Source organism: Macaca fascicularis, chromosome 5 (genome assembly GCF_037993035.2).
Source record: "Macaca fascicularis isolate 582-1 chromosome 5, T2T-MFA8v1.1".
Taxonomy (NCBI): Eukaryota; Metazoa; Chordata; class Mammalia; order Primates; family Cercopithecidae; genus Macaca; species Macaca fascicularis.
Genome location: NC_088379.1, coordinates 159,537,878 through 159,682,056, shown reverse-complemented (window position 1 = coordinate 159,682,056; position 144,179 = coordinate 159,537,878). Strand labels below are relative to the sequence as shown.

General features: G+C 38.0%; 1 protein-coding gene and 1 long non-coding RNA gene across 3 annotated transcripts; both read right to left on the bottom strand.

The window, feature by feature from the left end:
* Positions 1-6,593: 6,593 nt before the first annotated feature.
* Positions 6,594-13,681, bottom strand: LRAT (lecithin retinol acyltransferase). The gene is made up of 3 exons (XM_045392975.3): positions 13,457-13,681; positions 12,813-13,353; positions 6,594-8,670 (listed from the first exon to the last, which is right to left on the bottom strand). Exons 2-3 carry the CDS (start codon positions 13,350-13,352, stop codon positions 8,518-8,520), a joined length of 693 nt encoding a protein of 230 aa, XP_045248910.1. The 5' UTR covers position 13,353; positions 13,457-13,681; the 3' UTR covers positions 6,594-8,517.
* Positions 13,682-58,587: 44,906 nt separating this feature from the next.
* LOC102120384 (uncharacterized) lies at positions 58,588-137,004 on the bottom strand. Of its 2 annotated transcripts, none has more exons than XR_006698351.3 (5): positions 136,759-137,004; positions 127,700-127,767; positions 119,032-119,111; positions 110,943-111,104; positions 58,588-59,778 (listed from the first exon to the last, which is right to left on the bottom strand). It is a non-coding gene; the product is annotated as an uncharacterized lncRNA (long non-coding RNA). The 2 variants fall into 2 exon arrangements; XR_010587048.1 differs by lacking the exon at positions 58,588-59,778 and adding an exon at positions 89,133-89,192.
* Positions 137,005-144,179: the final 7,175 nt, after the last annotated feature.

Here is a 144,179-nt window from a genome sequence, read left to right as displayed (position 1 = left end):
TGTGATGTGTGAAGAACAGAATTGGGGGCAGGGGGGATTGAAGAAGAAATAAATCTTGACATTCATCAAGCAAGTAGCAATTGCTGCCTTTTAGGTTTCTACCCAGCAGTGAGACACCTGGTCAGATCAGGTGTCTGCACCAAGATAAAGCTTAAAAAGCTCTGATTCTTCTGCCTGAACAGATTCTTGGGGGCAGCTGCTGCTGAGCCAGGCTTAGCAGACAAGTGTTGTTTATCTGATAAATTTTTCATTTTGGAATCATTGTTTGGCTTATGATAAACAAGAAGTTTTTCTCAGGAATACTAACATATTCTTATTCAAAGGATGGTGATTCAGTCAATTGCCAGATAAAGTGGTCTCAAAATGCTCCGTGAATTGGGGTAGTATAGGACAAAGGGGGGATAAGAAACCATTACTTTATCCGATTGTCATTGGCTCTGTTAGCCACCTGGATTTATTTAACCTTCAATTATATTTTTCAATGAATAATTTAATAATAAAGAATCTGAAGTATTTTTGAGGTCATGCTGGTCAAAAAGTTTCCAAAAGAGTTTGAGTCTTGCACTGTGTCTTGATCTCTCTATTCTGTCATTCCGTAAAAGGGAAGGAATGGTAATGAACTTTCCTCAACAGGTTGTTTGAATGAGAGCCCAAGAATTGAGAGTCCCATGCAGTGCAGTTTTAATCTCTACCCTTTCCCGATCCTCTGAGCCTGTTAGACTCTGAATCTGAATATGTGTTCTTTTCAAAGAAGCCAGTAGAAATGGGAATGCTCATTGATTAGACTGAACCTCTGATAGTAATCAGTCTTGGAAAAAAGTACAATTGTGATAATGTCACAAAAAAGAGTGTTTGTCCCTCAGAAAATAATTACGAAAATTAACTTGTGACAGGTCACAGTACATTTTGTTCTAAAGCATGCTGAAGTCAGAGATATCACATGTTATACTGCTTTCTGAGTCTTTGGGCTTTATCTGTTTCTTCCTTCTCCCACCAAACTGCTACAAAGAGAAGTTCATAGTTGTTTTCTATTTACATATCAACCTACAGTCTGCCTTCTCCCCGCAACCGCAACATCCCTAACAGCCCCATACTTGAAGTTAGTGGAATGCCGTTAATCAAGGTCACTCACAGTCTCCCTATTGCCAAATCCAATGTGGGCACTAATCAGTTCTTATCTCATTTCTGTATCTTGATGCTGTTCACACCCATACCTTCAAAAGCTCACTCCTCCTTGGCTTCCTCATACAATCTCTCCTGTATGAGGTCTGCTCTAACTTTTTGTGCCATTATTTTTCAGTCTTCTCCTGGAACTATTCTGGATCATTCTTCCTTCCCCTTATTTGTAACCCTAGTCTTCCATCCTTATCTTAAAAAAAAAAAAAAAAAAAAAAAGTTCTTCCTAAACTTCCCCAGGATGGTCTAGCTCACTCACATCCTTGGCCTGAACCACCACTGTTATAATAACTCCTAAATACATTCCTATCCCTGAACTCTGTCTTACGAGACTCCGATTTCCTATTGTCTACCTGTGAGAACTGTGAGACCCTGGGCTACTCAGACATCATAGATCCAAATCCAGATGCACACTTCTCCCAAGCCTCATTTTTTAAAAATTCCCCTAAATTAGCCATGATGCCACAGTACAATCAGTCACACTAATCTGGTGCCTGCCTCAGCCTATTGTCCCTCAGATACGTTTTTTGCCCTGCTCAGCAGGCTGTTTTCCAGGCTCTCCTGTTAGCTGGTTTCTGCGTTAGCTACCCAATGTGAAGTCCTCACAGGAGATTGGAGGGTAAGAGGAAAGGAAAAGAGAAGCCAGGGTATCTCTTATGCACATACACCACCAGACAGTACCTAGAATGGTATTTGTTTCCTTGGTTGGACCCTATATGAAACACTCTCCATCTTTCACACCCCTCAAATCAATCTATTCTCTCCCCTCCATCTCCACTGACACTGACTTCCATCTAGTCTTCATCATTTCCCTTCTGCATCTTGGTAATAGACTTCATATTCTTTAATTTACATCTCCTTGTCCAATCCATTCTGTATATTGCTACAGAATAAGCTCTCTAAAGTGATCATGAGATAAAGCTCTCCCATTTAAATTAAAGCAGACAGCTATCCTCCAAGTGACATCAGTTATGAGTAGCTCCTTAAGAATAAGAGTAGATCTCCATGCCTGGGAACACATGGTCACGCAATTTGGCAACAAGTGATAAGCTCAAGGATGTCACCTGATCTGAAGGTACCAGACCTAAAGGCCATCAGGGGAATCAATGGTCCATGCAGTAGCCAGGCTAGAAACTGTTTACTGTGACCACAAATATTGCATAGTGACTGGTCAGCTTGGTTAGATCCCTTTGCAATCTTAAATGAAAGACAGCGACTAGGTAGAATGGAGCAGAAGCCAAAAGTAACAGGGTAGAAGTGTAATGAAAACCACAAGGCAGCAGAAACAGTGGTGCAGTGTGAGTTAGTGGCAGTAGGTGGGCCGCCATGCGAGTAGCCATCATAAGCTAAATGGGAACAAACAGCGGCACCAGAATCTAGACTCAAGAAGATATCACTAGAGTTGTTTGAGGACACAGGAACAGTTGTGAGCTGAGCAGGGATCAGTGACCGTTCATCTGCTGAGTGCGGAAGTGATTTCTTTACTTTCCACTTCTCCATGTAACCTTAAATGAAACCCCATCAAAAAAAAAAAAAAAAAAAAAAGTGTTTCTTTTCCTCACAAACTAACTACACACCTCTTCTTTCTGTGTTTCAGAAAATCACATGCTCCTAATACTCACCGGACCCAGTTGAAAAGTTTGGGAAATGCTTTCTTTCCACTCCAAACGTTCACAATGCAAAGTCCTCTGTGAACTTGCCTCTTGTCTCCAGCATCATCTGAGTCAGATTTGTTCTTCTCCAAAGGAATGGTGAGTTCTTTGTGGCAGGACTGGCACCTTTCTCTCAAAGCAACAATATAATCTCAAGTGATTGTTCTTAACACCCTGTTGTAACCCAACTGCAATATGGGTTCTCCTGACTCCATCCCTTTGTGTAATAGTTGCTCCTCCCTGTGCCTGAAAGACCTGGAAAAAGGAGGTCTTTTTCACCTTAAGTGTTCATATTCTTTACAGGTCAGTTAAGGCATCAATGAAGACTTCTGTGACGTGACACCCCTGTCCTTCATTGGTCCCCATCAGACAGGTAAGGGTTTCATATCTGCTCTTCTGACACTTGTACAAGCTTACCATTATTTTAAAATCTTGCCATTCTTTTACATTAGTCTGAGCAATTCCAAGACTAAGATTCTAACCAGTTTATTCTTGTATGATCCTGCTTAAAGTACATAGAAGGTGTGCAAGAAATAAATACATTCATTGGAGAAAAGTTTGTCTAATCCCTGGGAGACCTCAGGGAGCCATATGGTATAATGGAATGAAATCTGGCGCAAAGTTCTGGGTCTTGTTCTGAAGTACCTCAACCCCTAAGTGCCTGATTTTCCACATCTTTAACTGTCATTGGATGGCTAAGCATTAAGCTCAGTAACCTCTATGGTCCTTGGCACTGCTATGAATGCATTTCAAGACTGGCCCTGGAATTTGCTTCTACTCACATCCCATCCCCTCCTCACCCATAAATCTGGTTACAGTGTTCCCTCGATATCTTCAGAGGATTGGCCCAGGACCCCCACGTATACCCAAATCCACACATAGTCAAGTCTGGCAGTCAGCCCTGCAGGAACTGGAACCCACATATACAGAAGTTGGTCCTCCCTATATAAGCAGGTTTCAGATCCTAGGAGTACTTTATTTTCTGTCCACATTTGGTTGAAAAAATTTGCGTGTAAGTGGACCCACCCAGTTAAAACCCATGTTGTTGCTGGGCCTGGTGGCTCACACCTATAATCCCACTGCTTTTGGAGGCTTAGGTGGGAGGGTCAATTAAAGCCAGGAGTTCAAGACAAGCCCAGGCAACATAGCAAGACCGCCTCTCTGTGAAAAAATTTAAAATTAGCTGGGCATTGTGGCATGCACCTGTTGTCCCAGCTACTTCGGAGGCCAAGGCAGGAGGATCGCTTGAGATCAGGAGTTTGAGGTTACAGTGAGCTAGGATTGTGTCCCTGCACTGCAGCCTGTAAGACAAAGAGAGACCCTGTCTCAAAAATGAAAACAAACAAACAAACAAAACTTGTTTTGCCCAAGGGTCAGCTGTATAGAGTTCGTGTTATGACTAATTATTTGTTGTCATTGTTACTTAATTTTGTGCAATGGAGAGGGGATATGTTATTTAACATTACACAGAACCTATTCCTACACAATCAAGGTAGGCTTCAAGATATGGATAACATAGATCTTATCAGTCTGAAGACTGATCCACATAAAGTTTTAAATTCAAATGCATAAAACTATGTTTGGTAATCTGTAAAGGAAGCTTGGAGAGGCAAAATTCTTCAGGCTACCATGCTGAAAAAAAAAGTTTGTGATCTACATTTATGTATTTAAAATTCAAAGACAAGAGAGGATAGTATGTAAAATTGACTTTATTTGACATACATATATACCAAATATAAAATTAGCTTAGCTGACAGATCTAGGTTGGTTAAAACTCTAAGTAGATCATACGAAAGTAAGATTAGCAACCATTTCTTATATGCTTCTCATCTACAACAAGGACTTTTGCCATTGCCATAACTTGATATTGCTGGAAAACACTTTTGATATTTGACATTAACAGTATGAAGTAGAAAAATGGAAAAACAAGAAATATATATATACTGAAAAAAAATTAAACAACAAATCTATACATACTTGCTTGTCCTTAGAAAGAAACATATCTAACAGAGCTAAAATTAGGAGTATCCAATATACACATAGTCATCAATTTCATCTATTTTGTAAGAACCAACTTTCTGGCAGGAAAGAAAAGTGAATGACTCTTCCTTGACACTCCATCAAGAGTTATGCATGAATCAAATAAAAGGATTTTGCTAAAGTCTGTTGACTGTTCCTTCAGTTTTCTCTCTACCCTCACGATTACAGACCCTTTTATTTTTTTTTTAAGAGATTCAGCATCTTAGCTAGTCCTTTAAAATGAGTCCCTTTGTCCTCCATACTTTTGGGATTTATCTTTCTGAACCCCAAATCTCGATTGCCAGTTCAAAAGTCTAAACTTCTTGTTCTACACAAGACTTGTACCAGACCATTGCTTTCCTTTTCTGACATCTTTACTCATCACTCTTGCTCTGCTCTGGCCCCTGAACCACTTGCACTTGCCTGAATGCCCTGTGCAGTTCCATGTTTTCAAGTCAACAACTCATAGGGTACCTCAAAGCTATGTCCAGGCATGTTGTAGGCAATGTTCATGCATTTGCTCATTCTATTTCCAATGCATGGAATGTCCTGCCCGAAATCTGTTTCCTGGAAAATATCCACCCATCTTTCAAGTGTTGGTACATGGTTTGTATAAATTTGGTCATATCTGTTAAAATCAACCGTCGCACTTCCTGTTCCTTCAGTCAGTCAGCTTTATGCAAATGTCAACTGCAGAAAGTCTTAATACAATTATGTCTACTAGGCCATAAACTCTGAGGAACAGGTCCATGCCTCATTCATTATTTCATCCCTAACACCTGCCTAGTATCTGACACTTACATTAATTCATCTTAGCCCCAGTTAGTCCTATTCTGCCTTAATCTATGACAAAGAATAAAATAAGCACAAAAAACTTCATCCGACACTACTAGGTTATCAATTCAGAAATCAGGATAGAAATACATAAATACAAGAGACTTGCAGAAGCATAAGGATGAATCTTAACTGATGAAGCCCAGAGAAATTCGTGAACTTCCTCAAGTTAGGAGACACATTAATGGCTCAGGGGTTTTTTTTGTTTTTTTTTTTTTGAGATGGAGTCTCGCCCTGTCCCCCAGGCTGGAATGCAGTGGTGTGATCTCCACTCACTGCAAGCTCCGCCTCCTGGGTTCACGCCATTCGCCTGCCTCAGCCTTCAGAGTAGCTGGGACTACAGGCACCTGCCACCACACCCGGCTAATTTTTTGTATTTTTAGTACAGATGGGGATTCACCGTGTTAGCCAGGATGGTCTCGATCTCCTGACCTCATGATCCGCCCACCTCAGCCTCCCAAAGTGCTGTGATTACAGGTGTAAGCCACCGCGCCTGGCCTCAGGGTTTCTTTTATAACTGTGATCAGGAAGATGTGCTTTTCTTTCTACTTTGTTAAGCAACTAATCAAACTCAGCACAACAAAACAAAGACTCTCCTTTTCTCCCAAGAAGTTCAACAGTTCTAGTGTTGTAGAACATTTCACAAATAAAACCATCCTAGTTTCCTTTTCCCATAAACAGTTGAACACATCAGTGTGATAAGATCACCTCACACTATTTCTTGGCTTAATTCTAGCATTGCCTCCTGCATATAGATTTCTCTTACCCTTCTGGCAGATTTAATTGCTTCTTCCCCTCTGTTCCCACAGCACTGTACATACTCTATTATAGCTAGTTTACAAATAATAATATTAATTCTGGATCATAAAATTGCAACTGGTCAATGCCTGGCATATAATGAACACTCAAATGAACAAGGAATTGAATCTTGCTTTAATGAAGTAAGTCAAGACTAATTATTTCAATTCCAATCTTAAGAACGTCCTTAGCTTTTAATGAGGGGTCTTTGAACACAGATTTAATATCAGACAGTGGTTTTTGCTGCCTGTAATAACTAAAGTTTGCAAAAAAATTAATTATTTGAGGACACTATCTTTTTAAGAAATGAATTTACTTAAACTATTCCTACAAGGGTAATGCATAGTAAGTGAAAAACCACTAAGACAGTAGTTCTCATAGTTGTTGCTTTTATATATGCATACTTAAGATAATTTTAAGTGGTTGGAATAGGTCCAGAGAACACCTATATTCTGTGGTGTTGCCATTTAATGTTTTAATTATTTATAAGACTTAAATAAGTTAATATTTAATTTGAAAAATTAAACACTAAGTTTGTTGTGGGCAAATTAGTGATGATAAAACATTATTTAATCTAAAATCCTGTTCTTAAAATTTGTTCAGATTATCATTGACTGGCCCCGCCCTCCCCATATTCACTCATAATATGATTAAATTGTTATTTTGTGATTCTAGACAGTTAAGAAATGCAAGTCTAGCTGTGGCTTCATTTTAAGAATTTGGTCATTTTGTAAAAGTGCTTGAATACTTGTTTTACCATTGCTATATCTCAATTCTTATAAGACCCTCAGCAAAATCAATTTACATGACTGGCAGTACTAAGCCACTTTAAAATTATTTTAAACAATTTTATTTGTTTGGGTTCTACTTGTTTGGATTTTACATACTGCTATGGCATCCTTCTTTTAAGGATATAAACTATAATTCAAAATGATATGGAGAAAAGTGACTAGAAAACAAATCTGAAGGCTTTTTAAAATTTCATAGTACATTAGTAAATGCTTTAAAAGACAGCCCATCCAATAACATATATACAAGTTGACACTACAAATTCAAGGACATAAGAAAATAGATTGGACTTACTTTTACATTCACTTCTATAGATACTCTATACCACACTAGTATTATGATAATAAAGCAATCAAGAACAATTTGTCTCTCAGTCTGTGTATATGTGACTATCTACATATTTATTTCACACACACATGCCAAATACCCACATAACTTCAATCCTATATCCATTTACCTCTGAGAGTGATTTAAAGTAACCACAGTGGCACATAAAAGGAAAAAAATGATGAATTCCAGGCTTCCTAGTAAGTAAAGCCAAATCCAATTATTCAAGTGATACTATGGTGCTGTTTTTACAGGAAAACACAGATTTCTATACTTTCTGGTCATTTACTTTATCATTCTGGTCATTTACTTTATCATAAAGTACTATTTGCCAATATCATTAAAGTACTATTTGTCAATATTGGTTTCATGTAATGACAATAAAACATTCTTGACCTATATACTACATGAAAAAAATAGATTATGAGCTTATTTTTTGACCAGTCATCAAACATGTTTTCATTTGAATAAGGAAAGTTCTTCCAGTTTAATATAAGTTTACCAATTTGTTTTTTCAATGAAACAAAGTAAATTTACAGTAAAGTTACTGGTCTCAATATAAGTCTTCCAATCTCCAAATTCTGCTTAACAATACAAGGATTACAAGAGAAAAAAAACCACAATTAATTGCCTGTGGCTATGATCTTAGGGGCTGGTTTTCTCATATTGCTGAATTCTACCACAACCTGTCATATTTCCAAGGTTTGGATGGTGCTTTAAATCTGAACTGCCTGAGAAGATTCAGAAAGCCTTTGTTCTTGGGCTTACACAGTAAGCACTCTGCGTGATTCCTAATCACATTTTTATCCAGAACACAGTGTTACAGGTCACATTTTTCTCAATAATGCTTATACTGATTGATGCTCTATAAATATAAAAATATTTACATACAGAATACACACACTGACATGGGGGTATGAAGTTAGCCAGCCATCCACAGGAAGAATGGAATAAAAATTGCAGGAAGGGTAGTGTATGACACCAAGCCCGTACAGACTATAGACGCCAATCCCAAGACTGCTGAAGCAAGAACACTTCTCTGATCACGAATAATTATCTTCACAGTCTCACAAAACTGGAAAATAAAATTTTTGGAAAATTAGAAAAGGTGGCTAAATCCAAGAATATATCAAACAGTAAATCAGTTTTTGAAGCTATTTTCTGTCTACCAGAAGAATTAGAAATTCTCTTATGACTTACAAAAAATTTTACAATGTTAAGAGTCCAGTTCTGATTCTATACCCTATAGTAGTAGAAATGATCCCTTAGGCAATTAAGTTAATAATGGCAGTTGCCTATGTAAATACAGCATTTATAGGAAACTATAGAAAGTATAACCACATAGTTGTTCAAGACTAAAGGTTTAAAACAACAAAGTGCTTATCAATAACAATAGCATATTTTAAAATTAGATGAGCAAAGAGGTATCTCTAATCTTGAGTAAAAATAATAGAATTTGGCCAATTAAAGGTAGATTCAATTCCTCCAATTTGCCATTCTAAAATCTAATGATACCAATAATAACTTTTTTATAAATCTCAAAATCTACAGGTATAGAAAGTCTAATTTTATTGTCAAATTCCATTTCCTGACTAAATATGCTAAATTCAGGATCAATTATATGACACATAACCGGCTGCTGGAAAAAAAGACAAATATTGTCCCTACCCCTGAGGAATGCATCCTTCTAATATGTGTAATGTTTTCCTTAGAAAAATAATGTTACTCGAAAGTGATGGCCTATGTCTGAGTCCTGGCTCCAGCTCTTATTGGCTGTGTCACCTCAAGTAGTCATTTAACCTGTCCAGGCTACTCTCTTCTGCTCCTCCATGGGAACACTCAAATTGTTCTGAGGGTTAACTGAGATGTTTCATGCACAAGTACTCTGTATTCTTCTACGTGCTGTATAAATGTAAGGTATTACAATGATTATTACTACTACTGTCTTTGTTGACAATTATCTCTACCATATTGCCATCGATGCCAGAATGCAGTGATTGTCATTTCTATATGGGTTTTGCTATTCATACTAACTTTAAGCTCTTTTTCTAGACATGGCATTGTACGTGCTTTTAGGGTTTTCTACAGTGGCTTACATGGGACTGGGCAGCTAGGTTTCCAAATTCTTAAGGGATAAAATGAACAAGTTCAATAAGTTTTAATACACCATCCTGACAGTATGGTTATCTCCATCCATACTTTTACACAATACCTAAACAAGTGTGAAACTCTTATCTAGATGTTGGCCTATTTTTCTATCATTCTATTTGTCTCTTTTTAATAAACTAGCAAGGTATTGAGAAGTATACTATTTTAAGGTGGTGAAGATCAAATTGAAGTTTTTCAGGACAGAGAGAAAAGGAGGTTGATGGAAGACATATATTTTGGTAAATGACTAAGTTGTACATACAGTTATCCTTATTTTTTTCCTTGATAATTTATAATTAAGTCAATCGGAATCATTTTGGACTGTATTTACCACAAACACAGATTTTTCTCAAGAAGCATTGCATGTCTAATGCCCTGTTCACTTGGTCAGCAGACCAGCAGGCATCTTTAGTGGTGCTCAACAGTAGGAAATTTCTAGAAGGGGTCAATAAGTCTGTAGGAACACTTTTGTGAGCACTCAATCCACACAAATTAAAAGGGGCATTTGCCATCATTTTTGGCAATGAAAGAGCAGTATTAACAAAGTGAAAAAATCATAGTAGTAAAAGCATAAGGAATAGTAATAGTTATTAACCAAAGGAATTTCTAGTTTACAAAATACTGATTGTCAACAGCGTTATAAAAATCCCATAATTTTATGACTTATAAACTTGTAAAAAAAAGAGTATTACCACAAAGGAGTAAATGTTCTTTTCCAGTTCATTCATTTGCAAACTAATTGCAGTGTTTTCCTTAGGGGTAGTGTGTTCTTGAGAGTTTTTATTAACTCAAATTTAAGAAAGAGGCAACTTTGTAACTCTCATGTTAATATTAGTTGCATATATGGAGAACTCAACAATCAGACTCAGAATCAAATAATTTCCTATGTTTCCAAAAGGTAGAAACCAGTCCTTCCTTCAGTATTAATGACCTACTTCTCTCAGCGCATGTTCAAAAACAGTTTGTAGAATTAGGAAATTTGGGATGAAAACTTTTTTTTCTCCCGGGAAATCTACTCTGTGGCCAAATTGTTTGTTAGACCATTCAAAGTGAAGACAAAACTCAGTTTCACAAGAGGTGCTATGCAGCAACAGCAATTAAAACACTTCTCTACTTCTGTAGACCCTGACAAAGTTTCCAAAGATGAAAAACTACTCCAACTAGTTATTTATGCAGATTAAATATTTTACTACCTTACAAAAGCCTTAGTTACTGTTTTTCTGTAGAAATATATAATGCAGCACTATATGTGTTCCATGAATGGGTAACTCCTAATTACCTGATAGAAATACTGTTTTTCCTTAGAGAAATGATTTGCTTGGTTCCTAAGTAAATCTGACATGTTTCCTTTTGTACACTTTGGGAGCCAGTGTTTGTAAATGTGGTGGAGTTCATTTCTAAACAGGCCTGGACTAGAGCTGTGATTCTTGAATCGCTGCACAGTGCTCTAACTGTATTTTTATTTTACTTGGAAAAGAATTCCTAGATTGAGTCTTTTGTGGCTCTATAAAATCTACAAGGAGTTTCATACACTGATCTATAAAAGCAAAATACTTCCATGTTCTCCCACAGAGGATAGAGAAAGATGTTCCCAAATGGGTCAAAAAAATTAACCAAGATGTGGAGCAATTAAGAACTGGTTACATGAAAAAAACTGACTCAGATTTTTCTGGTCCCAAAAATATCTAAACATGAAGAGTAACACTAAAGCTCATTATGTTACTGCCCAGGTTTCCATTATAAAGACTGAACATTAACAATGACTTCTTTAACAAGTACAATGAAGGCTGAGAAAGTTTCCAATTGTAAATAAAGTTTCAGGCTTAAAATCTTAACTATTTTTAAAAATTAAGAGGTTTTAAAAGGAAATAAAAATCCATTTTTCCCTTTGGATTTGTGGCTAATTTAATAATCTTAAATTCTGGGGTTTTTTTTGAAAAAAAAAAAAATACTGTTTTTCAAAATACTCATAAAAATTACCTTCCAATGTTTAACATTTCTTCTTGAAAACTAATTGTATTGATCTCTGGGGAATCCATAAACACTCTAATCTACCTTTAGGGCTAATGGGTAAAGGATGCTTAACAATGAGGAAGTCTAGATGGGGATTAAAGCCAACCCAGAAAGAATTCAGCATACCAAGGAAAATGCAACTCTGAAGCACCAACACAAGAATAAGGGACCTACCAGGGAGCCCATATTACTGGGAATTTTGATAGCTTATAGCAAACAATGAAAAATCCCTCTATGCAGCTTTCAAAGGGAGAAAACTGCGTGGTTCCTTATTTTAAAGTCACACACTTTGTTTTTATAGTGTTATGGATTAAATATAAACTCTGGACCTCTTCCTTTCAAGTGAAATTCTTGGTTAAAGTTGCAAGCAGCGGTGACTGATTTCTTGTATACCCCGCCCCCAGTCACTTGCCCTTTGTCATTTGAACTACATGGTGGGTGGACACCTGATGACTTCTGCAGCAATACTGGGCAGCTCTGGAATCTCTGGAAGCGGTCCTGCATTGCCACACCCTTTCTCTGTGCATTTCGAGATATCCTGCAAGGCATGTTGCCATTTGTTTATTTACTTAGCCTACCTTAGGAACACTAGAACTTTCCTTACTTAATCTAGAACTTTAAGAATGGTATGGAAGACCGGGCGCGGTGGCTCACGCCTGTAATCACAGTACTTTGAGGGGCCGAGACGGGCGAATCACGAGGTCAGGAGATCTAGACCATCCTGGGCTAACACGGTGAAACCCCGTCTCTACTAAAAATACAAAAATTAGCCGGGCGTGGTGGCGGGCGCCTGTAGTCCCAGCTAGTCGGGAGACTGAGGCAGGAGAATGGCGTAAACCCGGGAGGCGGAGCTTGCAGTGAGCTGAGATCGCGCCACTGCACTCCAGCCTGGGCGACAGAGCGAGACTCCGTCTCAAAAAAAAAGAAAGAAGAATGGTATGGAAGTGGTGGTGGAGGTGTCCAGGAATTAGGTCCCTACTCGCGGGAAAGAGAAAAGGTCAGGGATGCGAGGGGGCATCCCGCGGAGCCCACTTCCCTGGGAGTCACACGTCATACCTTATCGGACTGGGGACTGATCGGGGTGCCATATCTGCAGTAGGTCACGAAGTGCTCGCAGTTGTTCCACAGCAGGCTGTAGGGGGTAAAGCCCAGCAGCTTCTCAGCCCTCCGCGCCACCTCTTCGTTGAGCAGTGCCTTCTTCTGGAGGGACTCGTCCAGGTGATTGACCAGGATGTTAGCTCCGTAGGCGAAGTCCTCCACTGTGTCCACGCGAATGCTGGCCACTCTGACAATGACGCCCAGGATGAGACGCTTATTGGAGACCACCTTCTGCGTACGCCCCATGTCGTCCGTCAGAGCCAACAGGATGTCAGGCATCATGTGGGCAACACGGTTGTCCCCTAGGTAGATGCCATAGTGGGTCAGGTGGGTCCGGGGCACCTCCAGCACGTCGCCTCGGTGGAAGGAGCTGGTTTCATAAAAACTGTTCCTCCCTTTGTCTTCGCCCGTGGCGCCCGAACTGAAGAGCGTGAAGTTGGAGATAAGGAGCAGCTTCTCCAGTAGTAGAGACACCACCTCCAGCATGGGGTTCTTCATCCTGCTGGGAAGAGGGAGTCTTGGAGAGGTGACGGTGCCACTCCGGCAAGGGCCGGGCTGGGCAAGGTAAGCTCGCCGGACAGGGGCGCTGCGCTACTGCTCACCTGCAGGCCAGGTGAGGTACGGCGCAAAGTACGGCCGCTGAGGAGGAGAGAGGAAGGCAAAGAAGACAGCGAGGCCTGGCGACGGGCTCAGTAAAGCCACAATGGGGAATGAGACTGATAAGGAACTGGTGGCTGACGGCGGGGACAGTGAGACCGGTGCTACAAGCAGCCGGAGAAGAAGCGCCCCTGTGGGCCGTGCCGGGGGCAGGACCGCGCGCGGTGCTCGGAGGTGCAGGCTTTGCTGTGACTTTTTATGGCCGTCGAGGGGGCGGAGCCGAAGGCCGTCACAGACCCGGAAAGCTCACTGATTGGACGCCGCCTGCGCGCGGCGCTCGCGGCGGGGAGGGCGCGGGATCCCGGTTTCTTTGGAAGGGGGGCGGGCCGCCTTCTAGCTCCAGGGTTCTGCTCGGTGATTCTTTCCCGACGCGGGATCCCGGCTGCGCTACCGGCTTTTAAGCGCTCTATTTAGAGAGATAGAGTCCCAAGGTGTGGCGGGACGAAAGGTCCTGCACCTGTCGCTACTGGGGCGAGTTCCTGGCACTTCGGGGTCTTATTCGGTGGAAAATCCTCTTGGGCGAGATTTCTGAGTTGGACCACCTCCCTCTGAAAGGATGGATATCCGGGACTTCGGCTTAATAAAGAGATTGAATTTACTTTGCAAAGTGTGAGCGCCTCGAATGCCTGCGGATTCTTTCCTGACCGAATCTTTTGTTTTATTTTGTTTTGTTTTATTTTGTTTTGTTTTGAGACGGTGCCTTGCCCTATCACCCAGAGCAGGAGTGCGGTGGCGCGATCTGGGCTCACTGCAACCTCAGCCTCCCAGGTTCAAGCGATTCTCGTGCCTGAGTCTCCCAAGTAGCTGAGATTACAGGCACCACGCCCGGCTAATTTTTGTATTTTTAGTAGACACGGGGTTTCACCATGTTGGCCAGGCTGGTCTCAAACTCCTGACTTCAGGTGATCCACCTGTCTTGGCCTCCCAAAATGCTGGGATTACAGGCGTGAGCCATCGCGCCCAGCCCCTCTTTTTTCAAATGCCGTAAATCCCCCATGCTCTCAGCCGGTGCGCGTGGGGGAGAGGGGCGGGGGTCGCTACCCGCGAGTCCAGGCCCTGCCCGCCGGCGATTCGAACCCGAGGCCTCTCTGCGCTCCTAGGCACCTGTGGCCGTTGAGCACGAAGCTTCCAACCGTCCGCATGAAAAACGGCGAGGTCCAACGTCCGCCAGGAAAGCAAGATTCCTGTTAAGTTTATTTCTCCGGCTTCAGGGTCACATGGACCCAGCTTCAGTTCACCCACCGAAACTTTGCCCCCCTCCCTTTATTTTTATTTTTATTTTTATGTTTTTAAGCATAACATCCCGGAGATGGCCAAGGAAGGCGAAGTACTTGGATGAGATGCTAAGTTCTTTGCCCGCGCGCCTGCAGCCAACTCCAGTGAATCCTCGAGGGTAGTCCTAGGGCGCTGCCGGGTGAGGGAGCCGCTGAAGCGTTAGCCCCGCCAGGCTCGGCACGCGGTGTCCCCACCCGGTGCTGAGTTCCGTGCTAATGCATTATGTAAATGCTTAAATTCTGCAGACAAAGACCACAATGAAGAGCGTCGGTTGGCTCCACAAAGCTGCCCAGTAGGGGCTAATAGGTTTCATCAGCAGATTCTACACACGCCTGAGGGAGGGTACTCTGCGGATGATGGATGAAGGAACATTCATCTTACCTGGAAGACGAAGGAGGCCATAGAGACCAGGCGTGGGGGAAGACGGCTCCCCATTATCCTTGGAGGCCGGGCCTTTGCTCCCACCCTTAATCTGCCGTCAGCGATCTGTCCCCGTCGCCCTGCTTGCCGGTGACTTTTGTTCATTCACAAACGATTGCGCATCGCATTATAGTTCCAGCAAAGAGGAGAAAACTCCCACAAACGAGTCGAGAGCGGAAGTTGGGGAAGGGGAGAGAGCCAGTGGACGTGGAGATTTTTTTGTTTGTTTTCACAGTTTACTCCCCAAATTTAAAGAAAAGCGCCCAAGTGGCGAGTTGCTGAAACTAATCAGCGCGCACAGGGAGCTTGCTAGCCTCTAGCAGCACAGCAGTTAACACACTTCGCTAAAATCGGGGGAGTCTGATCCAGACCTCGGTGTGTACGTTAAATGCAGAACCGACGTCAGACTCTGAACTGGCTCCTCTGGTCCAGTTCTTGGAAAGCGCCAATACCAAAGCCTCTTGTGTGGAGATCAAAGGAGACGTGGTAATTAACGGTTTCCGTCCCTGGTGGTCACTAAGGCGGCTTATAATGATTATGACTGCCTCCACCTGGGGAACTTGAAGGAGACAAAAGCATGGATAATTGCTTCACGGCTCCATACAACTATATATATATAATTTTATGTATAAAAATATATACATATATATACATTTTATATATATAAAAGAATTACCTATAGACTCAATAGCTTTGTCCCCACCGCGTTTTGGAAGACGCAAGCAGTGCCAAGTTCGTTTGCGTTTCATTTTTCTTTTTCCCCCGGTGGGGTCCATTTTCTGGCCGCCTTCTTTGGAAAGGGCTTTACTTTAAAAAGAAAGGAGGTGAGAGCGATACGAGGCATGAATCTCTATAGGTTGCTCAAGATGCAGATACCCTGCTGCCATGGAAATGAATGAGGGCGCGGAGTGTCCATAGTTTCTTGAACGATATTTTTGCCTCTGATAAATTCCAAATTTTAAGCCAGAATGTTATGCCATTAAATGAATTTGTTTTGCTCAGTGGAACTGCCTGAAAGCAGCCCTCTCCTGCTGCTCTGCGTGCTAGGGCTTGGCTTCCGGAAGCAGCAGCCCGAAGGAGGCAGTTGAAAGGCTTCATTTGCCTTTTTTCTGGAGTCTTCCCAGAACTCTTATGCGGGAAGCGGTTAGCGATGATTAGGCAGCTTTTCAACTGCAAAAATATAGCATGGAATGAGCTCCTCTCTCGGCTGGACTTCTCCCCGCCCCCGACCCCCTTTCGTCAAGGACCATGGTAAATTTACTTTGCAAAAGGCAGCTTCTCAATGTTCTCAAAATCTCATCTATTTCTGTGGTTGAGAGGACGGTTCTGAATGGCTCCCTAGAGGCACACTTCATATAAATACGTTTACACGCTAATAGGCTCATGCCCCCAATCATATTTTCCTGCCTGCCTCAATTTTAGCTAAACAAAGGGAAGACTATCGCTGTAGGTGGAAAGGCCCAAGAGAAATCTAACATTAGTTCTTCTAAATCAGAAGATGTCACATGGAGATAGGAGAAATTCCTCCACCCTGAGTTGCTGGAGAGACCTCTGGTTTCCCGAATCGTAAGAAAGGTGGCTGCATTCTGTGATAACGTTCTGTGTGCAAACGCCTTAAATACATGCGAATGGGTCTCCAGGTCTGGCGGCGAGATTTAGAAAGAGCCTAGACTTTCCCGGCCAACACTCAGATTGCGCTGAGCGGTCGACTCCCACTTTGGCCACCGCTTCTCCTACCTGCCTGTAGAAGGAGTAATGACAGCTACAGGGGCCCCGCTGGGTCGTCGGCCTGGGGGCAGCGCCCTCGCACCTGTGGCACTCAGGCCCACGTCCATTTCCCCCAGTAACGCATACAGGCCAAGCAAGATCCGCCTGGGTCTCAGCACAGAAGAGGCTGAAATTGAGGCTCGCAGGGCCCACCTTACTTCTGCACCTCATCTTCCCACCGGCTACCTCACCGCAGGCCCCTGGAGAGTTTCTGTTCTTAAGAACTAGGAGAGGGAGGAGGTGCAGTTCCGCAGAAGTCTAAAGTCCTAGAAGGATAACAGATTTCCCACCTACAGGCTTCTTTGGATCCTCCCTGCTCCTCAGAGAAGTCTTTGGATGGAAGATATGATCACAGTATTAGTAATAATAATAACTAATATTCACAGTGTGCTTCCTATGTACTAGGCACTGAGCTAAGCATTTTCTTATTTAATCCTCATAACCCTATGAGGTATTATCTCCATTTTCCATAGGAAGAAATGGAGGCTTATAACTTTGTCTAGTCACTGTGTTAATGTGTGGGGATCAGGACTCAACCACAGGTCTCTTTTGCCCCAGGTCCTTTACCATCACTGGGAAAGCCTGCCTTTCCATCAGTCTAACCACATTTATTGAATACCTGCTATATGGCAGGTGTTATGACCAACCCTAAAGGTTCAATAAAACACCTCACCCTAAACTTAGATCCCACACTTTCTTTGTAATCTGTAATTAATTTCCCCTCTTCTCTCATGTCACGAGGTCTAATTTTTAACATCATTTTACTGGGATAGTGAGAATAGAGCTGGTTAAGGTTCTGATTAATAGTATGCCATCACTAGGAAGGCTACGAAATCCTACACCCTCCTTAGACACATGAATCTGGGGTGGGGAAGTTCAGTGTCTTCCCCAAGGGCACAGAGTCAGGAGCAGAATGTAGACCCAGTGTTCCAGACTTCATATCTCAGATTTTCTTTTACTTGAGCCCTAGGCCTGATTAATTTGGTTTTCTAAACTGCATGTTTTAAAATTCTTGTCCTTCTTAGGGATTATTTTGTTGTTCTTGGATTTCTTTTTTTGGAATACTAAATCGTTGGGCTATAAATAATGGTAATCTTAACATTTGGTTTTTTCTTAGCTATCCATCTATATTCAGTCCTTTTACGAATGTCCAGGTCCTGTCCCCTGGACATAAATAGGGGCCCTAACTAGCTAACACCAAGGGTGTGGGGAAAACAAAGGTGTTTGTGAACTTTGTTCTGACAGCAGAGGAAAATAAGCAGACGTTTCTCCATGGAGCCTCCTAACTCAGTGCTACATGCAGTGTTAGGCCAATAGGGATCAATTACCCCCTGGGAGGAGATTTTCCCTGGCTTCCTTCCTGGTGACTAGCACCTTATTATGAGGACCTCACTTTAGCCTATTGTCTTTAGAAAGATTAAAAGCTGCAGCTTCAGTTGGTTGTTTCTGTTGTTGTCAGTGTTGTTTTGTTGTTTTTGTTTGCCAACCATAAAATAAGAACATTGAACAAAACAAAGAATTTACATTTAGCATTATGAAGACTCCTAGCCCCAATTAATACAGCTAAATATAAAATTAACAACAAGCTGAGGCAGCTGTGATCAGAGGAAGGCAGCAGAAAGGCAGAAATTCTGAGTTAAGGGCCTGGAAGTGCCATTTACAATGAAATAAACTCAGATAAGTCACTTGCCACCTCTGAGCCTCAATTCCATCTTTCTAAAATGGAAATAATATTCTAGAGGGCTATTTTGAGAATTAAACAGAATCAAATACATTGCAGCATTCTATGAAAATTCATAATGTGATGCAGATGATCACATTATGTAATAATTTGTATTATTCAGAGAAACAAAGTAAGGCAGAGGGGCTTTTCCATTTCTTCTTTGACAGCACAGTCATCCAAGCACGCAGTGTAGACAAAGGACATGCCTTTACTCACAGACCCCTTCTGAGTACTGGCACAGGGCACAGGGGTGAGCAAGAAGCAGGAAAGTGTTTTGCAGTTGAATAAAATGGACACAGACAGTCACTAGGCAGCCAGCACACAGCACACAGATTTGGGAGCTTTCTCAGAGCTGTTCCTCTGGCTCTTCACCAATGAAGTGGTTTATAATCATAAAAACAAAGACTAAAACCTGTCATTTGTTCAAAAATGCCTCTCACAAAGCAGAAAATACCCCAAATGTCTATTTCGGAAATGATAAAATGATACCAAGAAATGAGTAAAACATTTGATATGCCCAGAAAACATAAAGCATATTCCACTTTCACATATAAACAATAAATAAGCCATGTTACTTCTTCGTCACTTGGAAGAAATATAGCAACTACTTTATAAGTTAATCTTGTTTCCTTTTGATCCTAATGTATTATTATGAGACAATAATAGATATGAATATTGGATGACCCAGGATTGTTAACAAAAGGAAATATGACTATAGCCTTTGGCTACATATTCAGAAATGCAGAAGACAGCTGCAGTGCCACTGTATTCATATAGGAAATGTACTGAGAAATTGGGTATTGCTATCATCAAACAGAACGGCTTGAGAAGCATCAGTACTATCAAGTACCAGAGGAGCAATGAATGCTGTTATTATATTTCAAAAATCCTAAATAGACATTCTAGAGACAAAAAGACACATAACTTTCAATATCATGCTTTGCTTTAAATACTCCCATCTGATGCTCTGTGAGATTGCTGACTCTCTTGAGGCCTCAGAGGCCTCATGTGTATAGTGTCCTGCCTGCGCTAGACTGGAATGAGATGCTGTCTAAACTCCTCCAAGGGTTCATGGAGCACCAGCCTACAAAAATCAAATTACTCAGGCTCTTCAGAGTGTCTTAACTGCTACTCAATTTTCAGGGGAGTAATTATGAGAAAAAAGAAGATTAATCACTGTCTAGTACTTAGAAAACCTAATAGGATCCATAATAACTGTTTTAAAAGGAAAAAAATAAGTCATTCATACTGCAGTAAAGGAGTAATTCCATAGGAAAACAAGAAGATTGATTGAGCAAGCGTTTGGCAGCAATTGGTGTTGAAAATCAATGGCTCCTTTGATAACATATCTTCAATTGCAGAGAAATTTTAAGTGACATAGGTACAGTATCTCATCAATGATTTGTCACAATACTTATTATTGATATGTTTTTTGAAAATATAATGTCTAATATCTAAAGTTAATTTGAAAGGAGGTTAGCATGTCATTCTGATCTTTTGTAGCTACATTTACTTTTTCAAATTTTTTAAACTTTTTTAGTTGAAAATAACAATTGTACAGTATCATGGGGTACATAGTGATGTTTTGATACATATCACGCATAGTGATCAGATCAGGGTAATTAGCATATCCATCATCTCAAACATTTATCATTTGTGTTAAGAACACTCAACATCCTCCTTCTAGCTATTTGAAACTACATAATATTATTAACTATAGTCATCCTATAGTGTTATAAATATACTCTTATCTTACACCATGCTAAAAATTCAATGTAGTTCAAATGAAGCTGATTCATACCTAAAAGTCTAATGCAACTATAGAAAAAAATGGATTTTTGTCCCCAGCTTCTTAATTGGGAGAACTCCAAGTGGGCGGCTCTCTCTTAAGAACCAAGCTGCCTGTGTTTGCCTCTGTCGGCACAAACCGCACGCTTGACCTAAGTACACTTATATTTATTCTGGTTGCCCTCTACAATGACTTGCCTTTAAGTCAGATTACATAAAATTACTTTCATTTTATTAACATCCAGACTTTACCTATAAAGAATGTGAGTGGAACTGAAATTGGATCACATAGGATTAATTTTAAAAAGTTCAGTAACTTTTCCTTTCCTTTTTTTTTTTTTTTTTTTTTTGAGACGGAGTCTCACTCTGTCATCAGGCTAGAGTACAGTGGCATGATCTCGGCTCACTGCAACCTCCGTCTTCTGGGTTCAAGCAATTCTCCTGCCTCAGCTTCCTGAGTAGCTGGGACTACAGGTGCACGCCACCATGCCCAGCTAATTTTTGTATTTTTAGTAGAGACGGGGTTGGCCAGGATGGCCTCAATCTCTTGTCCTTGTGATCTGCCCGCCTTGGCCTCCCAAAGTGCTGGGATTACAGGCGTGAGCCACTGTGCCCAACCCAATGTTTTTCTTTAAAGATAAATTAAAAATCTATAAAGTTTTAATTGCTACATAGCAATTTAAATCAGAAATCACAGGGCTTTTAAATGTTAACTTAGTTTAACTTTCAAAGAATAATCTAGAATATTTGCCCTTTGGTCATAATTATTTCATGTTGTAACATACATTACACTTGTTCTTTTTCATCTATCATTCTTTTATCTCTTTTACTTCTAGGGTGTTGGAATCTGGAAGGGAGGGCTCTAGTTTTTTTCTGTGATATCCTCTAAGGACATTGTATTAGTCCATTTTCATACTGTTTGATAAAGATATACCCAAGACTGGACAATTTACAAAAGAAAGAGGTTTAATTAGACTTACAGTTCCACATATCTGGGGCAGCCTCACAATCATAGTGGAAGGCAAGCAGCGGCAAGTCAGGTCATACATGGATGGCAGCAGGCAAAGAGAGAGAACTTGTGCAGGGGAACTCCTCTTTTTAAAACCATCAGATCTTGTGAGACTTATTCACTATCATGAGAACACCATGGGAAAGACTTGTCCTCATGATTCAATTATCTCCCACTGGGTCACTCCCACAACACATGGGAATTCAAGATGAGATTTGGGTGGGAACACAGCCAAACCATATCAGATATTATTACTACTGGTTCTAATCCTCAGAGGCCAAATGGCATCTCAAAAATCAGCCCTAAATGCATTAGAACCTAGGAAATCAGGCTCACAATCAGCGGGGAGAGTGACCTGGAGTCTCTTAGATCATGAGTTTTATCCAACTGTGACCTGCCTCCCACAGAAGAGCAAGTAACTGAACCAATAATGCTGTGAACCTCAGGGTGCCAGGCCACACTCAACAGGTCCTTGCCAATAGAGGGATCTGTAGAGGGTGGCCCTGGAGCCAGGCCCAAAGGTTTAGCCAGACTGAGACATCCTCTAGATTGTTATTAGAGTTCCTCCTTTTAGTCCTGTGTCACCCAGAATATTGGCACAACCTAATTCATGATTCTAAGTAAATCAGTTGAACTCTTTGCACCCTGGTCCACTCATCACAGAAAAGGCAATAGATACTATCCATTACTTCCCTGCTGGTGACTCTCATCATCTCTTCAGCTTCTGAACCTTCCTGGAATTTAATCCAGTGATAGTTATAGATGATCATTCTCACATCTCACTGCCAAGTCCAATATAAGATGACAAAGTCCAAACTCTCTTTCTGTTTCCTTAAATTATGTCTCCTCTTACATTTGTTTTTATTTCTTTTGAAAGGGACTGGATTTTCTTGTATGTTTTTTAGGGCTGCACCATTTGATTTCCAAATAACAGTTTTTTTTATTTTTCATCTTTTTTTTTTTTTTTTTTTTAAAGTACATGGTGCTTAGTTATAATTTAACCAAGTATTTTGCTTTATAGGTGAAATGATAGAAATTTTGAAGATTTCTCTCTACTTGTTTATGAATCCTCCAATGTAAAATGTCTAGCAGAGGTTTATTCTTTTTTCAGAAAACCAAATTCAAGAAGAATAAATAAAGAGTAATTACTGATATTAAAAAATAAAGATTAATTGTCAAGAAACTATTTTAATAATGTGCTTTACCAAAAATGTGACTTCATATAACTAATTTTAGCAATATTATCTAGAAATGGATCTTCCTGCAGGAAGGCAACATATTCATGAGTTCTGAGTTCACAGTGGGCATTCAATAAAGTTTTGCTTACGATTTATCTAACAGGTATATTGTAAGTTACACTTATTTGGATTAGTTAAGAATTTTAACTGTATTGGCTTATATTCCAAAATTATTCCTATTTAAAATTTATGTTTATTACCTTGGGTAAGGAGTCATCTCTCCAAGTGACCTTCAAAGTCCCTTTTGACTCAAAAATTCTACACTTCTTTGAGAAAGTCAAAAGCAATACATATTTTATTTAACTTTTAAAATTACAAATTATGTACAAAAATTATATCAATAAAACATTCCCATACTTACATAGCCAAATAGATTTAAATATACTGACATAATATTTATCTGTTCCTGAAATCACATGTGTCATTGCTACCAAATAAGGAAGACAAAATGGTAGGCTGGGACAGTACACTACAAATGGAAACAGTGTGGGGTGATGGTTAAGAAGGTCTGCTCTGTAGCCAACTTGCCTGGGTTCAAATCCTGGCTCTTCTACTTCCTAGCTTTGTGACCTTGGGCAAGTTACTTCACTACTCTGTCTCAGTTACCTCCTCTCTAAGGTGAGGATGATGATAAAGATGAAGCCTACTTCATAAGGTTGTTGTAAGGATTAAATGAATTCATATGCATATATTACTTAAAAGCAGCACCTAGTAAGAATGCAAGAAATGATGGCTATATAATATTTTTCTTCTGGAATACATAGAGCAATCTTTTCATTGCCTATAACTCTCATGTAAATTTGCAAAAGGTGGCAAAGAGCCATAGGGCAGTAGGAAATTCTGTAAATGGGGATGGGAGAATTCTAGTCTTGAATCCACTTCAACAGGTATTTATGGAACATTTAGTCTCAAGTTCCATGTGGACATTCTAAAATACAACAGTGAATTAGATGCAGTCCCCTCCCTAATAGAACACAGAGCCTGGTAAGGAGGAAACAGACCTGAATAAACTTTCATAATTCTGTATGATGTATTGGAAAAGCATCATGCACCAAAGGTGAGCAATTCATCTACTTGGGATAGGGAATGTGAGAGAATAAGTAGCTCCTAAGCAGCACCATGAGGAGTCAGAGTTTGTTAGATCTATAGGGGTAGGCAGGTGGGTACCAAGAAGCCAGGCAAAGGAAGCAGCATGAACAAAGATGAGATTTAAGTAGTCCAGCTCAACTAGAATGTAAGGTTTATACCTCTCTAACGGAAGGGGTCAGATCCACACTGGGGAGCTTGTGGGGCCCAGGTTGTGAAGGGCCTCCTGTGCCATGTGGGGAGCTCAGACTTTATTCTGCAGGTAGTTGATAGCCATGAGAGACATTCAAGAAGGGGAATAATGTGATCCAAGGCAACTGTGGAGCCCAGACCAATTAGAAGGACACTTAGCAGTCCAGGGAAAAGATGAAAAGGGCCAGATTAAGGTAATGGAAAACGAGATGGAGGAGCATGGAAAAAGGTTAGATTTTTTTGGTGACCAACTGGATGTAGTGGTGGTGGCAGAAGTGGGAAGAAGAATAAAACGGAACCAGGGATGACTCTGGGCAAAGAGTGAAACCCTTCATAGGGATGAGGAAGGTAGGAGGAAAAGCAGGTTTTACAGGAGGAACAAATGAGTTCACTCTTGGACATGTTGAGTTTCAGGAATCTATGGCTTTTCAAGTTGGGATGTTAAGTAGGTGGATACGTAGATTAAACAGATCTCTGGAGAGAAGTATGGCCATAAGATACAGATTTGGGAGTCAGAAGTGTGTGGGTGCTACTACTTTGGAGTAGATAAAACTGCCCAGGAATAACACATAGAACGTGGTGAGAAGGCAGCCAGAATGGAGCCCTGCATAAAAGGAAGGCAGCACTAAGGAGTCAGCCAAGATGCTGGGGAAGGAATGAGAGGTAGGAGCTGGCCAGGCCAAACAAAGTCTTAGGAGAGGTATGTTCGGTCATGTCAAACACAGAGGAGTTAGCAAGAGCGTCGAGAGACCATTTGATTAGGCAATAAGGAAGGCACTAGTGTGAAAATAGATTCATAAGTGCCTGACTGCTGAGGGTTGAGGGAGTGAGTTAGGCAAAGGGAAGGGCTAGGCAAAGAATAGAGAAGCTTTTCAAAAGGCTTTGCAGTAAAGAAAATGAGAAATAGAGGATCAAATGGAAAGTTTTTTATTGTTATTCATTTTTTCAATTTTCACTTTTTATATTTTTTATGTTTTTTTAATTACTATTTTTTTGAGATGGGGGCTCTCTCTGTTACCCAGGCTGGAGTGCAGTGGCACAATCTGGGCTCACTGCAGCCTCGACTTCCCAGGCTCAGGTGATCTTCCCACTTCAGTCTTCCAAGTGGCTGGGACTACAGGCATGCATAACCAGGTATTTTGTTTTTTTTTCTTTTGTAGAGACAGGATCTTACTATGTTGCCCCAGCTGGTTAGAAATGCCTAAGCTCAAGTAATTCTCTGGCCTTTGGCCTCCCAAAGTGCCTGGAGGTGTTACAGGTGTGAGCCACTGCACCTGGCCTGCTTTTAATTTTTAAGTTTGTTTTAAATGGAGAACACAGAAGGATATTTGTACATAAAAGGAGAACTGATGGAGAGGAAAAACACAGCTAAATAAATAAATAAATAAATAACTGATGGAAATCAGTACAGAGGAGGTGGGAAGCCATGGGCTCAAAACTACCGACGGAAGTTAGAACTGGTGAGGAGGAAGGACTTCTGTTCCTCTGAGACAGGAAAGGAGGAAGGAGATTAAGAAGTGTAGCTCCAGAAACATGTGAAAGTGAAGTCAAAAAGGGTTTGTTCCCACCCACTTTAGTTTGTAAAATAGATTCTGAAGAAGTAAAATCCTAAACCCAACCAGTTGGTGAGGTCATCTACCAGCCCACGTAGATGCCTCTAAGCTTGATGTAACCAGGAAATTTATGGAAGTTATTGGTGTGTAATGAATTGACAGAGTGACAGTAGTAGGTCAATCTTCAGTATCAAACTAGGTATGTGGCAGGATGCTGGTGAATCATATTAATGATAGACGCTAGGAAAAATTAGGCTCAGAGTTTATTAAAATTTGTAATCACATTGTTATTGCATAAAATAATTGTAATATCATTATTATAGTACGTACTACAGAACAGAAAATATGTGTAGTTAATTAAAAGTGGTTCAATGTCCTCTGGGCCAAAACGCAAAAAGTTTTATAGCACACCTTGAATTTAATTTGAGCTCAAATATTAGGTCACTGTACCATTCATTTTTTTAACTCTGAGAAAGATAAAATATTCAGATTTCCTCATTTCTCCAAATTTAGTACAAGAATCTTATTAAAGCATTAAAATTGTGTAAGTAATTGTTAGATTGCTTCTTTGAACGTGAACTTAATGTATAATATAAGCTTATACATGCAAATTGCTTGTAGTAAACAAGATATCTATACATTTAAAAAGAAGAGTAAGATACTCTTAAATGAGGACAAGAATAGTTCAGCTTGGATTTCAGCATCAGAGAAAGATACTCTAAACGTGAATATATGAAACAAATCACAGTTTATCAGAGTTTTTAAGTATATGCTCCACAGAAAAAAGAACATCTTCATCAGATGCCTACAGGATATATATATATATATATATATATATATATATATATATATACACACACACACACACACACACACACATTCAAATATATATATTCAAATATATATATTCGAATATATTCGTCAGCCTTATGATGGCCATACAAATTAAGCTAGGAGGTTTAGATGTAAATATGTGTATAAATAGACATTTTACCTAAGAATGCAATGAGTCATACAGCAAGGTTGAATTCACCAGAAGAGGAAGACTTTTTTCCCTTTTTCCTTTAAATTTTGACATCATTGCAGATGATCCATAGCGTTTGGAACAATTGTGTGAGGAATTCTCATATATTCTTTACCCAGATTTTATATATATTCAAATAATAGATTGAGAGAAGAGCTACAGAAGAGCTGAACTGAGGATATCTTAGGTAGTTCTGGACTTTAAGATCTTGAATGAACAAAATTATTTCTGTGGTTTCTTATGTGTTTAATTTGAGGTATTGATAAAGTATGTGATGTGGAAAGAAATATGAGAGAGATGGAGTATAAAGTGCATTCTTTTTTAAAAATTTAATTTAAGGTAAGTTATGCGAATGTTTTTCATACATTAGGCATCTAAGAATCACTTTAGGGAGCTTATTTAAAAAGCAGATTCCTGGGTGTCACAATCAGTTTTCAATGGAGTAGGTCTGGGGTGGAGCCAGGAATCTTCATTCTAATCAGCACCCCAGTTGATTCTGAGGTAGGCAGTCCTCACACTTGCAGAAACACTGTTACTGAGGCTGGTTCTTACAATTTTGTCAAACCTCAGGTCATTGCCACAAGGTAATGGGGCCCAGTGAGATCGATGGTATAGTCCTGAAGGTAAGGCAGTCCCCCTGACATATTCATGACAACCTAAGAGATACTCCTACTAAATAAGATATTGTTCCTATGCATTTATTAAAAATTATATAGTCACCGCCGATTGTTAATTATGATTAAGAAGAGCTAAATATAGCAAGGTTTCAAAATCATTTGCAGATGTGAAGGCTCAATGATACAATGGACTGAGCTAAAGTCCTGATTTTATTTCCTTCTTAGGATGACCCAGGCACATGTCAACCCACTTCCATAGTACCTGACTTTAGCTGATTCTGGACCACATAATAATAAGATAGTAACTTTCTTTGCCTCAAATAATGACTTGTCTTAATCTATAGAATACTAAATAATCTTTAGCTTTAAGATTACGTCATTAATGACTACACACGCACACACACACACGAGCTTAAATGTAAAGGCACTATGTTTTCTCTTGTGCTCTATGATCTTCAAATCCTCTAAAACAACAATCATTAAAATAAAGACAATTATGTTTCACTAAGAAGCTATCAAAAATGATTTCACTCCTATTTTATCCCTAATTCTCTACTCTCTGCTATAATGAGTTGTGTGTTATAATGCATATACTTGGGGTCCTGTTTTATAGAATGTGTTGATAACAGCCTGATATCAACAACACACGAAAGAAAAAAGCACAGAATAGAAAATGTTCAGTGCTTAGATGCTCACCTGTGGATCACTTCTCAGTGATGCAGTGCATTGGCATCAAGGGGATTTTTCAAAACAAAGTTTAGTGCATATATTGCCAGCAATTCATATCTACAGAAGAAAAGATGAATTACAACACATTTTACCAAATACAAGGACTGCTAAAGGAAGTATATACATCTGAATAAACCCCACAGTCATCAGCCTTATGATGGCCATACAAATTAAGCTAGGAGGTTTAGATGTAAATATGTGTATAAATAGACATTTTACCTAAGAATGCAATGAGTCATACAGCAAGGTTGAATTCACCAGAAGAGGAAGACTTTTTTTCCTTTTTCCTTTAAATTTTGACATCATTACAGATGATCCATAGCATTTGGAACAATTTTGTGAGGAATTCTCATATATTCTTTATCCAGATTTTTGAAATCTCGTTTTATTCTTCCCTTTGTGTGTATGTGCACACGTGTATATACATATACAAATACATGTTTTTTCTGAACTATTTGAGAAAGGGTCAGATATAATGCCCCTTTACCCTTGAATTTTTCAATATACATTTCCTAAAAGTAAAAATATTATCTTACATATCATAGTATAATTATCAAAATCAGAACATTTAACATGAACACAATTACCCAATCTACAGGCTTCTTCAGAATTTGCCAACTATCCCAATAATGTCCTTTTAAGCAAAAGTAAATTCTAAATTATGCATTGCTGTCAGTTGTTATGTCTTGCTAGTCTCCTTTGATGTGGAATGATTAATTAATCTGTCTTTCTTTAATGACATTGACATTTGGAGAAATACAGGCATGCTATTTTGTAGAATATCCAGCAATTTGTATTTGTGTCATATTTCCTCATGATTAGATCCAGGTTATGAATTTTGGACAGGAATTTCACAGGAGTGATGGTGTTTCATTTTCAATGCATCGTATCAGTAGGCAAGTGATGTTGATTTGTCCCTGACATCTGGGATCTGAGAATACCACAGTAACCTTGGTGTTGCTAGGAGATATACTGGCACTCACAGCTGAGACTTGAAGTTCTTTTGTTGAACATAAACTATTAACCAGAACACCAGTCAAGGTCCGTTTTATTGAACCAGAGCAATCAGTCACGGTCACTCTGTGATCTTGTGTCAAGACCATTCATTATCAAGTCTGAGCATAGACAAAACCATAAACATTGTCATCATCATACAGATGACTAATCACCCCTCGATCCTGGCTAATATGTATGCCTGTGGCTTCTTAACCAATTACAGCTCAAGCTTCAGTCTGGTCTTCCTTCCTCCTATATTAGATTTAATAAGTTATCCAACCATAGAATTACCCCTGCTTCCCAAGAACATCCAATCCAGAAATTCTTTAAGTCCTCCACAAATTATCCAACACAAGCCCAAATCCTATAATTCCTGTCTAACACCTTCTTACTGAGATGTTCCCGTGATTTCTCATGAGGTGCATTCTCTGTCACTACAATAATTAATAACTCATCTTGTTCAACTGCAGGTGTGTTCCTGTTGGTCTTAGGCCACAAGGCATTGACACTAGTGATCATAATATTGATCAGTTGGTTAAAGTATGTCTGCCGGGTTTATTCAATGTAAAGTTACTATGTTCCTTTTGTAATTAATATCTTTCTTCTGGGGCAATACTTTGAGACTATGTACATATCCTGGTACCCCTCAAAGCTTTTACCATTAATTTTAGCATCATTGATAATTCTTGTCTGAATCAGTTATTATGATGATGATTGCCAAATGGTAATTATTCTAGTCATTCTTTCTATAGTAAGGAGTTACATTTCCATCATAAGAAAAAGGTTTCTATTATCTCCTGCCTATTAATATTGCTGTGGACTTCATTGTATTATGTTATTCAGTGGATTAGATCCATTAATATTTTTATTTATTCTGATGATCAGGTTGTTCCAATTTGTCCTGTGAAAGTTCCTTCAGGCTGGCCTGTATGTTCTTCTGACTTGTCCCTACCATTCTTTGTTTGCTTGTTTGTTTGTTTTAGAGACAGGGTCTCTGTCACTCAGGCTGGAAGGCCAAAGTGTAGTGGACTGATCACAGCTCACTGCAGCCTTGAACTCCTGGGGTCAAGTGATCTTCCTGCCTCTGCCTCCCAAGTAGCTACAACTGCCTAATTTTTTATTTTTCTAGAGATGGGGGTCTTGCTTTGTTGCCCAGGCTGGTCTCAAACTCCTGGCTTCAAGAAATCCTCTCACTGGCCTCCCAAAGTGCTGGAATTACAGGCATGAGCTGTTGCACCCAGCCCCTACCATTCTTTGATCACTTCTTTACTTGTTGCCACCATAAAATGTTCCAGGTTCATCTTGTTCTTTCCCAACCCCAATTCTACAATCAATGTGTATTTTTTTATGTAGCTCTTGTTCCTTTTAGTGTATAGAATGGCATTTAGAAATACAAATCTGGACACTTTGTGTGTAATTGGTAGTGGGGTGCCATTGCTTCTAGATTATCTTAGCAAACCGAAGTAGAAAATAGCTTTATGACATACAGACACACACATGCATACATGCACACATGCATGCATACATTTATATCTATTTCCATGTCTATCTCATGGAAAGTCATGGTTTATTAGCATAAACTATGAATTTATCCTAATACCTGTAATCTGACCCCACAGGGGTCCTTCTAGAGTTGAAAGGCATTTTAAGTATACATACACATCATGAATGGTAGGCAAAAAACCATGTCCCCAACAATGGCAGCTTTAACTGAAGAGCATTTTAAAAGGCTGAAGAGAATTTTCCAGGTATTAGTATGGTCCTTATGGCCATGTGTATCCAGTACTGTCTATTGGTAATTCCTCTTTATAAAGCCTTGCTTACTGTCTAGCAATAGTTTCTTCCAGCCACCTTCCTAAAAGTTAGAGATCAGTCCTTCCAAATGTCAGCAACGGTACTAGTCCCCTTCATATCAGCAATGGGCTTCCACCAACCTTAAATTGATTTTTGCTCACTGTTTCACTGACAATCAGTTTGAAGAAGTTTTAAGTCATGGTAAAACTTGCATTTTAACACACAGAAACATCTTTTTTTTTTCTTTGCTACAGTTGCAGCACTATCGCTAGCATTCTGCTGTCAGCCTTGGAATTCAAAGTTGTTTGCCAGGACACAAAGTTGGTGGTAGAAAACAAGAAGTCTGCACATAGCATATTAATCACGAGAGTGGTATCAGAGTGGATATTATTTCCCCCCAAATTTTTTACCTTCAATCGGTATTATCCTTTGATCAGAGACTAGCCTGGATATCACAAAGTATGCACAGAAGTCAACATATCTCAATAGAGGTTCATGAAAGTATTCACAGGAAGATTTACTAATGAGTACAGGACAAAGCTATTTTAGACCTTCTGTTCAGTGCTCACTGCACTTACACCGTGAGAAAAAAATATGCGTATTTACACGCATACACACACACACACATTAATCGTATGTCCTAATGGATTGTTTTATTTTTATTTATTTATTGTATTTTTTGAGACAGGGTCTCACTCTGTCTCCAGGTTGGTATGATCATGGCTCATGGCAGCCTCAACCTCCCGGACTCAAGAGATCCTCCCAACTCAGCCTCCTGAGTAGCTGGGAACACAGGTGTGTGCCACTGTGCCTGGCTGATTTTTGTAAGGACAGGGTCTCCCTATGTTGCCAGACTGGTCTCAAACTCCTGGGCTCAAGCAATTCTCCTGCCTTGGCCTCCCAAAGTGCTGGGCCACTACACCCAGCTTTATTATTATTCTTGACCATACAACTTCAATTTCTAGTCTGTGATCTCTTGAAATTCTCACCTGGCTCTTGTAAAGAGCTGAGTCTACACTTTCAGCCTTCATCATTAAAAAGGATACCTAATTCTTCCTCTGTCCACTGGGACGCCTCTGGATATAGAAAGTGACCCAGCACAGCATCTGAGTCATGACAAAAGCACCAGAGAATCCAGAACCGTATAGTTGCACTGAGGACCTCAGCCTAGATCACTTGAGATCTGGTCAGTTGGGGAAACTGTGCCCGGGCTGGATATGCACACCACCACCCATCCGACACACTCTGCCACCTCCAGCCGCCTGCGCTGCAACTTCGGAAGAGGCGGCCTCCAACACCAAGAAAAGGCCAGCTGGGTCAGAGCCCATGTGCAGCCACGTCCCCACAGTGTCACCAGGCTGCCATGCTATCCATCATGTGATGGATTGGTTAATATGCGTGTGTATTTATGTTTATGGGTATATGTGCTTGTGCAGGAAAAATAGTTCAGAGAATATCAGTGCTGACCAAGGAAGTGTGAAACAGGGCATTGTGATTAATATGTGTAACTGTGAAAGGAGGAGAGGTAGAAATGGGAAATTAAATGAAATTTAAATTAACGAATTAAATTAATTAAATTGAATTTAATGGTAAAAAAAGCAATTGCTTTTGCACCAACCTAATGGTTTCCTTTACTTGTGATATTTTAAACATTGTTCTTGTTATTTCTTGAATATGTAAATGAGTATAATTGAAAATATACAAAGGATGTATAGAAACAAAAAATGGATTTAGAATAAATATCCTGATTAATTGCACAGGCACCAACAAGAATTTACACATTACACATTCAACATTTATTCTAGCATTAAGATTGGCAGAAGACAGCTTCATCATCGGTCTTTTTTTTTTTTTTTTTTTTTTTTCAGATGGAGTCTCCCTCTGTCACCAGGCTGGAGTGCAGTGGCATGATCTTGGCTTACTGCAACCTCTGCCTCCTGGGTTCAAGCGATTCTCCTGCGTCAGCCTCCTGAGTAGCTGGGATTACAGGCACATGCCACCAAGCCCAGTGAATTTTTGTATTTTTGGTAGAGACAGAGTTTCACCATATTGGCCAGGCTGGTCTCGAACTCCTGACCTTGTGATTCACTCGCCTCAGCCTCCTAAAGTGCTGGGATTACAGGTGTGAGTCACAGCGCCTGGCCCATCATCTGTCTTTGAAACCGTTTTCTTCAAATACTGTTTTCACATTTTTTAAATTTTTACATTTTTCATCTTTTTTTCACATTTTCACAGAGCATATATTGTATCATAAGACTGGTATCAGGAAGGATTTTTTTTTCCTGTCAACCTTTTTACCTTCAAGGAACTGAGACAGCTAGACTTTATATATTTTCCTTTTTACTGTGCAATTTTTGCTACATAGTACTAAATACATTCATTATTGTTCAAATGAATACAAGCTATATTTAAGAGCAATTTCTAAATATGTTATTTCAAGCAGAGATTAATTTTAAATAAGAAAACCTGACCTAGGTTTTTTATTTTCTTTGTAAGTTTCTAGGTTTACTATTTTCTTTGTAAGTTGATGGCTGTTAATATAAATTTGAACTATTTTTTTCCTCACACATATAACCAAGAGGAATGTGGGCTTAATGAGGAGACTGAAAATTGTATAAGAGCTGTTATTAATCACCTTTGATAATTACTGCAATTATATTTAAAAAGAAAAGTCTGCTTATGAATTTCAGGTGACACAGAAGTCTACCAGATTTTTTCATTAATTTCCTTATTTACTGGACAAATATTTCAGTCCTGCTGTGCTGGATGTATACCAGCCTTCCCTAACAATCCAAGTCAGTGTGTGACAGGAATAATATAAAGTCCTTTAGGAGTTCAAAGAAGGATAAAATGTGGCCAAGACTGATTCATATGTATAAAGTTGAATTGCTTTAATCATATTAGTGCTAGATCACAGCAAAGCCCCAAACCCACATGTACCCCATATCCCATTTATCCCTTGGAGGCCTCAGTGTCCAACTCTGCGCAAAGAAATAATGCAAGAGACAGTATTCTGGCTATAGAGAGGGAACTGTGGGTAGGATCAATTCCCTTACAAAAACAGAACCAAATTTCAAGTAATGAAGTATGGAAATCCAATCCAATATTTAGAAACTATAAACATATTTTAACAGAGACTTTGTACATAAGTTCCAGTATTCTATTCAAACTAGCATCAAACTAAGCTCAATAGATCCACACTATTCAAATTTGAATCACTTTCAACTTAGTGCTAGGTGAGGGCAAAGCCCAAAACCCACATGTACCACCTCACTTATACCTGGGAAGCATCAATGTCCAACTCTGCACAAAGAAGTAATGGAAGGTAGGATGTCAGCTGGTTGCAGGGAGAGAGACTGTAACAGGCATTCCTTCCCAGAAGCATGGTGATGCAGTGCAGTGCTCAAGAGCATAGACTTGGGAGCTGCATTGCCTGGGTTTGAATCCCAGCCAACCACTGTGACCTTAGGCAGATTATCTCATCGCTGTGTGCTGTACTTCCTACCCAGTGTCCTAAGTATGTTGCCAGGAGGAATAAGTGAATTAGTAAGTGCTGAAAAGCTATGACTGGCTCAGATAGACTTTCAATAGATAATACCTGCTGAATGAAATGATTAGCTCAATATATGCTAACAAGGTCTTTCTACATGTACAGTCCTGTGCTTGGATTTAGACGCTACTTCCTATGAAGATCTTTAATATGGTTGAGGTAAAATTACTTGATAAGCTTTAAAAAATATGATAGAGTGACCATTTTAGTTCCCAATAAGCCTATGTCCTGTGTACTCACTTTCACATATTTAATCAATAGTAAGTGGGGAATATATACTTATGCTATATTAAGTGCTGATAATATGAAGTGTGAGACATCGTCTCTGCCTTGAAGGGCCTTAAATTGTAGCGGAGGAGATAGGACATAATAAATAAGAACGAAAAAGGGGCTATGTATCCAGCGATAACTGCATGGCATAGATAGAAAGTATATTTATATGTGTACTGATATACAAATGAAAAATTGTTATCTATGTCCTTATTTTTTTTTTCAGTTAAACACGACTGACTCAATTATTTTTCCTGGAATTGCTGTTCCAGTTTTATATTATTAGTCAATGCTTGGTATTTAATTGGTCCACTCTAGCCCAAAATTCTGTTTCTCTGTGATTTGTTTTGTGATTGTCTTGTTTTGTTTTATTTTCCTACTGAATTTCAAAGCAACTGGAGTTCTGAATCTGTGTCTAAGTTCCTTTTTTTTAAAATCTCCAGTTCACTTTGTGCAGTACATTATAAGTATTTAGCACTTCCATTTTATATGTAAGTGCTAAATGTCCAACTCTGCACAAAGAAATAATGCAAGAGACGGTATTCTAGCTATAGAGACGGAACTGTGGGTAGGATCAATTCCTTTACATTGTATATGTAAGTGCTAAATATATACATATTTTGTTTAATAAATATATAGGAGAAAATTTATTCTGCAAAACCAAGTCTGAATCAAACAAACCTCTTTCCAATTTAAAATATATAGAGATTCAGTTCAGTTTGCATATCTACACTGGAGGAAGATGTAGACAACTGGTAGAAGGCATGAAAGAGAGATATAAGAGTGCTGCAAGGTTTACAAAACAGATTTTATAAAAAGCTAAAGAAACTGGTATTGTTTAGCCACAAAACGGAATCTAATGAGTGGATGTCCCTCAACAGGAGTTGTCTGGCAGATCATTTCCACTGGAAGGAGGGTCCAGGTGATTGGCTTTAAACTATATCCAGAATTGTTTATACCAAAAATTAGAAAAATATATAAACTGTAAAGCACTGCTACTCCACCAGTGGTCTGTGGGCAGACAGCATCTGTGTAGCCTGGGAGCTAGTTAGAATTGCAAACTTGTGATCCCCACCCCAGACCTACAGGTCTGTGTTAACAAGCTCTCCAGGTGACTCTAATAAGTGCAAGGTTCTTAAGCAGTGCGCTAAAGAATCTTTGCTGGGGAGGGTGCACTTGAAATACTCATCAGGGAAGGTTGGGCCTTTCTTTTCACAAGATTGCTAATCTGAATAGCAATCTGACCGAGTGAGTGATTATCTCTGAACCCAATCTAACACAGCGAGTGCTCTATTCTTTAGAAGTGTTGCTTGCCTGACCCCTCTGGACTTCCCAGGCACCCAGCCTGCCTGTCAGCCTTACCTGCTCCAATGATATGGGAACAAGTGAGCGGCTCAGTCTCAGGAGTCTTGAGCACCTTGAGAGCTCACTGCTCAGCAATGGCTGTCAGCTAAAACTTCCAGGAGAAGCAAAAGTACTGAAACCTGTTATAGAAAGAGGGAGATAAAACAAAATGTCAGGAATATAAAGTGTGATACAAGTAGGGAAAATGGGTCAGAAAAAAATTAAAATAAGAAGTATGAACATGAGAATAGAAGAATAAAAAGAGGTGAGCTTATTTAAAGTCAGAATTGGGTTAAATGAGAAGCAAGGGAAAGAAAGGGAATTTAAAGGTAATATGTGAAGAGTAATGGAAAACCTATCTGATGAGATGCTGTGAGTTAAGTGCGTCAGTATGTGTAAAGTGCAACCACGCTTGGCAAACAGTAAGCACCGTATATGGGCTAGTTATGACTGTGACTTCAATGAAAAAAAAGGGGTGGAAGAGTAAGTGGTAAGAAACCACATTAGTTAGCCATGCCCCATGGTTAATACAGGAACAGCCCTTTCTGAAGTAAGATGATGAAACAAATGACTGACCTCTTACAAACTTTCACAGTTAACAGTTCTTACACGGCTAGTATGCTACACAGCATGTATACACACACACACATGCACGCACACACACTTACCACTGTGTATATATATATATAATTATGTAGAAAATACCTGTGGTATTTAATACTTTTTTTGCAAATTGAATAGGTACTTTTATTGGCATGTCTAGGCCATTATTTAAAAAAAAATCATCTTTAAGTTACATGAAGAATAATTTTAAAAATAAATATTTATAGAGTAGCATAGCTACAAACAAATTTCATTAAATTTTTGTTTTAAAATGTAGACATACTTTAAATTTGACAAAATCTCATAAAGATAAAAAAAAAAATCCTCTGTTTTGGCTGACCTAGCATACCTAAACCCAATAGGGTGCCTTCTTAATTACTTCCTTTAATGTGTTGAATTTGGTTTCAGTATTCATTAGAGATCAGACTTTCAGGAGAATTTCTTATTAGTTTTGGCTAAATTATTGATGAAATGTACAGAAAAATAGAAAATATCAACCGATAACAGATAATCTTTTGAAAGTATTAAATGAGAATACAAGAAAGAAAATAGATCTCTGTAGAATCCAGGAATGGAAACGATACAGGATCAGACTAAGTCTTGAAACACACAAGTGAAATTCACCTCTTTCACTGGCCAATGTTGGTATTGATTGGCACCATATGGCTTGCTCAAAGCAACTAGAAACACATTTACTCCTTCCTTCTTAGTGAAGTTACCAGATGCTCCCCCTCCGAAAAGAATATGATTTTTCTCCAATTTAACTTATCCAGAAAATAAAAATCTTAAATTTAAATGTATTGTAGCTTTCCTGATTGCATCATGATTGAGCACACCCAGGAAATGAGTCATTCAAAGATACTCAGAAAGATGCTTTGTGTGTAGTTCCCTGGTACTTATAGAAAACATCAAGAGCGAATTACTCTTTCTACGGTGAGTTTATTAAGAAGAATAACAAACCATGCTCTTTGTTCTCTGGAGAATTTCAGCAATGTGTGTGTGAGGGGTGAGGTGGGTGGATGGTGGTGATATTGCTGACCAGAAGGTAAGCCATGTGGTGGCCACATGCTTCTCTGGTTGACAAAATCAGAGAGTGTATTTCTAGGTCTAGATATTTCCCAGGATTTGGCTTTTCAAGTAGAGATTCCAAGATTATCCAGATACTGAAAACGGCCATTCTATTTTTAATTTATTGTATTCTGGAGTAATGATTCAGTTCAGCATCCCACGATGTTGGTGCCAGTTATCCAGCTGATTAGAGCAAGTTGTTAATGAGTACAAAGTGGAATCACACAGGGTAATTAGTTTTTCAGTACCTTGTACAAATGGCTCTAATCTCAGGACATTCAAAAAATGCATTTTACAAATAACAAATGGGACAGGGTGAGAAAGTAGAACTAACTGGTGGAAATGTATCAATATCCTTAGAGATAAATAAATATATCACATCTGCTTAAATACTCAAGTTAGAAAGTGGGCAGGTTTAGATGACACAGGCTTTAGGCCACTATATGTTTTACTGAACTGTACAACCATCTCCTTCAGAAACCTAAAAGTGGGCACCAATCTCTAACTCTGAGTCCTACTTACACAAGAAGAAGCATCATTCAATGCCAAATACTTAAGGAACTATTATATTCTTAGGGAAAATATACTTTGTTCAAATACTGAATACTTACTGAAATGGAAACTAAAGAGCAATAAAATGTATAAGGTTCGCTTTTGTTGGGGAGGGAAAAAATAGCGTTCCTCTACCTTCCTAGGTTCTTCTGCTGGGGTACAAATTAAATTGACAGAAGATAGATTAACAGGAGAAAAACCATATTTAATTTCTTATGTGCACACAGGAGTCCCACAAAATATGAGACTTGAAGAAGTACCGACGATTGAAGCTTCTATTGCATCTTGAGCTACAGTAAAGGAATAGGGGCATGGGGCTTCTAGTGGATGGTAGAGAGAGGTTGCAGGAGGGTGAGGGGAGCAAATGTATGATTAATAAAGATTGTCTTATTATGCAGATAAAAAGTCTCTTAGGTAATAAAAGTTGTCTCACAGCAGCTCTCTTCCCGGTACAGATACTTTTACTAATGTAGACTTCCTTCATATGTGTAAGTTTCTTTTAAAATGGGCAGCTTTTCAGAGCTACTCCTGTGTCTGCAATTTCCCAGAATAACCACTCAAAACATGCCAAAGAAGCATATTCTGGTCACCTACAGTCACATTTTGGGGTGAAGCCTCCTAAGCCCCAATGCTTTCTTTTGACAAAATGCTTCTATTATGATACAAATTAATTTCCTTGGGCACAGAAGTGTTTATAAAAGGCAGAAAACTGAAAATAACTAGACATTTGGAAAGTTTATTAGTTAAGTCATTGAGAGTCATTACAAATTTCCTTTTTGGGGGTGTGGATAAACAAGAAAATAATAATCTATCAATCAGAGCTGGATTTCAGGAAGTCTAGTTTAAACACTATTTTAAATTATAGATTAGGAAAAAATAGTCGCTCAAGTCAGGGGGAGCAATTAGGATGCTGTTTTAGTAGTCTAGTTCTAGATTTTCTAGACTTGTGTTCTGTAGAACACTCAAGAGATGTTAATTGATGTAGCATCAGAAAAGTGCTTCCATTGTAAAATAAATGTGTAAACCCCTATATATTATATTGCCTTTAAAAGATATTTATATTTTTTAAATCAAGGATTCAGAGAGGATACTCAGCAATAAAACCTAGTTACTTTCATCTGACCCAGTGTCTACCTCCAAAACATATTTGCTCCTGAAGAACTCTTTTCATTTTCTTTGTATGCCTCTATGAACCTTCGATAGACTGCAAGAGAGCAGATTGGAAATACTGGTCTAAGTGAAAGCACACACTAGGATGGTAACAGTGGAAACAAAATAAAAGAGAAATATTTAACATTTTTGAGGAAGACTTATCAGACTTGACTCTGGATTTAGGGACCAGGGAAGAATCAGAGAAGACTGAGGTTTGTAACATTGATTACTAGGAAAATGATGGTATCATTGACATTGATAGGAAAGAAAACAGAGGTGGCTCTGGAAGAAGAGATAACAGATTCGCTCAAAAAATATTTGTTTAGTACAGTTGTGCTAAGCACTGTGCTATACCTGTGCTGGGCACTGGGCCATGGATATGACACAATCCATTTTCTAAAGGAACTTCAAGTCTTCACTCTTCTTTATCATCCAATTAACATTTTTTAAAGCACTATGCTAGATGCTAGGGGCAAAAAGAAATAAAATAAGAAACCATCCTTGTCTTTAAGGAGTTCTCAGGCTGGTAGTTGAACAGTCATGTATAAAAATGATCACTAAACACAAAATACTATAAAAGAAATATGCCAAAATATTTTGGATGTCATTCTGTTGAATTTCAGGAGTGGCAGTGAGCATCCAAGTGGAGTTATCTGTCAGGAAGCTGGCAGCTTGGCCTGGAGTGCAAGAGAGGGGTTATGGTTAGCCATGTTTGTATTTTTCAGAACACTCACTTAGATGAGAAGAAGGCTAAAGGCAGTCAGCAGAGGGGACCCAAGCCCAGTATCCAGTGTATGGGAAGAGGATGAGGAATAGGAGCCCCAAAGATGGAACAGTGAGAATCTTGGATTTATGCAGACAGTGCAATATTAAAGTGGAATTCAAGAAAATGAAGGGGCTCATTTGGTGTGGTCTCAGTCTTCCTAGGAGCATCAGGGGGTAAACTAAAGCAAAGTAAGAATAAATGCTCTTTAACAAGGGATTTATCACAGATCCAATTTTGCAGATAAATCCAAGGAATTTGAAGAGTGAGAGAGAGAGTGGTTCTGGCAACTGGGCATTGCTCAAGAGAGCAGAATTAGAGGGGTAGAAATCAGATTACAAGAGATTTAAAGGCCAATGGATGGTGAGGAACTAGAGGCAGTAATTGCACAGAGCAGTTTATAGACTCTGAGGCTTCTGCTGAAGAAATGATAAGGAACATTAATTTAAGGAGTTAAGTGGCAGGTTTAAGAGTTTTGGTTTTTGCTTTTACTTGGTATTTGGCATAGGAATACTTAAGCACTTGTCTAAGGAGAAGAAGGGACAGGCAGGGCATTAAAGATGCAAGAGACAGAGTTGGGGATGAGATGCAGTGGGATGTTACCAAAGCTTTGAATGGAGCTGTTGTTATCTTTGGAATGAAGATGAACGATTTCCTTCTGTAAGAGTGGAGGAAAGAGAACAGGGTGAACACAGATGAAGAATAGTAAAGGGAAGAGGGAGGGAATTCAAGTTTTTGTTGACTGATATGAAGTGTCTGAGAAAACAAAAATATGAAATTGTAACAGCAGATAATCCCCAGTGTATTTAGGAAGAGCAGAAATAGTTTCATACAAATGCCAGTGCCAATGCCCCTGGGAGTCAACTAGAAGTCACTACAGGTATTGCCAATCATGGTAGTGCTAGGGGAATTCTTGGTTGTGCAGGATTTTTGTCTTGCGCATTTATAGAAAGCTTAGCATCACTGGCTCTTCTCCACTTGTGTTAGTCCATTTTGTATTACTATAAAGTAATACCTCAGACTGGGTAATTTATAAAGAAAAGAGGTTTAATCGAATCACAGTTCTGCAGACTGTACAGGAAGCATGGTGCTGCCATCTGCTTAGCTTCTGGGGAAGGACTCAGGGAGCTTACAATCATGCAGAAGGTTAAGAGGGGGCAGGTGCATCAGGTAGTAAGGGCAAGAGCAAGGTGGGAGAGGCGCTACATTTTTTAACAACCAGGATCTCATATAAACTCAGAACAAGAATTCACTCATTATCAGGAGGAGAGTACCAACATATTCATGGAGGATCCACCCACATGACCGAAATATCTCCCACCAGGTCCTATCTCCAACACTGGGGATTACATTTCAACACGAGTTTTAGAAGTGATAAAGATCCAAACCGTATCAGCACTAATTGCTGGTATTACTTCCTTGTCATTGTGATAACCAAAAAACACTGACACTAATTTCCAAGAGTCCAGGTTGAGAATCACCTTGCAGATGTTAGACAGCCTAACAATACAGCAGATTCAAATGACCTTCCCCAGAGACACTTCAGAACCCAAGATCAGAGTTTAGTCATTTTAAAAGCTTTGATAAGGAAAGAGTAAAATAAATATTTCTAGACGTGCTTTTCCATTCATTGAGAATATTTATGTCATTCCCAATCTATCTCTCTAGGCCTATTTCCAGTAAGAACAATCCCTAAGCACACATAGCATTTTAGAGCTAAATACAGTTACACAGAGTAATTATTGCCAATTCAGACATTTTTATAGGCAATGTACATCTGAACCCTGATGCTAAGTCTGGCCCTGAGCCCAGGATGTTGCGGGGTAGAGGCAGGACCAGAGTAAAAGTACCATGAAGGAGGCTAAAAGGCAACTGGAGAACTTAGCCTCGGGGAGATTCCCTGCTAAGGTCTCAGCTCAGAGCACTAGCACCCAACACAAACATGGGTCAGGTTTTGGGAGTTTGAAAATGCTGCTGCTGACCTGCCTCAACAAACACAGTCCTAGAAATACTGACATAGTAACAGAGATGTCAGTGGAAGACTTCTACCTGCCCATGCAGAGAAAATGCAGCTGCTGACCTGCCTCAACAAATACAGTCCTAGAAATACTGACATAGTAACAGAGCTGCCGATGGAACAGTTTTACCAGCCCATGCAGAGAAAAGGTTTAAGATAGCCTATTATCAAAATAACTCATGGGGACTGATAGTATTATCTCAGAGCTAGACCTCAGCTTCTGCTTATCTGGTTTTCTTATGCTCATTAAGAAAGTCTCAGTATGCCTTGCTAACTTGTCCGATGATGACATTGGCCTTCCCTGACCTCGTCCTATATAGCTAAGCCAATGGGCTTCATCCTCCATAGCTTTGCCCTATTTTGACCCTAGTGTACTGAATTATGGCCCTCAATTAAGCTTGCCAGTGGTTCTTCAGTTGCTATCTCAGTCCATTTCAAACACTTTTCTCACTCAAAATACTGATGGTGATCTCTCTGGTTTTGGTCTCTGCCTATGTTCCCAAAATTCACGGATAGATCTTCTTAATGCAATGCCCTGCCTTCTAATTTTTGTTTGTTAAAGTGAAGTAGCACATTCCAGCCCCCGTAACTATTGATCTGACATTTCCAAATGTCTAAAGTAACCAAGGCATTTCATAAGACCTACATTAATGTGAAGATGGGGCTTTCCATGGCTTTATTTTAGGTGAAGAAATGCCAAGAATAAAGTATAGCTTAATTGTTGCTTTTAGTTAAGTACAAAACGCTAATGAGCTAAAAAGAAAAAAAAAAAGAAAAGAAAACTTGCAGTGTACTTAAGTAGGATCATATTCCAAAATCAAAGACTTCATTCAGAAAAGATTATTTATAAAGAAATAGTAGCATCTACCATACTACCTTTAGGTTTGAATGTTCTAATTGTTGATTTTGAAGTGTAAATAAATTCATTTAATTATTTTGATCTTCTGTTCTCAAACTGTTAAGATATATGAATTTCTAAAGTCAGCTATCAGAAAATGAAGCTAAATAATTACAAAATAATAAACTGATTAAAAGAAAAATTATGTAACTTATTGAAAATGTTAATTTTTAACAAAAACATAACATATTCATGTCAAACAACAGATACATAATTTAGAATTTTACATGCACATAATATCCCATATTTTGAATATATTCCTTTTTTTTTTTTTTTTTTTGTGAGACAGAGTCTCACTCTGTCGCCCAGACTGAAGTGCAGTGGTGTGATCTCGGCTCACTGCAAGCTCCGCCTCCCAGGTTCTTACCATTCTCCTGCCTCAGCCTCCTGAGTAGTTGGGACTATAGGTGTCCGCCACCATGCCCGGCTAATTTTTTTGTATTTTTAGTAGAGACGGGGTTTCGCTGTGTTAGCCAGGATGGTCTCCATCTTCCGACCTCATAATCTGCCCGCCTTGGCCTCCCAAAGTTCTGGGATTACAGGCGTGAGCCACTGCGCCTGGCCTATATTTCTTTTCTTTTTTTCTTTTTCTTTTTTTTTTTTTTGAGACAGAGTGTTGCTCTGTTGCCCAGGCTGGAGTGCAGTGGTGGGATCTCAGCTCACTACAACCTCTGCCCCTCTGCCTCCTGGGTTCAAGCAATTCTCCTGCCTCAGCCTCCCGAGTAGCTGGGCTTACAGGCACCCACCATGATGCCCGGCTAATTTTTATATTTTTAGTGGAGACGGGGTTTCACCATATTGGCCAGGCTGGTCTTGAACTCCTGACCTCTGGTGATCCAACTGCCTCAGCCGCCCAAAGTGCTGGGATTACAGGCGTGAGCCACCATGCCTGGCCTTGAATATATTTCTTATACTTTTTTAAAACTCTTTAATTTTAAGAAAATCAGACTGTTTTGTGAGCAACTGAAATAGACTCCAATTTCATTAATATAATTTTTCCAGCATATGATACAATGATAATAAGATTTCTGACACTGAGGCAATGTCTAAAGAGGTGATATAACATCATATGCAATATTACTACACTCAGTCCTATAATATAAACTTAGTTTTTCTATACTTGTATTTCTTTAAAATATGTCACACTTTGTATTTTAATCACATGGTAGATCATGTTTCTTCCTGTCAAGTCCTACCATTTCTACCAAGTTTTTCCCAACCCATGTCTCTCCCACCTACTAGGTTTAATATTTGAAACATCCAATCGAGCATTTATCCCCAAAGGGTCTCCTATTGACTTCTAGATGCTGCAAACCCTGTCAATTTCACAAGTGTACAAAGAATGGCAATTAAGCAAGACCACCAGTTCATTTTGGAGGATAATGATCATGTCTTCTGTTTTCCTGTATCCTCCAAAATGTGGACAAAAGGTAAAAGTCCTAGAACTGGAATAAAAACATTTGATCTCCTAATTCAAAATCAATACTCAGGACTATTTATAAACCCAAAATATAAATGTGACAATTTAGCCACTTAAATTGAGCCATGCCTTATTATTGATTTTCCTTCAGGTTGCTCTTTATGCACAATATTTTGGAAGTAATCTTCTATGACCTGATCAGTTAGATATATTTTTTAAGTATGGATAGTAGAGAGGATGCTGTGTATGGTATCTTTTTATTATTATTATACTTGAAGTTCTAGGGTACATGTGCACAACGTGCAGGTTTGTTACATATGTATACATGTGCCCATGTGCCATGTTGGTGTGCTGTATACAAAACATCACATTAATAAGCACATATGCTGAAGATGGATTGAGATGACTAGCTAGTTTGAAGTACAGTATCAATCTGATTCTGAGATGATACTGTTTATCGGGTGGCTAGGGTTGGGGATGAGAATGGTGGGGGTTGTGGGATGTAGACTGGACAGGCTGTTGCCATTACAGTGAATCTGTTGATAGTGAATGTCACTCTTCTTGCTTTGATGACATCCGGAGATTCTCTAATTTAGACTTTCCAGATTTAGGTATATCCAATTTAGGATATACCTAAATATTGTACAAGACATACTTATGTATAAAAAGTTACTTATTGTTTATCTGAAATTCAAATTTAACAGGGAGTTCTATATTTTTTTTCTGGCAACTCTAAGTATCTCAAGGGGTATTATGAAACTCTAATAACATTCATTCTCATTCTTTTAATTTTTGAAACTAAGCATATGCTGTATAGGTGCAACTTGCAAAGAGAGGATTAAAAATTAACAGAAAATCAAATGAATAGTGTTAGGATATTAATTTCAATAGACTTCAAGTTTTATGAGGTCAAGAAACTTGACTATCATGCTCACTGATATAACTGCACTCAAAGCAATGTTCTAGGGAACGGTAAAGGCTAAATATTTTTGAGTGAAAAATAACAGAAATACATATCTTAAGTTTTTAGAAAATGCAAATTCTTCTCTTTTATCATCAGCAATAAATGGCTGACTAATCCATTCTTTTAGTTACCTCACCTCAAATAACTTGGCAGCAGCTACTGGTGAAGCTGAAGTCCACAAACTGGCTTTGGCCGCAATCCAGATATCTTTCCAGGTGTAGACAAAGTGTACATGGAGCCACTGTTTATAAAAATACAATTATGGGCACCTTTAATAAGAATTTGTACTTTCATTCTTTTCAGATTACAAACTCACTAGACAATAGAAATTTAGGTCCACTCTGATTTTTACATATCAATTTTACATAAGGAAAATGGCTTTTACAGTCCACCTAAAGGCATTTACTAGAAGATAGCCTCATTATTCCCGGGATTTCAGTAACGAGATAAGTGAAGTTAAAAAGGAGGAAGAAGTCATAAGGGAAGGATCTGACAATTTCCAGAAAGAAAAAGAAAGAAGAAATTTTAAGAGGGAAAGATAGTTTTTAAGTATATATAAATAAGGAAAACATATGTGAATAAAAAATAGAAATATGGTGATAATGAACAAATACTGTACTATTTAGAGAGCACTTAGAGAAAAGAAAAAGGGAGCTGTTAATAAAAGACCAATAGAATGAATAAATTAATACTATGAAATAGGAGTAGATTTTCTGATCTCACATATGTTTAATATATTTCTTTTTTGCCAAAATGAATAATTATATTCAGAGTCCCAGCTTATCTGAAGCATACATTTCTTGTTTGTTTTGTTGGTAAGAAAATGGCTTTGAAGCAATGGACTAATTAATATTATTGAATACAGTAAACACAGATTTTATTTAATTGTTTGGATACAAATGAAAACACTAAATGACTGCAATCAAGTTTACAGATGGGCAAAAGTGTTTTTGGTAAGCAAAAGCACACATATTGGTGCAGAGTTGCCTTTGTCCTGCTTCTTGCATGGGCCAGATCTTCCAAGTGATGTGTGAGTGAGCCACTTGGTAGATCTATGAATGGAAGACAATTAAAAACATATACAAAAAAATAAAAAGATGGTCCTATGGAGTGTGGTTGTTCTAACATTGAAGTTACAGAGAGCAGCTTAGTTTGTCAAAGTTAGACAATCCCTTTTTGGAGGAATCTTCTCTCAGCACACTACATAAAAGACATGTTTCTTTAGCCCTTCGAAAACACCTAACATTTATGAGGCATAATTAAGTGTTTTGCTTAAGAAAAAAAGTCCAATTTTTATGTAAAGCCAATAATAAAATGAGAGAAGTGGAAACGTTAGTTGAGATATTTGTACCATTCTTATGAATAGCCCTGCAAAATTGCTAGAAAGGAAAAGAGATCTATCGTGTCAAGTAAACAAATGGGAAGCTTAACATTTTTTGTTTTTTTTTCTTTTATGATATAGGAGTAGATTTTCTGATCTCACATATGTTTAATATATTTCTTTTTTGCCAAAATGAATTATTATATTCAGAGCCCCAGCTTATCTGAAGCATACATTTCTTGTCTGTTATGTTAGTAAGAAAATGGCTTACCATTTATCATTATAAAAACAAAAAATAATTTTTTTCACTATAAAAAGAAAAATTCTTTATAGAATTCATGGAAATAATTACCTTTTGTCTACATTCTAAATTCACATCTCATCTTTATGGGAGACTAAAACTTTCTAAATTCTCACTGAGGTTGAATAGCATTTACTTATGCAGAGAACCATACAATGAATACCAGTTCACAAGATAAAAAAATATGCAAAACCAGTAAGACCTCCTTATTTTGAATTAGTAAGAAAGCCATTCCAAACAAGTGGAAAAAAGCCACCCTCAGTTATAAAATATCCTTAGAGCAAATTTCATAGGGATACAAAAATTAAAATTAAGCTCAGAAGCTCATGGACAATTACAGTGTAAGTCCTTTGAATATATAGGCAACCCTCCCTTTGCACAGTTCAAATATGCACAAATTTTAGTTATTACAAATTAGTTGAATAATACTAGGCTCCCAAAAACATGATTCCTATTTTAGTTACCATAATATATTAACTGGGTATAATTGCATAACTATTACAGTTCATGCACACACAGCAAACCATGTAGCTGTGTTGCTTCTTTGTCTCCCAGTGATAAACTCACATGACATTTTACAAAAATGCAACAGAGAACCGGCCAAGAAAGACGAAAGTGCACCACTAAATGTTACATGAAACATTGGAAGTAAAATCCGAATCCGTTGCAAATGGAATTATAGAAGAAAGAGCAGACAGCGAGAATGTTGATACTGCTGACCTTTTAGAGACTAGAGAAGGCAAGTTTATCCATGTAAATGAGGAAAGTAATTGTGACTAAAAGGATGAAGATGTTCCGGAGGTAGTGATGCTAGCCAAAACAAATAAACAAACAAAGCTTCACATTAAAGCAATTCTCGGAGATATTTCACAACATTTAAAAGCACAGAGGACAAAATGTTGGAAGTGGATCCAAATGTGGAAAGGAATATGAAAAGTCAGAGTGGATCTGTGGATTTATTTTAGCTACCTAAAGCTGACTGTAAAGGCTGAGAGCTTTGCAAAGTTCTCCCTCTCTTTCTCATGTTAATGGAAATTAACATTTCCATTTCGTGACTACTTTCCACAATGATGATTGCCTTTTCTGTACCCTTCCCACCTTCTCTAGAGTGTTAGATCTCCCCCAGCTAGGATAAGATCATTTCCCTGAAAGTCTCTCTCTCAAAATCCAGTCTAAAATTTTAGACTTCCAGTTATGTAGGCCTATCTTTGATTTATGCAACAATAACCTTTATATTTGCTTTGACCAAGGGGAATATAGGTCATCATTTTTTTCCCCATGAATCTCAGTCTAGTCAGTATCTTCCATGAACTCAACCCCAAGCTCACACATGTATGCTACACTCAGGTTCTTACCAATCACAGACCTCAGATTAAACTATGTTAGTACTTCCTGTCAAAGTAGTGTACATACTTCCCATATCATATTTATGTCTACCAACAATATACTAGGAGATAGAATCAGTAATGAAGAATGAGAAAAATAATTGATTTTGCAGAAAATATCAGGTAGAGAAAAGGAACATACATTTTAGGTCATCATCTATCCTGGGAGCATTTGTATGAAGCCAATATCTCCAGTGTAAAGGTGAGATTTTCGTGAAAGAATTCAGCACGTTCCCCATTAATGTGGATAATGACTTAGAAAAAAAAAGTTAAAAAAAATTCATTTGCTCCCATCCCCTAGCTAAGAAATGGGAACAAAAGAAGATTTTATGAATAAGAAGGTTGGCACCTATCATTTAGTTTCATGGGAATACTAATTGATCAGTTCTTCACTCTTAATTGGTTTTGAAACTTTATGAAAGCTTTGTGAAGCTTTAAGAAATCACATGGAGTATATTGCTCTGTCATTCTACTTAGTGTCAAAAAAATAAAATAAAATAAATAACCTGCATTCAACCTCTTCTCTTCTGCTTCTGGACAAGCACTCCTTTCTCAGGAGTTCCTGACTCTGCTTGCTGATGGTGAAGAGAGAGTGGCAATAAACTCTATCTGATAGTCTGGGACAAACTCTGTTGCAGAAGCCCTGAGCCTGGCACCAGAATCAATGACTCTTTGTTTCTCGTGGGCTGGTGACTGATGCCTGCCTCATCAGTACAGTCTCCCAGGAAGAGCATTTCCAGCTTCTTCACCCTATCCTCCGAGAATTCAATCACGTCTGAGGCACACCTTCTCTCATGTGCCAGGCCCACACAATGGAGCTTTCTGTGCCAAAAGCAATGTCAGCTTCATCTTTTTGTCAGGGTGTGGTGAACCTGACTCATGCATTGATGTACAGTCAACTCACATGGTGACAGGAATCTATAATAGCATGTCTTCTAAAGTGACTTATATGACTGCATTAGTTTATATAATTATACAAGAGGAGAACCATGTCTTTTTCTTCTGTGTCCTAATATCTAAGCACAGTCAGTGCCTCCAACATATATAAGCTCTTATTAAATGTTATACTAAACTGTATACTTTTTGTTTGCTGTGTTTCAGGACTGACCCTTGCAATTAACTTTTGATCATTGCAAGTGCTGTGAGAACTGGAACCAAGTTGCGCAGAGTAGGCAGGCAATACATAATTGCATTTATCAAATCATTCATCTTACCATTCTGTATATATGACAGGACAATTTTTATTTCTGAGCTGTTCCACTTAAACAAATAGTATCTTCACTCTCCTCCTGTGCTGTTCATTCTATTTAAAACAACTACTTAGCTTTTCTTGCTTAATGTTACTAAGGCAAAAGGGGTTGATTGAATGGTGCCGCTGTACTTTTATATACAGAGAATCTGCCATTGGAAGTTCTAAACAAAGCTTAGATTCCTGACATAATAAGTTTTATTCATTTTACAAGGTGATCTGGCAAAAACAGAGGCAGCAATCCTGAATACTATTACTAGGTACTTGCCTACAGGGTCTCATTCAGGATGTGCTCTTTCCAAATGTTAAGAAATATACTGAGGCAGCAGCATTTAAATATTTGCCCTGAGATACTATCAAATATATCCAGATGGAGACATTCAGCAGCAGTAAATAAGGTTATCCATTTCCCTATTGTTTATGCCTGTGAGGAACAGATGAGTGGCTCTAACATTTTATTAAATGAGTAAAGAAAAGCCTTTTGAAAATCAAATAATAAAAAAGTTGTAAATCTCTTTTAAAAATTAATGTTCCATCCATGCCATATACTGGAAGATTAATAAGAAACTCCTTATTAATTTGTTATGGCCTAAATTTCTTTTTTTTTTATTTTTAAAGTTTTTTTTTTTATTATTATACTTTAAGTTCTAGGGTACATGTGCACAACGTGCAGGTTTGTTATATATGTATACATGTGCCATGTTGGTGTGCTGCACCCATTAACTTGTCATTTACGTTACGTATATCTCCTAATGCTATCCCTCCCCCGTCCACCCTCCCCACAATAGGCCCCGGTGTGTGATGTTCCCCTTCCTGTGTCCAAGTGATCTCATTGTTCAATTCCCACCTATGAGTGAGAACATGCGATGTTTGGTTTTCTGTTCTTGCGATAGTTTGCTGAGAATGATGGTTTCCAGCTGCATCCATGTCCCTACAAAGGACATGAACTCATCCTTTTTTACGGCTGCATAGTATTCCATGGTGTATATGTGCCACATTTTCTTAATCCAGTCTGTCACTGATCGACATTTGGGTTGATTCCAAGTCTTTGCTATTGTGAATAGTGCCACAATAAACATACGTGTCCATGTGTCTTTATAGCAGCATGATTTATAATCCTTTGGGTATATACCCAATAATTGGATGGCTGGGTCAAATGGTCTTTCTAGTTCTAGATCCTTGAGGAATCACCACACTGTCTTCCACAATGGTTGAACTAGTTTACAGTCCCACCAACAGTGTAAAAGTGTTCCTATTTCTCCACATCCTCTCCAGCACCTATTGTTTCCTGACTGTAATGATTACCATTCTAACTGGTGTGAGATGATATCTCATTGTGGTTTCGATTTGCATTTCTCTGATGGCCAGTGATGATGAGCATTTTCTCATGTGTCTGTTGGCTATATGAATGTCTTCTTTTGAGAAGTGTCTGTTCATATCCTTTGCACACTTTTCCATGGGGTTGTTTGTTTTTCTCTTGTAAATTTGTTTGAGTTCTTTGTAGGTTCTGGATATTAGCCCTTTGTCAGATGAGTAGGTTGCAAAAATTTTCTCCCATTCTGTAAGTTGCCTGTCCACTCTGATGGTAGTTTCTTTTGTGGTGCAGAAGCTCTTTAGTTTAATTAGATCCCATTTGTCAATTTTGGCTTTTGTTGACGTTGCTTTTGGTGTTTTAGACATGAAGTCCTTGTATGGCCTAAATTTCTAAAAACTCTATTTTAAAAATCTGCAGATGGCATTGATCAGTAGCACTACCCACTCCTTTTCCATCATGGCACATTTTCATCATTTTTCATGACCAAGGAGACTGGATCACCTCACATTTCAATAACATCATAGAGACCCAAAACTTAGCATCCATATTGTCAATAATCAAGTTGATGTGACCCCCACAAATGAATTCATCAATATAAAACATTATAATTTGTTATTGTATCTCCTCAAATTCTATGCAATTAGCCTTTAACAGCAGAAGATAATTCAGGAAGATTAGGGTTCAGACAGATTATAAGGGCAAGTTCAAAAACTCCTATGTAGGATATATTTTCTATGGCTTTTGACAAAGATGAAGTAATCCTAGGAAGGTGTTTTTGACAAGACCATGAGTCTCACATTTTTTTTTATTATACTTTAAGTTATAGGGTACATGTGCACAACCTGCAGGTGTGTTACATATGTATACATGTGCCATGTTGGTGTGCTGCACCCATTAACTGGTCATGTACATTAGGTATATCTCCTAATGCTATCCCTCCGCCCTCCCCCCACCCCACGACAGGCCCCGGTGTGTGATGTTCACCACCCTGTATCCAAGTGTTCTCATTGTTCAGTTCCCATCTATGAGTGAGAACGTGCGGTGTTTGGTTTTTTGTCCTTGCGATAGTTTGCTCAGAATGATGGTTTCCAGCTGCATCCATGTCCCTACAAAGGACATGAACTCATCCTTTTTTATGGCTGCATAGTATTCCATGGTGTATATGTGCCACATTTTCTTAATCCAGTCTATCATTGATGGACATTGGGGTTGGTTCCAAGTCTTTGCTATTGTGAATAGTGCCACAATAAACATATGTGTGCATGTGTCTTTATAGTAGCATGATTTATAATCCTTTGTAATCATGGATTACAAGTAATGGGATGGCTGGGTCAAATGGTCTTTCTAGTTCTAGATCCTTGAGGAATTGCCACATTGTCTTCCACAATGGTTGAACTAGTTTACAGTCCCACCAACAGTGTAAAAGTGTTCCTATTTCTCCACATCCTCTCCAGCACCTGTTGTTTCCTAACTTTTCAATGATCGCCATTCTAACTGGTGGAGTCTCACATATTTCTAATTGGAGTTAAAGGAGACAATAGAAAAAGAAAAGAAAATACTTAGAGAGACAGTGGTTTATAATCTTCCAGAATGAATGAAAGAGCAAACTCTCTGATCCAAAAACAAACAAACAAACACCACAGTGAATTCCAAACAAAGCAAATAAGAATAAATGCATACCTAGAAAGAACATGGTGAAACTACAGAATGCCAACAATAACAAGAGCCTTTAAAGAAGCCAGAAAAAGATATTGCCATCAAAACATTGCCAAACTGACAGCTGATTTTTCAGCAGCAATAGTGGAATAATCAAAGTGTTTACAACTTTAAGTTTTCAGATAACTATCTTTCAAAAACAAAGGAGAAATAAACACAATTTTAAAGACTATTTTTAGGGCAGTTGTAAAATTGACAGTAAAATTGAGCAGGAACAACCCTGCACACGTACAACCTCTCCCACTATCAACATCTGGCATCAGAATGGCATATTTGTTGCAATTGATGAAATTAAGTTGGTACATCGTTATCACCCAGAGTCTATAGTTTACATTAGGGTTCACTCTTGGTGTTGTACATTCTGTGAGTTTGGACGAACGTAATGACACATATCCACCGTACAGAATAGTTTCACTGCCCTAAACATCCTTTGCGCACCACCAATTCAGCCTTCCTTTTCTGCTAACCCCTGGCAATTCCTGATCTTTTACTGTCTCTATAGTTTTGTCTTTTCCAGAATGTCGTATAGTTGGAATAATACAATATGTAGCCTTTTAGATTGGATTTTAGCAATCTGAGTTTAATGTACCCCATGTCTTTTCATGGCTAGGTAGCTCACTTCTTTTTAGTGCTGACTATTATTTCATTGTTGGAAGGTACCACAGTTTATTTAATCATTCACCTACTGAAGGAGACCTTGGTTGTTTCCAAGATTTGGCACTTATGAATAAAGTTGCCATAAACCTTCATGTGCAGGATTTTACATGGATATATGTTTTCATCACCTCTAGGCAAATATCAACAAGCGCAATTACTGGATCATATGTTAAGAGTATGTTTAGTTTTGTAACAAACTGAAAAACAGTCTTCCAAAGGGCCTGTACCATTTTTCATTCCCATCAGCATTGAATGAGAGTTCCTATTGCTCCACATCCTCGCCAATATTTGGTGTTGTTGGAGTTTTGAATTTTGACCATTTTAATAGATGTATAGTGGTATTTCGATGTTTTAATTTGCATTTCCCTGATGACATACAATGTGGAATTTCTTTTCATATGCTTACTTGCCCTCTGTACAACTTCTTTGGTGAGATAATGCTTAGTTCTTTGGCCCATTTTTTAAAAATTGAGTTGTTAATTTTCTTTTGTTGAGTTTTAAGATTTCTTTGTATATTTTGGATAACAATACCTTTATCAAATAGGTCTTTTGCAAATATTTTTCCCCCAGTCTGTGGTTTGTCTTCTCATTCTCTTGATACTGTCTTTTTCAGAGCAGAAGTTTTTAATTGTAATGAAGCCCAATTTATCAATTATTTCTCTCAAGAATTGGGCCTTTGGTGTTGTACCTAAAAAGTCACCACCATACCCAAAGTCATAAGCTTTTTCCTGTGCTATCTTCTAGGAGTTTTATAGTTTTGAATTTTACACTTAGGTCTATAATCTATTTTGAGTTAATCTTTTGTGAAAGGTGTGAAGTTGTCCCATATTCTTTTTTTTTTTTTTTTTTTTTGCATGTTGATATTCAGTTGTTCCAACACCATTTGTTGAAAAGATTGTCTTTTGTCTATTGAATTGCCTTTGCTTCTTTGTCCAAGATTAGTTGGCTATATTTGTGTGGGTTTAATTCTGAGCTCTCTATTCTGTTCCATTGATCTATTAGTCTATTGTTTTGCTAAATACCACACTGTCTTGATTATCAAAGCTTTATAGTAAGTCTTGAAATTTGGCAACATCAGTCTTTTGACTTCATTCTTCTTTTTAAATATTGTGTGACAATTCTGAGTCTTTTGCCTCTTCCTATAAGCTTTAGAATCAGTTTGTTGATATCCTCCAAATAACTTGCTGGGATTTTGACCAAGATTGCATTGAATCTATAGATTACATTGAAAAGAACTGATGTCTTGACAATTTTCAGTTTTCCTATACTTGAACACGGACTATGTCTCCATCTTTTTATTTCATTGATTTCTTTCACTGTAGTTTTGTAGTTTTCCTGATGTAGATCTTGTACATATTTTATTAAATTTATACCTAAGCATTTTATTTTTGGAGATGATAATATAAATGGTATTATGTTTTTAATTTCAAATTCTGTTTGGTCTTTGCTAGTGTATAGAAAAGCAATTGATTTGTATATATTAACCTTCTATACTGTAACTTTACTATAATCTATTAATTTGTTTTGTTGTTGTCATCATTTTTTTTTTTTTTTTTTTTTTTTCTTTTTAGAGACGGGTCTTGCTCTGTTACCCAGGTTGGAGTGCAGTGGCACAATCATAGCTCACTGCAGCCTCAAGCTCTTGGGCTCAAGTGGTTTTTCTGCCTTAGCCTCCCAAGTAGCTGGGACTACAGGTGCACACCACTGCACCTAGGTAATTGAAAAAATTCTTTTTGTAGAAACAAGGTCTTGCTTTGTTGCCCAGGTTGGTCTCGAACTCCTGGCCACAAGCAATCCTCCTGTCTCAGCCTCACAAAATGCTGGGATTACAGGCATGCACCACTGTGCCTGGCCCCAGGAATTTTTTTTTGATGTTGTTGATTCTTTCAGATTTTCTAGATAAACAATTATGTCATGTGTGAATACAGACAGTTTATTTCTTCCTTCCCAATCTGTATATATATTTCCTTCTCTCATCTTACGGCATTAGTTAGAACTTCCAGTATCATCTTGAAATGTGAGTGGTGAGAAGGGACATTCTTGCCCCGTTCCTGATCTTGGCAGGAAAGCTTCTAGGTTCTCAGAAACAAATTTTTTGAAGACAAAAACGGAGATTTCTACCAACAGATTTATGTCAAAGAAATTTTTTAATGAAAGATTTTTGTTTCCAAAATGAAAGAATTTTGGAATTTTGCTTTGGTTTATGTGTCTTTGTTTTGTTTCACCTGCCATTCTCTATTACTGAAAGTTGATGGTGGTAGCTGAATAGTCCATGTTTTCTTGGTTGCTTATTATATTCTTTTTAAAAACAACAATAGTATTTTATTGGGTACCGTTTACATATGGCAATATGCAGAAATACTAAGTGTACAGCTTAATGACTACACAAACAAATATGTGTAGAGATATATATATACACACATATACATACACACTAATAAAATTTAGGTAATGCTGATATTCTAATATTAACAAAGTACACTTTAAGGATAAAAGCATTAAAAGATTTTCTTGATCTAAAATAACGATGAAATAAAAACCAAGGAAAATTACAGATTAATCTCCTTTATGAATATATATGAAAGTCACCAAGGAAATATTCACAAAATAAACTACACAACGTACTTCAGGCTCAAGTTGAATTTGTTTCAGGAATGCAGGTTGATTAAACGTTCTCAAGTTTATTAATCTAATACTACCTTAACAAACTATGAAGAAAGAAAACATACAATTATCTCAATATATAAGGCAATTATGGAGAAAATTTTAAAAATTAATTGGAAATGCATTATCGAGTTTCAGGTTGGACAAAGGACTTACATGTGAAAGGCAAAACTTTAAAACTTTTAGAAGGAAATAGAGGAGAATAAATTACCTCATAATAAGTAGCAATTTCTTTAACAAGACATCTAAAACAAATCATAAAGAAAAAGGTTAATACATTGAACTACATTAAAATGAATAATTCTATTCATCAATAAACCCCAATTTGTGACATATATACCTAGCAAAGGATTAGTCTCCAAAATATATGGAACTCAAAAGATAATTTTTAAAACTCAAAATCACTGAAAAAAAGACAGACAACCTAATAGAAAAAATGGGCAAAAGACACAAATGGGTATTTTCCAGAAAGACAGCGGGACTGGCAACAAACATATGGGGAATGCAAATTAAAATAACATAAAATACTACTTGTACCAATCACACCAGCAATAATTACAAAGTTGGATCAGTAACAAGTGTTAGACAGATTCTCAAGCAATAACAGAAGGCAAGTATGAGTACAGTTGGCCCTCCATATCCATGGGTTGTATATTCGTGGATTCAACCAACCACGGATAGAAAATATTTGGAAAGAAGAGGGTGCTTGCATTTGTACTGAACAAGTACCAACTTTTTTCCTTATCATTATTTCTTAAACAATACAGCATAACAACTATTTACATAACATTTACATTGTGTTGGGTATACTAAGTAACCTAAAGATTAAAGTATATGGAAGGTTATGCACAGGTTATATGCAAATCCTATGCCATTTCTACATAAGGGACTTTATAGTATCTGTGGATTTTGATATCTATAGGAAGTCCTGGAACAAACCCTCCACAGATCCTGAAGGATAACTGTATAAATTAGTACTGGAAAACGAGTTGGCATTATCCAGTAAATAAAGTTAAAGGTGTCCATGTCCAATAACGCAACAATTCTACTTCTAGGTAGATAAACCTAGATAAACTTTTGCATATGAATACCAGGAGATATACAAGAATGTTCAAGGCAGGCATGTTTGTAAGAGCCAAGCAGACACACAAATAAATAAAAGTCTATAAAAATTTCAATATTCATCCAAAGCAAAAATAAATTATGCTGTAAATTGTAGCATATTCATAAAATGGAATACTCTTTGGTGATGAAAAATGAATTATTCCTACATGCCTCAACATGAACAAATCCCAAAAGATAATTTTTTAATATACATTTTTATTGCATATATTTAAGGTATCCAACACGATGTGATGGGATACATATAGTTACATATAGTGAAGCAAATTAACATATCCATAATCTCACATAGGTACCTATTTCTTCTTTGTTTCTGTGGCAACAGTAACTAAAATCTACTCAGCAGGTTTCCCAAATACAGTGCAATTTTATTGCCTATATTCTTCATGATGTACATTAGATCTCTAGTCTCATTCAGTTCACATATTTGACCTTCATCTCTCTATCACCTGCCCATAAAAACAGTTTTATTCTCTATCTCTGTATATTTGACTTTTTCTTTTAGATTTCACAAATAAGCAAGATAACGCAATATTTTTCTTTCTGCATCTGGCTTATTTCCCTTAGTATAACATCCTCCAGGTTCACTATGTGTGGCAAATGGCAGAATCTTCTTTTTCAATATTGAATAATATACGTTCAGTGTAAGAGAACTATATGTATATGTATATGTATATCACAGTTTATCCATTTGTCCATTAACGGACACCTAGGCTCTTTTCACATCTTGGCTATTGAGAATAGTACTGCAATGAACATGGGATTGTGGATGCCTTTACGAGGTGATTATTTCATTTACTTTGGGTCTATGCTCAGAAGAAGGATTGCTGGGTCAGATCATGATGGTTCTCATTTAAATTTCTTTAGACATCTCAATATTATTTTTCATAATGGTTGTACCAATCTATAACCCTACCAACAATGTACTAGGGCTCCCTGTTCTCCACAACTCCACCAACATTTATCTTTTGTTTTTTTGATAACAGCCATCCTAATGGGTGTGAGACGATATCTCAATGGTTTTTATTTGCATTCTTCTGACGATTAATGATGTTGGGTGCCTTTTCATATATCTGTTGGCCACTTTTATGTCTTATTTGGAGAAGTGTCGACAAGTGCTCTTTTCCCATTTTAAAATCAAGCTATTTGATTTCCTATTTATTGAGTTGTATGAGTTCTTTATTAATTTTGGATATTATCCCCTTATCAGATGCATGGTTTGCAAATATTTTTCTCAATCCATAGGCTGTCATTTTATTTTGTTGGTTATTTACTTTGCTGTACAAATCTTTGTAGTTCAATGTAATCTCATTTATTTATTTTTGCTTTTGTAGCCTGAGCTTTTTTTTTTTTCATTTTTTGGTGGGATATTCAAAAAATTATTTCCAAGGCCAATGTCCAGGAGCTTTTTGTGTTCTCTTTAAGGAATTTTATAGTTTTAGGCCTTATATTTTATAAATTTTGCATATGTGTGGAAATTCAATTTTCTCAGCACTATTTATTGAAGATCCTATCCTTTTCCCACTGTATCCTCTTGGTGTCTCTGTCAAAAATTAGCTTACTGTATATGTTTGAATTTATATCTGCACTCCATTCTGTTACACTGTGTCTGTTTTTGTGTAAGTACTATACTGATTTGTTTACTATAACATTGTAATATAATTTTAAATCAGGAAGTATGATACCTCCAAGTTTTTTCAGAAGACAATTTTTAGTGAAAAAACTGAGGTATGGAAGGAAACAAACAGCATGATTCTACATATGTAAAGTTGAAAATTATGTAAATTTAAGCAATAGATTGTTTAGACATATATACACTAGTTGCAAAAACTATAGAGACAAGGAAGACAACAACAAACATAAAATTCAGGTATATTAATATTAGCAGCCTGAGGAGAAAGACTTGCAACTCATATTTATTTTTAACCTACTCCTCTCCCTGCCCCCATTGTATAGACATAGTTAAGCAGGGAACTCAGTGCATTGCAAATTGGACACTGAGAAAGTATTAGATAAACCCGTTTGTGCTGACTTTCCCTGCTGTTTTCTTCTGATTTACTTCTTGACTTCATAAAATAATTTTTTTTCACAAAGCATGGAGTGGTACTATAAGTAAAGAATATTTATGTTTTCAAACAATTCTTCAGTTTCTCTTCTCTTCCCTCATGTAGTTCTACAGTCCTTCTAGTTGTTTTAGAAATCAAAGCTGTGCTAAGAACAGCTACCTTGAATATTTCAATAGCGCCTTTTCAAAAGCTGCCTCTCTGAACCCTTCAGATGAAAAGGAAATCATTTGGTCTTTCAAGTGACCTGATTGAGACTCTACATCTGACAAATCCAGCTCATAATTTGGATGAAACTGTCCATGATCTCATCCATAATCAGCATAAATTTTTGTGGTATGCTTCTTTTCAGTAGATGCATTTCTAAATAATACCTGAATCCCATTTTGAAAGAACTTATTTCATATGTACCAGAATTATTGACTATAACTGTGAGACATAGACTTCCAATTATGGGTTCATGCTACAGTTTATAATTGCACCATACATTTCCTTTTGTAAAAATACGTATTTTCCTCATGTCTATTCTTCTTGGAGCTCCACTTTTCATGAAGAGTATCTCTGCAAGAAGAGAAAGCTGGTTTCTCCATCAAAGCTGAGGAACTGGCATGTCAGTGTTTTGTAGGATCTGAACATTTTTCAACAACGTTTGGGTCTTAATCCTAAGAAAATAAACAGAAGTTAATATGAGTCAAGCAATATAGACCTCTTCTTTGGAGCATTCTTGTGCTTTGGTGTTTAACATAGTCAGTGTCTGGCAGGTAACTAAAGTCAAAAAGAAAAATAGGGAGATTATCTTTCAAAATATAGTCATGAACTGATTTGTCATAAAATTTAGTATGTAATGCCAGAGAAAAAGCAGAACTATGTATAATTCACGGTTATATACTTCAGTTTTTTCTTTGCCACTTCTTAGATAGAGTATATAAATTCTCTAAAACATGCAAATTAACTCATTTATGTAATTGATTACTTATAGTTAATAATTATGTAACCATTTATTTTAAAAGGATACTGTACCCACTTCTGAAAAGGCTTCGGGGCAGTTTACATATTAACCCATAGTTCAAAGGCACATTATCATGTCTCAGTACTAAATGAATTAGACCCTGGAAAACATAAAGGAGGTGGTACTATCAAAGACCAGTTATGGTCGGAGTTTTTTGAATGGCTCCCACCTCAGACACTACCTCCTCCCTGCACTCTTAACTGGAGGTTGCTTGTACTTGAACCTTCCACTTAACCACATGGGTTGGCTGGGCTGGTGGGCAGAAGCAGGAAGAACGACATGGGCAAGAGTGTAGACTTTGCAGATGACAAACTACCTGGTTTAGACACCGTTAGACTTTGGGCAAGTTATTAACCATCTCAGAGCCTTAGTTTCCTCATTTGTAAAATGGGAGTTATGGCATTAACCTCACAGATGAGAATTACATGAATTTAGTAAATGTACATGTAAAGCACTTAGAACAGAACCAGGTACACGGTAAGTGCTAAATAACTATTAACATTTGCTCATTCAATATTCTTCAAATGTCCTATGAAAATCCTTCTTCCTTTGAAACTTATGCCTCTCAAATTCACCATTGCCATCTTTTCTTGTTGTTCTTATCATTTCCTGACATGGTTTATGATTTTTCTCTCCCTCCCAAATCTACCATAATCCTGGTGTCTTCAGTGTCCGTGTGGATGACCTTTGCAATACCCAGTGCCTTCCCTTCTTCAACATCACTGACCTTCATCTCCACACATATATCAGCAACTCACCCCTTCCCCTTCATATTACCTGGAGCTACTCCACCTGTTCAGACTTCTTTCCATCAGCTCCTACAATCCACATTGCTCCAATCATACCTGCTTATCCTCCACAGTTGTGAAGCCCCATCCCTCTCTTTCCTCTTCTGGTTTTACTTCCTTCATCCTGCTTTGGTTTAGCTCTTCAACCTGTCTCTTTAAACAATACTTTCAACTTCTCACTCTTCTTGCTTTCTTTTCCTTCTGCAACACTTACCCAAATGTGGATTGATCCATCCTTCTTTGCTCCTAAAACCACTCTAAGTAAATCACTCGACCATGTGCACTAGAACCATTAACTCTTGGTCTGTGCCCTCACCTGAGCCCTTAACACACAGTCTGGCAGCCTCCTCCATGCCGCTAGCTAGCTCTGTGTTTCTTTGCCAACCTTGCACTCCCCTCTTTGCTGAACTCTGATATACACTCACCAAGTTCTAAACCATTTCCTAAGTATGTCTCGAATCTAAAAGCCTCTTTACATTGCTTCTCTGCAGCACATCAACTCAATTGGTCTCCTTTCCTCTTCTCCAAAATATTCTTTCTGTTGCCAAAGTGATCTTCCTAATATGCAGGTACCATCATGTTCAGCACATACTTAATATCCTTCAGTAACTCCCTCCCTACTGTTTGCTGAATAAGTCTCACTCATAGCTTGGCCAAGGTGCTTTGTGAGCAAGCCTCTGTTTACCTCTCTTACATTCCCTCCCAATTCTTCTAACCTGCACCCTATGCACTCAATTACTTGTACTTCCTCAGCTGTGTCATATTCTGTCGCATCTCCGTGTATCTCATATGCTACCTTCTTTGCAGGGAATACCCTGTTTTTCTTTATCTACCTGGATAATTCCTACTGTCTTTTTGGGTTCATTCAAGTGTTACTGCTTGTCAGCTCTGGTACAGAGTCTTCCCAAACCCTTCCTCTTAGAACCCACCACCAGGCTGGTTGAGTATCTCCCTTTGCTCTTCTGTAGTGCCGATCTCTATGAAGTACTTACCATGCCTGCCAGCAATTGGCACACAGGAAATGGCTAGTAAATGAATGAATAAGTTAAGACATCCCATTTCCATAAACTAACAATAAGAACTATCAAAGCATTTCATTTTACATGTGCGTTTGTAATAGAGATTTCGAAAACTGTGGAGCTGGTTTTGGTAGGGTATGTATTACAGAGTGACTGATACTCCAATTATCTGGTTCCTGGGCAGCCCAAATGCTCAGGTAACTATCTTAGGAAAACCAAAGACTTGACTGAGAGCTACCACTTTCTGAACAATGCTGGGAGTCCAACAGTTTCTTAGGCCCCTGGGGTTGTCTTCTCATTCCCCTCCTGGCAGCAAGATGGCTTCAGGAGCTGTGGCATCACATCTCTATGCAACAACACTTAAGAGTCAAACAAAGCTCCGTTTCTCTCTTGTGTTTCTTTGTTAAAGAGGCAACAGAAATCCTTTCCCAAACTCCTCCCCAATCTGTACCATCAGAATATTTTTCTCCAATCTCACAGCCAAAACCAGGTCACATTCCAAACCTCTAAACTGGTTACAGAAATGGAGAATGGGGGCAGATCAATGAGGATTTACTTGAATCACTTAAGGGTCTAGGGCACTAGTACACAATTAAGGTCTGTCCTCAAGGACATGGAGAGAAATGACAGTTGAATAGCCAACTCTCAGTCTTTGCTAAAACAAGTGACATAGTAGAACAAATATTGGATTTAGAGTCAGGCACACTGTAATTGGATTTCCATTTCTGTTGTTTCCTACTTGTGTGACCTTGGGCACCTTCCTTATCTCCCTGAGATTCAATCTCCTCATCTATAAGATGAGGATACCAAAATCTAATTTTTAAGATTACCAAGAAGATTAAATAAAATAACATCTATAATGTTGCTAACCCACAACGAACATTCATTCACTTAAAAATATTTTTGGACACTTACTATGTGCCAGGCACTCTGCCAGGGATATAGGGGTGAATGAGACAGATATGATCCTCCCTTCGTATAATTTATTAACAATTGATGTTAGTTTTTTAAAGTTTTCTAATTTTGCCAAGAAGTTTAGTCTTCTAATTTTGCCATGATGAGGATGACAGCAAAATCTAACTTTTTAAAATTTATTTCATTTCATTTCATTTCATTTCATTTCATTTCATTTCATTGAGACGGAGTCTCGCTCTGTCACCCAGCCTGGAGTGCATTGGCACGATCTCGGCTCACTGCAAACTCCGCCTCCCAGGTTCACGCCATTCTCCCGCCTCAGCCTCCGGAGTAGCTGGGACTGCAGGCGCCCACCACCATGCCCAGCTAATTTTTTTTTTTTTAATTTTTAATAGAGACAGGGTTTCACTGTGTTAGCCAGGATGGTCTTGATCTCCTGACCTCATGATCCGCTCACCTTGGCCTCCCAAAGTGCTGGGATAATGGGCGTGAGCCACCGTGCAAGGCCAAAATCTAACTTTTAAGATTACCAAGGAGATTAAATAAAATAACATCTATAATGTTGCTAACCCACAACAAACATTCATTCACTTAAAAATATTTTTTGAACACTTACTATGTGCCAGGCACTCTGCCAGGGATGTAGGGGTGAATGAGACAGATATGATCCCCTCTTCCTATAATTTACTAACAATCGATGTTAGTTTTTAAAGTTTTCTAATTTTGCCAAGAAATTCAGAAGCACTTTGATTACCTTGACGATCAAGTTTTAAAGAAACCTAATGTCTCAGACGTGCTTACAGCTTCTGAGATTTTATATTTAATGTGTGATTCAAAACTTTTTTTTGCTTTATTCTATTTAATTAAAAGTTTCCTACTAGTTCAACCATTGTGGAAGACTGTGTGGCAATTCCTCAAGGATCTAGAACTAGAAATACCATTTGACCCAGCCATCCCATTACTGGGTATATACCCAAAGGATTATAAATCATGCTGCTATAAAGACACATGGACACGTATGTTTATTGCAGCACTATTCACAATAGCGAAGACTTGGAACCAACCCAAATGTCCACCAATGGTAGACTGGATTAAGAAAATGTGGCACATATACACCATAGAATACTACGCAGCCATAAAAAAGGATGAGTTCATGTCCTTTGTAGGGACATGGATGCAGCTGGAAACCATCATTCTGAGCAAACTATCGCAAGGACAGAAAGCCAAACACCGCATGTATCTCACTCATAGGTGGGAATTGAACAATGAGAACACTTGGATACAGGGTGGGGAACATCACACACTGGGGCTTGTCTTGGGGTGGGGGGAGCTGGGAGGGATAGCATTAGGAGATATACCTAATGTAAATGATGAGTTAACGGGTGCAGCACACCAACATGGCACATGTATACATATGTAACAAACCTGCCCATTGAGCACATGTACCCTAGAACTTAAAGTATAATAAATAAATAAACAAATAATAAAAGTTTCCTGTCAAGAAAATGAAAAGACAAGCCACAGACTGGGAGAAAATGTTTGCAAAAGATATATCAGATAATAGGCTGTTACTCGAAATACAGGAATAAATCTTACAATTCAGCAACAAGCATATAAACAATCCAGTTTTAAAATGGACCAAAGAATTACACAGACACCTCACCAACAAAGGTATAGATGGCAAATAAACGTTTGAAAAGATGCTCCACATCCTGTCATCAGGGAAATGCAAAATAAAGCAGCATCGAGATACTACTGTAAACCTATTAGAATGTCCCAAATCCAGAACCCTGACAACACCCAGTGCTGGTTGAGGATGTGGAGCAACAGGAATTCTCATTCATTGCTGGTGGGTATGCCAATGATATAGCCACTTTGGAAGACAGTTTGGCAGTTTCTTACAAAACTAAACATTTTCTTAGCATATGATCCAGCAGTCGTGCTCCTTGGTATTTACCCAGAGGAGCTGAAAACACATGTCCACAGAAAAGCCTGCACATGAATGTTTATGGCAGCTTTATTCATAAGTGCCCAAAGTGGGAAACAACTAAAATGTCCTTCAGTAGGTGAATGGAAAAATAAACCGTGGTACCTCCAGACAATAAAATAATGTTCAACACTAAAAGGAAATGAGCAATTCGACCATGAAAAGGCATGGAGAAACCTTAAATGCATCTTCGGTAAGTGAAAGAAGACAAACTGAAAGGCTCCATGTGTACATATGATTCCAACTATGCAACATTCTGGAAGGGCTAACCTATGGAGCCAGTAAAAGATCAGGGCGTGCCAGGGTTTAGGGGAAAGGGGGAAATGAATAGGCAGAGCACAGATGGTTTTTAGGATAGTGAAACTATTCTGTATGATACTCTAATGGTGGAGACATGCCATTATATGTTTTTCCAAAGCTATAGAGTGTACAATGTCAAGAGTGAACATTAATGTAAATTATGAACTCTGGGTGATAATGATCTGTCAATGTAGATTCATCTGTTATAACAAATGTATCACTCTGGTGGGAGACGCTGATAGTGGGTGAGGCTGTGAGTGTGCTGGGGACAGACAATATATGGGAACTCCCTGATAACTTTTGCTCAATTTTACCATGAACCTAAAGCTGCTCTAAGGAATAAAGTTTATTGAAACAAAACACAATTATCAGAGACATTTGTATTTTTGTGAGTATACTGTCACTATGAATACCATCCTGTTCCTAACCTAAAGATGACGGGCAAAGTGCAATTTTTAGAAAGTGGACAATGAAAACAATATCCAAAACAACCTTATAAGCCTAGAAAAAAGTTCAGATACATATGGTCACCTTATCTGAGTAGTCATGTACCTGGTCCAGAGTCAAGGCAGATGCAATTCACAGGAAGGGTTAACCTCCATTTAGTAGGAACAATCAGGTAATTAGAGTGACCCATTCCCCAGCCAGGTCCACTGAGAGTTTTTCCTCTTTTATATCAAATAAACAACATAGTTAAGAGGGATTATCAAGATACATTTGCTATGTTTTGGTGATAAAACAAAAAAATGTTCTATTAATCACAAACTCTATCCCATTACAAAAGTTTACTGTTTTGAGTTGGACTGCATTATTTTTCAGCGAACACTCACTCCCTCCCACCTTTTCCTCAGAGCAGAATATGTTTTTCTACCTTTGGGCTTAGCTATGTGACGTGCTTTGGCCACTGGAAATTAGCAGATGTGACGCAAGCAGCAGCCCTCAATATGGTTGAGTGGTGGACACATTGTGTTGTTCTCCAGTGATCTGCCTGGAGAGCAGGGCCTTTTTGACCTCTGGCCCATCATCCTAAGTTGCAGAATAAAAAATGTAGAGGTGACCCAAACCCAACCCCAAACCTAGAAACAAACCCAGCCAACGTGCAACTTGAAGCAGAGCTGCCCTGCCCGGCTGAACTTGCATCAGCCCAGCTGAAGTTGACTGTGAGTGTGAGAATAAGTGCTTGCTATTGTGAGCCACTGAGCTGTGGAGAGTTTTGCCATTATGGTGGCAATAACTGTTTTACAGCTATAATCAGAAGTGTAAAGGTCAGGTTGCTATGACTCCTCTAATAGTAATGGACTTGGCTCCATTTACCTCACTCTGCACTGCTCTATGAAACTAGGGATTCAGATTTCAAGGTGTTTTAGTGCCTTGAAGGCCCAGGGTATCCCCATCAGATCCCTGTGAAATTTGAAGGGAGGTGGAAGGAGACAGAGATGGGTGTCCCTGGGGTTAGTGAAGAGGAGCTAGAATTTGGGACTTCTAGGGCCATAGCAACAATGGGAAAAATAGTGGAAGAGACTATACCTGCATTCAGGTTAGCAGGCATGCTGTTCGGCATTTACTTAAAAAAACGGGATGTCCTCCTTTGGAGGAAGATGTACAAAGAGTTATTTTAGAACACAGGTAAGTTATGTTTTTTAACAGCCAACTGTTGAGATCAGCAAAATTATAACCTAGGAAAAGTGTCACTTTCGAGGTAAAAACTGCATATATTTAGAGAAATGATACACTGTATATGCTTGCAGTGGGAATGTCAATTGGTCTAAACCCTTTGGAAAACTTTGGAGTAACTGGGAAAACAAACACATATTGGGTAAAGTTGAAGAAGATCGTATCTTATGAGACAGTGGTTTTGCTGCTGGGTATGTACCATAGGCCAATGGGTCTCAACAGGACTGGTGCCACACCTGGGAGGCAGGTCTGCTTATAATAGTGATGGAGGGTGTGTGCGTGTGTGTGTGTGTGTGTGTTACTGCCATTTAATAGGTAAGAGCCAGATATCCTGTATGTCCTGAAATTTGGATGGTCTCATTGAAAAAAGAATTGTCCTGGGTCCTTCATGACTTTAGAAGGATTAGTAGAACATTTATATAGATGGGAAACCTGATTATAATTATCTAAGAGTATAATATAACCCTCTTTTAGATATAAATAATAAGTACTCTGTAAGGTCTTAATTGTATGCCAAATTTTTCAGAGATGCAACTACTAAATAAAGGCAGCCTGAATTGTGTTTTGTTCAGAACGTTACCAAGAGTTCTTCACATCACCAATAGTTGCATCACTTGCAATGTTTGAGTTACCAGTCTCACAATCTTCTATCACTCTTCATCTGTGAACTGCCTCATCATGTCTCCTAATGTAGTGTAGTGTATTTGTGGTTACTGACATATTGAAACACACATTATTTTATTAAAATTACTGTTCTTACATTTTTACTTTATATCATAGAAAGTATATTGCAGTGATTTTTTAAAATGTGTGAAGATAAGTTATGAATTTCATTTCAAGATAGTAAGTGGGGTGATACAAAATATTTATTAATAAAGAGTACAGGTCTGATTGTGGTAAGAACTACAGCCCAAGATTAATTCACGTATGTGCCCAAAGGTAACATTAGGTAGAATTGTGTTCTCCAATACAATAGTTATTAATCTCATTAATTAAAACTAAACAGACTAAGAATGTGATTCTTCAGTCATGCTAGCTACATTTCAAGTGCTCCATAGCCACATGTGGCAAGTGGCAACAGTCTTGTTGAGTGCAGATATAGGACATTTCCATCATTGCAGAAAGTTCTTTTGGACATTTGGCAACAATATTTATGGTATCAAAAAACTGGAAACAACCTACAAATATCTCACTTATCCATTCCCCTTTTAAGAAACAGGGGACATGAAAGAATGGATAAGTAAGGCAACAGGGGACAGGGAAATGCATGAGTAAGTGAGATATTACACAGCAATGAAAATGAATGCTTACGTGTATCAACACAAATGAATCTCATAAATAATGAGTGAACAAAGCAAAAAGAAGACATGCATTTTTAGAGCATTTAAACATAAAATAGTACTATATGTGGTTTATGGATCCATATATAGCAAAGATATTTTTAAAATGCATGAGGTTGATAAATAAAATATTCAGGTTAGCAGTTACCTATGGCAGCAAGGGAGGAAATGGAGAGGAGTAAAATGGAGGTTTACCTGCAATGGTAATGTTTCATTTCTTCATGGGTGAGGAAGGCATACAAGAATTCATTATTCTTTATATGTTTTTGATATAAAGAATATAAGTTTTTAATATATTTTTATATATTACATATTGCAAAATAATTTTTTCAGTGAAGAAACATTCATGAGCTCCTAAGGGCATGGAGACCTGTTTTGCTCATGGTTCTATCCTTAATGCCAAACAAAGTTCCTGGCACAGAGTAGATGCTCAATTAATATTTGTTGAATAGTCAGCCAAACATATAAAGTAAAACTTCACATATTATAGTTTGGACTCTAACACAGATGTAATGTGCTTCCATCCCACCCAATCAGGGTATCCAGTAACATAAACTCTTTTTTTTTTTTAAGAGACAAGGTCTCACTCAGTTCCCAGGCTGGAGTACAGTGGTGTAATCATAGCTTACTGCAGCCTTAAACTCCTGGGCTCAGGTGATCCTTCCACTTGAACTTTCAGGTAGCTAGGACTACAGGTACATGCCACTATGCTTGGCTATTTTTTTTGTATTATTATTCTTATTATTTTTGTAGAGACAGTGTCTCACTATGTTGCCTGGCTGGTCTCAAACTCTTGGCCTCAAGCGATCTTCCCGCCTTGGCTTCCCAAAGTGCTGGGGTGATAGGTGTGAGCCACCATGTCTGATCAGAAACATTTTCTTAATCATGCATTAAAGTTACAAATATCTATTAAGGGCCAGCTATAGGGCAGGAGCTCCTCCAATGTTAGGGATACAACAATGAACATTAACTAAATACGGCAGGAGAGGGAATACAGATAATAAAGAAAAAATAAGTACAGTAGATAGTAAGTCACATGGAGACAAGTGCCCTTAAGAAAAATAAAGCTGGAAAGGGAAGGGGAAGAGAAAACGTTAGATGTTAGGCATTATTAAATAGGGTAGTCAGGTTGTTCTCTTTGAACATGTGACCTTTTAGCTAAGATTTGAAGTGAGGGAGGGGGTGATGAGCATCTGAGTGGGAGGGAAGAGCGTATACAGACCTCAAGGCAGTGGCTGCTAGGAAAAAGAGGCCGGCAGGGCAGAAGGAGTCTGAGTGCCTGGGGGAGGGTCAGAGACTGGGCAGAGCTTTCTAAATCACTGTAAGGACTTTGGCTTTTATTCTATGTAATACTGAGGATTTGCAGCAAAGGAATGACATCACCTGGCTTACATGTTTAAAGAATCACTCTCTTTTGAGAATGAGTGATGGTAGGGAAGTAGAAACAGGGAGACCAGTTAAGATATTATCACAGTCATTCAAGTCAGAGATGATGGCAGCTAGAACCAGAGTAGCAACAGAGGAGGTGATAAGAAGTAGTCAGATGCTTGGCTTATTTCGAAGATGTGGGCACAGCTATCATGTCTCCAGGGTATGAGGAAAAAAAAAAAAAAAAAGAGCACTCAGGGATAACAAGAAGATTTTTGGCTTGGAGCTGCCATTTGCTGAGAAGAGGCAGGGAGCTGGTTGGATGGGGTTGGAAGTGCAGTTCAGTTTGGGAAGTGTTAAGTTTGAAATGTTTACTAGGCACCCAAATGGAGTTGCTAAGTACATAGCTGGTATATGAGCTTGGGGTTCAAGGGACACGTAGAGGCTAGAGGAATAAATTGGAGAGCCATTGGCATATAGGTGGTATTTAAAGGCAAAAAATAAGATCAGATCATCCAGGGAGTAACTGTAACTAGCAAAGAAGAGAGGACCAAGGGCCATGTCTTGAGGCACTGTAATGTATAGAAGTCAGGAAAAGGAGGGGGTGGAGGATCAGATAATGAGGTAGTAGACATCCATGCAAAGGCAGTGCCTTGGAAACCGAGTTGAGAAAGTACTTAAAGGAGGGGAGGAGTGACCAACTGTGTCAAATTATGCTCAGGATTTAAGAGGATGACAATAATAGACCATTGTATTAAGCAAAATGAAGGTTATGGAGGACCTTGGCCTGGGTAGTTCTGGAGGAGTGGTACAAGGGGTGTGAGACGCTTCTTGTACAGGGCTCAGGAGAGAAAGGAATAAAAAGATAGACAACTCTTTTGAGGCCATTTTCTGACTAATATGACTTTTAGACAGAAAGAGAATCCATGTATTCCTGACTAAATAGACACCAATACATACTGGAATCCAGAAATCTAAACATATCATATCTTATCTCAAAAGGATAGAACACAAAGCAGCAAGAAAAGTTCACTTAAGTATAAGAGTTTTCTTCACTTTCTAGAAACGAAAAGAACCACCCAGAGAAACTGTCTGAACTAGGGATCCTGGTAGAAGAAATACTCACCTAAGTGAGTTGATCAACTTTCTCTAATTTTATGTGATGTTAAATAAGCCTCCTTTAGTTGTCATTGAATCAGATTTTCCTACTTGTACATTAGTGATTGGAAAAATAGATTAGCTCAGCTCTATTATGTTATTTGCTAGAAAAGCCACTTATCTCATGAGAACTTTAACCCCAGGGACCAATTAACCTGTCGATTTATCCAGGATCAATACAGATGATTCTCAGATAAGTCAAGCTTAACATTCAAGAATCACGACAGAAAACCAAGTGTGGTCATGCGTGCCTGTAGTCCCAGCTACTCAGGAAGCAGAGGTGGCAGGATCTCTTGAGCCCAGGAATTTGAGGCTGTAGTTGTGCAATGACTGCATCTGCGAGCAGTCACTGCACTCCAGCCTGGGCAATATAGCAAGACCCTGCCTCTTAAAAAAAAAAAAAAAAATAGAACCCCCAGTGAGCTCAGGAGAGTTAATAAACAAGATGTGCCGGAAGGACAGGCCTCCGACCCCTACACCTGCCTCCTCTCACCTTTACTCAGCCACTGTCTAAGGGGAAAGACTTACATGTGAAAGACTGACTTTAGCTTATCATCAGAAACACTTTTGGACACCCTTCAACAGCTGCTGTCAGACCAAGAGCTGAAGAAAAAAGAATAGACAAAGCAATTTCCTTCTTACAGTAAAATAGTTTGCTAAGTTATTATAATATAACCCCAGCGCAGTCCATTATAACAGAGGGTTAATTTTCTAACATAAGGCACTATTAGCTCTTCAAAAAATACAAGTTAAAACAGTGTCCAGAATTTTTCAGTAGGAATCAGTAAAGGAAGGAATACTTTTACAATTAAAAATTCTTATGGAATATGAGCAAATTATTGTTAGAGCTGAGAAAGCTGAAAGAGCTAAGAAGACAGACAATTTTCATCACATTTACAGAACTGAATAGTATTTATTGGATACATTCTTTCAATTTAAGTATTCCCTTTGTAGAATTAACTATTTTAACAGACAACAAAAATCTTAAAATGTGTTGAAGACAGTCTTTTTTTTTTTTTTTGGTTGCTTTTTTGATGAGAATTTCCCCTTGCTCCAAAAACCAAAATGCAATCAGATATTTGTAGTCTTTTCCTCAAACAGAACATTTTCACATGAGCTCTTTATGTCGAGAGTAGAAAAAAATGAACTTTTTGTTCTCTCTGAACATATACACCCTCTAGTGGTTCTAGAATTTAATAATAATAAAAAAAAGAATGAGAAATAACTGTATGAGCTAATAACTCGAATTATAGACTCTAGAGAGAAAGAATGCCTTAACCCTCATACAGTGCTGGTAGGAAGGTAAATTGGAGGAGCCACTATGAAGAATAGCTTGGAGGTTCCTCAAAAATCTTGAAATAGAATTACCATATGATCCTGCAATCCCACTGCTAAGTACATATCCAAAAGATAGGAAATCAGAATATCAAAGCAATAGCTACATACCCATGTTTACTGCAGCACTATTCACAATAGCCAAGATATGGAATCAACCGAGGTGTCCATAAGCAGCTGAATGGAAGAAGACAATGGGATACTATTCAGCCATAAAAAATAATAAAATTCTGTCATTTGTAGCAACAGGGATGAAACCAGACGACATTATGTTAAGTGAAACAAGCCAGGCATTGAAAGACAAACATCGCATGTTCTCACTCATGTGGGAGCTAAAAAATATTGAACTCAGAGAGAGAGAGAGTAGAATAATAGTTACCAGAGCCTGGGAAGTGTAGTTGGGAGGCAGGGGATAAAGAGGGGTTGGTTAGAGGGTTCAAAAATACAGTTAGATAGAATGAATAAGATCTACTGTTCAGTAGCACAATAGTGCAACTATAGTTAATAATAATTTAATGCATATGTAAAAATAACTAAAGAATGGAATTGAAGTATTCTTAACACAAATAAATTCTTGTGGTGATGAATATCCTAATTACACTGATTTTATTATTACGTTATATGCTTGTATCAAAATATCACATGTACCCCATCAATACATACAACTAATATAGATCCATAATAATCAAAAATTATAAATGCCTTATAAAAATATTGCAAAGAGGGAATTATAAGAAAATTAGGGTTTGGCATATTAGAATATACTAGTCTGCATATTAAGTTTATCTTTGAATGTTGTCTCGGTATCTGTGGATTTGACACATTTGTAAAAGTTAGGGGAGAAATTAAGAAACTATTATCTGAGGAATAATCATAAACTTATTTAAATCTGAAAAGAGAAATTAAACATTCATTTGTAATGTAAAATACTTATATAAGCATTCAATATTTAAGTGCATTCCATGTTATATAAAGAGTATACTAGCATTCAACATTTATATGTATTTCACTTTATACTATATATTCACTGTGTTCTAATACCACAAATTATAGGGCCTTAGAAATCAACCAGTCTGTTTTCCTCATTTTACAGGTAAGAAAATTGAAGCCGAGGGAAGTTAAGTGATTTGCTGAAGGCTGCAGTCATGCAGTGGTAAGATCAGAATTCAGATTTCTTGAATCTCAACAAAATGTTTCTCCCACTACCCCAGAATGATGAAGTAAAAAGTGGTACCCACAGCAAAGACTAAAATCCAGACATAAAAATAAATAATTTCATCCTTCTATGACAGAGACTAATAAGGGGACCCAATTTAGATTGGAGAACTTTTCTCTGCAGACCAAGAAGAGACTAAGTAAAGGAAATAAGCGGTTCAGGGAGCAGGGAGAATGCAAAGGTGCATGAGCTTTCTCACTGCTGAGGTGAAAAAGAGACCATCTTAGAAGAACTGAAAGATGGCCTGGAGTGTGGGGACCAGGACAGAGTCCCCAAAAGGCTCTGGGGAGACAGACAGGCCTGCCCAAGCAGACCGTGTAGGCCTGGACTGGGTTTATCCTCACAGTAAAAAAATTCACAGACAGATGTTAAGCAAAGGGGCCATGTGACTATATTTTGACTCTTTAAATTTTTTTGCCCTTGAATATACAAACTACATATACATGATCAAAGTCAGGAAAATAGTATACATTAAAAATTATCTCCCTCTTATTTCTGTCCTACAACCTCCAAGTTCTCTGTCCTGGACCAAATAACTTAAATGTCCATCAGCTGGAGACAGGTACATCTGCATATAATGTGGCTGTTAAAAGGGAAATTAAGAGGAATGAAGTCTATACTCTATTTGGTTAGGAACGCACAGTGTAGAATGGTATGCCTTGCTAGCCACCTGTGTAAAAAGTGGAGGCATTGTATAGAATGCTACTTTTTGGTTAAAAAAAAAGGAAGAACTGTACGTAAATGCTTGCCCATGCATAGAGTACCTCTGGAAGGATTTGCAAGACAGTGTTGACCCTTGGGAGGGGAATCAGTGACTGGGAGTTGGGGTGGAAAGCTGACTTAATTCTCATTCGATTTTCTGTTGTCTCTTTGAATCTGTGCTATGTGCATGCCTTTTAAAAGCTTAGAAAGTAAACACATAAAGAAAATCATTCCTCCCAGCTTCTTCCACACATACTGTCTCCCTCTTATTCCATTCACCTGCCTGTGGGAAGCTGGCCCAGCCTTTTGCCTGCTGTGCGGCCTCCACCCTCAAATCTGCACTCACTCCCTGATTACATGACCCTAGCCAACCTCCACTGTCTGAATTAATTCTTCACCAATTGATGTTAATCCCTTTTAGAAATGTTACATGCCTCATGGGAAAGCTTCTGCTTGAACTCAACCCTGCTGATAATCTTAATTTATTCTAACAACAAATTACACCATTCAGACTTCTGTATATCACTCTTGCTTCCTATTCTTTCTATTCTGTCATCCCAAGTTTTCCTTGCCCATGGAAAACTGAAAACTGTAAGTAACTATTATAAAATGTTTATGATAAAAAGTAACTTGATTTAAATTTCAGTAGTAAAGCTGAGATAATTTTAGAGTTGAGGCTTGATAGGAACGCCCCTTTTGAAAGACTGTGAGACCAAAGTGCAGGAATGAGTTGACCATGTGTACCTTTGATCCCTGAGAAACTGCCTTGTCCTAACATGTTCTGTTGCAGAAAAGGAAGCGGCAAAAACACATTTTAATGATGCATTCTATATATATAGAGAGAGAGAGAGAGAGACAGAGAATACGTATACTATTGGCATCTCATTACCTAAAGTTAATCTACAGAAGTATCTATCATATTATCAAACTACAGGAATCTGAAGCTTAGCACTCTCCACAAAGTAGTAATTTCCGTCCATAGTATTAGCCTTCAATTTTGGTTCTGTTGAGTTCAGCTACATGTTTTAAATTATTCTATTTATCTAAATTCAGAAGACAAAAGCTTTTTTTGAGTGATACTTCCCTTCAACCAAAATGGGAGAATGCAGAAAACTGTTAAACCAAGGACCTTTCTTAAAGTGTCTTCCAACACACTTATGGGATCAGTCATAATATTTATATATACTCAAGCACTTTGAAATCTCAAGCTGTTTTAACCAGCTGTCATGTTGGTGTTAAACTTCGGTCATTTTAATGTGAAACAAAGGTCAGCAGCGAGTTTGTCTTATTCTTTTCCTATTAGTGAAATCCTTTATAGCTACTGAACTCTGCTTAAACTCCCAACAAAGTCACTAGTGCATACTCCTGTTATCTAGGTCACATGGAATATTATGATTGTTCACAAACAAAGTACACAGAAGAAAATTAAAAACACAAATTAGTATTTAAAGTATTATAAACAGCCAAACATACAAGCCTTTACATATTTGGCACTGATTATAATGACACATGTATATCTAAGACTAACCTCTTGTATGTACACAGCATCAATTCAATTGTCTATGTATCTAAAATAGGACAGCATAGATACTTCTTCATCGTTCATTCTAGAACCTATACTGTAAAGATTATTTCAATTTTTGTTAAATTTTTGGTCTTTAAAATAAAGATATGTTATTTATTTTTGAAGCTCATTCTCTCAGTTTATTGTTTAATTACAAAATAATATCTTTTGTCTTCCAATATGTATCCCTGATTTACCTGGAGATTTTTTCTAAATTTTTAATTCTGACCATAAAGAAAATTAGCTAATATTCATCAGGATAGTAAATTGAACATAATTATTTTATTATAAGGGTTAGCCATCATATAAAAAGTAAGGGCTTAGAATTATGCATTAAAATCATGACAAATGAGGAACAGTATTTGAATATACCCATTTAGTTCCCTTTAAACGAGCTTTAGCCCGTCTAAGAGATACATTCTTCTGTATAGTATTTTTGCCATCGTTGGCACCTAGTTAATTCATCCATCCATTGACCATAAATGCATTGAGCACCTACTATGAGCCAGGATCATTCTTAGTGCTGGAAAGCCAGTAGTGATTACAACAATAACTTACCCTCTGAGAACTTACACTTTAAATGAAAGAAATAAACACATGAACAAGTAAGTAGTAAATTACAGACTAAAATAAGAAGGGTAATAGGACAGAGAGTGACTAGGGGAGGCACTATTGTAGTTGTGGTGATGGATGCTGGCCTCTCTGGGGAGGTTGCATCTGAGCTGATACCCAATCATGAGATGTCAGAACAGCGCTTTCCAGGGAGAAGAGGCAGCAGCAAGAACAAGAAACCTGGGCTTGCATGTTCAAATAGCAAGAAGGCAGTTTATTAGGGGTGAGAGGTGGCAGGTGAACTCAGTGAGATGGGCATGGTCCCTCTGAGGAGGGCTCTGTGGCCATGGAAGAAGTTTGTTTTCTGCTCTAATGGCAGTGGGACACCACCACGAGGTCACTCTGGACACTGTGTGGAGACAGGCTGCAGGATGTCGCAAAGATAGTGACTGTAGGAAGATCAAAAGTTTTGGAGCAATCCAGGCAAGAGAGGAGAGGGATTTAGACTGAGGTTTAGCACAATTATGTGTGTGGTGTGTGTACGTGTGTTGGGGGGCAGGGTAGGCAGTACTGGAAGCAGTGGGTGCTGTCAGAAGATTATTGAACAAATGAACCAGTATGGATACTGTGGAACTGACTTTGAAGATAAAGCCAACAAAATTGCCACTGGATCAGATGTGGCTTGTGAAAGAGAAGAGTCAGGGATGATTCCATGGGTTTTGGTCTGAGCAACTAGAAGAATGGAATCACCTGTTACTGAGGGGGGAAGACTGTAAGAGGCACAAGTTTTGGGAGTAGGTAAGAATGGAGAGCTTGATTTTGGACATGGTGGATTTGAGGTACTAGATATCCAAGAGGAAATGTTGAGTAGGCAGTTGCCTACATGAATTTAGAAGCTGAAAAGGGAGGTTGTGGCAGAAAATATACTTCAAGGAGGCACAGACTTTCATGAATCCCTTTGAAAGTCTGTTAAAACCCTCAGATTCCTTCTCTGAATATTTTTTTTTTTTGAGATGGAGTCTCACTGTGTCACCCAGGCTGGCGTGATCTTGGCTCACTGCAAGCTCTGCCTCCCTTGTTCACGCCATCCTCCTGCCTCAGCCTCCTGAGTAGCTGGGACTACAGGTGGCCGCCACCACGCCTGGCTAATTGTTTTTTGTTGTTGTTGATTATTTGTTTGTTTGTTTTTAGTAGAGATGGGGTTTCGCCGTGTTAGCCAGGATGGTCTTGATCTCCTGACCTCGTGATCCACCCCCCTCGGCCTCCCAAAGTGCTAGGATTACAGGCATGAGCCACTGCACCCGACCTGAATAATATTTTTAATGCATAAAATAAAACATTTTTATATTTTTGGTGTATCTAGAATTGGTATAAAAGGAAACAAATTATAACAAAATATGTCATCAAAATATTTTAAAAGTTACCCTATAGTAAAATACATACCTTTAATTAACACATTAAATAATGAGATAAATCAGTGAGCATAGTAACTACAGTTACTTCAAAGCAGTCACACCCATACTTATTTCAAGATATCTGTAAGAAGTGATATGAGATGCAAATATCTGTAGATTTTTAAATTGGAGATACAGTCACAGCTACAGCTAATATTCCTATGGTTTGACTATCTAGGTTGACAATTGCAAGAAATGCTAAATTTCATCTCCGGGTCAGTGAAGATAAAGAAAATGGAGAAATGTGGGCTTAAAGAGGAAAGCAGTTACACGGATGTAGATCCAGATAAGTTTGTAGATACGATGATGATGGGAGAAGGAAGACATTATCTTCTGTTGTTTTCATTTTCTTAGTGAAATATGATGCAAAACCACCAGTTGGGAGTGTGTGAAGGGGGACAGAAAGGAGATAAGAAACAGTGATCTAGTCCTGCAGGTGAGTGAATGGATTTGAGCTACAGAGTCAGACCCATAAAGGCCATAGATTCATGGTCATAAATTAAAATAAGGTCCCATCAGTGCAGTCATGTTTTTATTCAATCAGATTTGGCTGCTCAGGTGCTGGCCACAGTTGGCTGGCAATCTAAATTATCTTTCAACCTAAGTTCATATGCGTGCATTTATCATCAAAAGGCCCTGAGAAAAGATGATGAGACATGTCTGTTTCAGTGTAGTTTTATGTCTTTAGTTTTTAAATTATAAATAATTCAAACACTGGAAACTGACTAGTCCACTGGGAGCAGAGAAGTTCATTGTTAACAACCGGGGTGCATATTAGGAGAGTGTGTGCACCTTGGGCTCCTGTGGCTGATGCTGCGAGGAGCTGAGTGTGAACATAAAAGTTTCAAGTTTAATGGGACCTGCAGAGGCCAAAAGCTTGTGGCCAGTCCTGTAGAATACAGCATACACCAAAGCAGTCCAACAGGAACAAACACCACCCCATCTGACAACTTTTTATACTTTTGCACGATTTTGAAAATGCTTGTAAATTTACCCAAATCACAGTCATCCTATTTTAATTTATTTACAGATTAAATCTGTATGAAAATTTAAAAGAGACAAATAAATCATCAAGAAATTTGCGCCTGTTTAAATATCTTCGATCTTATTCCTGTATTTGGCAAATAATCTCTGTGTACATGCTCCATTTCTTTATCAAGTCTTTTATTTACATGTTTGTTTTAATGTTGTTTTAGAAGTCCAGTTCCTTGATAAGGAGTCATGTCTGTATTTGGAAAAACCCAGTGTTTCCTACTGTATCCTGCATCCAGGGAACATTAATCACCAGCATTTTCAATTTCATATAAAGTAAATTTAATTTTCATATGAAATACCTCCATCTCAGTCACTGGGTTCTATTTTATTAATTAATAGTTCTAATATGCCCATAAAACAGCTACTTTATCCACTTGGATAAAAAGTAGTTAAATTTACCATTTTAAAATGAAAGCAACAGTTTATAATAGTTACTCAAATAGAGGCTTTAACTGGTTTGCAGAAGAGTTAATATAGATATCTTTTATCTATCACACAGTACTCAGCCACAGTCAAAGTGGAGGATGCAAAGGTTGGTCATCAAATTGGGAAGTAAGAGGATACTGCTGAAGAGAAAAGCCAATATAGGTTTCAGTTATATATCCACAGGCAGATACTGTTAGTGTGTGCATCTAAAATGAAAATCTAGAAAGACTGGAAAAGCCTTGACAAATGGAAATGAAATTTCAACATTATGTCTACTGCTAAAGGGCACTTCCAAACCTGTTAGATTAATTTATAAAAAAAGAAATGTAGTTTTCAAATATTCTTCTTTAGCTGAGCGTGGTGGCTCATGCCTGTAATCCCAGCACTGTGGGAGGCTGAGTCGGGTGAATCACTTGAGGTCAGGAGTACAAGACTAGCCTCCCCAATGTGGTGAAACCCCATCTGTACTAAAAATACAAAAATTAGCCAGGTGTGGTGGTGTGCACCTGTAGTCCCAGCTACTGGGTAGGCTGAAGCAAGAGAATCGCTTGAATCCAGGAGGCAGACGTTTCAGTGAGCCGAGGTCGTGCCACTGCACTCCAGCCTGGGTGACGACTCTGTCTCAAAAAAAAAAAAAGAAAAAAAAGAAAGAAGTATTCTGCTTCAGACTCTTTGCGCCAAAAGACAATTTAAAGACAAGTGGAAAACTTAAACACACTGAAGTTTAGGAATTATATTAGTGTTCATTCTGATTAGGTGCAATTCTTGCATTGTGGTTACATAGAAGAATGTTCTCATTCTTGCCAGATGAATGCAGAAGTATGTAGGGCTGAGGTGTCTTATTGTCTACAACTTAAAGTTTTAGATGGTTCAAAAAAAGTGTGTGATGTGTGTAAAAGAAAGAAAAAGAAAGAAGAGGGGAAGGAAAATGTGAGGAAGTGTTAATTAGTGGAAGTCAGTGGATGGCATGGGGGTTGTTCACTGTACTACTTTTTCAAGTTTTCTATATATTTGAAAGTTTTCAAAATAAAAAGCTGTGGGGAAAAAATCCACATAAATATATATGTAAATTTATAAGAGACATACCTATAACAAAACAAGTAGGTAATGATTTATACAGCATAAACACATTTTTTAAAAATTACAGTATGAATTTTATACAAACAGTTCAAAATCAAAAGCATTCAGTAGGATGTTTTATATTTACAAGAAGTATAATATAAATGAAGAATAAGATTCTTATATTCACAAGAATTATAATATAAATGAAGAATAAGATTCTCACTGTCTGGTCTTCACTCTTTGATAAGTCACATAATTCTCTAGGCATGTGCCCGATCAATCTCTAATCACGAATGAAATCTCAGTGTAGTTTAGAAATCACTGTTTCATCAGTCCCCAGTTTTTCAAGTTCTCCAAAGAGGGCATTTCCTATTTTCACCACTCCCAAAAGTTCTATTCCTGACTTCACAGATTATCTTATTTCCAATTTCAGAAACAACAGAAATATCAGATGGGAAGTCCTTCACCTGCATGCTACCAAATTTACAAATTATCTGCACTTGCTCTGTGGTAGATGCTGCCATTTAACTAATCTGTCATTCCCAAATCTTAACTCTCTTGCCTTCTCCTACTACAAGGGTAAAAAAAAAAAATCTTTCCCAGTCCCCCTTGTAGTTATGAGTGGCCATGGGACACAGTACTGGCCAATGAGCTGCAAGCACAAGTCTCCCGGAGGCCTCTGGAAACACTTTCCTGATTAAATGACCAAGTGTAGCCAATACCATCCCTTCCCCCCTTTTCCTGCCTTAAGCACAGTTTGAAAGGAAAAGATGAAGGCAAATGCAGTGATGTCAACCCCTTAGTGCTGACATCAACTTGCAGAAGCAATGTCAGCAACTGCTTACCCTAAATTGCTTGTCATACAAGGAAAATGAATATCTGCTTGAGTGAGGTACTATTGGTAGCTGGGTTTTCTGTTATTTGCAAGTGAAAGCACTCCTAACTGCTACTGATCTCACTCTTTCCTCCCTTTACAATTGAAGAGAGCACCCTTAGATGGGACTGTGGATCCCATCATTCTCCACCTTCTCAGAGGCCCCCTTCTATTGATTGCAACCCTCCCCCAGCCCCTCAGTATCTTCAGCCTTCCCCTCTCCTCCAGTTATTTCACATTACCAGTGCTTAAACACACTCAGGTCTCTCTCATATTAAACAAAAATGAAACCGTCCCTTGGCTTCCCATCTTCCTCCAGCTACAGCCTTATCTTTATCTCCCTTTCATTAACATTCTTCTTACAAGAACTGTCTACATTCACTATCTCCAATTCCTTATTTCCCATTCATTTCTCAACCCGCTGCATCTGGATTCACCCCTGACCACTTGACTGAAACTGTTAAGCGGTCACCAGCAACATCCTCAATGCAAAATCCAATGGGAACTGTTTTGTTCTTATCTTATTTGACCTCTTTGTAGCATTTGGCATGATGATCATTCAGTCCAATTTGAAAGACTTTCCTTCCTTGAATGTTTAAAAGCATTCTTTGTTTTTCTTCTCCTTTCTGGCAGATCCTTCCTAAGCCTCCTCTTATTTTGCAAACCCTTTGGGTATTGGTATGAAATTAATATTTTTATGCTGGTGTCTCCTCAGTCTTTATCACCAAAGCAGCTCCCCACTGGACATCCTGAAACGTCCCAAAGACTACCCCCAAATCTGCTTCTTCTCCCGTGCTGTCTTTCTCCATGCATGACACCACAACCACCCATGTGCCCAAGGTGTCTGGAAAAATCCTTGATGCCCCTTCCTCTTCCTTGTTTCTTGAAACCTGTTAATCAGTAGGTCCTCCTCTTGAATCTGCACATTTCGCTTAGTGCCACTAATCTCATCCCAGGTCAGGCTTTTTCCGTTATCAGTTCCCTAACACCTCTCTCTTGCTTGACCCCATCTCTCTGCTGCAGCTGAAGTGAACTTATTTTAGTTTCTCCATAGCTGCCAACCTCTCTTTCACCTCTGGGCTTTCATACATGTTATTTCCTCTAACTATGATTCTTTCCACAAGGCTCAGCATCATTACTAATAATCTTTCCATTCTCAGTTTAAGCATTACTTCCCTGGTACCCGAGGCTGCAATGGATGCTTCTGCTGTGTATTGCTATAACATATTAGACTCCCACTATCAATGTTTCTGTTTTGTTCCACAAGGATACTTTTCATCTTTAGTAACCAGTCTCTTCCAATAGACTTTCCAATTGGATTATAATGCTAGGCTTTTAATTTTATTTGCACCAAGCCTACAACTGTCTATATAAGATTGGCACTCATCAAAGGTTGCTGATCAACTTCATGGAATATGAAAGATTTCCATTTATATTTAAGAACCACTTACTGTAAAATGAAAAAGAAACAAAAATGCTGGAAAACATAGTCATTAAAATGACTTTGGTCTCATTAAAAGTTATGTTCCACTTACTGGAATGTTTAAAAGCAAAAAGTGATTCTCCATTATCCCTGAGGTATATAAATTAGTTATTTCCTATTGCAATACAAATTTCTAGAAAGAATAACTATACAGAATACGTATATTTCACTACATCTATAGACATTGTTCAAGTAGAAAAATGTATAAAATGCACTCAAGAGCCTTGACATGACATATAAATGTAAAATCTAAATCATATAAGTATTAATAATCATCAGAGAAGCAGAGGCCAACAAGACTTAAAACAATGTAAAAATAAAACCCTTATGTAACAGTGTTACAAGTAAATTCAGAAAAAAACAATGTGACATTATTGAAACATCCAGCTTATTTCCAGGATTTACTGCAATTCGTTTTCTCTACTTAATATGCATGTGCTTCAGATTATTAAACTAAGAAGCACATTTGTATGATGAACCAAAGGCTGAAACTTTCATCAGCTGAAACTTTTCACACATTTTCAACAATCTAATTGCCAACAAAGTATAACTTAGTGTGCAAAATGCTACTAAAGTACAGATAAATTTTAGCGTGAGCTAACTATTTTTTTGATTTCAAGGAGGAAATATATTTTTTTTCCTGTTATATAAGCTATGTTGATAAAGCATAAGATCAAAAGGCTATATTGTCATATTTATTGCTAAAGCAAAACATATTCCAGTACAATACGTAACTTGTCAAAGGAAAAGTCTCTAAATACCAACACAGTCAACATCCAAAAAAAAATAGATAAAAAAGCAAAAAGTTCAAGGAAAAAAAATCAATTTTAGATTTTACCTGTGATCTTTTAAGTCAAATATGAGTTGGCTTAGGTATATGACTTGGGGCAAAATCTTTGGCAAAAAAAAAATAAGCTAGTCTCTTCCTTCAAGTTCCATATTCATCTGCTGTAGGATCCAGATCATTTCCTAAAAATATTATTATATAGTTTATTTGCAGATAAGACTCCATACTGTGTTTGCTTTTATCTATAGAATTCGATTTAAGCTCCCTGAATGTAGGTTGCAATGATGTCTTATTGCCCATTAAGCCCCACACAACATTATTATAGATAATAAGGGCCTGAAAACAAATTAATAAACCCCACATTACATATTGTGGCACACTACGTTTTGGAATCTGCATTGGTCACAGACTGGGGTGGCTGACTGCCTCAAAACACTTCTCTGGTTGCCTGCCTTTCTCTAGTTAAAAACTCCACTCCCTGACCACAGGACTGGGCACACAAACCAAGCTTAGCTAAGCATCCTTCTGAACCTTAGAAACTGATTCAGAGAAAGAGGAGCTCTTTTCCTTTCTGACCTCAGAGCTATTTGGATATGAACCTTGGTACCATAAGAGGCTGCTTCTCCAGCTTCAAGGACAAGCTGGTTTTTATAGTTCACACACAGAGAAAGCAGAGAGGGGAGACAGGCCAGATGGGCCAGACCCCCCAAAGCCAGCTTCACCCCTGATCTTCCACAGTGAGGTTAGGAGAGCCAATAAATTCTACTTACTTAATTTCACAAGGTCATGTAAGGATTCCATCACTAGAAGCCAGAATTCTAACTAGTACAGACCCAGAATTGTATTACTGTAAGAACTCTTGGAATTCATGGGGTCCAAATCCTCATGTTACGTATTAGGAACATGGATTAGTTAGAGAGGTTAAGTATCTTGCCCCAAGTCCCACAGTGAACTGTAAGGAAGCAAGACACTGTGGCTGTAGGCTGGCTCACTCTGCACTCAACTCCTCTGTTGCTTGCCTTACTGTACTCCAGGGGCTGGGAACTGAAAACATTTCCCCATCTTCCCGTAGCTAGAGTGCAGGCATACGGCCGAAGCTTCTGACAAACAGAGGTGTCTGCCCAGGACTCGGATGAGAAACAAGCATCGAGACAGAATTTGTGTCTTCTGGAGAGCATGGAGGCGGAGCCACGTGGTTCTTCTGAGAAAACTGAGGTGGACTCTCTGGCATGCTGTGTCCTACCTGCCGAGGGCAGCAGTAGCTCCCTAGAACCCTTGGTATTTTCAGTTTTTGTTTTGACCGAAGTGTCCAAAATGGTTGATACGGCTCTCCCAAAATTCTGTGAGCCACCTAATAACTTCCAATAAACCCCTTTCAGGTTAAATTAATTAGAATGCTGTTTGAGACCAAGAACTTTGACTTAGATAGAATTTGGTACCTGGAAGTGGGGTGCTGCCACCTGAAATGTAGAACTGGGTTACTGAAGGAGGCGGGGCTTTGAGCAAAGATACAAATATTGGAAACCAGAAAGCTGTAACTCTTGTGATGCAGTAACATCAAAGTGTGTCAGACTGTCCCACCCTGCCCCCTGGAAAGCAGACCACGTGCTGCGAATGTTCTGTTAGAAGAAAGAGTAAGAAAAATTTGGTCCAGCATGAAAATGTTTAACAGGATTTGGAAAATAATTCTTCGTACGCAGAGTTCCCAAATTCCTTCTCAAATTCAGCATCATTTAGATTATTTTTAACTACGTCAAAAACTGAAAAACCAACCAACCAACAGCACAAAAACCCACAAAAAACTTAAACAAGTTGGGGGTTTATTTTTCTAATACCTGTAGAATAATGGACATTAAAGGGAGAATTAGTCTACCCATTTCATGTGCTCAACAGAGCAATCCTAAATCATCAATGAAAAAGTAAAACGATGGGAAATGTGCTAAGAAGAGAGGAGTAGGTCACATGCTGCAGAAATATCTCATTAAGATCACTTTGTATTTTGCTCATGTATATTGCTTTGCAGCTCAAAACATACTTTCACATTCTCTCCCCGTCCCTTTCTATCCTTCTTCCTTCCTCTTGTCCCCTTCTCCCTGCTGTCTTTCTTTTACAACCCCACAAACCTACATGCATCTGAGCAAGCATTATTATTATTCTTCTCGTTTCAGACACAAAGAAACTGAGACTTTAAAAAGTTTGGTAACTTCCTCAACATTAAAAATTATGTTAACTAGACTCAATATTAACCATAAATAGAATGGATCCAGGGTTTTGTGAGGCCTGAAGCTAATACAAGTTATGGAAGTTTTGTTAAAAACTGCAGATAAAATGTCTTAGAAAACTTACAAAAGCATCTTGACTGTGTGAGCACAATGGTAAGGACTTGGAAGGGGACCGCACCAATGAGGTGGCTGGAGCTTAAGTTTCACTAGCTTTACAGTGAATATGCCTCTGCTCTTTCTATAATGTGGTTCTTGTTTTAATTTTAAAATGTAATATTATTTTGTATTTTAATTATAGTTTAGCCAACATTCTATTTCTCTCTTCATTTTTAATCATTGGGAGAGGAAGAGGCAAGTGGAAACAGAACAGAAATTTTCCCCATGGCACCAGTATTTCTAGGAAATGCTATTTCTCCTCATAGGAGTCAGAGTAGGGTTCCTGCCTTCTCCCATCCCCGACTTCACCTCTCTAAGCCTCAATCTCTCCATACGTAAACATGGAAGCTGGTGCAGTGAAAAGTTAGTTCATTGCATAAACTGAATTGAAGCCTTGAGAGGCCTGGTCCCTTAATGATCAGATCCAAAGCAAGTCCATTTCAGTTGCAGTGTGGGGAAAGCAAGGGCACTGTCGGAAAGGGCCCAGTGGGCCTAGGGCTGCACAGCCCAGGACACATGAGACCTCATTAGAGGGCACTAGGACGGAAGAGAGGCGTGCGGGGACATGGGATCCTAATGTAGAGGAGACTGGAACATAGGATGGGGATGGAGGTGGGGCAGAGGAAAAACTAAAGTGAACTTTACCAAGTTTTTTTTTTTTTTTTTGTCTGGGATCATCATCCTAAATTCACAATTCAGCTTACACAGAATCCACAAATATATACTGCCATAATTAATGTCAAGACTGTTTTAATGTTGATAAACTTGAAATAAATGTTACAAAATAAGGTATATTCTTGACAAATGCTTAAAGATATTAACATGCTCACAGGCAGCAGGTTATGCGTACTGCATAACCCATATAGCTTAGCACACATTGCCAAGCTCAGAAGGGCTAACTAATGAGTATTATAACTGATGATGGTGAGAAAAAGGAGGGATTCTTAGAGTTGTAACTGTAAAAATATGTGTAGTTACCCATTCCAGTCCCTGCTAGTGCAGTTTCTCTAGAAAAGATTTCCACTGCCATCTTCCATTTATGGACTAAAAGACAAAACACAACTTCTAAAGAATCCTAATAACAAATAATAGAAACGAACAAAAGCATACCTCAAAATAAGGCACAAATTTGTATTTGCATACCATGAAAGAGAATTTTTTTGTGGGTCATCTAGTTTGTATGATTACTATGAGAAGGTTATAAATTTTTGTACTTATGCCACACACATACACACAAGATAAACAACTTGTTAAAAACAGAGAATAACCCTTTTGATCCCCTATAAATTAATAATAATTAATTTTATCTTAGGAATACAACTTGACACATGATAACGAAAGCTTGAAAAAATCATTTAAATTGTATTTGTAAAATTCCTTTGTTTTGTTACTCTTTTATTTAACTGATAGCCATTGCTTTGTTTCATATGACTGCTGATTTTAAATGACATGTATGTAACCGAGACAGCTCAATTTCCCCTATAGAATATCTGTAACAAAGATGGTCTGTAGTAAATAGATAGCTTATTATGGAATGAATCAATTCTCCTAGTTTGAAACAGACTTATGGTATAAATATGTACATTAAAATATCTAATTTGAACATTTTAAGAACTTGTCAATCACCTTTGAAAGGTGCAGTCATTTGGAAAGTCTCTGGAAAGGAGTGGAAGTCTGAGGTCTAGTTCTGCTTCTTATTCTAAATACCTGCCTGTCCTTAATTCAGTTCATTTCTTCATAACTTCATTTTCCTTTTCAGCAAAACATAGATCATATCAGCTTCCTAAGTGCTTCTTAGAGCTATTATGATGAAAAAAAAAGTTGCATCAGATGTGAAACACTTCAAGTACAAATGTGAGATATAATTATTTTAATCAGACCAATAATTACAGTAAATTTCTACCTTTCCCATCATGTTTATTCTCACTCACTGTCTCTCAAAACCCAACTTAAGGAATTCATTTGACAATTTAATTATGTGACTAAATTGGAGTTTATAGTCAGACCATGAAAAATAGACATAGGTACTGTTTTCAAGCATGTTTAATAAAGAGAAACTTCTAAACAAGATACCGTAAGTTGCTTTCACAATAACCTTTCATTTTAAGTTTAATATTTACTAATTTTAATTTAGTGAATTAAAATATGGCAATTACACTGCCAGGCAATTAATAGAGCACATATTTCTGTGTATCGTGAAATATCTGCACTGTGACACCTACTTTCTGTTTCTGGATTTTATCAAGCATCTAAACTTTCCCATATAATTCTAAATAGTCCCTAAGTTTATGTCTTGACCTTACCACACACTGGGCTACAAAATAAAACACAAGAAGTTCTTGTCGTTTTTAGAGCTTGATAAAATAAAATTAATAACAGGTTGCAAGAATTATGAAAACAAGAAGCCTTTCTCCAAAAAGTGTTTTGAAGTAAAATATTTAGCCAATATTTTGTTTTTATTCTTATATAGAAGAATAAATTTTCTAAATAGAAAAAAAGTCTCAATAAAGATATTTGAGTTATTTTTACTTTACTATATCTAGGACTCTAAAATACATTATTTCAATTTTATTCTCTTCTAAAATTTAATAAGTGAGCTTTTCATGTTATTCAAGCTTTAATAATTCAGCTACAACAATTTTATATATTTTTAATTGATTCTTTACACCAAATGAAACTTGTGATAAATGGAACTAGACTGTAGGGGATTCAATATCTGGCCCTGTCCCTCATTAGCTGTAACATCTTATATATGACTTATAACCTCATGTATATACGTAGGACTCAATCTCTACGCCTGTTTTCTCATCTTTAAAAGGAACTACAAATGGAACCTACCTAAAAGAAAGTTGTCAGGAGCACTAAATGACTTAACACAAGTAAAGCACTTAACAGCAGCGCCTGCCACATACTAATCCCTCAATTAGTGATAATTGGTTTTTTTAATAATACTATTTGTTATTATGCTATAAGAGCATAATTATTATTATTTTGTTTTTACAGAAATCACTTCTGGCTTTTGATACTTGAAACTAGTACAAAGTGATCTTCCCCCTTTCTAACCCTTTCCCTTTTGACATTCACCCATTTTTGTCTAGTGTAAATCATATACTAATGTAAACTGCTTCACAAAAGCCACAAAAATTACTTTAGTAAAATGTAGCTCAAATTAACTTTGGTATCAATGCATATAATTTAAGTAAATTCTAAACAAAAGAATGTAAATGCATATAATTTAAGTAAATTCTAAACAAAAACTAAGCTGGTATCAATGCATATAATTTAAGTAAATTCTAAACAAGTTTAGTTTTGAGAAATAATATATATTTGCAGAATGTCCCCTACCTACATTTAAAAAATATCAACTTCCATAGGATAAACAATAGAAGATCATTTGTACAATTGGCAGTTTCTGGTATTTAATAAACAAGAGTTTATGCTTCAATTCAGTGATTTAGGAGATATGATATTGAAGTCTCAGAAAAAATAATAAAAATTAATACCATTCTATACTCATCACATCAGGAACAAGAAAGTCTCTTTTCATTCCATTAAAACAGAGAACATAGCCAACCAGGTGAAGGGCAATTACCTCTGCACTGCAGTGTTTCCATTTATGTAATTTAAGGAGAAGTCATCACATACTGTACCTCAAATCAAGAAAACAATGGTTTTAGTTAACACCTGTTTCTAGGAATTGACGTAATGGTTTATTTTAAAAGCAAATTTCTACATCAATTACTTTCAGCAATTTAAGCTGGTATTCAACACATATATATTTTAAGTGTTAATTGTTATTGTTACTGTTGTCATTATTACTTCAAACATTTTCCTATCTTTGATTAACACTTACTAAATGAAAATAATCACTATAGACCAAAATGTCTATAAATATAATCCAGAATTAGTAAAATGACCAAACCTTTGTGAATATGATTACTGACATTAAAATTTCTAAAAAATTATTCAAACAGATAAAAGATGTGAATAGAAAGCTTATAAATAATACAAGACACATGAGTAATAATGCTGCTAGAAATAAATATATGGATAGAGGAAAGAAACTACCTAGACAAGGTGAAATTTATTATCCATAATTTAATAAGATATTGATTATACTTTGTTTAATTCTCTCATTTATATTTTTAAAGTAATCTCAAAATGCCTCAAATTAAAATAGATTAATGAAATTAATTTTAATGAGTAGTCACAATAGATTAAGACATGCGTTATAGGTTAAAATTTTTTAAAGGTAAGCAAAAAAAAAATCTAATTCTGAATATTTGATCCCTTTTCCAGTGAAAAGCTAGAAAACTTTCAGCAAAAATAGAAGAAATATTACTTCTGTTTTTATTGATAAAGAACAGCATGTATTAAGAAGTAGAAGTTGAAAATTTAAAGATTCACAACTCCCTAAGAATTTTTTAAGAAAACCACATATGTGACACCCCAGTGCCTGAACATAGCATAAATATAAAGATGGAGCAAGAAAGGAAGAGAATAGGATTGGGGTATGCTTTGCCATAGACAAATATAAAATTCAAACTTGTCATAGAAATATAGATCTTTCAAAATATACACAATATGTGTATATATATATAATAAACTTGTCATAGAAATATAGATCTTTTAAAAAATACACACTATAAAATAGAAGTAGTCCAAAATGTATAACCCATTAAACTGGGTTGGCCTGTACAATAAATATTTTTACACATAAGTGATTAACAATATTCCAACCCATTCATTTATACTGGAATAAGAAATCTGTTCTGCTTACTCCATTTAAATTTACTGTAGCTTATGCCACATACGTTTTTTCAGATCCTAAAATTTGAATGTGAACCTCACTATAATCTAAACCAGCTTCTTGAAACATGACACTAGTTCTGCACCAAAGTATATGTAATAAGTATATCCATGAATGTGTGGTAGATCAATTCTAACATTCCCTTAGTTTGGGATCCTGATAGAGTTTACCCATTTTGGATCTCAATAACAATTACAGTTAAAGCAACAGGGCAATCTAAATCATTTAAGGTTTATAAGTCATACACTAGTATAGTTTTAGCTTCAAACCACATTTGATATATCATAGACTCAATATTCTTATTTTGTCATTAGTCTAAAATTGAACGTTTCTTCTTTGATCCAATAGTTACATATGACAGTGCTTTTTATATCTATAATGGGTTAGAATTTTTTATTTTTGTTGTTGCTTAAGGTTTAATTATTAATTTATTGTACTACACGTGCCCAAAAAAGTGGTCTATAAAATACCTACTTTCTGAAAAGGATTAAGGTAGTTTTGAGGATACTTGGAAACAAGGTGTATGCGTGGTTTGATGGGGGAATGTTCTATCTGCAGCTATGAATTAAATCCTATTATATTATTCTAATATTTTCTGTCCTGTTAAAAAGCAATGGCGACAAAGGCCTAACTTGACAAATGGGATCTGATTAAACTACAGAGCTTCTGCACAGCAAAAGAAACTACCATCAGAGTGAACAGGCAACCTACAAAATGGGAGAAAATTTTTACAATCTACCCTAATATCAAGAATCTACAAAGAACTTAAACAAATTTACAAGAAAAAATCAAACAATCCCATCAAAAAGCGGGCAAAGGATATGAACAGACATTTCTCAAAAAAAGACATTTATGTAGCCAACAGACACATGAAAAAATGCTCATCATCACTGGCCATCAGAGAAATGCAAATCAAAACCACAATGAGATACCATCTCACACCAGTTAGAATGGCAATCATTACAAAGTCAGGAAACATGTGCGAGAGAGGATGTGGAGAAATAGGAACACTTTTACACCGTTGGTGGGACTGTAAACTAGTTAAACCATTGTGGAAGACAGTGTGGCAATTCCTCAAGGATCTAGAACCAGAAATACCATTTGACCCAGCCATCCCATTACTGGGTATATACCCAAAGGCTTATAAATCATGCTGCTATAAAGACACATGCACACGTATGTTTATTGTGACACTATTCACAATAGCAAAGACTTGGAACCAACCCAAATGTCCATCAATGATAGACTGGATTAAGAAAATGTGGCACATATACACCATAGAATACTATGCAGCCATAAAAAAGGATGAGTTCATGTCCTTTGTAGGGACACGAATGAAGCTGGAAACCATTATTCTGAGCAAACTATTGCAAGGACAGAAAACCAAACACTGCATGTTCTCACTCATAGGTGGGAACTGAACAATGAGAACACTTGGACACAGGGTGAGGAACATCACGCACTGGGGCCTGTCGTGGGGTTGGTGGGGGGGAAGGGATAGCATTAGGAGATATACCTAATGTAAATGACGAGTTAACGGGTGCAGCACACCAACATGGCACATGTATACATATGTAACAAATCTGCATGTTGTGCACATGTACCCTAGAACTTAAAGTATAATAATAAATAAATAAATAAATATGTATTTATTTATAAAATTAAATTATATTTAATTTTATTTATTATATTTATTTATTATTTATATTTATTAATATAAAATTAAATTAATAAATAAAATTAAAATAAATCAACTTGATAAAATATTAAGACCTGTTAAAAATCTTCCATAGTAATTGTATTTCTTTTGTTTCTCTTTTGGTATCTAATAGTTCTGATTTAAGTGCCTCTATGCTGTTATTTGGCATATAAGATGCATGACCACGTTATTTTCATTGGGAATATTTTACGCCACTTGAAGCCAACTTTACTATTGTTAACGCAAAATTTCTGGACCAGTCTCAGCCAGTTTAGGAAGTTTATGTTGCCAAAGTTAAGGATGTGCCTGTGACACAGCCCATTTGTCCTAAGCAGTTCCCAGCTTGACTTTTCCCTTTAGCTTAGTTATTTGGGGGTCCCAAATTTTATTTTCCTTTCACACTATTAATACCATCTCCATCTCCCCTATTTTTCCCCCTCTCATTCTCCTCCTCCTCCTCTTCTTGCTCCTCTTCCTTTTTCTTCTTGTTCCTTGCCCATTCTGGTTTTTTTTTTTCAACTTTCCCGCATTTTTTGTTCCAGTGTGCTTCCCAGCACTTAGTTGGGTTGTGATTTTAATCAACTGCAAGACATTACCTGTCTTGCAGCATTATAGTATTTGTTTATTTCCACTACTATAATTTTGATTTAACTTGAGAAATCTTGTTTTATGCTTTCTCTTTTAACACATTGTTTTCTCATGTTTTGGAAGAGCCATTTACTGATTCAACAATATTAACTGAAGAATAAATGTCATATATTGTGACATATAACTGTGTTTTCATTGCTTTATTTTAAGTGCCTAAGAAGGTAACTCATACTCATCTTTCAGGTTTCTCGGTTTTTTGTTTTTTGTTTTTTGTTTTTTTAAGACGGAGTCTCGCTCTGTCACCCCGGCTGGAGTGCAGTGGCCGGATCTCGGCTCACTGCAAGCTCTGCCTCCCGGGTTCACGCCATTCTCCTGCCTCAGCCTCCCGAGTAGCTGGGACTACAGGCGCCGGCCGCCACGCCTGGCTAGTTTTTTTGTATTTTTACTAGAGACAGAGTTTCACAGTGTTAGCCAGGATGGTCTCGATCTCCTGACCTCGTGATCCGCCCGCCTCGGCCTCCCAAAGTGCTGGGATTACAGGCGTGAGCCACCGCGCCCGGCCTGTTTTTTTTCTTTTTAAAAATCATTTAGGTAAAGACTTCCTTAGCGGCTAAATTATGTTCCCCTATTATTCTTTTTCACAGCATCCTTTATTTTTTCCTCAAAGTATTTTGCAATTCTTTGTTTGTGAGGTTATTAGTATAATTTCTATCTACTCACTACATCCCAAGAGGATAGGCACCTTGTGTGTCCTGCTCACAACTATATACCAAGGGCCAAGAAGGGATTGCCATGTAGCAAGGGACTCAATAAATGTTAGTTAAAATAATAAATGGCTGAATGTATGAATTAACGATATAGATAGTCTTGAAAATTCAACTGTGATTATCTTTAATTTAAAAATACTTTGATTCTCTGTTGAGTGATGAGATCAAAGACTGTTTTCATTTATTTTGCTGTTTACATTTTTTGTATTATTAAATGTTTTATGATGTTCGTTTTTGATAAAGAATGACATGATTTGATATGAGTCTCTTTTCATGTAAAGAAAAAACAGAATTTTTTTTACATCTCTCACCAACACTTATTTTTATTAATAGGGCTTGCATTTTTAAACCTAGGTTTTCTTGATTAACTCTATAACATACTTTAAATACATGATATAATTCAATTTGGTTACAGAAATAATACACAATTTCTTTATCTGGATATTTTTAAGGAAAAGAGAAGTTTCTGGAACAAATGAAGTGCTCTCCAGACACCAAACAGTGGGATGTACCATATAAGTGGCCAGAAGGTCTGTTACTTCCGATTCTACCACCTGTGTACATTACATTACCTTTCTGAACATAATCTCTAAGTCAAGACAAAAAATGTACAGGTTTTCTGGTAAAATTTGGCATCTATAAAACTTTCCTAATGCTTAACTTTTTTATAGGTGTATTACTAAACTGTAAAGTTGTTAGTACAGGGCTCATTTGTATTGCCAATAGTATCTGTTGCTTAACATACAATGTGCTGAGTGAATACATAAATACTCTAGGAAAAAACACTGAGCGTAATAATGACTTCTGTAAAATAATTTGATCACTATCACACTTTAAATTTAGTTAGTCCCAGCTACTCAGAAGACTTAGATGGGAGGATCATTTGAGCCCAGGAGTTTGAAAGCAGCCTGTGCAACACAGCAAGACCCTGCCCATAAAAAAAATATTAGCTACACTGACATTCTGTCTTTTGCTTCACATGCAAACCTTTAAAAAATACTTTCAGCTGTTCTCATTTCCTTTTCGGTTGCTTTGGGCCCTCCTACCATGCAGACTGCAGTTGCTCTGAAACCATCATGGTAACAAGCATTCACCTGAACCATTTTTGGGTCAAAACTGACTTTGATAAACAATTTAAAATTGTCAAAGATTACAAATATAAACAATGAGATTATATAGGAATAACATGCCCTAGAATGGATCATACTACTGTACATGAGAAACTTTTTTAAATAAACAAAAACTATTCTAAATATATAAATCAGTAATTATGTTATTAATGAAATAATAATATTTATAAAGATAAAATATAGGTTTGAAAAAAATTGTGGGGAGATTATAATAGAAACATAATTTCTAATTGTAGAAAATTAGAAAAATACCAAAAAATTAAAAACTGTTTTAACCCTAGGTGGCTCTATTTTTTAACAAAGGCATATATAGAGAATATGTCTATAACAAAGTTTCAAGTAACTCACGGCTCTAAAAGTGTAACTGCAAACTGTATCATAAATGTTACGGATACTGGTTAAAATTATATGCCGAAAACTTGAAAGGCTGGCACAGTGCAAACTGACAAAAGCCCAAAACAAAACAAAAAAAGACCAAAAGTAAATTGAGACTTTAAGTTCATTATAAGAAATGTGTTAAAAACTATTTTTGAGTCACACTGAATTTAATAAACAATTAAAAATATTCACCAGTGGCTGGGCGCAGTGGCTCACGCCTGTAATCCCAGCACTGTGGGAGGCCGAGGCAGGTGGATCATGAGCTCAGGAGATTGAAACCATCCTGGCTAACACAGTGAAACCCCATCTCTACTAAAAATACAAAAAATTAGCTGGACGTGGTGGCGGGCACCTGTAGTCCCAGTTACTCGGGAGGCTGAGGCAGGAGAATCACTTGAACCAGGGAGGCGGAGGTTGCAGTGAGCCGAGACCCTGCCACAGAACTCCAGTCTGACAACAGAGTGAGACTCTGTCTCAAAAATTAAAAAAAAAAAAAAACACTAGCTGAATACTAAATAACTAATTACAGCTGCCTTTGAGTTTCATTTCTGAATTCAGACAAATATTTTGTGGCTTTAAACTTCATCGCTGTTTAAGTTTCCAATCACGCTTTTTGTTCTACTTGGGCAGAGAATTTGGAAACAGTGTATTGGAAGCAATCTAAATGTCTAACAAGAATGGGATGGTTACATACACTTTGATATATGTGGATAATGAAATGCTATGAAGCACTTTTGAAATAATGTTAAAGAGCATGTAATCATAAAGAAATACTCCTAATGTTAAGATTTTTTAAAAGATGCAAAAATGGTATACAATATGATCCAAATATTATATGTATTTACGTTCACATATGACTACCACCCTTTTTTGGTTTATGCTAGCTTAAACTTCTGTCACTTGAAATAAAAAAGTCCAAACTAATATATTTTTAGATTATTAATAGAAAATTTATAAAATTTTATGTTAACTTTCTATTAACAGTCAAGCTTTTTTAGCTGACACTTTATACTTTATACTATTTGAAACAATATTGCTTTGTAGTTTTCAGAAGCCTGTCTTAAAGTAAAAGGACAAAAGAAAAAATTTCATTACAGTGTTAAAAAAAAATGCTTAAATTTGATGTTTTCTGCCATTTCCATATCATGTCTAAAAAAATATATCATTTTGAGTATTATGCAGATATGTTCCTGTATTAAAATTTCAAAATCCAAACTAAACTTCCCCTCTATGACGCTTTATAATTGTAGTGCCAAAGTATACACCTGTAGTTTAAGATAAACAAGGAAAACCTCAAATTTAAGAAATTTGAAAGAGTAAGTAATATTTTAAGAAATCTTGGAAGAGTAAGTAACTATAAAATTTGTAGTTTATATATACCAATTAATCTTAATGTCATGAAACCAAAGATAGTCTGTAGACTTATCCCCCAAGTAAGGTTTCTCCCTGCTTTCTTTGGGAAATTAATATTTAACCCCTAACTAAGTCTCTTCCCTATGTACAATACATAGGGAAATTAGTGTGCTCCTCTCTCAAGTCTTAACAGGATAGAAAGTCTTATTAATGAAAGACGGAGCTAGGTACAATGGGGCATGACTCTAGTCCCATGACTCTACTTGGGCAGCTAAGGCCAGAGCCTAGGAGTTCAAGTCCAACCTGCACAACAAACAGAGATCACATCTCTAGGAAAAATAAATAAATAAAGGAAGAAGGAGTAGACCTCTTTGCTCTTTCAGCCTACACTGCTCTACCTTCAAAAGCTAAACATTGGAGAGAAAAACAGCATCACTTATTTTAACATAAAATCTGTTCCTACTTTTAATGAAAAAAATTGTTTTTAAAAATAAATGAAAAAATGCAAAAATTAAAGAATGAAGAATATTAGAAAGTCTCTTAAAGTGAATAATAACTTATTTTAACTTGTTATACATTTAAATTACATCACTGACAAGATCACAACAGGTCTTTTAAGCTTCTGAGCACATCCTTGTACAATGGAAAGATATTTATCTGCCTGACCAATGATACTGTCATTACTAAGTCAAATGTCAAAAAAGCTGGACTAATGATAGCTTGACACAGTTCACATTCTGATCTTATAAATGCAGTTATGTGCCATTTCACACATCCTTGTCCATTAAATATAATCTCTCTCAACTAAATAACATCTAAAACACTACTTAGAATGAATAAATTATGGTCTGAGAATAAAGTGGGTGTTAAAAAGAATTGATTCTAAGGAAAGAGATGCATATCAGAAGATAAATAGTATATATGACTGCATTATTTGGTAAATGTAATAGATGTATAGTTTTTTTGTCAAGAGAAGCAGAAATCTTAGCTACTATCTTTAAACCACTGAGAGCTTTCTGAAATAATTTATTCATTCTAAGTTATTTAAAGATATTATGGAATAAATATAAAGAAACTCTTTACATTCTCAAAACGAAGATTATAAAAATATTACAGTTTTATCACACTTGGATCTTTAGCAGTTATTTGATCAAACAAAATATTTTGTTTCTGGGAGCATGAAGTTGTTCAAGGAGCAAGGGTTTGAGTGTCTGAGAGAACTGAAGTTGAATACTAGTTAGCTGTGTTTTCTCGGGCAAGTTACTCAATCTTTTTCTCCCTTCTCTGTAAAATGAGCATGATTTTGTCTTCTGTAAAATGAACTACATTGGAAGAAAGTTGTTAGGATTAAGTAACTCTAAGAAGCCTATCTCACACCATAGCAATAATAGTAGCATAGTTAGTGCTCAGTTAATTCTCCTCTTCTTTTCCCATGTGACCTTTCAGAAACCACATACATTTTGACATGAATTTCTAGCTGAAAACTATTCAAAGGAAAAGACATTATAGCTGATTCATATTCTACAATCTGAAATGAACCTTTAAAACCCCCTAGTATCTAAATGATTTGAAACAACATTGTTTCAATTGATTCAATAAAGTTCTCTTAGAATTTGTTATATTTTATGACCCAATTCGTTTTGTTTTGTTTTTTTTTTTTTTTTGTTTTGTTTTTTTTTTTTGAGATAGAGTCTCACTCTCACCCAGGCTGGAGTGCAGTGGCACGATCTTGGCTCACTGCAACCTCTGCCCCCTGGGTTCAAGCAATTCTCCTGCCTCAGCCTCCCCAGTAGCTGTGAATACAGGCGCCTGCCACCACACCCAGCTAATTTTTGTGTTTTTAGTAGAGATGGGGTTTCACCATCTTGGCCAGGCTGGTCTTGAACTCCTCACCTTGTGATCCACCCGCCTTGGCCTACCAAAGTTAATTTTGTCTTTAAATATATACGCAAGAACTGGTTTAAAATTAAGGTGTCAGTCAAACACAAATATAACTGAACCTCTCTGTTCAGGCATATAATGTAACGAAACAGCCTGCAGTACAACAAAGCCAGCAAAGTAAACACTGCCAAGAGATAACCAGCCTTGTTGCCTCTGTTGAGCATGTCAAAGTCCTGCATCTGAAAATATTTGAAAAATCTGCCTATTTTCCATCTGCTATATTTCTCAGAGGATAACTGAAAGTTCATGTGTAAGTTCATTGCAAGTTCAAATGTGTCATATCAGGTCATTTACAGGGTAAAAGTTCACTGGGAGTTTATTATTCATTTTTAAAGACTGCAGTGGAAAAAGAATAAATATACTAATTGAAGCTATTTTATATTATGACCACCGCATTTTTAAGCATCATAAATAAAAATTACAAATTTTAAAAGGCCACATGCTATGCATAATTACAATTAAAATGACCCTACAGAAGATGATAAAGATACTATTCCTTGGGACTATCCTTAGAGAAGTTATAGATAAATCTTGGTTGTTCTAGATATTATTTAAAGTAAAACAGCTGTCATATTTTACATTTTGTATTGAATGTTTTGTTTAAACCACACATTTAAACGCAGAAATATAGAGACATAGAAAAAAGAGGAAACATCAGAAATAATAAGTGGATATCATCTTACTATTTAGCTGAATAGAGATGATTTTTAATTTGCAGTTGCTAAGAATGCTATTTAAGGTACAATATTTGTGAGATATTTATAGTAAAAGTAGGCAGCCAGGAGAAATATGTCTCATTTGGAATAAATCACTGAATCATTAAGAAAAAACCTAAACCACACAGCATTCGTCAATATGATTTGAATCACTGAGGCAAAAATTAAAATTTTTCTTTTGGTTAAAACTATAATATTTTTTAAGATTTAGAAGAATGCTTTTCAAGGAAAATAATAGTGAACACACATATACATTTAGGGGATAATTTATGGCTTCAAAGATTAAAAATAGTTTCTTTCTATAAAGTACTGGTACATCACAGGGGGTATTTGAAAACTGAGGCTAAGTCCTGCCAGCTTGAGTTCATAACAATCTTTCTTTTACTGCAAGCAGTAAGAGGAGAGTGGGAAATCAATCTGACCACCAACGCAGTGAGCCTTGGAATCAGTCCGAAGTCACCAGGGACCACAGGAATTCTGTCACTGATAGAGGGTCGTGACTGCAAGTTGTCCAGGTTCTTGGCATTTTGAATAAAGAACTGAACAAAACTCCCAGCAAAGCAAACAAAGAATGAAGCAACAAAAGAAGGAACACAGGGATTTACTGAAAACGAAAGTACACTCCACAGTGTGGGAGCTAACCTGAGCAACAGCTCAAGGGCCCAGATACAGAATCTTCTTGGGTTCAAATACCCCTTAGAAATTTCCCATTGGCCACTTCATGCTCACCTCATGTAAATGAAGTGGTAGCCAGCAGTCAGCCTGATTGGTTGCAGAAAGCAGCCAACCACAGGCTGAAGTGAAGTTGCACAAAGCAACCAATCAGACGCTAGGGTGAAGTTACAAAGTGATACTTCTATGCAAATGAAGACTCAGCTGGCAATCAGTCTGATTGGTTGTGGACAGCAACCATTCACAGGCCGGAGTGAAGTTACAAAGTTGCAAACAAAGACTCCACCAGCAATCAGTCTGATTTGCTGTGGACAGCCAATTTCCCATCTGCCAGTGCAGAAAAGGTGGGGGGTTTACAAAGGGAGTAGCCTCTGGTCCTTTTGTTACTTAGGCTTGGAAAGTTAGGGTTTTCCTTTCAATTAGTTATAGGCAGTCGGCGTGAAACAGCCTTAGGTTCCCAGCCTCCAGACTGTATTCTCCTGCCTCCATTTGACTGGGCAGGAACCAATCATGCGTAGCCCTTGTCAGGCCTCACAGCTCATGCAGTCCTATTCCTCTGACTTCTTTCCCTCGAATCCCTGCTCCATCCAGCTAGGATTCTCATCACAAGGAGCCAGACGCCGTTTCCGCACGTTTAGAAAAACATTATCTGAATTTCTATACTAAATACATCCATTCCTCTCAGTATGATTTCTTTCTCTTTGGCTCCCAGGCATCATCTGAATTTAGTCCTTGTCACACACCGATAAGTCATCATGTGATTTTAAGAGGTGTAATATTAAATATAGAAATTGAATATATAAAATACACAGTTTTGGATAATTGTTATTCATCAAATGTATCATTTGGTATAATGTAGTCACTTTTCCTCTGGTTTTCCTCCTGGCTGCTCTGAACCATAGTTTTCCCTGTTTTTCACCTATACGCAATATATGATTTCTCATACTGGGATGCTTTCTGATGGACAGTTCCTTATACCCAAGCCCCCTACTTTCAAGGGATTGTCTCCTTTGGTACAGTGGCTGAACAGCTATCATATGAAGTTGGTGATCCTCAGCAGACGTAACTTGTGACTCTTCCCAAGTGTCTCTTACTGAAATTCCAGGTCAATGAATAATATGGTTTTGTTCTTAAATGCTGCATCTACACACACACACAAACACACACACGCACACACACTCCAGTCTTTATCATACAAAACTGCAATTGTTTCCAACTTCATACCATCCTTTCTAAGCAAAGTGTGGAAGTTGACAATTCTGTGATATGATCCATGGCACATATTTCTAAAAGGTATTGAAGAACAATAAAACAAGATATATAAAAATGGAAAAAAAAAAACATTTTCTTAGATGGAAAGACATTATAATAAAAATGTCAATTCTACCAAGTTAATTATATACTCAAAATAAATCCAATTAGAATTTCCTCCTTTGGATAAGATAATCTTAAGGCTCATGTGAAAGAACAAATGCCAAACAATAACTATATATATATATATATATATTTTTTTTTTTTTGAGACAGAGTTTTGCTTTTGCTGCCCAGGCTGAAGTGCAATGGCGCGATCTCAGCTCACCACAACCTCTGCCTCGCAGGTTCAAGTGATTCTCCTGCCTCAGCCTCCCAAGTAGGTGGGATTACAGGCACGAGCCACTACACCCAGCTAATTTTTTTGTATTTTTAGTAGAGATGGGGTTCTCTCCATGTTGGTCAGGCTGGTCTTGAACTCCTGACCTCAGGTGATCCACCCGCCTTGGCTTCCCAAAGTGCTGGGATTACAGGCATGAGCCACCGTGCCCTGTCGCAAAAATATTTTTTAAGAAAAGGGGATGAGGAAGGACTTGGCTTATCAGATATGAGAACATTTTATTATACCCCAGTATGTTAATATGTGTATATGCATTCACATCCATATATGATTATCTGAGGGTTAATACAAAGTACAAAAGAATATGTGTTTGGTCTATAGCATGATTACACAGGCAAAAGCAGTGCCAATAAGCAGGAGAGAGGAGCAGTGGGAAAAGAGGAGGCAAACAAAAAATAATAAGAGAACTACATTAAAGAAAGCAGATGGAATATGACCAGACTTATTCATTTATGATAAATCTTTTATATGGGTATATAGATAAAGAAATTAATTCTTTAAATGTTAAGAAGGAAAGGAGACAAAGTCAGAGAAAGGTGGAAAGATGAGAACATGGTTGAGAAATGACTGGAGATGCAGGCTGGGCAGGCACTACAGCACAGCCTACTAGGTGTCTTCCTTAACTTTCTTACCATAGCTGCCCCTCTTAGAACTCATGTGCTTCCTCCCACTACCTCTGAATCAGATGGACAAGAACTTACTAAAACCCAACCCGCAACTTCCCAATACACTCAACTTTCCCCTTGTCCTTCCCTTCCCTTGATTCCTTGATTCTCCCCTTGTGGTCCTCTACATCCCCAAACCACCTCATCCACGTCCATGGCTTCAACTATCAATGCTCACCCAATCTCAAGTAAATCTTAATGTCTTTTCCTCACATTTCCCCAAGCTGCTCTCAATTTCTTATATGTCCCACAGTTACAAGAAACTAAATGAAATACTGCTGCCCGCTCCATTACTACTATTATTGCTACTGTTAAAACCACCACCATCACTGCTACCACTGCTTTACTACTAATAGTATTGCCATTATTTCTATTTCTACTGGGTGCCATTTATTTAGTATTTACTATATGTCAGGCACTGGACTCAGCCCTTACCAATGGCAGCTCATTTATTTTCATCTTTTTTTTTTTGAGACGGAGTCTCACTCTGTCACCCAGGCTGGAGTGCAGTGGTCGGATCTCAGCTCACTGCAAGCTCCGCCTTTCGGGTTCACGCCATTCTCCTGTCTCAGCCTCCCGAGTAGCTGGGACTACAGGCGCCCGCCACCTCGCCCGGCTAGTTTTTTGTATTTTTTAGTAGAGACGGGGTTTCACCGGGTTAGCCAGGATGGTCTCGATCTTGTGACCTTGTGATCCGCCCGTCTCGGCCTCCCAAAGTGCTGGGATTACAGGCTTGAGCCACCGCGCCCGGCCTATTTTCATCTTTAAACAACCCTATGAGTAGGTGTTACCCTAATTTTATGCTTGAGAAGCTCAAAAAGCTAAGAACTACATCACCATAATTAAGATAGGCAACATATGTTCAGATGCAGTAAAAGCACATGTCTGTTCTTGTGGTCATGTAGTATCAGTTGGATTCATTTACAAATATTTGATGAACATCTAAGTACAAAACAGTAAAATAGAGGTGAACATTTTACTGAAAACTTACTACATATCTTTGGCACTGTCCTAAGTGCTTTACATTTATTATTTGATTCACACCAACTTCCCACTCTACAACCTGACGAGCATAGATTATCCTTATTCTACAGATAGGTGAATTGAAGCAAATAGAAGTTAAGTAGCTTGACTCATCTCACAGAGCTAATAAGTGGTAGAACTAGGATTCCAGGTAGTGTCTATAGAATTTATGTTTTTTAATTGCTATTTTGAGTGAGACAATGCTATTATGATAAATTCCTAGATATGCAAAGATCCATCTCTTCAAAGAATTTGCAATCTGGTTGAATAGATAAGACTATCAACTACTTCAGAGTTGGAAAGCCCTTGCACTAGAAACAAGAGATAGGGAAACCAATTAAAAGACTATTATAGTAGCCTGCAGAATCTAGATGAGGAAACTGGCAAGTGTGAGTGAATATGAAAGGAACAAAATGAGAAATATTATGGGATTGAAACACTTATCTCATCTGGTGATTGATGGGATAAAGAAGACCATGGAAGAGAAAAAAGACTGCCTGAGTCCGGATTAGTGGAAGACTGACCATGTCACTGTCAGAAATGGACATGTCTTCAACAGGGGTGGATGATTTTGAGGTAAGAATAAAATTATAAATAAAGTCAAATATATTCAGATCTTTCCAGTGGAGTTGTGACACAGAAGCTCCAGTGAGAGGCCAGGGCACTGGACATAAAGTGTGGGATCCACCTGCTCTCCACACTGAGACCGCAGATGCTCCCCCTGAGGGAGACAATGCAGAGCCGTAACAGCAGAGGGCCCCAGCCACACTTCCCATCAGTGCCATGACACTCGTGTTTTCATTGCTTCCTGCCAGTCTGGCGTCACATGACAGCCAAGGAGGAGGAAGAAGAAACGATAGAGAGAAGAGTGAGCAGTGCCTGTCTGGCTATAGACAAGGCTCATGGAGGCAACTACTGTCTAGACTGACAGTGGTTTGGAATGTCATCTAAACGCTCCTGTTTTACACTAAAGCAGAGGCCTGTGTATTGTAAGCTTCATATTGGTAAGTGAAGCCGGACTTTGCTGGTGCATATTGCAGGAGTTTTTGAGAGCAAGGAGCTTCTAGGACCAAGGACCTTCTGCTACTTCTAACACCGAAGCCTTGGATGGAATAGGGTGAGAGAAAAAGTAAATCATGAGCATGTCCTGGTATTTAAGGTCTCAGTATATTCAGTGTATTCAGTCCTTAAAGCAAGAGGTTCTATTTCTATTTCAGGTACTACATTACTTTCCTAGGGCAGCCATAACAAAGTACCAAAAACTGGGTGACTTAAAACAACAGGAATTTATAGGCTCACAGTTCTGGAGGCTAGAAATTCAAAATCAAGGTATCAGCAGGCAGGGCCATGCTCTCTCTGACAGTTCTAGGGGAGAATCCTTCCTTGCCCCTTCCCAGCTTCTGGTGTTTGCCACCAATCTCTGGTGTTCCTTGGTTTGTAAATGCATCACTCCCATCTTCTGTCTGTCCAAATATCCCCTTCTAATAAGGACACCATTCATATTGGATGACAGCTCTCTCTAATGACCTCATTTTAACTTGATTACCTCTTTAAAGACCCTATCTCCAAATAAGGTCATATTCTTAGGCACTGGGGGTTAAGACTTCAACATACTATATTCTTTTGGGGGGGCACAGTTCAACCCATAACAGATATAATAATGGTTTAATAACAACAAACACTGATAATAAGTTAGACATCATAATATTATAATAGGCATACAAAAACATTGCATATTATTTTGAGGAAGTATGATCTTTAAGACACCTTAAAGAATTCTCCTACGGCCAGGGGCGGTGACTCATGCCTGTAATCCCAGCACTTTGAGAGGCCAAGGTGGGCAGATTACGAGGTCAGAAGATCAAGATCATCCTGGCCAACATGGGAAAACCCCGTCTCTACTAAAAATACAAACATTAGCTGGGCATGGTGGCACGTGCCTGTAATCCCAGCTACTCGGGAGGCTGAGGCAGGAGAATCACTTGAACCAGAGAGTTGGAGGTTGCAGTGAGCCGAGATCACGCCACTGCACTCCAGCCTGGGCAGCAGAGTGAGACTCCATCTCAAAGAAAAAAAAAAAAAAATTCCCCTACAACTTAGTTCTGGATCCTAATTAGATAATAATGACTAGGATATAAAATCTGCTTGTGTTTCACAATACAAAGATATTTTTAAATGGGCACTACTTAAATACAGCTTAATAAATGAACAATAAAATTTATTAAATGTATATATTATATATGTGTGTGTGTGTATATATATACATATATATATATATACACACACACACACATATTGCTTCCTATCAGTCTGGCACCAAATGATAATCGGTGAATATTCCACCAGTACTCTGAGTACCACATTCAGTGAGATTGCCTGCAAGACTGCAAAGCAAATCAAAACCTGGCATAACTATAGTGAGAAAAATGTTTTAATATCTGCTCAAATATAAAAAGAATATATTACAAATAAAACTTTATTTTTAAAGGTATTATGATAAAAACAGGGAAAATGATTTGGTTTTATATCAATGTCATTTTGGTTTTGCTTATTTGTTTGTTTTAATAAAATAAGTTAATGACACAAAAAGGCTAGCTTGGAATCATAGAAAAAACACTCATCTAAGAATAATGGGAACCTAGACCAGGTGGTAAAGTTTGAGCAAAATGAGGTTAATGACATACCCATGTGGCTATGAGAATTAATACATAAAACTAGGTGAAAGCACTATGGAAACTGCAGAGTGTTTCAAAATGTGACTTATAATCAGACTTGAAGTGTGACATTAAATGATCGTTATATTACAGGAGATAAAATTTATAAAATATTACTCTCCTGTTTGGTATGTTAATAAGCTAAAACTAACCAACAAATTCATTATTAAAACACATTTTTAAAAATCTTAATAATTGGAAGTTCTTTATAGAGTTGAGAATTTTGACCAGTATGGCATAATAAAATACTTTGGGTTTTAGTTATCTGACCTGTTTAAATCCAGGCTGTATCATTTAACTTACTCTGTAACTTTGGCAAATTATATAATCCTATTAGATATCAGTTTCCTCATCTCTCAAATAAGGATAATGATATCTACTCAATAAATACATTATGAGAATAAAAAATAATTTTATGAAGTACCTGTCACAAAGTATACAATCAGTAAGTGATAGTTACTTCGGAAAATTTCTTAAGTCTTTACATAAGACTTATTTAGCTTTAATAATCTGCAGTATTAAAAAACCATAATTATATTCAGTTTAAAATGTATTTAGCATGACCTCCAGACATATATATTTTAATTTCAAAAAATAACTTTTACTGTAATATAGTTAAAAGTGTAAAATTACTGCTACTTTTATTATTAGACTTACAGCTGCTAATAAATCAAAATAATTACTTTTCTAACCAAACTATGAAAACACACAAAAGTTAATTATTTTATTTACAATACACCTTTTGTATGTAAAATATTTCTTTATATAAATATGTATTTCACATAAAGTAATTCATTCCCTTCTTAATCTAAAGTACAATTTAGATTACTGCCTAAATTCAAATAGAAAATCATATGGCAAAACTAAAAAAACCTTTTCATAAACACTTGAAGTAGAAATTTCACTCTGGAAAAGATGGAGTCACATGGACCAAATTTATATTCCTGGTTGAAATAACCAAGCAAACAGACAAAGTATATACAACAACAGTTTTCAAGATACTGCACATCAAGAAACAAAGAACAGTGATCCCTAAGAGATACAAAACAAATGAAGTGTGTGTGTGATTGAGTTTCCAGATCATGCACCAGGAGGAGGAACTCAGGTGGGGACTGGCAGATTCCCCGAGTTGAAGAACTAAGAGTCCAAAAAGAACACAAACAGATTACCAGGAAGTGCAGGGAGTTCACAGGACAGATTACAGGAGAGAGACAGACATCTGCTATACAGATAGATAACTCTGGAGATCTACAGAGGGTTCCTCTGAAGTATTCTGCAGAGAACTAGCAGTGCATGGGTCTAAAGAAGCTACCTAAGTCTGACAGTAGTGCCTATTCTCACTAGCCAGACAGGGAAACCTCACATTCACAGGAAAATAGGCAGAATGCTCAGAAGGCTTTGCCTCAAAAGTGGGGAATTTAGTCCTAGACTAAATGCTGCTCTGGTCCTACCTAACATATCTTAAAAGCACGACCAAAATGGACCAGTTTCAAAGTAATTTAATCACAATCCAGAACAAAGCTCAAGATATGAACATAACTAGCAACTAACAAGGTAAAATTCACAATGTCTGTCTTCCTAACCAAAATTAGCAGGTATGCAAAAAAGCAGGAAAAGAGGCTCACATTGAGGGAAAAGAAATCCATCAATTACAATACACTCATATCTGACACAGATGTTAGAATTAGTAGAGAAGGTCATTAAAACCATTACTATAACTGTATTCCATAAGTTGAAAACATACCCATAAAACAGATCCAAAACCAAAATCTCATTTCCAAAATCCAAATGTGAACTGCTAAAGATGAAACCTACAATTCTGAGAAGAAAAAAACATGGAATGTGATAATAGTAGATTAGACATACATAATAGCAGAAGAAAAGATCAGTTAACTTGAACACATAGCAAGAGAGACTACTCAAAAGGAAACATTGGGAGAAAAAATGTATTTTTAAAATGAAAAGAGAATCAGTGAGCTGTCAAACAACTTTAGGTGACATAAAAATGTGTAATTAGAGTCCCAGGAAAGGACGAGGAAAAGAAAACATATTTGAAGGAATAAAAGCTAATCTTTTTTCAAATTTGATGAAAACCATAAATTCAGATTCAAAGAGATTCACAAACACTAACAAGAATAAACATGAAGAAAAGGCACATATAATAAAATGTTCAATACCAGTGATACAGACAAAATCTCAAAAGCAGCCCAAACAAAAGAAGATATGTACAAAGATAGGGGTGCAAAGATAAGGATGACAGTAGATTTACCATCAGAAGCAATGCAAGTGAAAAGGCAGCAGAGCAAAAATTTTAAAGTACCGAAAGAAAAAAAAAACCTATCAACCTAGAATTCTATACCCAGTGAAAGTATCTTTCAGAAACAATGATGGAACAAAAACTTTTCCAGGGATGCAAAGCTGAAAGAATTAAAACCAGCAGAAATACATTATGTAAATACTATGTACAATACTTCCTTTATGTTATATGTTAAAGGAAGCTCTTTAGGCAGAAGGAAAATGATAGCAAATGGAAATATTCATCCACAGGTTTCTGAAGAACACTATAAATGTTCATCACAAGAGTAAATATACAAGATTTTTTCTTAGCATTTAAGTCATTTTAAAAGATAATTTATTATAATAATACCAATAAACTATAAATAGCAATACTAAATAAAAACAACATATTGTTGGATTTATAACATATGTAGAGGCAGAATATATGAAAACAAAGGCACAAAAGATGAGAAGGGAGAAAAAGAAGTATACAGTTTTAAAGTTCTTATACTCTATGTGAAGTATTGCAGTAGCACTTGAAAAGTAGACTATTACATTGAAGATATAGACAACAAATGCTAAAGCCACAACTAAAAGAACATGAAGAGTTACAGTTAATAAGCCAACAATGGAGATAAAATGGAATCATTTTTTTAAAAAACCAAACAAGGCAGAAAAAGGGAACAAAGAATAAATAGGGTAAATAGAAAACAAACAGCAAGATGACATTTAAACCTAACAATATCAATAGTCACATTAAAGCAAATGGTCTAAATATCCCAATTGAGAGGTTATCTGATTACATAAAAAAGCTCAGAAGAAAGTTAACATGGCTACATTAGTATCAAACAGGGTCGATTTCAGAGAAAAGACAATTACCAGGAATAAAGAAGGTAATTTCATATTGATAAAGAGGTCATTTAATCAGAAAACACATATAGTTGTAAATATGACTGTGCAAATCTAAAACTATAATCAGAGATTTGAACACCCCTCTCTCAATAAATGATACCAGTAGACAGAAAATAAGTAAGAATATAGATTTGAGCAACGCAATTCAGCCAACTTGACATGCATAGAATATTCCACCCAACAACAAAAGAACACACATTCCTTTCAAGTATACTTGATGTTTTACCAAAACAAATTATGTTCTGGGTCATAAAACAAGTCCCAATAAGTTTAAAAGGATTCAAGACATACAAAATATGTGCTCTGACCACAATGGAATTGGATAAGAAATCAATAACAGAAAGATATCTGGAAAATCTACAGAATCCCTCTAACTACCCACTACTAAATAATCAATGGATTCAGATGAAATCAAATGGGAAATTTAAAAGTGTTTTGAATTGACTGAAGATAAACACACAACATACCAAAATTTGGGCAATGCCACATATATGAGTTTCCTATTGCTGCTCTAACAAATTATCACAAATATAGTGGCTTAAAACTACATGAATTTATTGTCATACATTTCTAGAGATTAGAAGTCTCTCTGGGTTAAAATCAAAGTGTCAAGTGGGCTGTGTCCCTTCCAGGGGTACCAGGTGAGAATCATTTCCTTGTCTTTTCCAGCTTATACAGGCTGCCCAATTGTCTCATCTTGGGTCTCTCTTCCATCTTGAAAACCAGCAGTTGCACCACTCCAACCTCTGCTTCCTTCATCACGTCTCCTCTTACTCTGACCCTTCTGCCTCCCACTGAGAAGAACTTTTTTTTTTTGTTTTTTTTTTTGTTTTTTTTTTGTTTTTTTTTTGAGACGGAGTCTCGCTCTGTAGCCCGGGCTGGAGTGCAGTGGTCGGATCTCTCAGCTCACTGCAAGCTCCGCCTCCCGGGTTCACGCCATTCTCCTGCCTCAGCCTCCCGAGTAGCTGGGACTACAGGCGCCCGCCACCTCGCCCGGCTAGTTTTTTGTGTTTTTTAGTAGAGACGGGGTTTCACGGTGTTCGCCAGGATGGTCTCGATCTCCTGACCTCGTGATCCACCCGTCTCGGCCTCCCAAAGTGCTGGGATTACAGGCTTGAGCCACCGCGCCCGGCCGAGAAGAACTTTTGAGATTAAATTGGCATCACCTAGAGAATCCAGAATACTCTCCTCATTTCAAAATCCTCAACTTAATCATTTCTGCAAAATCCCTTTTGACATGTAAGGTAATATATTTACAGCTTCTGGGAATTATAGTATGGACACCTCTGGGGAGGGGCATTATTCTGCCTCCACACCGCTAACGTAAAATTTAGAGGTAAATAGCATCCAAAGGCCTCTATTATAAAAGAAGGAAAATCTCAAGTCAGTGACCTCCAGTTTTCATTCTAAGACACTAGAAAAAGAAAAGTAAATGAAACCCAAAGTAAGCAGAAAAAAGGAAATATAAAAATCACAGCAGAAATCAATGAAGTTGAAAAAAGCAAAATATAAGAGAAAATTAGTGAAACCCAAAGCTGATTTCCTAAGAAGATCAATAAAATTGGTAAACTTCTAGCCAAACTGAGTAGGAAAAAAGAGAGCAAACACAAATTACCAATACTGGGGGTGACAGAGATAATATAACTAAGATTCTACAGATGGTGAAAAATAAGGAAATATATATGATCTCATGCCAATAAATTTGACAACCTAGATGCAATATACACATTTCCTTAAAAGACAGAAGTAACCAAAGTTTACTAAAAAGGAAATAGATAACCTGAATAGCCATGACTTTATTTTAAAAATTAAATTTGTAGCTAGAAACCTTCCCACAAAGAAATCTCCAGGCCAAGGTGTCTTCACTGTAAATTCTACCAAATACTTATGGAAGAAATAATACCAATTCTACAAAACTCTCTCAGAAAATCAAAGAGGAGGGAATACTTACCAAGTCTTTGATATAAGCATTACCATGATACCAAAATGTTGACAAAGATATTTCAATAAAAATATAGACCAGTATCCCTCATGAACATAGATACAAAAATTATAATACAAATTTTTGAAAAGCAAATCAAACAACTATAAAAAGGATACTATACCATGACCAAGTGAGATTCATCCTAGTCATGAAGATTAGTTTAATATTCAAAAATCAATGACAGTCCAGGCATTGTGACTCATGCCTGTAATCCCAATAATTTGGGTGGCCGAGGTGGGAGATCTCTTGAGGCCAGCCTGTACAATATAGGGAGCTGCTGTCTCTACAAAAAAGAAAAAAATTCAATGACTACACAAATAAATGGTAAGTATGTGAGTAATGCATACGTTAATTATCTTGATTTATCCATTTCACAATGCATATATATTTTGAAACATCATATTGTATACCATAAATTTATACAATTTTAATTTGTCAATTAAAAATAATTTAAAATTTTAAAATAAAAGATGAAAAATCAATTAGTATTAATCATCATATTAACAGATTGAAAACAAAAAAATACATATTCATCTTAACAGACATTTTAAAAGATTTCACAAAATCCAAACATCCATTCAAGATAAAAATTCTTAGCAAATTAGGAATAGAAAGGAGCTTTCTCGACCTGATAAAAACTCTACAGCTAGCATTATACTTAATAATGAAACATGAGAATGCTTTAGCTTAAGATCAGAAACAAGAAAAGCATACTTGTTGACATAACTGCTTTAACTATTTGTATTAAACATTGTACTGGAGGTTCTAACCAGGTCATAAGTCAAGACAGAAAATAAAAGGCATTCAGATTGGAAAGAAATAACACTTTATTCACAGGCAACATGATCATTTATGCAGAAAATCCAACAAAATCTACAAAAATACTGCTAAACTAACCAGTGAGTTTAGCAGTGATTTAGGCCTGACACAAGGTCAATATTCAGAAAGCAACTGTATTTCTATATAGTAGTAATAAATAATCAGATACTGAAATCATAAAGCAACATAATTAACAATAACATAAAAATGTGAAAAGGTGAAAAATCCATTAAAATATGTGCAAGTCCTGTACACTGAAAACTACAAAACATTTCTGAGGGAAATTAAAGATCTAAATAAATGGAGAGGTACACATTGTTCAAGGGTCCAAAGAATCAATACTGTTAAGATGTCAATTCTTTAAAAATAGATCTGCAGATTCCAGGCAATCTCAAACAAAATATCAACATTTTTTGTAGAAATTAACAATCCAATTCTAAAATTCATATTGAAATGCAAAGACCAAACACAATGTTAAAAAAGGACAAAGATGACTTATGTGATTGCAGGACTTAGTATAAAGCTACATTAATCAAGACAGTGTAATATTTGCATTGCAATGATGAATAAATCAATGGAACACAAAAGAGAATCCATAGTCAACTGATTTTGCCCGAAGATGTAAATGCAATTTAGTGGAGAAAGGATTTTTTTTCTAAAAATACTGCTAGAACAACTGAATATCCACATGAAAAAAAAAGAACTTTTATCCATACCTTGCACTTTATGCAAAAATTAATCAAAATGGACCATACACCCAAATGTAAAGCCTGAAACTATTACATTTCCAGAAGAAAACATAGGATAAAGTCTTTGTGATTTTGAGTTAGGCAATGATTTTTTAGATACAACACTAAAAGCATAATCTACGAAAGAAAGAATTAATAAATTGAACCTCTTATCAAAATTTAAAACTTTCTTTTTAAAAGTCACTAGAGGAAATAGTGTATACATCTGTCCAAACTTTTCAAACTGTACACTTTAAATATGTATAGTTTACTGCATGTCAGTTATACCTCAATAATGCTGGGGAGCTTTTTGTTTGTTTGATTTTTGAGACAAGGTCTCTCTTAGTCACTGAGGCTGAAGTGCAATGCACAATCAGAGCTCACTGCAGCATCGACCTCCCAGGTCCAAGCAGTCCTCCTGACTCAGCCTCCCAAGTAGCTGGGATCAATGGTGTGAGCCACCATGCTCAGATAATTTTTGTACTTCTATTTTTTGTAGAGACAGAGTCTCCCTATGTTGTCCTAGCTGGTCTTGAACTCCTGGCCTCAAGAAATCCTCCCACCTCAGCCTCCGAAAGTGTTGGGATTGCAGTTGTAAGCCACCACACCCAGTCAATAATGCCGTTTTTAAAAAAGACAATCAAGAAAAAAATATTATGTGCACTAACCTAAAATCATCTCTCCAATAATATAACCCTTCAGTGCAATTCATTAACTTAAAGCACAATGAACATTTTCTCAGCATATTTTTTCTTATAATAAAGGAAATGTAAAGTACAGAATAATGAATTAACAAATTTGTTTCTAAAGACATTTAAAATTAATCCGTGACGATGGACTAATAAAACATCTAGGTTAAAACCACTTCAGAAACATTTATTTCCTTTAAATTAAGCAAAGGAAGAATTTGTAATCCAATTCTATTTAAAGAATTTATGTCTATGTATACCATTAATTATTTTTAAAATTTATTTTTAATTTTTTAACTAGTTTTTTAATGTTAGTTTATGAAATATCGTAACTGTTTAGAGTAATCACTTTAAATGATTTTCAAAAGATATACCTAAAAGAGATGGCATTTAGCCTTTTTTTCATTCAGGCACACTGGAGAGGACACTGCCTGTCAACAGGTGCTCCCCTAGACCAGTGGTTGCCCAGGAGGGAAGGAAACGCCAGCAGGGGCATTATCAGAATATTTACGGATGGGAAGAAGCTAGTAGAGTACACTTGCTGAAAGTTCCCTGTCCCCGCGATTTTAATGGGGCATAAGCCAGCCAGAATGGACTACTGAGGATCCTTAATTTAAGGAAATATTAAAGCGGGCGTGGTGGTAAGCACTTGTAGTCCAAGCCGCTCAAGAAGTTAAGGTCAGAGGAGTGCTTTCAGGCCAGCCTGGGCAACATACCCAGACCTCAGTCTCTTTAAAATAATAATAATAATAATAATAATTTAATTTTAAGTTCCGAGATACAAGTGCAGGACATGCAGGTTTGGTACATAGGTAAGCATGGGCCATGGTGGTTTGCTACACCTATCAATCCAGCATCTAGGTATTTAAGCCCAGCATGCATTAGCTATTTTTCTGATGCTCTCCCCAGCCCCAAAACGGGTCCCACTGTGTGTTGTTTCCCTCCCTGTGTCCATGTATTCTCACTGTTCAGCTCCCACTTATAAGTGAGAAGATGTGGTGTTTGGTTTTCTGTTTCTGCATTAGTTTGCTGAAGATAATGGCTTCCAGCTCCATCCATGTCCCTGCAAAGGGCACGATCTCATTCCTTTTTATGGATGCACAGTATTCCGTGGTATATGGGTACCACATTTTCTTTATCAAGCCTACCATTGATGGGCATTTGGGTTGATTCCATGTCTTTGCTATTGTGAATAATGCTGCAATGAATGTAGGCATGCATGTATCTTTATAATAAAATGATTTATATTTCTTTGGGTATACACCCAGTAACTGGATTCCTGGGTCAAATGGTATTTCTGGTCCTAGGTTTTTGAGGAATCACCACACTGTCTTCCACAATGGTTGAACTAATTTACATTCCCACCAAGAGTGTAAAAGCATTTCTATTTCTCCACAGCCTTGCCAGCATCTGTTGTTTCTTGACTTTTTAATAATTGCCATACTGACTGACATGAGATGGTATCTCATTGTGGTTTTGATTTGCATTTCTCTAATGATCAGTGATGTTGAGCTTTTTTTCCTGTTTTTTGGCCACATAAATGTCTTTTTTGAGAAGTGTCTGTTCATGTCCTTTGCCCACTTTTTAATGGGGTTATTTTTTTCTTGTAAATTTGTTTAAGTACTTTGTAGACTCTTAATATTAAACCATTGTCAGATGGATAGATTGCAAAAAAAATTCTCCCATTCTATAGGTTGTCTGTTCACTCAGATGACAGTTTCTTTTGCTGTGCAGAAGTTCTTCAGTTTTAATTAGACCTCACTTGTCAATTTTTGCTTTTGTTGCAATTGCTTTTGACATTTTTTTCATGAAATCTTTGCCTGTGCCTATGTCCTAAATGGTATTACCTAGATGTTCTTCTGGGTTTTTATAGTTTTGGGTTTTACATTTAAGCCATTAATCCATCTGGAGTTAAGTTTTGTATAAGGTGTAAGGAAGGGGTCCAGTTTCAATTTTCTGTATATGGCTAGCCAGTTCTCCCAGAACCATTTATTACATAGGGAATCCTTTCCCTATTGCTTGTTTTCATAAGGTTTGTCAAAGATCAGATGCTCATAGATGTGTGATCTTATTTCTGATCCATTGGTCTATATGTCTTTTCTTGTACCAGTACCATGCTGTTTTGGTTACTGTAGCCTTATAGTATAGTTTGAAGTCAGGTACCGTGATCCCTCCAGCTTTGTTCTTTTTGCTTAGGACTGCCTTGACTATATAGGCTCTTTTTTGGTTCCATATAAATTTGAAAGTAGATTTTTCTAATTCTGTGAAGAATGTCAATGATAGTTTAATGGAAATAGCATTGAATCTATAAATTACTTTAGGCCGTATGGCCATTTTCATGATATTGATTCTTTCCAACCATGAGCATGGAATGTTTATGTCTTCTCTGATTTCCTCGAGCAGTGGTTTGTAGTTCCCCTTGAGGAGGTCCTTCATGTCCCTTGTTAGCTGTATTCATAGGTATTTTATTCTCATTGTAGCAATTGTGAATGGGAATTCATTCATTTGGCTCTCTGCTTGTCTATTGTTGGCGTATAGGAATGCTTGTAATTTTTGCAAACTGATTTTGTATCCTGAGACTTTGCTGAAGTTGCTTATCAGCTTAAGAAGCTTTTGGGCTGAGATGATGGGGTTTTCTAAATATAGGATCATGTTATCTGCGAACACAGACAGTTTAATTTCCCCTCTTCCTATTTGAATATGCGTTATTTCTTTCTCTTGCCTGATTGCCCTGGCCAGAACTTATGCCTATGTTGAATAGAAGTGGTAAGAAAGGGCATCTTTGCCTTGTGCCAGTTTTCAAGGGGAATGTGTCCAGCTTTTGTTCATCCAGTATGATATTGGCTGTGGGTTTGTCACAGATGGCTCTTATTATCTTGAGGTATGCTCCATCAATACCTAGTTTATTGAGAGTTTTTAACATGAATGGATGTTGAATTTTTTCAAAGGCCTTTTCTGCATCTATTGAGATATGGTTTTTGTCTTTAGTTCTGTTTATGTGATGAATCACATTTATTGATTTGCATATGTTGAACCAGTCTTGCATCCCAGGGATGAAACTGACTTGTCATGCTGGATAAGCTTTTTGATATGCTGCTGGATTCAGTTTGCCACTATTTTATTGAGGATTTTTGCATCGATGTTCATCAGGAATATTGTCCTGAAGTTTTCTTTTTTGGTTGATCTCTGCCAGGTTTTGGTACCAGGATAATGCTGGCCTCAACTAGGGAGGAGTCCCCCGTTTTCAATTTCTTGGAATAGTTTCAGAAGAAATGGTAACAGCTCCTCTTTGTAACTCTGGTAGAATTCAGCTGTAAATCCATCTGGTCCTGGGCTTTTTTTTTTTTTTTTTTTGGTTGGTAGGCTATTTATTACTGCCTCAATTTCAGAACTTGTTATAGGTCTATTCAGGAATTCGACTTCTTCCCGGTTCAATCTTGGGAGGAGGCATATGTCCAGGAATTTATCCATTTCTTCTGGATTTTCTAGTTTATCTGCATAGAGGTGTTTATACTATTCTCTGATGGTTGTTTAGTTTTCAGGAGTCAGTGGTGATATCCTATTTATCAATTTTTATTGTGTCTACTTGATTCTTCTCACTTTTCTTCTTTATTAGTCCAGCTAGTAGTTTATTTTATTTTATTTTTTTCAAAAGAACAGCTCCTGGATTCATCGATTTTTTGAAGGATTTTTCATGTCTCTATTTCCTTCAGTTCTGCTCTGACCTTGGTTATTTCTTGTCAACTGCTATCTTTGGGGTTTGTTTGCTCTTGGTTCTGTAGTTCTTTTAGTTATGAGGTTAGAGTATAAATTTAAGATCTTTCTAGTTTTTTGATGTGGACACATAGTGCTATAAATTTCCCTCTTAACACTGCATTAGCTGCATACCAGAGATTCTGGTATGTTGTCTCTTTTTTCTCATTGGTTTCAAAGAACTTTTGATTCTGCCTTAATTACATTATTTACCCAGGAGTCGTTCAGGAGCAGATTGTTCAATTTCCATGTAGTTGTGTGGTTCTGAGTGAGTTTCTTAATCTTGAGTTCTAATTTGTGCTGTGGTCTGAGAGACTGTTACGATTTCATGCCTTTTGCATTTGGGTTTCCCTTTGCAGGTGACCTGGTCTTTCTCTCTGGCTGCCCTTAACATTTTTCCTTCATTTCAACCTTACAGAATCTGATGATTATGTGTCTTGGGGCTAATCTTCTCATGGAGTATCTTACTGGGCTTCTCTGGATTTTCCTGAATTTGAATGTTGGCCTGTCTTGTTAGGTTGGGGAAGTTCTCCAAGATGATATCCTGAAGTATGTTTTCCAACTCGATTTCATTCTCCCTGCCAACTTGGTTTCATTCTCCCCGTCTCTTTCACGTACCCCAATCGGCCATAGTTTGGTATTTTTACATAATTCCATAGTTCTCCAAGGTTTTGTTTGTTCCTTTTCATTCTTTTTTCTCTAGTCTTGTCTGACTGTCTTATTTGAGCAAGACAGCCTTCAAGCTTTGAAATTCTTTCCTCTGCTTAGTCTATTCAGCTAGTGATACTTGTGGTTGCATTGTGAAGTCCTTGTGTTGTATTTTTCAGTTCCATCAGGTCATTTATGTTCCTCTACAAACTGGTTATTCTGGTTAACAGTTCCTGTAATGTTTTATCATCATTGTTAGCTTCTTCGCATTGGGTTAGAACATGCTCCTTCAGCTCAGCAAACTTCGTTATTACCCACCTCCTGAAGCCTACTTCTGCCAGTTCATCCATCTCAGCCTCCTCCCAGTTCTGTGCCCTTGCTGGAGAGGTGTCGTGATCACTCAGATAAGAAGAGGCACTCTGGTTTTTTGAGTTTGCAGAGTCTTTTCATTGATTCTTTCTCATCTTCATGAGTTTATCTAGCTTCGATCTTTGAGGCTGCTGACCTTTGGATGGGGTTTTTGTGGGGACTATTTTTTGACCCTGTTGTTTTTGTTGCCTTCTGTTTATTTTTCTTTTAATAGTCAAGTCCCTCTTCCATAGGGCTACTGCAGTTTGCTGGGGGTCCACTCCAGACCCTATTCACCTGGGTCCTTCTCACACCTGGAGGTGTCACCCAAGGAGGCTGGAGAACAACAAAGATGGGTGTCTGCTCCTTCCTCTAGGAGCTCTGTCCCAGAAGGGCACCAACCTGATACCAGCAGAAGTGCTACTGTATAAAGTGTCTGGTGACCCTGTTGGGGGGTCTCACCCAGTCAGGAGGCATGGGATCAGGGACCCACTTAATGAAGCACTCTGGCTGCCCCTTGGCAGAGGGGGTGCACTCTACTGGGGGAAATCCCACTTGTCCAGACTGTCTGGATTCCTCAGAGCCAGCAGGAGGAAAGACTAAGTCTGCTGATCTCTGGAGATCACAGCTACCCCTCCCCACAGGCACTCCATCCCAGAAAGATCAGAGTTTTGTCAGGAAACCCCTGGCTGGAGTTGCTGAAATTCCTGCAGGGAGGCCCTACCCGTTGAGCAGGGATGGATCAGGGTCTAGCCTAAAGAGGCAATCTGGCCACAATCTGCCACAACTGCTGTGCTGTATTACGGGGAATTCCTCCTGGGTCCAAACTTCTCAGTCTCCTCAATTTTCTTAGGCATCAGTGATGATGGTTGCCCCTCCCCCTGAGAACTGGGTAGCCTTAAACAGTCTTGAGCTGAGGAGCCATAGAGAATCTGCACAGTTCTGCACTTGGGACCCAAGGCTCTGGTGGCGTGGGCTCATGAGGGGATCTCCTGACCTGTGGTTGCAAAGATCATTGGAATCAGCATGGTTTCCAAGGTGGGGTAGCAGAATCACTAACTGCCTACCTTGGCTGGAGGTGGGAGCTTCCCTTGCCCCATGTGGCTACCAGGTGGACCATTGCTCTACCCTCCTTTTCCTCGCTCTCTGTGGGTCATGCCAACCACCTAGTCAGTCCCAGTGAGAAAACCTGGATACCTCAGTTGACAGTGCAGGATTCACTCACCTTTTTCTTTCTTCTTGGTGGGAGCCTCCAACTGCAGCTGCTTCTGGTCAGCCATCTTGGTCCCTCCCTCTTACCGATCTCTTAAAAAAACAAACATATGAACCTGAAATTTCAGTTAGACACTAGGTCAGAAAGTAAACCTAACTCTGTAAATTAGTTATTTCATCCTCATATGTCCATAAATTTACACACATACATGCACATTATGTTCAGTAATGTGAGTTCAGATTTCAAAAAAGCAAATCACTTGTCAGGCTCTGTGGTTATAAAAACATATGTAATACTTGAGTGTTAAATAAAAATCCTGCTTTGTGGTTATATTTTAATGTAATCTAATTTTTTAAAATGTCAAATGAAACCTATTTTTCCAGTTATAACTCACTAAAAATAGATCAGAGAAGAAACTGCTCATTAACATGTCCACAAACAAATAGAAATGTATTAGTGTCACCCTGTAGTAAACTTCACACCTAATAAAATCTTATTCAAATAAAAAAGCTATTGTGATTTTTTTTAAAATGCAGACAGTTGAAACCAATATTTGTTTAATCGAAAATTCAGTTTTCTAACTTGTAAATATTTTTCTGGATCCCTTATTATATTGAGACTTTTCTGCAAGAAAATTTGATGTCTTTTATGTTTAGGATTCCCCAAAATTGTGCATTTCACATGCTCCATAAATGTTTACTGAATGTGCTTATGATGCATTAATACTTAAATGTAAAACTCTCTTACAGAAATCATCAAGAATAGACACAAAAGTATAGCTGGAAGGTTATTCACTATAGCTTATTTAAAATAGCAAAAAAAATTGGAACCAACATATCTATCCAATAATAAGTTGGTTAGATAATTTGTACCATATACTGGTATAATATACTGTCATTAAATATGGTATGGTGATGATCATCTGAGGTCAGGAGTTTGAGACCAGCCTGACCAACATGGTGAAACTCCTTCTCTGACAAAAATACACAAAATTAGCTGGGTGTGGTGGCATATGCCTGTAATCCCAGCTACTTGGGAGGCTGAGACAGGAGAATCTCTTGAACCCAGGAGATGGAAGTTGCAGTGAGCTGAGATCATGCCACTACACTACAGCCTGGGTGACAGAATGTCTCAAAAATAAAAATAAATAAATAAAATAAATAAATATAAATAAATAAATAAGCAAAGAAGAAGAAATTACTCATGAAGCCAGTATCAACTACAGCAACTGGTATAAATTCTTTCCTGATCCTTCCCTATGTATTGGATTTTGATACTTTATGTTTGCAGCATATTTTAAATCAGACTACTGTTACACTTTTATCATCATACACTTATTATTTACCTGAAATTAAATGATATATCTTTTGCATATCTTATAACTGTTATAAACATATTAATTAATGATGATATATTACTTAATAGAGCAAAGAGTTTGCTTAGTCATTTCCTAACTGTTAGAGATTTTGAAGTGTGTATGGGTTTATGTCTCTTTAATATTACTTTATTAAATGTAATAAGCCTGGCACAGTGTACAAGACTGGGAGCTACTTTTCTCTAATCTTGTATATTCCCTCTACTATCAAATCTTGCCAGTTCTACCTCCTAAAAATTTATTTAATCAATACACTACTCACAGTTCTTTCTCATGCCCAAGCCACTAGCTCTCAATTGCCTTTCAGTAGACTCCTTATTTCCATCTCTTGTCTCTCAATCACTTTGTAGCCAGAATGATCCCTTCGGAACTCACATCTGATCATATAATTCATCTGCTTTTAATTTTCTTTAGTCACTTTTTATTTGTATTCAAAGTAAAGTACAAAATTAGAACCATGACCTTTGAAGTTCTCTCCCCTCTGGCTCCCGCCTATCTCTCCAGGCTCATCTCCCACCCTCCTTTCTCTGCAGGTCACCATTCTGGACTTCTCGGTTCCTGCATCACAACAGCATATCCCTCCAGGGGTTAAAATGTGTAGTGTAGTCTTTTCTAATGGAAACCTTTTATTTTTTTCCAGAACAAATTATATTCACCCTGAAGGTCTCGATTTCAACATCACTTCTGCTGAAAGACCATCCTCATCCCCTTCAGAACAGGGTAGGACCCCCAGTTATAAATTTTCTAAGCTCTCTGAGCATTTCCTTTTGATGCAGGACAGAGAAGCCCCAACACTGGGGCTTAACCCAGGAGGGTTCTTAGCTTCTCTCAGGAAAGAATTCAAGGGAAAGCCAGTGGTGTTAGACAGCAATCTTTTATTGAACAGTTGCAGAGCAGGGCTAACACATAGGCAGTGTGTCCAGAGTCAGCAATGCATGGGTTCCTGTCAGTTGTATTTATATTCATGTAAACCCAATTTCAATTACATGCAAATTAAGGAGTGGGTCAATGTAAATTGAGGAATGGGTAAATTAGAACTTTCTAGAAAGGGGTGGTAACTTCTGAGTCATTGCCATGGAAATGAGTGGTCACTTTTCAGTCATTGTGATGGCACTGGTGGGAGTATCTTACGCCAATAAGCAATGAGGGCAGCTAGGGATGGCTTTTGTTGCCATCTGCTGGTTCCTGCCAGTTTCTTCACTTTATCCTGTCTGGATCAGATCCTGTTTTGGTCAGCAGGGTTGTGACCAGAAAAAAAGTCCTGCCAGTGTCCTACCTCATTTTCATAATATTCATCAATTCTCTGGTAACAATAAGCATGTTGTTAGGGCTTTAGAAACATGATGCAAAGTGAAGCCTGGTGATTTAAAGTATAGGCTCTAGACCCTAGGCAACTCACCTGACTTCCCTATACTCAAGTTTCTTCATCTTTCTTTTTTTTTTTTTTTTTTGTAGCTCTCTACAAAAGGAGGAAATTGCTTCATCTTTAAAGTAGGATACTGACAGTATCTGTTTCATAGGGTTGTTATAAACACGTAGATATAATCTCTTCTTGCTCTTGCAAAGTGATTTACTATATTTCGAAGGTGCTAGTAGTTTATGTCTAGTAAAGAATGATGCTTCCTATCAAGCCAAAGTTAAGAATAAACATTATCAATATATTTCCTGAAAATACATGAGTTTTGTAGTGTTCTCTCTTATAATCATGAGGCATGTGTCCAGGGATTCCTGAAGTAGGCATGTTTTCCCAGGCCAAGTGCCAAAGCACTGGAGAGGACCTTTTTATAAAGGATGATCTCTGTATTGCCTCAAAAAGGAGGGCACACGGCTAGAGTTATGGAAAACAGGTAAAAGTCCCTGACAATTTCTAAGCCACCATAGCATCACCTGATGCTGCTTGGATACAGCCATTCATAAAAACTGCATATCACCTTATCAAGCCATTATCGCTACCGAGGATATTTTCTGCTACACTGCATTGACTGATTGCTGTGGATTGCCTGTCGACAGCACTCAAAGTCAAAAAGCAAGTTCCCTACCAAAAATTAAAGCTGAAACTGCTCCATCCTTAAGCCAGCAATATGGAATTTTAAAGAGTGTTATTATTTTGACAAGTATATTTTATGTTGTCTTCAGTTACTATCACAACAGGAAATAGAATTTCAGCTATTAAATTCTACATTCCCAGGCAGGTTCTACTTCTTCTCTCTGTTTAAGGTGTTACTGTTTCCACATTTGCTTTTTATGAGCAAATTAAAATCTCTGAGGGTTATTTTCCTTTCCATAAGGCAAAAATGGGCCCATGTTGTAATTCCATTGGATATGATTTAGCATTTTTGTCATCACATTGTGATCATTAAAGCAGAACTCTGCCACATGCTAACGAATACCGTATTTAAAATAAACCAACAGGCAGCTATGGCAGTGAAATCACTCATCCAGTTACTATGTCGGTAGTGTAAAAACAAGAACCTCTTTTTAGAAGAAAGATAAAGATAAACTCAAAATACACTATCTACACAGCAATAGAACAACTCTACAATGTTATCTCCAGAACAATTTTCACAAATCGTAAATATAAACCTTCTGCATAAACAGCACATTTAGCAGGCCCCTGTGAAGGATGACAATGGCTTTAGAAAGATAAATTAATTAGCAGGACTCTTGTGTCTACACGCAAACAAATTAGTGTTTTGTGTACCTGACAGCTCGTATCAATATTGCAAATATCCATGACCAGTAAGAACTGTGTTTGGATTTCATAGGTTGGATTTTCCACCTCTTGCATTTCACTGAGAGCTAAAGATGGTGCTAAAGAAACAGCTCCAAGGAAAAGTATGACACTTGCCTTCAACATTTAGCTTTTCAAACTGAAGTGTTAACAAAAGTATTTATTAACTTAATTTCTCTTTGTCTTGTGACACATAGAATGTATCACTTGCAGCAAAATCCATCAGTTGGAACCAAATCAAGGCAAGATGCAAAAGGTGGATAATGGATTGTGCGAAATAACTTTATGATTTATAAGAAGCACAATTTCAGTGTAATCTTCTGTGTGAATTAGAAATGTCCAGAGTTATTTTAAACATTGCTTTCAGTGAAACAATACATCTTGAATACCATCCACGTAGGTGGCTTACAGACATAAATCATTAACCAGTAAAGGCAGCTGACATACCAGATTTTATAGAATAAAGTAACAAGAGACCAGAAAGATATTTCTAGAGCTCAGTCCTAAGAGTTATCTATTAATTACACCAAATTAAATGATCATAATTGTATAGTACATGGCAGGATGGCTTCTTGTTTAGGAGCATATAATATAAATGTCAATAACATCTCCCATGACATAATCTACAATGACAACTGTTGTATTCAAATCCATGCCAGCCTTCCTGGCCATCTTATGAAGGGCAGCAGCATACTTGGGGGCTCAGTGCCCCTGCACTGCTAAGAGCTTACATGCCTGCCAGAAGAGAACCACCAAAGTAATCACCCTGATGGGAGCTCAGTCACCAGTTTACATTGAGTAAACTGCTTTTTCTTCCCAATGTTTTTTTTTTTCCCTTTTGGAGGGAAAACACTAAAGGCAATGACATCCACATATATTGAAATGGCTACAGCCACTTCTGGTGTTGATGATCATTAGATGCATGGCTAGTAAATGATATAAATAGTGATATAAAGGTTGTGTCCTAATAAAAATACCTGTGGGCTATTAAAGAAATGATTAACTTTAATTTTAAAAATTGTCTGGATTTTCTAAATAATCCTCTGGGGCTGACGGATACAGTCAATTACATTTCAGAAAATCTAATCTTACAGTGGTCTCTGAGAGTGATTTGGGAGACAGGCCATTTGGAATACAATAGAGAAACGAAAGTTAGAGATTAAAAATTCCTGATATTCTATACTAAGCAGGACTTTAATGATCACCTAATTCAGCAGTCCTTAACTTTTTAGGAGGCATTATCACTTTGGGGGATCTGATGAAAGCTATAGACCTTCTCCCTAGAGGTAAAATCTTTAGACATCTCAGAATCCCTGAAGCTCATCCTTGGACATCAATTTAAGAAACTTCATTTATAGATGAAGAAATTAAGGAGAAGAGAGACAAAGTGACTCATCCAGGGTCATGCAGCTTGTTAGTGACAGAGGCGAGATGGAAAGCCTGCTTTTCCTGCTCCTTGTCTGCTGTCATCTGCTGCATCAGGCTCTATGTGGACTTAAATGTTCTACTAAACCACTCCTATCAACTGGCCAAAGAACAGTTATTAAGTGTCTATAATTAGAATTTATACCCACTAGTCCTCTTTCTAACCAAATACAAAATCTTATTCTCTCTGTTCATTCTCCTGAACCTATTCAGGTCCATGTGAACTCACTCTATCCTCCTAGCCTCCTCCCCCAGCACCACCACTTTCTTAAAACTCCCTCCTTCCAGGGTTCCTGTGATCATTCAGATTCTTCCCACTTCTTCCAGGGTTCACCTCCCTCCCTTCATGTGTGTGTGTGTTTTTAAGAGACAAAGTCTTGCTCTGTCACCCAGGCTGGAGTGCAGTCATGCAATCCTAGCTCACTGCAGCCTCAAACTCCTGGACTCAAGAGATCCTCCCGCCTCAGCCTCTCTAGCAGCTGGGACTATAGGCATGCACCATGGTTCCAGCTAAGTTTTTCATTTTTTGTAGAGAAGTTGTCTTGCTATGCTGCCCAGGCTGGTCTTGAACTCCTAGGCTCAAGCGATCAGCCTGCCTCCACTCCGCAAAGTGTTGGGATTACAGGCACAAGCCACCACACCTGGTATCCTCTCCCATTTGTTATCTCCTTAGTTGCTACCATTTCTCCTCTCTCCAGGGGTTCCCTAAAGCTCAATCCTACTCTCCTTTAAATCCATTCTCAACCTTCTTACTGTTACTTCTATTGAATAGAACTCCTGTGAAAATTGTCAGTACCCAAAATGGAGTCATTTATGTCAAACGCTAACAAAACGCAGTGGGAAGCCATGAAGGAAGGGCCCTCACACATGTGTGCCTGCACCAGGAACCGCCAGAAACCACTTCCTCAATTGGAAATTTCCAGTTAAGCCACTTCTATGAAAGCTCTCTCCTACCAACAGCCAGTACCACTAATAAGCAAACGCCACTGCATGTAACAAGACCCTGTAGTCAGTGGTCTTTATTTCAAAACAGGTACATGGATATCTTTTTGCCTTTAAAAGCTTCCTTTTTTCTCAGCTCCCTTGGATACCCTTATGGTCCTCCATAGCAGGCATGTATTATGTATTATGTCGATTGCAGTTCCTTGCTATTCCCCAGTAAGCTTGAGAATTAATCCCCGTTGCTCAATTTAGGTTGACACCATTCTCACCCTGTTTACAGAAACACTTCCCAATAATAGTTTTAACAGGTACCTCTATTGAATATAATTTCCTCCCCCTAACCTGTTCCTATTTCCACCCTCTCATCTACCAGGCACTGGTGACTTGAACACTGCTTGTGCCCTGTGATGTCCAGCTCTATATTTGGCACATACATAGACAGCAAGAGCAGTATAAATGTGGATTAACTGACATGTGAGGGTTTCCTCACATCTCAGTGAAGATAGTATACAAATAGAAAAAAAAGTGATAGTATACAAATAGACAATTTAGCAATAATTCTGGTGATTTTATAAGAAGTTTTGCAAATTTGACAAAATTTGCTTTTTCAAATGAAACTTTGCTTTCTTTTTTTGCAAGACAGTATAACTAGTTTTATTCTTTTTTTGGGCAAGTGGTTTCTTAAAAGAGGATACAGCTCCCCCTCATGGATGATAACGATATTTTAAAGACAGCCCTTCCAACTCTATGATGCATTCTGAAATGTGTGGTTAATAAAACTAAGTCGTACATAGCAACAACATTCAGACTGTTAATTATCCAAAGCTCCTCATGTAGATCTAAAACAACAACACGTTCTAAGGAACGGATCCTTCTTGAGCAGAAGTATATTTTCAAGACTTCAAAAGGAGATATTCAGTAACATCATTTGATATTCAGTACTCAATTACAAAAGACTTTCTTCATTAGCTCAATAAATCAAACCACTGTGATAATGAGGCCAGAGTCCTGGATTTGGTTCTAGTTTGGGAAGCTGCTTTGATTGGTTCCATAGCTTCAAGTTTCACACTAACTCCCGGGAGTCATCATAAAATGATTTGTCCTGAATCACAGGATATCCGGAGTGCCAGAGAGCAAAGAAACAGTTCAGTTCTGACTTTCTCCGACTGGGAATCACCCCCCAAAATGCTGGGGCATTAAAAGTGGCTTTATATTTCTAAAAATTCTTTCACATAATGGCAACTGCCTTCTTTCCCCAGAACCACAAGGCGGCTAATAAAGCCCTTTTTTTCTGGAGATGGAGTCTCGCTCTGTCGCCCAGGCTGGAGTGCAGTGGCGCGATCTCGGCTCACTGCAAGCTCCGCCTCCCGGGTTCACGCCATTCTCCTGCCTTAGCCTACCGAGTAGCTGGGACTACAGGCGCCCGCTACCATACCCGGCTAATTTTTTTATTTATTATTTTTTATTTTTAGTAGAGACGGGGTTTCACCGTGTTAGCCAGGTTGGTCTTGATCTCCTGACCTCGTGATCCACCCGCCTTGGTCTCCCAAAGTGCTGGGATAACAGGCGTGAGCCACTGCACCCAGCCATTAAAGCCCTTTTTAAAAAAATTTTACTTTAAGCTCCAGGATACACGTGCAGAACATGCAGGTCTGTCACATAGGTATACCTGTGCCATGGTGGTTTGCTGCACCTATTGACACGACCTCTAAGTTCCCTCCCCTTGCCCCTTACCCCACAACAGGCCCTAGTGTGTGTTGTTCCCCTCCCTGTGTCCATGTGTTCTCATTATTCAACTCCCACTTATGAGTGAGAACACACAGTGTTTGGTTTTCTATTCCTGTGTTAGTTTGCTGAGGATGATGGCTTCCAGCTTCATCCATGTCCCCGCAAATGACATGATCTCATTCCTTTTTATGGCTGCATGGTATTCCATGGTATACATGTACCTATTTTCTTTATCCAGTCTATCATTGATGGGCATTTGGGTTGGTTCCATGACTTTGCCATTGTAAACAGTGCTAAAATAAACATATGTGTGCATGTGTCTATTAAAGGCCTTTTAAATGTTCATCAAGTTACTTGTCTGACTATGTAAGTCAGACAGTTTTACTAAGTGTGTGTGTGTGATTCCATCTTAAAATTTGACATTCCACTGAATACAAAAAATCAAGATAATCTACTTGACAAAATACTTTTCAAATTACCTTTTTATTTGGTCTTTTATATCTGGAGCCATGGCAGTCTGTATAAAATCAGGAGTATATCCCAGGTCCTAAAATATAAAAATAAATGTATTATTCACTATTAGATATATTTGGCTATCAAAGGCAATAATGCAGACTAGTCAACCTTTTAATTGTTTCCAAGGCTATAATGAACATTAAGAAATTGTAATATTTATGTTGCTTGATGTGAACTAATCCCATGTGAATCTGAAATATAATCAATTGATGTAAAATCTAGTATTATGTTCAAGACACACTAAACTTTCATTATCACCAAAGTGAAAAAATTGGGCTTTAAAACAACTAAACAAAGTAACCACTTCTCTTTTACGATCTATTAGCAGCTTTTTTGTTCACTTGTTTTTGAGGCAGGGTCTCTCTGTGTCACCCAGGAGGGAGTGCAGTGGCACAAGCACAGCTCATTGCAGCCCCAACCTCCCAGGCTCAAGCGATCCTCACGCCTCATTTTTTTAAAAAATTGTTTTGTAGAGACAGGGTGTCACTATGTTGCCCAGGCTGCTCTTGAACTCCTGGGCTCAAGTGATCCTCCCACCTCAGCTTCCCAAAGTGCTGGGATTACAGGCCTGAGCTATCACACCCAACTAGCCGCAGTTTTAACTGCAAAGTTTCACTAAAACCTAAAGTTACCAACATTATAAATGCCCTAAACATTCATTACTAAAAGCCTACACTATTCCTTAGAGAAACCAGTGATTTCACGTTTAGTTGATAGATTATAGAAACAGATACAGGAAAACCAAAAGGGTAGATTGGAGTAAGAGTCACCACAGGTGATGTAGCTATTCAAAAGTACCTCCTTTGTGATCAAACTGCCCTTTAAAGCACAAACTAGATAATTAACCTAGGTACGTTATGATGGGGACTTTTTAAATTAATTTCACCAAATCAAAGCAGCTTCTTACATAGACTACAAATCACAAAGTTGATGCTATAGCTGTAATAATACTTACATTTTCTCTAACAAGCTAAATAATTTGAATGGTTCTCTTGTCTAAATGGAATTTCTGCTGGGGTATTCCATGCCTCAGGCCAATTTCTAGGCCTTAAATATTAAAATAAGAAAATTTAATCCATCTGTAGCAACTGAAATATTCCAAAATTAAGACTAAAACATTTATCAGGTACTATATGTGATAGCATAAGCAGTTCTCCATGGTAATAAGGTTTTCCATAAATAAAATTTTAATGGCTATGTAAGATTTTACTGCCTGACTCTCTCCTCATTTATTTAACCATTTCCTTATTGTTAAGCATTTAGGTCTTTCCTTCTGTGTGTGTTTTATAAATAAGGCTACCATATCCATCTCTGTGAACAAAAGTTCTATAATTAGCTGCATTTCCTTAAGGTATTCTGATATAAAGATCATAAATAACCAAACTACTTACCTTTTTTCTAACAACAATAGCACTTAATATTTTTAAAGTTTTACAATAAATCACTTACATAAACACCGCCTTGTATAATTAGCCTTTAAGGTATTGTCTTTAAGGTCTAGCCTTAGCAGTATGGCTGGGGGCTATTAAGGTGACTACAATAGTTAACTTATAGGCGATTTTACTTTTGTAGCAGTTAGCAGGAACATAGTTTATCTCTGAGAGATAATAAAAAAATCAAATAGGTTGACTAAGGCAGGCGGATTGCTTGAGCCCAGGAATTAGAGACCAGCCTGGGGAAATATAGAAAGAATCCATCTCTACAAAAAAAAAAAAAAAAAATTAACCAGGTGTGGTGGTTCATAACTGTAGTCCCAGCTACTCAGGTGGCTGAAGTGGGAGGATCTCCTGGGAGGTAGAGTCTGCAGTGAGTTGAGATAGCACCAGTGCACTCCAGCTTGAGTGACAGAGCAAGATTTTGTATCAAAAAAAGAAAATCATCTAGCTTCTTTCCATACAGTAGTTGTCTTAGTCCGTTTTTACGCTGCTGTAAAGATGCTATGTGAGATTGGGTAATTTATAAACAAAGGAGGTTTAATTGACTCACATTTCCACATGGCTGGGGAGGGCTCAAGAAACTTACAATCATGGTGGAAGGCAAAGAGGAAGCAAAACATATCTTACATGGTGGGAGGAGAGAGAGAAAAGGAGAGAAGGGGGAAACACCAGACACTTACCAAACAACCAGATCTCCCTCACTATCAAGAGAACAGTATCAAGAGAACAGTATATGAGAACTCCCTCACTATCAAGAGAACAGTATGGGAGAAATCACCCCGGTGATCCAATCACCTCCCACCAGGTCCCTTCCTGGACACACGTGGGGATTACAATTCGAGATGCCACTTGGTTGGGGACACAAAGCCAAACCATATCAGAAGCTGAGGAACTGGAAGAAAAACATAAAGTGTATTTTAGTTTTTAAAATTTAAATTTAACAATGAATTAATCAAAGTTGAAAAAATGTATGAGTAAAACATTATTTTACAGTACATTATCCAAATATAGAAGTTGTAGATATATTCTTATTCATTTGGAGGTACTTCCTGGCAACCCTCTCTATCTTAATGAGTTGTCACTGTACTTTACATTTCAACCATTGACTTATTAGAGTGGTAATCCATATACTTAATCATGCTGACAAAAAGTAAATTACTATATGGTAACAGACAAGTAAGGAAAATACAGCAGCGGTGACAGATTTCCCTATTCCCGGTGATCTCCAAGAATTATTTCCTTCCAATGGCAAAGGTCTCATTTTAAAACAAATCATATATTTCCTTTACCCATTGTGCAATTGTCTTTGCTATTCCAAGTTCATAATTAATTAAGGCAAAAATTGATCCTGCTTATTGACATATGATGTAAATATGAGGGGTCAGTAGCATCCTCAAAGGAAAGATTTGCTGTTACCAAGCCCCTAGTTTCCCATAATCCTAAAATAACTAGTTTTCTTCAAGTTACTTCCTTATTAAAAAATATTATGCAAAGGCAGTTCCAAGAGTACGAAAAAAGGGCTATAAAAGCCTAAAGAAAAAGTACCATCACAAGACAGTGTTGTCTTCTAAAACAGTATTTTTAAAGGTAGGAGCTTTGTCTTGATGTGTGTGTCCCCAGTCTCTTTCACTGTACCTGATGAGCACTTAGCAGATGTTGGCTGAATGATGGTTGAATTAATAGGTAAGCATATTTTAAAACAGCTCTTCACCTTAAGTTTCTTGATTTCATCTCTCTCACTTTTCATAAGCTCTCATGGCATACTCCAGGTTTTCTTGTCTCTAATTTCTTATTAACTACCAAAGAATCTTTTATTTTGAAATGTTGGAATTCCTAAAACCTACCAGAAAGATTTTAGGTGAAGATTTACCAAAGATGGAAATATTTTCCACTAGGTCAGAGGCATTGGCATAGCAGTCTTACATAAATACATAAAATAAATGCAGCATTAAAAGTATTTTTTAATTACCGAAATATACATTTACACATTTTTTCTATATAATGCAACCGCAATACCCTATAAGACGGATGGTTTTTACAATCATAAAAGAGTAAACTCAGACATGATGTAATATGCATATGGAAAACCATTAAGATATAATAAGGGAAATACTGAAAGATAAATGGTCCAGTAATGAATTATACATTACTTCTCATGGATAATGATAACTTAAAAACAGCTCGTCTGTTTTTAGAGCACTTGAGCTCAGAAAAATCAACAGCAACTATTTCACAATGAGATGCAATACCCTCCAGTGAAACTCTGACAATCTCCAATTAAGCAATTCTACAAACTGCACGCAAAACAGTAACTTTTCCTCAAAGGCTTCAGCAAAGGAAGAAAAATTTCACTTTGGGATTTGACATTGAGATGTTTAGTAAAAGGGATGCAAGTGCCAAATTCAAACAGGGCACAACCAGCAGTTGTGTCAGTGATCGTGGGAATATTGTGGAAAGGAAGAAAAGAAAGACAAGAACAAATGGATGCCACAAAAATCAGACAAAGCTGGCTTTGTGAATGATGGATAATTCAAATGACTGCTGTAGGTTCCAGAAACAATGTAAAATCCGAGACGAAGATGTAAACTGCACTGCAAATTAGTGTCATGTATTTTTAAATGTTTCCGTCCTCAGATTCTTAAATCATATCTGCCAGTGTCTCAATAGTCCAGAAGCAAACAGAGTTGTCCATGAAATCTGCTTTCTTCAGGAAAGGTATTCGAATAAGTTGAAGACACCGTGGAAAACTCAAAAAGCAGTCAAATGGGCTGTCAGTCTTCCTTCCCTTCAGTGTGCAAGAATTGGCAAGCAGTCCAAAGCCAAGCCATTAAGGTTCAAGGATACAGCAGCAGCAGAGGTCCAGCTAGACAACCCTCTCCCACACTGTGCCCTCCCTCAAGCAAGTCATTCTCTGCAAGGGATGGAGCCCCAGGGAGCGCAGCTGGACTCTGTCCCACTCCAACTGTGGGGTTGAAGGTTTCTAAAGAATTCAATGAACGAATGTGCTTATATGCTGTGTTCATCAGAGCTTTAAAAAAGTAAATAAAGATGAGAAGATAACAGAAGTAATCATCTTAAAGTATTTCTCTATGGTTTATATTTACACCAGCCGTGGATTTTAAAAAGGTAAAAATTGTGTTAATTTTGGTATAAATCTGGAAATAAAAATATACCAAGACAGTATCCTGGGTTCAGGAAATAGGTCGTATTCTAGTTTGTACTCCCAAGATTTAGCACAGTGCTCAAGAAGTATTTATTGCCAAGTAAATGTGAGGCCAAAACAACATCTACATATTTCAAATTATGTCGTTGTATCTGAATTCCTGGTGAATAAATGTGAGGCAATGAATATTCCTGGAGAATAAATCTTTGTACAGTTGATCAATACTGTGCCAGGCAAGGATGAATAAATCCTGGTCCCAGTCCTAAAAGTGCTTACAAGGCTGTTTTACTTGATAGGGAAATTAAGGCATTTACTGGCCACAGCCAACTTCTTCATTGATGAATTTCTTTTAACTTCAAGTGCACTGTCTCACGGTCAAGCAAGCTGTTCTGCTATCCAGATCTAGAACAACTCTACCCTGGTTGAGCCCTCATATGTGGGGATCATCTTCTGGTGACCTTGCACCATTTTCTCCTTAACCTCCACATCTGGAAGAAACACAACGTTATTTGGGGAGGTGGGGCTGCTGGGGAGGCAGCTGGTGAGAAGGGTTTGGGGAGCAGGTGGACATAAGATAGGTTAGCAATGTATCTGGGTTCTTTAAGTCCTGTTTTGAGCCTGTGTGGTCATTGGGGAAGGGATTGCAAACCAGGGAAATGGTACATCACAACCAAGACAAGACGACTTGGGTTCTGAAGCTGTCCACATTTACCTAGGAGTCCTGTAGTCTGTGATTCTTAAACTTCAACAAACAAAAAATACAGAACTGAACCTGGATTTCAGGGACCCTCAACTCACAACTCTTTGTGTCCTAAGGCCTCAAATCTAACTCAGAGTCTAAAGAATATGGCCTATACCTTGAAGTTTTTGTGGAAAAACTCAAGATGAAAAGGGGAATCAAGCATAGCATTTATCTGCCTTCCTGCTGTCTTCAAACCGTGGCAGATAAAAGCTCATACGTATCTATACTCTAGCTGACCTCCTTCCTGTCCTCAAAGAGCCTGAACTGTATACCCCTTGTAAAGCTAGGCTAGACTACAGCAAGAGACTATGAGTACCCTGAAAATAAGGACATACTATATTTCCCTTTGAACCCCCAAAACCTAGCAATGTGTGCTGAACTAAAATAGACCAGTCAGTACTCATCTAGCAGGACCATGCTGAGGAAGTGATGACTGGCAGCTTGTCACCAGCTAATTATTTGGGTTTCATGTGAGTATGTTAAGTCGCTGAATTTGTGCACATGTTTTTTTTTGACAGATTGAGATAATAAGATAAGATACAATAAGATAATGTATTGCCTTCTCAGGCACAACAGGGCTACAGAAAATTATGCAGAAACAACAGGAAGTCAGACATTCAGTTCCATTAGAATGTGTAAATATAGGTATAGATCCTAGCCATTATTCATTTTCTAATTTTCAGTATGCTACAAGCACTGAAACCATTCACCCTGAAATGCTTTGCACAGTACATTTCACACAACTGTCCCCAGTAATATTAGTTCTATACATATAAATGTGGCTTTGTAGCTTACAAAATAGATTCACACATATATTCTCAAAACTGTTCATTTTCTAGCCTCCTCATAGCTGAGTCCTTTATGAACATTTTTGTTCCACCTTATGCCTAAAATAAACCTTCAAGATATTATGTTATATCTATCACAAAAGTGTGGAAAATGGACCTTCTGAGAAGTTCACACTACCAGTGAGTGTGCAACCATGATTGGAAACCAGGTTTCACTAATTGTAAAGCCAGTTTTTTCCAGTATACAAACTGGCCTCACAATGTGATCTTCACTTTGGCCCTATGGTATAAATATTATGAATATAATTTATTCAATAAGGATACATTGGTAATCTTGCACACCAAGCACTGTTCTAGGCACTGGAGACAATGCAGTGATCAAAATGGACACAACCTCTGCCCTCTTTGGAGTTCACTTTCTGGAGTGTAGGTAGGAAAAGAAACAACAACAAAATATTTGTCAGCTGTCAAGTACTGTGGAGAAAACTAAAGCCAGGTAAGGGGTTAGGAAGTATCGAGAAGGCTGGGCACAGTGTCTCTCACACCTGTAATCTCAACACTTTAGGAGGCCAAGTGGGAGGATCACTTGAGCCCAGGAGGTTGAGACCAGCCTGAGCAACATAGCAAGACAAAATCTCTACCCAGAAAAAAAAGGAAAGAAAAGAAAAAAAATCTTAAAATTAGCCAAGTGTGGTGGCATACACCTGTAGTCCCAGCTACTTGGGAGACTGAGGCAGGAGGATTGCTTTAGACAGGAGTTTGAGGCTGCCTTGAACTATGTTCATGCTATTGCACTCCAGCCTGGGTGACAAAGCAAGACCCCATCTCAGTTAAAAAAATAATACCAAGAAGAATCCCATAGAATTGTAGCCATTGGATGTAAATTGGTCAGGGGACAGTGTCTTTGATAAGATAATATTTGAATGAGTAGAGACCTTAAGGAAGTGAAGTGCTTGCCAAGAACTCTTTGTGGAAAGAATGTTCCACATGACGTGCCTGCAGTGTTGGTGAGCAAAGGAGAGAGTAGAAAGAGATAAGACCAGAAAGGAAGATGAAACTAAATCACAGTCTTGCAGATCTCTAAATGAGATAAACCATTGGGAAGTTTTCATCCAATGAGGGATATAATTCTCCTGCATGAGTACTCTTGCAGCTGTGTGGAGAAAAAAAAAACTTTGGGAGTGCAAGAGAGCAACTAGGATGACTAGATCAGAGGCCATTGATATAGATCAACTAGAAAGACGGTGGCGTGGACTAGGATGATGGTGGACATCAAGTTTGACTGCAAAGATTTTTGGCTTGAGCATGGAAAGACAGAGACTTCCAAGACTTGGGAAGAATCAGATTTGGGGTAAAGATCAGGAGTTCCATTTTGAACATGTCACTTTTGATATGCCTATGAACACGTCAAGAAGGCAGCTGGATACCTGAGTATGGATTTTAGAGGAGGACAAATCCATGTTGGAGGCATAAGTGTGGGATTCTTCCAAGGTGGTGATGTTAAATATCATAGATAGAGAGCACTTAGAGAGGACAGAGTCAGAGAAGAGGCCTAGTACACATCAAACTTTAGCTTTTAGAGTTGAGGACGAACCAGTCAAGGAGACTGAGAAGTAATGGGCAAGGAGGAAGGAGGAAAACCTCATGAGACTTCAAGAAAAAAGCATTTCAAGGAGACAATGATCACTTTGTTTAAATGCCACTGGTAATCGAGGAAGAAGACAGCCAAGAATCGAAGACTGAATTTAGCAGTCACAGGACAATGGATGGAGGTTATTGGTCCCAGATTCCCTGAAATGAGAAGACCAATGTTCCGAGAAGTTAAATAAATTGAACAACCAAAATCACATAGCCAATTAGCAGCAGAACTGAGTCCAGAACTAAACACTGAACACAGGCCATCTGAATCCTGTTTCCTGAATCCCAGACCAGGACTTTCCTTCAATAACATGATGTCATCCTTCTCACGGTAACTGTGATTCATTAGGGGGACTGGAAAAGAATATTAAGACTTTAAACAAAAGGCATAAACTTTAGTAGCAGAATGTCAATGACAGACAATGCTCAAAGACCCTCAAATCAAATGAAACAGGCAGCCACGGCAACCAGGGCATGCCCAAGTGTCAAAACACACGTCAATACACAAAAAAGTTTACGGCCCCTCAAAAGAAATGATCTATTCATTCTATTTTGCTAGATGGTTTCTACATAAATACCCGAGGCCTGATTACCATCACTTGGTTTCTTTACTAAGTTGCCAAAAATGGGGTAGGGGAGGATTTTAGTAAATCAAACTAATGTTTAGGCAGAAAAAAGGCACAAGAAAGCCCTAAACAATTTAAGTATTAAAAACTAGTTTTAATCGTCCCTACCGCTACCCTCAAATCCACAACCACCACCAAACTAAGAGGCGCTATGATTGCAAGAGCCGACTCTGTTGCAAACCTCCGCTGGACAGTTTTGCAGACTAGGAAGTGAAGATTTCCAGTGGGAGGAAGAGCGAAGAAGAGGACATAGACAAGCTAGCAAAGGGAAGGTGCAAAATAGGAAAGTTACCAGGACAGGCAGGGAGGGACTGTCACAGGGGAGGGAGAAGAAGGAAGGCAGCCACTTTTCCAGGGAGAAGTTGTTTCCAGGTAGAAGTTGAGCAAAGAGTTGGCACCGGGCCCTCTCTACCTCTGGAGAGAAGGAAAAAGCAAAGCTGGTTCGCGTGGTAGAGAAGAGCCCACTTCCAGAGTCCAAATGGCATCGCCTGGTGTTCGTTGTCTGCCTCTGGGGCTGCAACTAACTCCTCATGCCTCTTTTGCCGCCTTTCCTCCCTGGAAAGAGGAGGTGAAAAGGGTCCCCGGGCTCGGGTGGGCATGATCGCCGGACGCAGGCAGCCGGGGGTTACCTGATACCTCCGTGTCTCCCCAGAAGGCGCGGCGCCGCCCTCCAGCCCCACCCGGCCACTCCGCGGTCCTCGGGCTCTGGTGTCTGTCCAATCTCCGGGACCCGACGCCCGAGGCGGCCGTCCGCGAGACCCGGAGCACGAGCCTCACCCTCAACGCTGGGCACTGCTCAAGGCCGTTCGAGGAGCAAGGACACCTACTGGCCGCGCGGCTCGGCTCGGCCCGGGCCGGGCCGGGCGCCGGAACCCAGGAAACACGGCCCCGCACGCCCCCTACCGGGCGGGCTCCATCTGCGCCCCAGCCGAGTCCGGTACTCGCATCTTGGCAGCCTCACCTACCTTGAGGTTCCCAGCTCCCTGTCATCCTGTGAGCAAGTGATTTCAGCAACCATCACAGCAAAACCTAGTCGAGGGTTGCTGGCTCACAGTTTCTCCACTTTTTTGGAGTTTGTGCCAAATAATTTAAAGACCCTCCCCATCTTTTTCCAAATTCTGGCGTTTGAGAAGGGAAAATTCAAAAAGATGGGGATATAGGAGCCCCTAAATGCTCTCCCCAGAAGCCAGGGAATTGTATTTCTGTTTCTCTAGGGCCCTGAAGAACCTGGCTTTCTTGTAATTACAAATGCCTTTCACTGAAAAGTGGCTTCTTTCCTCCTGCTCCCTGCCCCGTGACAGTCAGTCCCTCCCTGTTCTGTCCTGGTAACTTTCCTGCTCTGCGCCTTGTTCCTGTGCTAGCTTATCTACCTCTTTTTCTTCTTTTATCCCGCCTTTTGGAAATTTTCACTTCCTGCTCTGCAAAACCATCGGAGCAAGGCCTGCTGCGGACATGAGGACCACTGCAAATATTTTTTTCCAGGTTCCGAGATGGATGCAAAAGACGCAGGAGCTGACAGTCTAGTTAATTTTTAGCTGACAAAGAAAGTCTCTCTCTCTCTCTCTTTCTCACCTACTATTTGAGTAGTTTTGTTTCCATCAGCACTCTTGTCTGTCCTTCCAGTCCTTTCATCCTGACTCTCTTCCTGAATTGAACTTAGGGAGGAAAGAGTTTAAATTAGAAGCAGTAAAATTGTATAATAAAAAGAAGAAACAAACCAGGCCTTGCTTCTTAACAGGATGACTAATACAGTTTATGGATTATCTTGGTAGTTACATGACTAATAATAACCATTAACATTTATTGAGTTCTTACTGCTGACCAGAAACTGTTTTAAGAGCTTTATTTATAATAATAATAAATTCAGCTCTTATGTAATGTTTTAAATGTTTACGTTTATTAACACATTAAACAAAACAACCCTGTAAGATGGGTAATAATATTATCCCCTTTTTACAATTGAGGAAATTGAGACAAAGAAGCAGGTACATTTCCTAAGGTCACACAGCTAGAAGTAAGTTATAAAGCTGGAATTTAAGCCCTGACAGCCTGGCTCCAATGCCCCTATTCTTAATACTCTTAGTTACCATGTTATACTGCCTAAATAAAACAAACAAACAAAAAACACTATGATCCCAGGTCTCATTTAGTTTTCACAATAAAGCTACAGGACGGGTACTGTTATCGCCTCCTTTTATGAAGAAAGGAAACAGGCACAGAGAGGCTAACTAATAGTCCGGAACACAGAGCTACTAACTTGTACAGGCAAGACTAGAACAGTGAATCTCGATCCTTAACTAACCATGGGAGGGAGATACTTTTTTTCCTACATTCAATCATGCAAAGGGAGAAAGAATTGCCTAGAAAATGTGTGATGCTTTCATAACCTTCAATTAGTGAGCCCCAACTGGGCTTGTTGGCTCTTGCCTATAATCTCAGCACTTGGGGAGGCCAAGGATTGATTGAGGCCAGGAGTTTGAAACCAATCTAGGCAACTACCAGGACAACATTGTGAGACCCTATCGCTACAAAACTAAAAAATTTAAAAAATTAGCTGGGCGTGGTGATGCATGCCTGTAGTCCCAGCTACGTGGGAGGCTGAGGCAGGAGGATTGCTTGAAAACAGGAGTTTAAAGCTGCAGTGAGCTTTAATTGTGCCATGAAACAGCAGCCTGGGCGGCAGAGGGAGAGCTCATCTCTTAAACAAAAACAAAAACAAAAACAGCCCCTTGTATGACAGTTAAACAAATCCAGCCCCTTGATTAGATTGAAGGATGCAAAGGATCCTGGGTGTGTCTGTGAGGGTGTTGCCAAAGGAGATTAACATTTGAGTCAGTGGACTGGGCGAGGCAGATCGACCTTCAATGTGGGTGAGCACCATCCAATCAGCTGCCAGCGCAGCTAGAATGAAAGCAGGCAGAGGAACATGGAAGGAATAGACTGGCTGAGTCTTCTGGCCTTCATATTTCTCCCGTACTGGATGCTTCCTGCCCTAGAACTTCGGACTCCAAGTTCTTCAGCTTTTGGACTCTTGGACTTATACCAGTGGTTTGCCAGGGGCTCTGAGGCCTTCGGTCATAGACTGAAGGCTGCACTTTCGGCTTCCCTACTTTTGAGGTTTTGGGACTCAGACTGACTTCCTTGCTCCTCAGCTTGCAGGCGGCCTAGTGTGGGACTTCACCTTGTGATGATGTGAGTCAATTCTCCTTAATAAACTCCCTTTCATACCTACATCTATCCTATTAGTCCTGTCCCTCTAGAGAACCCTGAATGATCCACCTGGGCTTCAGGCTGAGTCCCTGAGAGTCGACGCCTGACATTAGGCTGAACTGTCGGTTCAAGCAGCTGCTCTCTTCCTGCACTCCACTAGCAATGCCAAGAGCACAAGGGGCCCTTCGCCAAACTCAGGGCCAGACTAAGGTCCAACTGTATTACCTACAGGTGAAACAACTGTTCCCTTAGGAGACCAGGGCATTACAAAAAAAAGCCTCCACACAGTGTGGCACATCGTGCGCTCTCATCCCTTCTGTGGCCAGGTCTCCTGGACACTTTGGGAAGGGACAACTAGGGGCGCCAGTGTCACCAAGTAACCTTTGCCCTTTTAGAGGAAATAACGTTGCTTTCTACAGGAGCACAACAGTAATTGAAGAAGAGGCACAGAGGGCAAGTAGAACCATGACCATACGAACATCTGGAGTTATCAGAGTTTATGGCATTCATTTCTTTCTCCCTGCCGAGGTGAGGCCTTTCTCACCTGATAGAATGAATTTTTCAAGGGATTTTGAGGCTGATCAAGGGAAAAAACATAATCACGAAGTGGGAGTAGCACACAATGAGCTCTATTTGGGAAGCACTTTAGGTTTGCGTGGTGAGGGGGAGTCCCCCGCAGCGTGGACCCATCCAGAGCTCTGGTAGCATGGAGGCCACCACCCCGAAGAGAGGAGGATAAAGGAGGCCCTGAAGAAGAGGAATCAGAGAGGGGACTTCCATATTTAGGTAGCGTCCCTCAGCACACTGCAAAATCTCAGGATCACATACCCCCAAAGGGCAGCTGCTGAGTGGGTTCTTTTTAGATGCAAAGTTTATCTTTGCAGAACTTGGGTGCAGTTGCTCAGGGTTGACGGAGCAGGCAGTTTCTAAACAGCTAAAAATCTGTTTATTTAGGCTGTGTTTAAAGCATTAAGATATATAAACATTTAACTTGTTGCCAACCTGCTGTTAAAAAAAAAAAAATCAACAACCTTACCAACCTTGGCAACATAGTGAGATCCCATTGCTACCAATTTTTTTTTTTAACTGGCTGGGCATGGTGGCATGCACCTGTAGTCCCTGCTACTCAAAAGGCTGAGACAGGACAATCACTAGAGCTCGGGAGTTGGAGATTACAGTGAGCTATGATTGTACCACTGCACTCCAGACTGGGTGGCAGGACGAGAGCCCCCACCTCCATCCATCCCTTAAAATAATAATAATAAATTGTAAAAAAAAAAAAAAAAAAAAAAAAAAAAAAAAAAAAAAACACACACACACACAGCTTAGAAGTCAATATGCAGAGGCGATTTGGGGGTCATTTATTATACCCTAACTGCTAGATTGGAAGTACCTCCAAACACACAGAGAATCCCAAATTCTCAATTACAGATTTTGACCTGAGGACCCATTTCAAATGCTGTTGACTGACACTAAGAACAATATCTACCACACCACCCCTTCAGCACAAAAACAGAGAAACATAACATATGGATAAGAACTTACACACATACAAAAAGAATGAGTGGGGGATATTTAATCTATAATAATCTATGTGGCAATTTGAGTGCACAGGTGTATCCACAGAAGTGGCTGTTGCTATCCGGTAATAAAATAACTTCACCAGCAGGTGGCTCTATTACACTATTACACTAACCATTAGAGAGGACTGGGCTTCCAACAAAGGACCTTAAAATACAGTTCTTTTCTTTTCTTTTTCTTTTTTTTTTTTTTCTTTTGAGACAAAGTTGAGACAGGGTTTCACTCTGTCACCCAGGCTCTGAAATGGAATGCAGTGATTCAAACACAGCTCCCTGCAGCCTGGACCTACTGGGCTCAAGGAATCCTCCCATCTCAGCCTCCTGTGTATCTGGGACCACAGGCACACACTGCCAAACCCATCTAATTTTGTTACTTTTTGTAGTCTCATTTTGTTGCCCATGCTGGTCTTGAACTCCTGGGTTTAAGTGATCCTCCCACCTCAGCCTCCCAAAGTACTGGGATTACAGGCATGAGCCACAGCACCCAGCTAAAATAGAGTACTGTATTTCTAAGTTATTTGAATTTTGGTTTGAATTAGCTCTAATAAACCTTATGTATTCATCGAAATCTGTAATGATATATGCAACATAAAATCCATTCACAATGAAATCCAACAGATTCCTCCAAGCATCTCAGGAAATTAGGCACAACTAGATTATATCACAGAACGTACTAATTAACAAAATCTATTTACTAGACAGCCCACCCATTTCTGGCACCATAGAACATGAAACGGGTAAAATGACTACCACTCATTCTGTATTACCTGACATATCTAACAGCAAAGGTTTCATATATATGTATACATAATGTGTATACATATATCTGTGTGTATATATGTGAAATATTGTTTATAATTCTTTCATTTGAAAGCATTCCAGGGCACAGATAAATAGCTAAATCACATCCAAGCGATGTCATTTGGCGATCTGAAAGTCTTTGGCTTTTGTGTAGGCACAGGGCCATGAGGTAGAGCCAGAGCCGTTCTTCCCCTCTCTGCCTGTTCTGCCAGCTCTTAAATTCAGTCCAGATTCTGTCCTCAGGTTGTTTTCTCCTTGGAAACTCACTTCGCCTTCCGTCAACTCACCACTAGTTCTCATTCCCAAAGCTCTATCATCTCTAGCGTTCTGACACCATCTCCTCTTACAGGTCTCACTCCCACCCAAACTTAAAATGTTGGAAATTGGATTCATCATTTTCTCTCTTCAGTAAACCAGTTCCCCTTCTCATTTTCCTATTTATGTTAGTGTTCTCTCATATTTACTGTCTCTCAGAGTTATTATCCTGTGAAACTCTTCCCCCTCTCCTATGTCTTCATTCAGTCTCTCCGTAAGTCCTTTCTATTCTACCTCTGTAAAGCGATTGAATTTCTGGAACACCTACTTCTGCAATGTGTTAAGGCACTGGGGCTTGGGGCCACTCTACTTTTTATTCTTTGGGCAGCATCGATGCCATATTCATCAATAAAGCAATATACATCAGTAAACTGGATTATCCACAATCTAATTTGTTTTTGTTTTGTTTTTTATTTTCATAGATTTAGGGGGTACCAGTGCAGTTTTGTTACACAAGTATATCGTGTAGTGGTGAAGTCTGGGCTTTTAGTGTAACCGTCACCTGAATGATGTACGCATACTCAATAGGTAATTTATCATCCCTGACCCCTCTCCCACCCTCCCACCCTTTGGAGCCTCCAGTGTCTATTAATCCACTCTGTATGTCCATGTGTGCACATTTTTAGCTCCCACTTATAACTGAGAACATGCTGTATTTGTCTTTTTGTTTCTGATTTACCAAAATCTAATTTTAAGCTTCAATAGAAAAGCTATTGAAGTTTTAAATTCTTTTTGCAACAAGAAATGATTACGGCATACCTTCAGTATTAAATACTCTAACAAAGAGGAAGTATACAAGATTTGAGATTGTCTAATGGAAATAAGCCCTTCTTAGGTAAAGCAGGTATGGTTAATCTCCTGTGTAGGGCAGTGGTTCTCCTATTTTACTGTGTGTAACGATCATCTGGGGAAGCTTGTTAATAAAATGAAGATTCTTGGGGTCCACTCCCAGATACTCTTCTTCGACAGATCTGGAAAGGGGCTGAGGAACCTAACATTTTTAACAAAATGAAACAGAGTAATCTAAGGAGAGTTTCAAGAAATAGTCACGTAGAAGAAATTCTAAGTACTTAAAATAGAAATAAAACACTGTCTTTACATAATTAAACGGCTTTATACAACTGATCTTAGTTACCTGATTTGTATTTGATCCCATAATTATCATCTAATAGCTATTTTGTAAAATTCTCTCTTTAGATTCTGATGTCTTCAGTTTTCTCAAGTTTAAATTTCAGTCTTGGTAGAAGTAATACCTTAGGCGAGCTCAGTCTTTCCTACCTTACTTCATGTGAGTTTACCAGATCCTGTCATTGGGAGAGCAGGAAGTAGAGAGGGATTCCTGAATGGAGAAAGAAGGGACCACAACAAACCAAAGTAGGGTTGGGTGCTGGGGCCAGGCTGGGATGCACTGGTGCATTTCCTGACAGTAGCCAGAGGCTGTGGCAGCCTGAGGCCCAGTTGCAAATTCTAGTTGAGAAATGGAGTGTAGTGGGTGACCCAAGGTGCTGCAATAGTGTCCGAAATGTAGGTCATGACCACTTGCTGACTTGGAGCACAGCTGAGTGAGCTGAGCTAAAGCATGGGACCAAGACAGACAAGCCTAATGACAGGGTCAGGTGAAGGTTGCTTGACTTTCTCTATGACATACTCTAGCCCTAATTCTGCGTATTCTAGAGAATTTTTTTAGGTTTATATAAGTCCAAAGTTGCACAATGCAATGCTATAAACTCCCTCATTTCCCCATCTTCTAGGATTTGATTGACCTTTGTTAAAGTTGTACTGTTCGGTTAGGGCAACCCACCTGTTCCAGGCAAGCAGGAGTGGTTCAGAGGCTGATATGGAGCCTTCTCTCCTTATATTTTATAGAGCAAATGAGGAGAAACAGTGACCAATGGCTCTAGGCAATTCGTCCTAGTGTTGTGATTTTCTAGGACTTGCCCGTTCCATTTTATGTTTATCATTCAAACTTGGAGTTGTTTTAAAACATGACACAATTTTGCTTTAGTTTTCCAAAAATTAAATATATATAAAGTTTCCTTCAGTCAACAAGTCACGGTGAGTGTCTTGCTCCTCTCCTGATCTACTCAAATGGAGCCAGGAGGATCACTGTGGTCCCTCCCAGGTACTCTCCGTCAGCTCTATCA

Excerpts from the sequence above, each read along its gene's own strand:
- LRAT (XM_045392975.3), bottom strand. The coding sequence starts at position 13,352 with ATGAAGAACCCCATGCTGGAGGTGGTGTCTCTACTACTGGAGAAGCTG. Across the intron at positions 8,671-12,812 it reads TCAGTCCCCAGTCCGATAAG|TTTTGTGAGACTGTGAAGAT; the intron begins GTATGACGTGTG and ends TTTATTTTCCAG.